This window comes from Falco cherrug, chromosome 12 (assembly GCF_023634085.1).
Source record: "Falco cherrug isolate bFalChe1 chromosome 12, bFalChe1.pri, whole genome shotgun sequence".
NCBI lineage: Eukaryota > Metazoa > Chordata > Aves > Falconiformes > Falconidae > Falco > Falco cherrug.
This window is the reverse complement of record NC_073708.1, coordinates 22,191,410-22,316,550: the sequence shown is the minus strand read 5'-3', so window position 1 is coordinate 22,316,550 and position 125,141 is coordinate 22,191,410. Positions and strand designations below refer to the sequence as shown.

Sequence of the window (125,141 nt, the reverse complement as noted above, 5' to 3'; positions counted from 1 at the left end):
AGCAGTGTTTTGCCAAAACGGCTAGCACTGGTTCTGGGCCAACAGTGAGTAGGGGGTTAGGGCACATTGTGGAAACTTAAACCAGCACTGCTTAAACCTCTTACTGCTCTCAGTTGAGTTGAATAGGAGCTTACTGAAGCCATTCGGTGTTGAATGCCTGTAGATGCTCCTTAGTATTTGAACACCTTGCAATTTTCATGCTCTTTTTACATGCCTAACTAGCAGTAATGCTAGATATGTAATATGAGATGGAAAACAATTCTGAACATTTTCATAAGTCGTTTAAAAGATGTGACACCTTTTTGGAGGGTAGGATCAAGAAAGTATGCTCTGTGTAAGGCTGTCTGTGCCCCCTGCCTTGGATTAGAGTGGATTTGATAAGAAAAACAATTTCAGAACCCTTTTTTAGTTTTGAAGATTATGTTGGGGAGGGGGGCTGAGGTTGGGTTGTTGGGATTTTATTTTAGAGTCTGTGGTACAGTTTACAAAGACTGATAGAACACTACTTATAAATGATGTTTACAACATATCTTCAGTGGAGTTCATGTAGGTTTGCCCCTTGGCTGGTCAAATATTTTGAACAGTTTTATCATTTGGGTGGGATATGAAATTAGGAAAGGAGAAACTGATTGGCTGAATGTGGTCCCTTTTAATTGTTGAAACCAGCTCCCTCCCACAAATCAGGTAGGTACATTTTGTTAGTGCATCTGTTGTTAAATGTTAACATGTTTTCCAGTGGCTTCCTCATGGTGTTTTTACTGTGAATAATTAACATGTGAATGGATGCCTAAATCAAATGGTATTGTCCCTGTTCCTCAGCGGATGTCCATAATTCTTTTAATTAGAAAGTGAGCCTTGGTAGGGCCTGTTAGGGGGTTTTAAAAAAGGAGAAACAGCTGGATAAAGAGGAAGAGCAGCTGGAAATACACAGGCAAAAGCTACAAATGGACGAGCTTTCAGAGGATCACAATATTCTGTTTGTATTCCTGTATATTAGATGTGAAATACCAAGCTGCCTACCTACCCTTGTTGTTAGCTAGGTAGTAGTTGTATTTAATTTAGAGATATTTATCTTTAATTGTTCTCTCTTCAGTGCCCCTCCAAGTTTCTCTCACTTCTTAGAGGGAATGTCATAGATGGATAAATAAGCTTTTCTGATATAATTCGTGTGTGAATACACTTAAGAGAGGGTCTATGAATACTAGCGTGAATGAGACTATGTTTGTACATATATAGAAATGCTCATCAGAAGAGGAAAGCAAAAAGCTATTTTACCTTATCCCTGGTCTCTGAGGCAGGATGAGCACACTAAGAACAGCCATGACAAGTGTATTTCTAAAATCTTTTTAACAACGGGCAATTCATTCATAAGGGTAGATTCTCATTTGGTGTAAACTATGTACTTCACTCATTAATTTTGCTATGCTGTTTTTTACGGAGAATAATCTCCATAATTTTGACAGTATCATCCTATATGTTTCTTGCCCAGAGTACCATCTCACATGATGGTCAGATATGATGACAATGGATATGGTATAAATAGACAGAGACAGATCTCTATAGGGATCAGTTTGAAAGAGCCAGATGGCAACAAACACATTTATTTTTTTCCCAGCTTCACAAATATGCTTTGTAGTAGGGCTGTGCCTTTTCATTCCAAATGAACCCAAACAAAACCCCATGTATCTTTTCTACGAACATTTCAATTCCTCTGAGAGACATCTGTGGGCCCAATTATATGAAGTCCAAGCATAATTTTACAGACTTACCATCCAGGAAATGCAATGACATAACCAGATTGCTTATAATTGTGTTTTTTTAATTGGCTTCCTGAAACATTAAAAAAAAAGTGAGAAGCACAGTTCCTGATACTAGGCCCCATGCATACCACTGCTTTGCATGAATAAGCCTCTGATTAATTCTGAGATGCCTTAAAACACATCTTAGTCACTGTAAAAATGTAAACATTTCCGCAATCAAATTAACATCCACATCACTCGTTTAGTAGTTCTTTGCCTCTGACTTTCCTCTTTATATTCCTTTGACTTCTCTGCCAATTTTTCCATTCTGTCTTGGTGTCACTCATAAGTTCATACCTTCTCTTAGATAATTCTTGCGCAGAGGACATAGTAGCTTCCAAATCAATAAAAGCAGATTCTTTTCCTTTACTATGTCTGTAACCAACTGAAAACATTTCTGTCTGTAGTAGAAGTAACACTACACTGTCCAGAGTACATGTACTTTTGGCACTACGGAGCATACATGCATCAGTTGAGTCAAGAGATTCATTAACTGAGATGGAACCACACTCTAAAATTTTGGATGTCTAAACTTCATACCAGACACAGGACCATACATGTGCCTTTTCTGCTTTTGCCAAGTTTTTACTAATTATCTTCAGCAGTACAGATAGATTCAGCATTTTTAGGATAAATCTTCACTGTTTTGTTCACCATTTTTTACATAACAAAAGCCACTATTTATGGTGCTTTAATGCAGCAGGGAGAAACTTCCAGATTCCCACTGAACGACAGCTGCTGTTTATTTCAGAAGATGGAGGAGATCAGTCCAGATTCTTTTCGCCTGTCCTGTCCCCGTGGTCATTTACATTGACACTAAGGTGGGGCTACAGAGGTTTTTCAGAATGGAGTTTAAGGGTTGCTCTCACCCAGTGCCTGCTGTGGAAGCTGCCTCTCCCCTGTAAGCATTTTGAAAGCTGTCATCCTGTTTGGGATGTTTGTTTCTCCCTTCTCCTTGCTGTGAGCCCACTTTCCCTTTTAATGAGGAGCCATGCAGGCAAGCTGAGAGATGCTAAATGCAGAAAGATGATAGAGAAATCTACATTTTGCCAAGGCGGCTGAACATTGGCAGGTTCAGTCTCAGACCCTCCCTTTCTTAGGCTCAGATTGAACACAGCTAAAGGGAGACAACCTGAGCTGGGTAGCAAATACAGGGTTTAAAGTTGTTTTTGAGCCAACTCTGTCAGGCAATCACACTCTATCACCTGTCTAATCTTTTAATATGTGATACTGGCTTGAATATGGTATGTAAACTGGAAAACACAGGAATTTCCTTTTTTAAAAAAGTATTTTTTCCAAAATGTTTTCTGAATGGGAAGGCAAGTGATGTGGGGATTTTTTTTGTGTATTTTTTTCTGCTTGGGGAAAGATGAGGGCCATTTTTAATCCATATACTGTCTTATATTTGGGGGCAGTAAAATAAAGGAAGCCATAAACCTCTGTAAATACAATTTTCTAGAGTATAGTGGCAATGGTACTGATTAGTGATAAGTGCACCATTGTTCCTTGATATCTCTGTGAAGTGAAGGCACAAGCATTTTACTCCCTGAGGATCGTTCAGTTGAGGGTAACTTTTGGCAGGAATTTATGCTGAGCTGTATTCTGCCCTATTTCCTGGTATTTCAGGTAAATCATACTGGCACCTTCAGTGCATTTGCCTTTGTACTTTGAATGAATTGTCATTTCAGAGATTACAAAGCCTTTTTACAAATTTGAAGAATAACAAACTCTGTGTGGCTTTTATATTCAAATTTGTTTACAGAATGATATTTGCAAATAACTATTTAAATCGCCTTTTTAAAAAAAAATCTGATGATGCAGTCAGTAGTTTGTGCTTGGAGGTATATTTCTTTCATTGCGTTCATTATTCATGATAGTTCTGTAGTTATCCTATGCTATGGGAATCTGCTGCATTCATTAAATATCATTTCATAAAATTGATGGACTGTGGCTGGCACAAGTTTATCTATAACATTTTCATAGAGAATATATCATGCAACTAGCTTGTAAGATAGGCTTATGAGTTTTAGAAAGTATGCAGATTTATTACACATTTCCTGTTTGCATTGCTCTGCCACCTCCTTTACTGCAGGGAGCACATGCCTCCAAACCAAGATGATGCCTAAAGACTCTTGGGGCTAGTACTTGATTCTGTTACACTGCTGCAAGCCCTCTTTAGGATTTCTTGTCCTGTGTGACCTCATGCATAGTTTTGAAAAATACAGTTTTCGATTCTTGTAATCATTGCATTCTAACCTAATTCTTTCTGCTTGTTCTAACAAGGGACACTTCTTAATTTCCTTCTTGATTTCCTGCATCAAATATTTGTGATGAAATGTCAGGGTTGCGCACCCATGTCTCTGTGCAGGAGCTGTTTATGGTTTAAAGGTGCATAAACACTACAACATACAGAAAAAAATATAAATAATTTTGAGATCCCCAGGGTTTCAGTTTTGTATACACATACAGCAAAAAATGTTGTTGCTATGATGGTCTAAGAATACAGGTAAGCAAGGTTTTTCAAGAAAAAGCCATATACATTATTACAACAGCTATTATAATTGTTGTTGTTGGGGGGGGGAACTCCTCATTTTTCATAGCCACTAGCTTTTTTTGTGGGAAGTGTGACTGCACTATAATAATGAACTAAAATCTATGTAACAAGGAGATTGTTATTATAGTGGGCAACAACTGAAATGTGATGGCTTCTGCATTGATCATTATAAAAGTAAATCGCAGATGGTTGGGAAGCGCTGTGATCATCTGGTTACATTAATGTGGTAGTACATTAGCTTAATGCATTGAAGGTCAGGAAGTTTACATCTCTGACTAAAGTGGAAATCTGCAAAGTGTAACATAAACCAGCAACAAGTATCATAATCGATTGTCACTAAGAAATTAACATGGCCAAAAAGAACTATTTCTAAGCAGTAGTGAAGAGCAGAAAACTATAGACCTGTATACAAATTTACAACCGCCTTGTCTCAAGGAATGTTTTATTTGCCAAGTACTGCTCTTCCTGCAGACAGTTACAATGACTTTTAGTTACACTTGTTGGTCACAGAAGTCTAGCTGTGAAGAAATCAGAAATAAAGGAACAATGCAGGTGATTGAACATTAATGCTTAGTAATTTAGTGTTCTGTATGAATTCTCATTCCATCCAGACTATTTTGTGGGTCAGGCTTATATTTCCTAGATGAATGTATGCATAAATTAAGCAAACGGTAACAGAAAAATGCTGGGTTTAGGTTGGCAGGTATGGTACTGGAGATTTATAACCACCATGGGAATGTGGCTTTTCTGTTTGCCTAAAGCTTATTGCTGTTGTGATCCTACTTATTTTCCAAGCCTGGAGGAATTACCGTGTCTGGAAATACATTCTGGATTCTGTGAGCATGCAAATTTACTTGACATTTCACAAATGCTAGAATTTGTTAGGCTGTTCTTTGTTGGATATGAATTGGTTTTGTTAACCTGTTAACCTATGTTAACAGACATAACACATAAAGCAAAGAACAGGACTTAATTAATTTGCTTTGCACCATTCTGCTAATGTACTGGAAGACATGACAAAACCAGAGAGCCTGGCAACTTCAATACGTTCGTGGGTTGGTAGTGAGGCAGTAATGACAAGAACACGCTTGGCAAAGCATTTCTTAATCCTAGGGATGATTTCTCTCAAAGAGCTTAGAGCACTGAAATTCTGAAAACAAGAAAATCCTCTTTGATGGATCTTGCTTCACCTTTGATTCTCATTCTGCTTAGCACCCTTGGTCCAAATAGATACCTCCTGCCTTTTCTTCTTCCAGCTGCTTCTGCTCACTCATTGCAATAAAATAGCTTTCACTTTCCAGACAGGTCCTTAAGCCAAGTGTTCACGTAGACAAACTGCAGCTTTCAGAGAAAACCACTGGAGAATTTCACTTCTTTCCCATGCAGGTTTCTGTCCAGAGTCCATTCAAAGACTTTGCTACTAGGAAACTGTATTTCAGTGAGGAAGAGACATATACAGTTGAGATCCCACAGTGACTCTCAAATTTGTATGGTTTACATGGTTTCTATCTCCTGGCACAGTATGGATGGTTTAGTCCTAAATGGAGCTTGTAATGCAACAAGCCAGTGACAAAACATTTGCCTTTAGCTTCAGTACAGAGCTATCATCTTTCAAAATGGACAAGTCAGAAATGCTGATCTCAATGTCAGAGTACTTCTGTATGTTTTTTGCAGTTAGTAATGTTTCTACTAAGTTTTGTTAGTCTCCTTTAGTGACCAGCAATTAACAGAAGTGTAATTCTGTCCACTGTAATTTGAAATGTGGTGTGGTTGTCAGCAAGCCTACAGGATTGCTTGGTTTATGACAGGTGGAGAATTTTACAATGTAAATATGATGCAGTGCTTTCCCAGGATTTACAACGCATCGTATGTGTAGCCATGTCTGGTTATCATGCTGCTGTTAATTTCTGAACAGATCCTGAGCTGAACCAGAGAAGCTGAAGTTCTATATCATTGGTCTCAGGGTTTGGGTGTTGTTTTTGTTTGGGTGTTGTTCTTTTAGCAGCCAAAATAGCAGGATATAAAAAACAGTAGTTAGAAACATTCCAGAAGTACAATGTACTTGCATAGTTTAACAGATTCCAAAACAATATTTTGGAAGAACAGGTACCTGTTTTTATCTCTTTTTCCCCTTTTGTCTTTAGTCCAAAGGATGCTGTATTACTGGATATTTACTGCATTACTTTTTGTGGTATAATGCTGCTTAGAAAGATCTGCAAGCAATATAAATTTGACGGGGGATATGCAAATGTCATGCAATATGACAGCCTGTGCTAGAGTGGAAGAACAGAGAGTGGATCTCAATTTTATAACAAGCTGGTTTGCTTTTTTTAACGAGGCAATTGGGCAGAATAAAAAGGGTGCAATTCCCACCCCCCCCACCCCCCCATTGCAAATGTAACTCTCTGATCTTCCTTATTCTTTTATCTTTGCATGAGCTAGTTATAATAGGAGCCCTCAGAGTGCTTTTTATTTTTTGAGCCTGCAATATTTTCACATCTGTCATCTGAGAAATCATCCTTCTTTTCTTATAACAGACTTTCTAACATAGCCAGAGCATTTATCTTCCTAGCCTGTTAAACTGCATTTTCAGATCTATTCTGTTTGTCCAGTAACCAAAAGAACTCAGTCTGTCACATTTCCCAGTAACTCTCCTACAGACTGAAACACATCCTGCCTCAGAACGCTCCACTCATAACCCAATGTGCAGACATTACCACCTGCTTCCCTATTTCATCACTCATTGACAATTACATGACTCATGAATGCAAATTAGGTATAAACAATTCTCCTGAAATTTGAGTTTACCCAAACTTTTTAAACATTTTCTGATGTTTGCAGATGTACTTCAAGTTTATAAGTCTTTGGGAGGTATGATTTGTTTTTTCTTTTGAACAACAACATCTCAGTGCTAACTATGAAAATGCCAGTTCAGTTCTAAAGCATAGAAGATTTCCAAAAGCTAAGCAAGGAATGTCCTTGTCTTGCAAATAATGCAACATAGTTGCACTCTCAAGAAATGTAAGTGCATAAAAACCTTTTACTGTCTGAAAAAAATAGTCATTAAAAATGACTATTTTTTTTCCTATTTATTTCCCCCAAGTAGTCAGAATTCAGAGGTTTATAAGTTGTTCTAGTTAGGAATTAGATGCCATAGTCTGGTGTCAGAGAATGTTTAAATTCTTGTGGGCCAGACCTGAGAGTGTCTGTCACACAGTCAATGCCGTTTGAGCTAATGTTTCCACTCATCTTACCTGAGTAGTTAATGGTAAGAATTCTGTGGATATTCCACTTATCCCATTTAAAGCATTTCTTCACTATGCACTGTGGTCTTCAGATACAAGTTTGGATGTATTTTTAGCTATGTTGACAGAGGTATTTTACATTGTAGAGTTTCCTACAGCTTAGAAACACCTACATAGGTGTCTACGCGAAGGAGGTTGAATCCAGAACATCTCACCCCCTCAGTATCACAGCAGGGATTCTTAGTTTGGTCACAGGACCACTTGATCAACACTATTCTGCTTGCTTATCCAAGCTACTATGTCTGTGTGGTGCTGCTACCAGCCTTGGATTGCTGCTAATATGGAGACCTGTCCTGTATTTCACCACACAGTTGACATGCCCCAAGGCAGTAAGCAGAACTTCCGCAATTTTTTATTTTTTTTTTGTGAAAAGAGGAATTTTTTTTGAGAGGAATCTCTCAGGAAAATAGGGCAAATCCATGGTTAGCAAGCTCTCATAAACTGTTAACATATTTAACTTAAAAGGTTCCTCTAGAAAGAAGATGCTTGTAGACAGTCTACCACATAATAAAACCATATTTGAAGCAGACAGATGGAGCTAAATGAACCAGAAAAACCTCCAGTTCATTTTAAAAGGTCTGATGTAGCATGAGAATAAAACAAAAAACCCCAAACCAGAACAAACTTTAAAAAGGAAAAAAAAACAAAAATAAAATGGAAGCTTTATAGGATAATCATTATCCTGTCTGTCCCTACTGTATTGACTACCTGAATGGTAAGTTTTAGAATTCAGGAAATCAACTACATTACCACATTCGAGAAGATTCAAAATTAACCAGTGTGGTTTTATCTTTCTGTGTAGTACCTATATTTTTAAAATTGTGACTTTCTGTAATATTTGAAAGAGAAAACTGTGTTGCAAAAAAGCACACGTATGGTAAGAACTTTCAGAAAGTATAACAAGGGCTTTGTCTCTGAAGGAAAATGAGTGCAGGGGCACCCAAATGAATATATACAACTCGCAGGGAAAAAGCATGAACAAGTCTAAGCAATTTCTGATGAGCAAGGAAGTTAACAAGAAAGAGAGATTTGATATAAACAGACTTACTCATACAAATGCTGAATATCAGCAATTAAAACATTTTAAATGTGGCACTGCATGTTAATGCTTCTTCAAAGACAGTCTCTATTCTTCTCATCTTGTGTAATACGCATCATCTCCTGGCAGCTGAGAAGTTTGAAGGGAGGTCTTTGCAATACTGCTCCTCCTCCTGCAATGAATCATTCCTTCCAGAGATAGTTAACTAATACTATCTATTTGCCATAAACCAAATGATAGCCTAAACTTGATTATACTAGCAATGTGCTTTTCTGTAGCATCATTTCAAAGCAGAGAACCTGAGGATATGTTTATTTATTACTTGGTGAACAAATATATTCTCAGCAGATGACAACTGAGGATAACATCCTGCTTTAACCGCAGTTTTTCATGGCATGGTTTTTTCCACTTTCCTCCACATTTGCCTTCCTGGATTTTCTGTTTGTTACTACTTTCTGATGCATGCATCAACACTACTCAAACAGGCAACGCTTTTAAAGTTACATTCTTAGTCATGTCTGGGTTGAAAACACTACCTGTCCAGCCAGAGACACCACTGATACATTGCAGTCTAAAGAGAAGTCTAATAATTTGGACACTGATAAAAGAGCCACTTGCACATCAAAATGTGTAAGTATAATTTGCATGCTGATGCAATACACTGGTATATAAGTACGGTCTAAAACCTCTACAGCAGTGTCTTGGGCAAAGATGAGGGAAACAAGGAGGACGTATATGTGGGAAAAGAGACATAATTTATAGAAGCATGACATTTTGTCTGGCAGGCATGCTTAAGGAGTGATGGTATGTGTCACTAACTTCAGGGTATACTTTAAAGCAAAAAGAGATCTTTTTCAGGGGAATTATTATACTTCATCTTCACACTATAGCACCCGCAAGTCATCTGTAAATATATGTATTTGTATCTTTTAAGAATAAATAAACAGCCTGCATTTCAAAGAAATGGAGTTCGGACTCTGGACAAGTAATCCAAGGTTATGGTTACCTCAGAACTTTGCAGTGGTCTTCTCTGCTCCTGTCTCTGTAACGTGCTTCTCCATAGCCTATGTGGTCCCACTCCTAAGCTTCAAAAAGCTGTTTCTTCTAGACTGTAGCCCTCTTGCTCTCACAGTGATCTGGGGACTTACTTTCAGTAACTGATACTTTCAGAGGAAAGTATGCAGGACATATGTATACTAATGAGTTAGTTCTATGGAGTAGCCAAAGTAGGTAACAAAAAAGTACCACAGTGCAAGATGGATGTTTGATACATATTATGAATAGCTTGATTTTGATTTCATGTTGCTCTTAAACAGAAACCTTTTTAATCAGTAGGTCAAATTTCAACAAACATAATCCCTTTCATCCTCAAAATGAATTTCCATACTGGAAAACTGATCGGATTGGCTCAAAACCACTTTTCTGTACCCATGTTCACATACTGGCCTTGGGCCTAAATGACCTATTGAATGATTCTGAGCAAACTGGAACATTTTTATGGCCCCTTATAGCAGTTTTCCAACTGCTTTGAGCAGCCACAGCTGTATAAAACAGCCAAAGCCAATCCCAGAACCTGAACCAAATACACACAGATTGCTAGTCGTGCTGTTTAAGGCAAGAGTAAACCTATTTTTGTACATACTTATTTCTGTGGTGTAAGCAAGCTTAGGGCAATGCCCTTCATGAAAATTCTGCTAGTGCATAACTTTTTGATTACTTTTGTTCCTGTCCTTATGAAGCTATTCATAAGGCTCTGTGTTTTGTGTCTTCTAAGAGACTAGTTCTCAATTAGTTGATCCTATTTTCGTTGCCTTTTAAGGGCAAGACTTCATTTCTTTCTAACAGTCTGCACCAAATGATAAGATAAGGGCCCTGAGGCCCATTCTTTAGTTGCACTTGCTGCCGTCCAAATTTAGATCCATATTTAAGTTTTGAGCTCTTTTGTGGGAATGTATGGTTGACAGCTGCAGTGTGTTTAATAAATCCCTTATGAAACACTGAATGAAGTAGAAAGCTGATGAACACAGATTGATTATTAGTCGGGCTTGTTTTAGAAATACTGCCGTGACTTGGTGTGGAACGTTTAACTTTCCACGATGCCCAACACAAGAGTCACCAGTTAAATCATCAACCTGGGCAAGGTTGACACAGCTATCCTCTGAATTTGTCAGATTGCTAATTATGTGGAAAAGCAACACATCCTGTATAATTTACTAACAATTTCATGGACTTTCTACGCTTAGTTGTTGACTCTGGCTATCTAAAGGAAACTGAAATTTTTAAAATTATATATTGCTTTAATCAAATATTACACTTCCTTACAAGACAATTGAGGCTTTCTTCTACAGTCTTCCTTGTTTCATCTGTACCACATTTCTTTCCATTCACTTGTACCCTCACTGGGATGTGTAGAGCTGGAAATTAAGCAAACCAAATAAATTATATCTGAATTCCAGTGTGGGAATTTTGTAAGCTGCCTAATGGGTCCGGCATTTAATCTGTCTTGATAGGAGACAACTAACATTTAAAATTTCCATTCATGAAGAGTAGCTACTTAGACTGCTTAGAAGGTACCTTAAATTTTTGCATGCTATTTATTTTTCATTTATGTGTGTTCTTAAACATCTTCCTCTGTCTGTTTCTTGGCTGATAAATCTAGCCATTATAGTCTTAGTGTAGACATCATTTATACCTAGAAAAGCATATCTGAAAATACATTACCTTTAAATAGCAGGATCCATCACATCTGAGCTCCCATGTCTGATAGCCAAAAAGCTCCATTTCATTTCAGAAGAAAAATTGCTTCTGTCAAGGTAAACAGAATGCATTATCCCCCTTTAATAACCATTTTTAAGCATGCTTCTGTATTACGTTTTTCACAGCTGTATTACAATAAGCCTTAGAGTAATTGCCAGTTCTTCTGTCTAATAGGTTCATTATTCTTTTGCCATAATTGCAGCCATTAAACGTCCAATTGTTAAATTTCCACTCCTACATTTACTTAGTGTTACATTTTATAATGGGGTATGTCATTACAGCACCCCAGTGGCTACAGCTGTTGTTCAAAGTGTTTCTAAAAGTCAATGAGATCTATTTGAGATATGTCTGTATTCTTGATTTTTCACAGATTCTCTCCACTGCACTATGTGTGTCGTCTTTTTTTAGCTTTTTCAAAGATAGCTGCATTTAGCTACCCTTTACTGAAAGTTTTAGAACCTGACCTATTCAAGAAGACATAAAGCTCTGACTTTAATATTTCTAAAGCACCATTTTTTCACTTTTATGAAATGATTCATATATAACAAGGTGATGGAGCAAAGATTTAACTAAGGGAAATTAACACTTACGGCTTAATAGCTTTTCCAGAGCACTGATTTATCTTTTGTCATGTTAAATTTGTTGGGCATTTTCTTTGTTGTAAAAGAAGCCTTGCTCCTAGTGTTAGCTACAGTCATGGTAATAAAATTATCTATTTAATGCTCCTTGCTTCATTACTTGACATTTCTAGATAAGTTAATAAGTATGCTAGGGTTTACTTCTTATTTGTGTGAGAGGGACTTGGTCTGAAATGTTACGTTTGGAGCTGATACGTAAGCTTTATTAAAATAAGCAAAAGCCCTTACAATTATCACTCTGTCTATAATCATTAGTAACCTTTCTTTTCTAAGACACTCATGTTCTATACAGTTTGTGTGTGTTATCTGGTATCAATTAGTCTTTTTATAATGACACTGAAAAATTTTGAGACAACTATGCTAACACTTGCATTAGTTTATGTTGCTGCAATGCATGGGGGAGCTGTTCTGGAAATTGCTGGTACCAATAATTATCAGCCCCGATCAGTTTCCTGGGAAAGTTGATACCCCATACCCAATAACACTATTTGTGAGGTTATCCAGCCTCTTTTTGGGATATAACTTCATGTCACTTTAAAACTCTCATAGACAGTATGTCATTTTTATTACTTAGATTTCACACTCCTCCATAAAGGGTTGATGAAACCTGCATTTGAAATGTATATCACATAAGGGTTTTTTATATACTGCATTTTCATTCTTAACCTCATTACTGAGCTATAACGTTTTTCAGTGATTAACCTAAAATTGCAGCATTTCTTATCAGTATATGTAGTATTTCATATCTTCTACATATCTCATACATAACAAAAGTAATATGGTATAGTGATAAAGATATATGAATTACAGAAAATAAGTTTTTATTTAAGTACTTTTAAAGAGAAAATTTTTTTCATCCAAATTCCTGCCCATATTGTAGAACTTATACTGAAGGTAGAAAAAGAAAGAAAAAAGAATGGGGGGTTGGGGGGGGGCGGGGGGCGGGGAAAAGCATCTTGTTTTTTACTGTATGAAGGTAGACTTTCCACAGAGAAAGACCAAGAAAAATCCTTGTGATCTCTACTTCTAGATTGCGGTTTGAATCTACATCATTATCAAAGTAGAAAGTTGTTACCATATCATGTCTCTGTACCTGACATTTATCTGCTTGTTATAATGATGTTTTCAGTACTGAGGTACTGGGTAATTAATTCTTTCAGTGTCTGGCACTAGATTACAGTTATACTAGATATGCCAAGGTGTTGAAGATGCAATTCAGATGTTCTGTTCTCTTGTGGGGGAGTTCTTTTTGAGCAAAGTAGATGTAGCAAATTTCTACTGTAAATGTCAGTTTTACAGCTACAGAACAGGCTTCACTTTCCAGCATCCCTGGGTTATAAAACTCAAGGATATACAAAAGTGGAGAGAAAAAAACCCCACCAGCTAGTAAACTGGAAGAAAAAAACAATTTTACTATGTGATTGGTGTTAATGTAAGCAAATAAGTAGCAGAAAACATTTACTTAATTTTATCCTATTTTCAGCTCTTTGGGGCACTAGGTAAAAGAAAAAAAAACCAACCCACAAACACATTCTTTGTTCACAATTCAAGCCAAAACAGAATTTCACAGTTAGATAATTATCAGATTGTGAATTTCAAATATTTCAACCAGATGTATGATTCCCATATAAATCATGTTATTCTGCAAGCCATATAACTTAGTTAATAAATATATGTTGTATTTCATACCAGCTAGAAATAATTCCTATTTATATTTTTCATTACAGTAGTTACAAGTATCATCATCATCTCTTTTGTAGCTGCAGTGGTTTGTGGGTATAACAGCACTATTGTGCAGAAATCATCTGTTCAGTAGTTTGAGTCTTTCAGTGATCTTTGTGTTTGAGCCAATGCCCATCAACATTAACTGAGAAACTTCTATCTATGACTGGCTGGAGAATCATGTAGTTTCAAAGATACAGTGAAGGTATAAAATTGCTATATTTTATTTGGCAGTATGAATGAGTAAACCAAATTGCTAAAATAGCATTTTTTTTTAGCATATTTTTCCCTTAACACATGTAGATGATGTCAGTTAATCCTTAATGAGAATCTTATTAAGGTGGAAAGATGTTGGGAACAAGATAGCTGACAATGTTGTTTGGTAGGGATAGATTGCTAGGAAGCATTTTGAGTTTGGAGCAATGGAAATTTGCCAAACAGAAAGTCTGAATAAATTACTAATTTGAAGACTCATCTAAAAAGAAGTTCCAGGAAATGGTGTCTGGAGAGATGAAGAACAGAGGTGCCTGATTTAGCTGCAGTGCCAGCTAAGGCTACTAAGCAAGGCGGGCTGAAAAAGCTCCACGGTTATAGAAAAGACCATGGGTTGCTCCAACGGACTTTATCCCAGCCAGTGGTGAGAAAACGAAGAGAGTGACATGCATACAACATTATTTTTTAGCATTAATCTGAGCACATCTTATCCTGTTAAATTAAAGAGACAACGGTTTCAGAAGTGCTTTACAATCTTTTTGAGTTATATTTACCATGTAAATTTTCTGTAAACTGGATGAGTGGACATCTTTCAATGAAGATTTCTGGAAAAGGCTGATTAAATCACTAATGCTCTTGAAGGGTCATTACCAAGTTCAGTGGACAAGGAGTTCAGCTATGATTCTGGCTGTGTAGAGAGGTTTCTAGAAATAGTAGCTACCTCATCAGGGTACATCTGGGAATTCTGAGTGCAATGCCTTCACTCAGCTTGGACTCCAGAGGCTGATGAGTGACTAAATAAAGCTCATGAGAGTGTTTTAAGCTACTTTAATGATGAAAGCCAACTAAGGAAAAGGAGACATTTTTTTCTCCCTGTGAGCATAAAGTTTCATAAAGTGGATATAGAACTTTGTACACAAGGCCTTCATTGCTCATTAATTATGTAATATTAACTGCAGTCACCTGATCAATGCCTTTTGGATTTTTTACAAGTATAATCTGTTGTGGAAAACTCAGCTTTTCTTTTATAATCTGTTTTGGAAAACTCAGCTTTACTTTTGCTGTGTTTCACTGTCAAATACCCTTACTAGTGACAGAGAATGGAATTGAACTAAAAATCTGGAGCAAAGACAAAATGTAAACAAGCTGAGAAAATGGTTCCTGGTCGAGAAAGCTGGGTGCAGGCATATCTGACTCTATGTAAAGGTGAAATCTGAGGCTTCTTTCCTCCAAATACCCACCCCTGAATGGTGTCTCGTCTCTGCTGAAAGCCTAGAAAGTGTTTAACCCTTGTTGATGTCCTTTGAGAATAGCAAACTTGCCATGTTATCCATCAGGTAATAGCTATGAGTGCTCCAAAAAAAGGATAGCACTTTTCCAGTTCTGCAAGTAATTACCTACTTTTTTTAAACTTTCAACAGACTCAGATGTATGTTGAACTTAGGAGTGCTATCAAGAAGAGATTGCACACCCTGAAACTCCTAGCTGGCTGTACAGCCCATAATGTAGACTAATGAGGCTGGGGGATTAGTTTGTAGCATAATCTGAAAAGTATGGCAAGGCTTTTGCACTGTTTTTTTTCACACATAAATTAAAAAACTCCTGTTTAAGGCTTGAGTATACAGTTCATAGGTCAAATTTCACTCAAAGAGTAGGACCATTCACAAGCTAAACGTGAAGGCAAAGTGCTACCTAAGGTCAGGACCAGAGTGCTGAGTCTGAGTCTTGAATGGGGATTTGGAATATCATGATCTTTAAAATGCTCTAGAAAAAATCTCTGGGGTGGACTCTATTCTGGTCAAGCTCTGGGAAAGTATGAAGGCTTCTGTTTGTGCAAAAGACTTCTCAACTTTGTGGAAGAGGTAAACAATACATATATTTTCCTACCAGCTAGTGGTGAAGTCAGTACTGAAAGGCAGATATAAGCCTACTTTAATGGACGTGAAAGATGATACACACAGCAGTGGTCTGGGAACACTCTTCTGTGACACTGATGGTTGCCCAATTCCATTTTTAAAGCTTTAAGAGCCAAAGAACCCTGAAACAGCTGTGCTTTAGCATGCTGCTGGGGACTGGGAGAGGAGTGCATGTGTATATAGGCATTATGTTAGTTGAATAGTGAAGTTATAACAATTTGTACTTGTTAATACAGTTGAGTTATGTATCTGTGGACTTAATAGGGCCTTTCTGCTTTCTGTTCTGCATGAACACCATCAGCTACATTCCAGCTGTAAAATCATTAGTAATGGAGACAGTACAGACATAAAAAATGTAGTTTAACTTTCAGTTCTGAAATTACAGCTCTTGTTCACATTGTATTCCTTGCAAATGAGGCCAATCCTTGCATCTTCCAGACTGTTAGTTGAAAAAAAAAAAAAAGCCAAAACAAAAAGCAAACCCAAACAAACCCACCCACCCTCCTGTGGCTTGCGAGTTAGATAACTTTGATATGGTATGGTTGGTGTGAACTGTGTAATGCACAGTGGATCTGCTCTTGTTTGTATTGAAGTCATCCCAAAGTCATTATTACAGTGACTTTTTCTGGCAGAGACTGTGCTTTCGCTCCTGCTATTGTATCCTTTTCTCCCAACAGTACACCAACATATCAGCTTGAGCTTGAAATAATAATATTTTAGATAGTCTATGACACAGCCTTAACCTTCTTTAATAACAGTTTTATGCATTCAATATTCTGCTGCTCTTGTTGGCTTGCAGTCTCTCAGAAGAACTGGTCACTAAATAAAATAAAGTTCGTATTTATTGCTATGTGTCATCTAAAAGCAATCACTCAAAAGAAGAATTATAAGTTCTTCTGCAGATGAAAATGTTTTTGTGACTGAAGTTGGCAAGGCCAATCTGTTATCATGAGGCATGCAGAAGAAAGGCCAGTGATCTTGACTGTTTAGTGAATGCACTTATTTTCTTTTTGCAATTTTCATTATGGCAAATTGTTTGACCTAGCAGAAACACATCTTCTCAAGGCTGGGATCATATTGTTTTGCTAGTATAATTCCATCACAGTCAACAGTGGATATAAATGGAAAAATGAGGCAGAAAGGTACAACAGTATAGGATGGTGTGTTTTCATATCAGTAATCATTGTCTATTTAAAATAAAATAAAAATATATGAAATGAGATGCTTTGACTCCATTTTATTAAGGTGAAGTGAAGTTTTATTACCAGTGCTATGATCAAATGAAGGAAAATAGGGATAGTGAGAACTATACACAGGAGGATAAAAAAAGCAGCTAAAAATCTGTTACATTAATCTAACAGTTCTTGATATTCTATAAAGGTATTGAGATGTGATTTTTTTCATCCAAAGCTAAAAATTTCTGTGATAACATTAAATAAAAAAAAGCAAAAAAGGAAGTCCTGTACGTTGTGTATATTTCCATTGAAGAAGAGACATGTCTGATTTTCTTTAGGTCAGTGTAAAAGAATAAAATTGCAAATTTTCTAATCTGAATTCTAGAGGATAAATAGCAAAATAATAGCAGCAATTGCTTGCAGAATAATAACCTCTACAAACAGAAGCACTGCTTTTTCTGTTACCTTACCAAATCATTATGGTGACATTTGACTGAGTGTACATATTCTTACTTTCTTTTAAAATTGTCTTGTTTCTTTTTTGTTAGATTTTTAATGTAATGAAAATATCATGTCTAGGGTCATGCTTTGTTGATTTTTTAATAGTAAAGATTATTTTACAATATAAATCAGTATGTGAAGGAGCATCAGCCTTTCATTTATACTTATGCAGCACAGTACTCATATAGTTACACTGGAGGAGAACAGACCTATGTTTATTTTTGGAAGTTATAAAGACATGAGCCACTTGCTCATGTCTGTAGTTCCACAGAAGTTAAATTGCATTGTTATGCAAAGAAGACCACATGTGTACATTCTTCCAGTCTCCAGTTAATAAATGGCCTTACTCCTCTGTTATTTTCATGAACTATACAAAAAAGATGCTTATGTAGACAGTTCTTCAAAAAATAAATAAGGTTTTCTATAAGATGGGAAAAATAACACTATTTAATCTGCAGCTTACTGTGAATCAAACTGCAAATATAACATTTCACTTACTGAATTTTTGAATTGTTTTAATTACATTATGAATTTATCTCTATATGGATGTTGACATGCACTGAAACTGTGGTTATTAGTCACCTGAATATGTAGTGGCCTGGTTTTAGTGGGGTCTGACTCTAATTTACATGAAGTATTGGATACCTGTTGAGCCATGAAAAGGAATCATTAAAAAGATCTTAGCTGAGACCTATTTCCCATTTACTGCCCCATAACCTGGTGAAAAGTAGGTAAAGTTTCTTTAGTGCAAATTAGAATCAGACCTAGTATTTTCATGAAACTCTATTTTAGATCCTGGCATTGCAGGTGTAAATGTGCACGCATGTTATGTGAGAGTGGACAGTTAATATAACTGGCATATAAAATACAAGTTTATCTCGGGAATGAATCCCTATGTATGCACACACACACATGTACATACAGGACGGAGCTTTCTGCATGAGCGCCTCTCAGAATATAATCAGCATAGATGCACAAGGATTATGATAATTCTCAGGACTTTGTCAGCTCACTCTTGCAATACTCCTCAAGCATGTGACTTAAACACACTCACAGACAGCCTAGATATAGCGCTTTGCCTCACATAGCCTTTTTAGCTCCAGTGGTTTGGCTTCTTGACAGATGCTGAGGGAGGCTGGACCACTCTAGAAGTTAATCTAGTCTTTAGTCTTGGTTTCATCTGGATGTGCAAGGAGATATGATAAAGATAGATCCACCTTGCTGTGTATCGCATCACATTCAGACCTAATAGTAGTTCATACTACTGCAAGCCAGCTCAGAGAAAGTGGAGGAATTACTGCTGTACCCTATTTGTCAAATCCCTGGATTGATTTGTTTTTGACTAGTCTTGCAGAGGTGGCTGAACGTAGAGTGGAAATTACTGCCTCAAAATAGTAGAGGCTTAGTAAAATAAGGTTATTTTATTCAGTCAATGTTTGCCAAGATTCTCTTCTAAAATATGACATTTTTATTTTTTTATTTGGCTTACCCTTTTTAGAATGAGGTAAAGGCTTTGGGGTTTGAGACCGTGAAACAGTAGAATTTGTCGTCTGTTTTTAAAAAGTTATTTCTGACTAACTTATAAATTACAAATTAACTCAATCTTTTTTATTCTGTTTCATTTTTGAGATATATTGATAGTGATGAGTCATATGAAAAAGATCTTGCATATGTAAGTGGTTACTGGAATTGTTAATACATTCAGCAATGATTTGCCACAGTATTGGATAAAAATGTATTTATGGAAAAGACTTGTAAGGTCTCTGAGTGGGAGCTCAGTTTTAATAGACAGTAAAGAGTCTCTTGCCATGTTTCTCCAATCTTTTCTTCCAAAGTTTTGGGGAAATCTGCTGTAGCTAATTTGTTGAATACTTAAAATGGTTGTAAAAATTACATTTTAAAAAAAGTCGGAGTTTTTTTCTCCATTTTCTGAACACTCTGAATTTAATGGACTGGCATCTGAGTTTTACTGAAGAAACCCATTTAAGCTACAAGAAGAAAATACCAGTTCACATTTTCACTTTGGTTGCTTCAACTCTATTGACTTCAGTGGAGTTAACCAATAGAAAGATGTTGACCCTGAAAACATACATACCCATGATCTCATTCGTTAGTTTATTACTGATCAGACTATCTGAAGTCCAAATATTGTCTGTGTGACTCCTACAGCTGTTTTCTAGATTTTCTTGCTTTAAGCCTGATGTAAGCAAATAACAAACTGCAGGCATTCAAATGGAGCCCTTAAGGATGTTGCTCACTGGTTTAAACTGTACTATCCAAGTTCACTGCTTAATTGAAGTAAGAGTGAGAACAGAATTAAGCTTACTGGGATGTTTTTTCAGTGTTTATTAGGCTGTAAAGACTGTGAATATGCTTTTCCCAAATGTCAATGAGGATTCCTTGTCATGTGCAACAGGTATAATCCAGATGAGTGTACCGTCTGCTAATTTCCCACTATATATGTTCTCATCTGAAAGAAGTCAAGGGTGTGAACATTCAGCCTAGTCTAAAATTGCTGTGAATAGTCAGTGACAACATTTACCACATATTTTAGGAGAAAATATGGTATCAAATGGAGTAATTGAGTGTGGCTTCTCCATATCTTATAACTTGTACTTTTGCAGAAAGGTATTTATTTTAAGAACAAAAAATAAATTGAAATCACTGCATACTTCTGACAATCTCAAATCCTAAACTTTCCAAAAATAGATTCAATTTTATCTTGTTTTTAGGCTTCAGGAATGATATTACAGAAGCTGTTTTAGCATACTATTTTATCTTTGTGTTTGAAAGGCTTTTTTGAATCAGCTCAATTTCTTTAAGAATGCATAGAAACTATTTTCACAATAATTCTGTTTTAAGTATATTGATAATTGTGACAGTAAGCACCTGTGACTATATAGCAATGGATGACAAAAGTATAGCCTGTGCTAAGTTACCATTGAGAACAGATGAATTGTCATAGCTTTCAGAGACAAAAGTCACGTCCACACTGTTGAGATTCCAATTAGCCAACTTTGAACACAGTCTATTTGTCATATTTTGGGTAGCTAGCACTGCTGTTAGCTGGAAGCAAGAGACACTTCTCTACAGATGAAGCTATTACTGGCACAACGCACAGAAATATTCAGTTGTTCTCTACAACCTATAGCTTTTGTTTCATCAGCAAGCATGGCAGAAAACCTGAGTAGGCTTCCTGCCTAACAATTGTAGCACAGTTTTCTTTCATCTGATTTTGATAACTTCGTTAGAGATGGGTAGCGTTCTCTGGATTTTGACATTGCCAATTTAATATAACACAATGAAATATCTTAAACAGATTAAAAGACTCTGATAAGTTATGCCTTTTAAAATGTTCTTGATGTATTGTGTGACTACCCCAGGGCACAATATGAATATTAATAATAATGTATAAGGTAATGCAGAACTGTCTGCCAAAACACACGGTTCCCATTCTTCATTGTTGTTTTGTTTCCACTTTTTTTCTGTATTAGCAGTGGTTGTTGAAGTGCAGAAAGAGATACGTACCTAATCTTTCTCCGTGTTTAGCTTTTTCAGGAAAATATCCACCAATAAGTTGTGTGAGCTTCTATAGAACTATGATTTAAGCTGGTTATTTAAAAAAAATCACAGGACAGTTTTCAAAAAATCTATAAATACATGGACTGCAGTTCAGCAAAGTACTTATACATGTTTTCATAGTCTGATTTAGGTTTCAGATTCAGTATTTTTGAAACAACATGTTGTGGTAGAAACAATGGAAATACTGGGAAGTTATTTCTTTCATAGAAAATAAAAGGATTAATGTGCATTAATTAAAAGGGCGGTACTTTTCTCTTGTTAATCATTTGATATACATTCTCCATGCCTCCATTTAAGTCCTGCATTGGTTACTTATGTCATTGCTGCTTTTACAAAAGGCCAAATCTTGAAGGCAAGGAATATTTGCAAATGTTTTACTCTCAGTGAGAGTGGCCCAACAGGGTGCACCCTGTTACCCAGACTGAAATGACAGTGGTACCCAATATTTGCATAATCATGTAACATCCATTCTGTCTCTTCTGAAAATCACTGTGGCAGAAACTGGGCTCTGTTGTGTTGTACCAGCTGTAGCCAGTTTCTCTAGTTAGCACCTCAGGATGCTTTTCTAGGGATCACCTTAACACTTGTAACCTATTCAGATTGTCAGTTCCTTAGGCCTTGTCCCATTACTTGTTTACAAAGCACCTGATTCTCCTAGAGTGATTAATTAAAGACATGATGGATATCAAAATACATGCCATACACTAGTTAACCTACATCTCACTTATAAGGCAGAATCACTTATGGAGGAAGGAAAGGGGTATCATGCATAGATTTAAAATTCCATTTCTCATTTATTTGGTAGGATGTTCTTTATATCAAGTTGAAGTAACTGAGCTCACCTGATGTGAGTATGAAGTTGGTTCTCTTCCAATGAAAGTACCATTTGCAGCTTTTGCCTCAAAATAGTGGAATATTTTTCACAAGCTAAATGTACAATTCTGTATGAAAAATTCCAGCAGGTTTTAGTTCCAGTAGTTCCAGCAAAGTGCTTATTAACAGTAAGAAACATAGATCCAGATAAGATACTTTGAAAACAGAATATCTCCTAAAGAAGGATGGAGTTCAGAGATGTTCTCAGTGAAGTCAGAATATCAGGATCATGACTATGAATGCAGCGGTGGAAGTCATCTATGAGAAGGGCCCTGATCTTTCTATAAATCCCAGTAATCCAAATGAATCTAATCTAATCTTGTCATCCATGTGACCAGAACACTCCTTTTTTTTTTTTTTTTTTTTTTTTTTTTTTTCCTTTAGTAGCTTCCTCCCCTTGCTGGTCAGCTGCTCAGACAATAACAGAACTAAATATTCCATTTGCCCCTTAACAGTAGTGAGCAATGATTATTCATTAAGTCTGAGAGACATCTTTAATAGCAGTTGCGCCGACTTGGTCATCTTCACTGTCTTCTGGAATGCTTTACTAAGAGATCCTATGTTTCAAACTCCATACTCCAAACTGAATTTGCAATCTAGTTTCTGATATGGTTAAGTGAGATAGAAAGTTAGATGGAAGTTAGATCACCCTCTGTCATACGCTCAGAAAGCTGGTGAAAGTGACATCCATTTCCTGGCTTTCATTGAGTTTTCCAAGCAAGTTCTGTTACTGCTGATAAAGAAGGTTTCATTAATTCCTGGCAGATGAGTACCTTGGCCATGGAGTTAGGAACCTTCTCCTAGTATTCTGGTTGTTTGCTTTTTTGCCTTCATTTTGTAACTCGTTATTATGATCCATTGTATAACTCTGAAAAATTGCACTTCTTCCTTGTCAAATATTTTTACATATTATAATATTCCCTATGGTCATTCCTTAGCAAATCTTGACTTAGTTATTTTAATCCTTCTTCAAAAGCATCCTCTCTAATCTACGCGTAATATCTCAGGGTTTTTTTTTCCTGCAGTTATGTTTAGTTCACAGACATCTTTCTGGTATTAGAGTGTCAAAAGCTATGTACAGAATTCTATGTGCAGTCTCACCAAAGCTGCAAGGAGGAAGGTGATCACCTCATTGGGCTGTGATATGTATCTTTACAACCCAAAGTCAGCTGCTGTTTTGGCTGTTTCAGCTCTTCACTGTAAGCTTTAATTTGCCATGCTTGGCTGTCTCTTTGGGCTTTCCAGTATGTTCTTTCTACAGAATTGCAGTGCTTCAAGGTATAACAAAGGATGACTTAGATTTTTGGAGGAAGGATTTAATTTTTATTATATTTACTCTTATTTCTAACATTTAAGAGGGTTTTCTGTATGATTTCTGTGTCTTCAACTAGAATATAAAAGTGCCAAATTTATTTTGAAATGATATGCAGATATATGTATTTTCTACTTCCTTCAGATTATCACTGTTTTAGATAAAGCATGCTAGCCTCCTTGTTCACAGCAATTTTTGCTTGCATCCTGTTGCTAAGACAGTGATCATATCCAAGATAATTTCAATACATTTTTAATAAGATTTTCTGAGGCACAATTTGTTAAGTCTGTTGGTACATCAAACTCTGAAGACATAACAAATGGAATCTCACAAGGATTTTTTCCGATGTCCGGTTGTATAAGCATTTCACTGTTGATTCAGATTTTGAAACAGAGGGTGAAAAAAAAAAAGTAGATAAGGCTAAAAGGTTGGGAGAGCCTGCAAGAGGAAGATTAGAATTGAAAATGGTGATGATAAATTGGGAAAAAAACCCTGAAATCAGTAAGGTGACATCTAATACAGACAGGTATGTAAGTAGGAACACCAACACACTGTGAAGTGATTAGCTATGCAAAATCACTGCAGATAATTATCTGGCCTTAAACCGAATAGGAATCACTGCACAAACATGATGCTGGATGAAAACAGCAAATGCTATTCTGAAGTGTAACAGGAGTGTCATCTAATTATGCCATGATTTTTAGTACTATTCTGGCTCTTCAGGACCACCATACTCTATTTGTAACCTCACACTTAAACATGTGGACAATTATGAGAAAGCTGAGAGAATGCCAGTGAGAACAATACAAGGTTTAGAAATGAAAGATTGATAGAGTTGATTGCTAAAGGCAACTGAATATAATAATCACCTGTGAAAAATGTTGTAGTGAAGAGGACAGGGACATTTTTTTTAAAATTTCCCTGTGTCTACTTACAATAAAAAGGAAGTAATGAATCTCCTTGAAACACATAGTATTGGTCTGATGTTAGGAAAACCTTTCAATTTATAGGATGAAAGGTTGGGAGCAGGCTAGTTCTGGAAGTTATGCAAGCTTTTCCCAGAGGATTCTGGGAAAAGGAAAATAGGCTAACTACTCCTGATTCTATCTCAGAGGAGGGAGAACTCTGCATTTCTCTATGCTCAGTGCTGTTTCCGCTTCCCAAAATTAAAGCAATACAAAGTGTCAGAGAGGTCTGACTTGATACAAACTTCTTATTTTATGCCCCAGCCAGGCTCAGGATCCTCTTGCAAGTGTTAGTGTAGCATGCTGTAGAAATACAGTGAAGTCAAATCTCACTAATACCGACAGTTTATTGAAATATTTTGGTACAGCAAACTTTCCCTGAAGTGAGTGTAAAGATCTGGGGAAAACATATCTGCCTCCAGGTGAGTGTTTACAGGTGGTGAAAACTGAGCTCTTGAGCCAGCCATACGGAGATAAGTTTTATTTGCTACTTAACTATTCATACTACCTTTTCTTATTTCTCTTTTTTATAGTCCAAACTTCAAAACCAAACCAAACCAAAACAAAACAAAAAAACCAACAAACAAAACACAGTGCAGTAAGCTCAGTCACTTTTTACATCATTAGTAAGGTAAGCCTCCTGATCATTTATTACCTGGCCTAATTCCTCAGTAGTATATTTTTTTCTTCTTTATGTCTTCAAATATTCTTTTATTTGTTGTTTCTTCAACTCAAATTACCTCAGTGCACGTTTGGTTTATCTTTGCCCAGCTCTACTCATTTATATATAATTCTCTCAATTTCCAGAACATTCTCACTGCCCTCCCTGCTTTGATTAGACTTTTGGGAAGTTGTACTGCCTGCTTGGCATTTTCCTTTATCAGCAGGATTATATTATGTTCTGATACCTTTCAGGAGTCTGGGGGCTTCTTGCATTTTTGTGTCAGAAAGCATCCTTGAACTTCAATATCTACCACTCTGTGAATCCATTCTTTAGTATGCAGCAAAGGACTAATGGGCATTACCAGGGAGCATGCCTATTATTTAAAATCAGTTCATAGCATGAAAAAATTGTAGTAATGAAAGTTAGATCCATGATGAACATTCTTTGTCTAGAATCTTTACTTTTATGACTCATGAAATTCTTTTGTATAATTTAATTTTCAGATTTAAACTCCATGAGGCCAGTTTTTTCATTATTTTTGCCACCTTACAAAGGAGCTATATGCAGGTGCTATATATATATTGAGGAACTATAACAAAGCCCTAGAAGATATTACTTGTATATAGAGAAAGTCAGGAGAGAGATATTCCAAAATCACACTGCGGCTTGTTTGGACTGTCACTATTTGGTTGAGATGGGTAATAGGATTCAGGTTAAAGCAGTATGAAGAAATAGTCCTCAGCCAGCTACCAAAGAGGATAACTGTGAAACTCTCTTTGCATTTTGCACATTCTTTCTCAAATGATCAGAAACCAGAGAACCAAATGGAGAACCAAGGCTGGTCATTAATTTGTACTGGTCATCCAGAAGCATTTGGCCAGCTTAAAGTGTTTATGTATATATGCATATATAGCCCTCATTGGGTTCACTCCATTAGTATTACGGATTTCACCTGAATTCTTCTGTGGCCACCTCTCAACAGTACTGGAGTGTCTCACAGCCAGTAAGTTTGTCTATCCACAACACCATTCCCATGAAGCCACTGTTATTGCTTTCTAAATAGGAAAATTGAGTGCCAGGTAAATGTCATGCTTAAAGTCATAAAGGTTTGTGGCAAATCCCAGGTCTACAGGAACCCTAACTGACAGTCATAAAGCAATGACATACCCAATAGGTCTTATTTTTACTTCAGATTATTGAGAGTTGAAATACCTGAAGATGGAATTAAATTACTTTTACATGCAACACAAAAATTTAATTGGATGTGGCCACCGTGGGTCCTACTGCTGTTCGCACAAGAAACAGCAAGTGACTTCTACTGGTAATTGTAATGAAACTGAAAAATGAAGGTTGACAAAATCAGCAGATTCTGAATGTCCTCCTCAACTTTTTGAAACACCACCTTCTTAGCACCTGCAGCCCCTTTAATGAAACAATGTCAGTCAGTTCTGCAAAAAAACAGGGCACAGCAGTCCCAGCTAATAAAACCTGGAATTTGTTGGGACTGTAGATATAGAAGTTCATGACTGAGTGGCTTAGAGAATAAAGTTTTTACTTGCCCTAGGGATTCATGAAAAGGCAGGCAGCAAGAGAGGTGAAATCATAACATGCAGAGGTGTATGTCATCAGGCATTGATGCAGTCATCGGCAGATGTAGGTAAATGGAGCTGCTCTACTTCTAATTTAGAATGACTTAATAACTGAGCTTTTTATGCACTTCTTACCACATTTGTGTTTACCATTATACCATTGTCTGCAAACTTAAAACATGTAGTGCTTCTGGAAATTGGGATTTTACAGCTGTTGCAGCGTTCATGTGTAGCACGGTAGCCACACAGAACTTGTAAGCCTTAAAAATGCCCCTTGAACCTTTTGATTTATGAAAGTTTATTAAGCTGTAGAAATGTAAATAATCACACAAGAGGAAAACTATGAGCTGTATTATGTTCTTGGTTTACGAAAGCAAAGGAAGACTGGCATAAAGGACAGATACTGCCTGTGCATTGTCTTATGGGAAAATCTATGTGTTCGCTAAGGGAAGTAATACCCCATCATTCCCTTTTAAACTAGCTCTTTTTACAGATAATGCAGTCAAGAAAGAGCTATGTAGATGAAAGCAGGAGACAGTGGGAAGAGGCTGACAAAGTCAGCTCATGAGCCATGACATTGAGTGCTCAGAGAACAAAGCTGAGGCTGGAAAATGCAATAAAGAAACAAAGCAAAAAGCATGTTAATAATTGTATGGACTAAGGTGGACTTGCAATAATAAAAATTGCTGTGCATTTGTGCCCTCCTATAAAGAACCTCTTTATTCAGATTACCAGCTTTGCTGTATTGATAATTCTGTATATAGAAAGGAAAAGGAGAAACTACTGTCTTCATTGTATACTCTTAGTGTAACAGGAAGGAAATAACAGGTATGTTTAAATGAACTATTGTATTTATTTTTCTTTGTGTTGCAATGACACAGACCATTCAGTCAAGCCAGACATGAGTAAGTAGTGGGAATTACAGATCTGCATTAGCTTTTACATGTTTTTTTGCTCAGTCATATGTATGACTGAAATATCAGATGGCTGGAGATGAGAACTGATTCTTAGTACATTACGAAGTCAGAATCATCTAAGGCTAAACATAGATTTCATGGTTTTCTGTTATTTTTAAATTTAAATTATCTCATGTACAGTGACATGGGGAGCTCGTGCAGAGATCAGTCTGAGTTTTGGATTGGAAGGGTAAAGGGATATAGAGTCACTTTCCATGGAGTCTTTCAGATGCTGAGGTTGCTACACAGGAACACTGGAGCATGTGGATTTTTTCAGGGAGTCCTATACATCTGGATTGAAAGAATTCCTTTTTTTCTGTTCTTGTCTTACTGTTCCCTAACCCTTTGGCCTCTGTCTCTATTATAGCACTCTGTCTTGGCCATCCATGCCATTCATTTTAGCTATAATCTTTTCTGTAGTCTCAACTCTCAAGTTCTACGCACTAGGACATACCAGACAGAAAAAAAATATTTGTGAAAACATTAACTTGCATTTAGCTGAGTCGTAAAATGGGGTGAAGGAACTGATTGGGGAGGGACACTTTTCTGGCCATTCTCACAGCTACCTTTGACCTGTTATTTCCAGATCTACAGCTTGTGAGGTCTGTAGAACACTCAGTGACTTGCTTCTAAGGAGTCAGGCTACATTTCATACTTCACCGCAGGACTTCCTCCTGGGGCCTGACTAGAGCTCCAAATTGGGGCTCAGATTCCAGAATTGCTAAGAAAGTGGGCTAATAAAAAAAGATACTGCACTTGACTGCTTAGTCACTAGGTGAAGTTGAGACTGATTTATAGGAAAGTTGGACATGTGTCCTACTACAGGAAGAAGCAGAGTAGATTGCTCATTCCTGTATTTAAGCAAGTTAATAACTGTGAAGATAACTTTGTTTTCCAAATCTCTTGAGTGGACCTTAAGTCCATCCTACTAAGCAGACAATAGCTATTGTAAAACCTGATTAGTGCATAAGCTGATGGCTTTATAACCCTAAAAAAACTTTACGACCCATCTCTATAAATGGGAGGGATATGTTTTGACTTTGTCCTGAATTACAGTCTACAGTTACTAGAGAATGACTGACAGCTTAGAAAATCAAACCAGCAACTTTTTTGTACACACATATGTGTGTCTGTGTATGTATTTCAGCCCATAAAAATTAAGAAAATTCAAAAGTAGCTTGAGCACCATGCATCTGCTCCTATGCAGATTTTATTCAAGCAAAATTCTTGCTTGGTTCAGAAAAATTGGGGAAGGATGGCAAAGTCCTGTCCCTAATCATTAGATTAGCATACATTTCACTGTAGTAATTTATGTCCCTGGCTGGTCTGTGTGCAGAAGTCGTACTTAAATCCTTTATCTTTCCACCAGGATCTGAGTCCTGAGAAAACCAAGGTTGGCAAATCAGTAAAACTAAAAGTAATTTTCAAATGCTTTGCTTTAAAGTAATTTATCAATATTTAGGGGCCTAAAGTAGCTTCAGCCTGTTACTGCAAATCTAGGTCTGCTGAAGACTTTCACCAGGCTTGACTTTAAGCACATCAGTCATACTTTAGATATAAACAAGTCTGCTAAATTACAGAAAGTAAAATATGTGCATTTGCCCTTGCAGTATGAGGGTCTGAACCATGGGTGAAACTTCACAAATTGTTTTGTCACTGTATTGCTTTACAGGAGTTTATGAAACACCTTCAAGTATCAAAATGATTTAATTTACAGCATATGTTAATTGCAGGAAACCTTGCTCTTTGCACAGGGCTGTAAGACCTCAAAAACATCTTAAACCAACTGGGTAAACAGTGTAAAAAGGATCCAAAAATGTTGCAGCTGCATGCCATTCTTCAGTCTTTAAGCTCATTGTTATTGCTTGTTTATAAATCCCTAGAAATAGATGTTTCTTATAGATCTGCTGATAGATCCCAAATCAGAATGACACAAATGGCACACTGTAATTAGACAGGGGGAGGGGGAATGAATCTGGTGTTCTGCCAGAGCTCATTAAAATGGGTTGTGCACTTCAGCGCACAGAGTATCTCTCCTGACTGGTAACAGAGGAGCATACTACTAGCTGGATAGGGAGGAGAACATGAAATTATTGTTCTAAAAACTGAGGGAAATATTGGAGAAGAATGGAGAATTAAAAAGAAGAGTGAGTTGTTTTCTCAAGTACTGAGATATTGCTGTTTCTGACCCTATATGTTGGTAAACCAAAATGCCATTGTGCTTTACCATTTATTAGGAGGGCAAAGGTTTCCTGCTTAGAAGTGCCAAGGCCAGAGTTAGTGTCTGTACTGCCTAACCTGACTGGCATTTATTTGGCAAGGTGCATAAATTTCTTGGCAGATCTGGTGGTTCTACTTGCTAATCATGTACTATACATTCCTGTGCATTTATGTTTGACAGTATAAAAAGCTGTGTGTGGTGCCTGGAACTGACATTTTGTATTAAAGCTGATGCAGTTTTAGAAAGCATTTGACTTTGTGATAACTTTTGTGCATTCATACCCATCTTTGCTTTCTAATGGCCAGGTTTTGACCCTGAAGGATGCTCTTAATATGTAGATAACACACATCACCACTTACTCCAGCAATGCCAAATGAAACACAAATTGCTAGCTGGCAGCCTTGGCTTTGCTGTGTTTACTTTGGCCAGACAGAATGGCCACCCTGCATGTGGTAGCAGAAGAGAGAGGAAAAATATTGTTCAATGCAGCAACTCACCCATGAAGCTTATCCTGCAAACAAATGTTCTGTAGTTCACATAAAGGTAAAAAACAGTAGCCTTAGGTGCATTGGATACCCACTAAAAAATAATAGAATGTAAATACTGTATAAAATACTAAGAAATTGTGGTAGATGAGAGCAGATGTAGACTTGAAAGGAAGGGTTAGGGTAAGCTATTTAGTAACAAATTAACAAAATCGGTGTAATGAAGCTTTCTGTTAAAAAGGCAAGAATATTTCTCTTCTGCTGAGTCCCACATAAGAGGAAGCTTTGGAGAGTTTGAAGGTTACTTCAGTCTTAGCATGTTAGGAGGCCAAATTTCAGCACCTTTTCTGCACATGTCTTAAGGGAGAATGTAGATCTTTTAAAGGTCTGACGTTATCTATTAAATACTACTTTGGCTTTCATAAACTTTCTTAGCCAGCATAAGGTAGTATTATTCTATAAATCCTGTACCAAGAAAAATATTATTCCCATTTATATAAGGCAGGTGAGAGGATTTGTCCCTGCTCAGATCTAGGTGTTTAGTTGAGCTGAACAGTTGAGTTGAACAGCAATCTCTTGAGTCCTGGTTCAGTGTTCCCTTAGTAAATGATATTTTCCAGCAAACTGGGTTTGAGACTCCGCGTTTCAATGCTGTTCCCATACCCTATGGACATATTGTACCCATATTACATGAACAGTATTAGCCCTGCTCATTACTTATCCACCAGAGACCATAGAACTCCCTGGATCCAGGTCTGAGTTCAGCTGTAATCCTATACATCTAGTGGAACAACAAACCTGATAACTTTTTCTCAGTAGGAATGGGGGAATCCAGACTGAACACCTGCCAGCCACTGCTAATCCAAATCATGTAAAAATTACCACATACTAGCATGTCAGTGTAAAATTATACCCAGTGAGATGAGGTACTGACAGAAATGCTGATGAAAAACAAGCCTTCTGTATTCTAGGAAATGCAATGAACAGAATCCTCTGCAAGGTTTGCTTTGGTAGCTGCTCTGGAGTCGGTGGCCTTATGTGGATTGACATTTGCTGAGAGTCTGGGATAGAGGTTCTCCTGGGTCTGGAGGTTACAAACCAAGACAAGCACGTAAATCATGGCTATTTGGAAATTAAAGTTTCCAGCACCTCTGCTTCTGCGGCTGTGTTACGTTCTCAGCAACAGTCATTACTGCTTTAGATCTATGCCAATGGCTGGAAAAGCCTTGCAAATGCATGAAAAGCTTTTCATGACAGTAGCCAGGGAGTGGGAAAGGTGACTTTTCAGACTCTGTGGCATGTATACCTGGTGAAATGGAGCAGTTAGCTGTGCTATCAGCAGATCTGGACTAAAAGATTGAGGGTTTTATGATGTGCAGCATCAAGAACCAGTTGCATAACTTGTTTAAGGCGTTGTACAAATTCACAACTTAGAATGACTGAAACCTACAATTGTTCCTTATACTAAATTGTTCCTAATAGTAAACATACAAGTAAAGCCTGGAAATATGTCAAGGCCCCTACAATACTTATATAATATACTTATATATACACCTATATTTGCATTCTTCCTCCTGCACAGACAGTTTATCTTTGTAAATGGATGGACAGGTGTTAAGATGGACCAGTAAAGGTTACAGAGCAGTAGTTGCTGCTTTGAAGTGTTATCTTTAGGGAAAGTAAATGAAAACATAAAGAAAGCAAGTAGTAAGTCTGCTCCTGATGCAGAAAAGACTCACTTGGAAAAGTTTCAAAACCAAGTGACCCAGCATTTTACTGCTGCTGAGGCAGGCAGAAAGTCAGGTACACAGCCAAAGGCTGGCCTCTATCACAAGTGGCCATTGCTGAAGCCAGGAAGGTCTTTAGAATGGGTATCATTTTCTTAACAGGTTCTTCTGAAGTGGGTAGTTCAGAGCTGTTATACCAGATCTTCACCAGAGCACTATAATTTAATTAGCAGAATCTGCAGGTATCTAGCCAACAAGTGCTATAGCTGTTTTGTACAATGTATCTGGAGGCTTGGCATGCTCTTTGTGTGGTAAACTTTTGTCCGTTTGGGCATTTGAGAATTACTTACCTGAGTAAACTCCTAGGACACTTGGTTGCACCTCTGTCCCACTTGGGATTGCACTTGTAACCTTGAAGTTTATGTGGCAGGTGAGTGAAGTCTGGATAGAGGTAAGGAAATAAATCTTTCTGTGAAGTCAGGAAGAATTTTGCCATCAAATTCAATGGTACTGGAAAAACACCTTATCCAGTATCTGTGACTGACTCTTTTCTTATGCCCACAGGGCTCTCTTGAGTTTAGTTTTATGGCGTGATCCATTCAGAATCAAGGTGGTACTGTTATGGGCATCAGTTATTTTGATGAATTCCCCAAGTATATTCCAAGCTCTGGACTCCCTTGTTAGCTTTCAGTCCTGTTCTGGGATTTGACACTTCATATTAATAAATGGTATTTGTGAGACAGTGGGCATTAATATCAGAGTGGATAGGAGCTTTCCTGATGTTTAATGAAGACCTCATCTAACTATATAATTCAACTTGGTTGCTGGAAGACTTTATATTGTGTATACTTCTGAACAATAACAGAAGCCAAACAGACACATCAGTAAAGTGAAAGAAATAAAACATATCAACAGGAATCTGAACAAAACCCAAACACTGATGAGAGTGAAACCTTATCTCAGGCTGCAGGAGTTGGTATTCCCTGCTGCCAACAGCTTTCACAAACTGAAGAAGAAAGAAATGTTTTATAAAAAGTATAAAGAATTTGGGAGACCCCCTTAGATAACTATCTACTTCTATGTAGCTGTCACTGATTATTCTTCAGTATGGCCAAGTGTCAGCCGTGGGGCTCCAGTGAAATGAACGTGCTCCATCTTGTCTAATATATGTATTAACCGCTTAGAGCTGCGCTACCAAAGAAAACCAGCTGAACAAGAAAACAAAGAAGCTCTGAGGCCTTCCACTGCCTACAGCAGTATGCAGTAGAAGGTGAAGTCTCTGCTCATTTCAATTCTGAACTAAACTCCCATCTTCAATGCCGTCAATATCATCAGTGTCATTACTGCAACTGCTGTGTGTTTGATGCAATAACTATTAATTAGACCATTTTGCCCTTCTTCAACAACAGTCCTAGTGCTTCAGTTCCTAATGGAGTTTATCTTATTGTATTTTTATTTTGCTCAGATCAGCCTTTCTGAATTCTAAGTTACTGTAAGGTAATTGAAAGTACAGCAAAGGTTATAGAATACCCTTCATACTTTACCAGCTCATCTGCTTCACAACATTACACATCAGCAGTATAAACAGCCAATTCAGTAATGAAGAATGCTGTCATAAAACATAGCACCCTACAATCACACACTCTAAGTCTCTTCACTCCTCTCTCAGTGGTCAGCAAGGTAAACAAAATTGGAAATGTCAGATTAGAGCAAGAAAGCACAAACCAGTTAAAACTCTTCACTTTCAGAGGCAAGAACTATTCATCCTTAAAACATCATTAGATGTTTCACATAGTCTTACACAATGATGGTTGTCCTGTATACCTCTGCCACTTACAGATTAGTCTAAATCTAATAGTTTCTTTTGTCAGCATATAGGTATATATAATATGTTATTTAATTTGCTGGTTTAAGTCTTTCCATTGGTACATGAAACAGCAGTAAGTTAATTTGTATTGTAGGAATGAAGGTTACCACATCGTCACTCTATGCAGGAAGTAATGCACATCTGCCTGTACTGACATGCTGGGGCTCCTGCCTTCTTTAGTTATTGAGTAGAGATAGGACAAGGAATACATGTCTTTTCCTATCTTGCTCTGTCTCGTCTGCTCCTTTGTGTTTTCACAGTCCCCATCACAAACAGAGCTGAGTTGCTTTGCTTCAGCAAAATGAAAAAAGAAAAACTCAGGGTATCTTCTGAAAACCCAGATCCTTCAGTCTTTGCAGGAACTAGCCACAAAAAGGTTTGAAAGATTTGCTGATGTTCCCACCAACCTTCAGCTCCCTTTTCCTAATCTGTAGAGATGACACTCGTTGTCCACTAATTCATGAACATGTAAACTGATGTTTGCCTATAATTTTGGAAAGGGACGATGGGTTTTATTGATCATCGTTATTGTAATCCCTTCTGCTTCTGTGGGTGAGTTACTGCTTCCTCGCTCAAATTATCTAAAGTTTAAGTTAAGGAGGTTTTAATGTGTATACTCACATATGTATATATATGTAGCTATATAGACATACACACATACATATATTAGCATGTATGTTAGAATCAGCTATTCTGTGGAATTTCCCTGTCTCCTGCCTCTGGACTGGGGTGTATTTTGAAAGAAAGCATATTCTGGTCAAATTTCATTCCAGAAATTAGATATGTGGGGTTTGGGGTTTTGTAGTGGAAAAGAAACTTAGATGCAACCTAAGTTTTTGAAACTGCAAAATGCTGTGCCTCATATTGGGTTTCATTGCCTGCTTTTCAGGTTTATCATAACCAGTAAGCCAATATATAACTAGATCGCGTGCATCTGATCCAGCAGCTTCTATGCAAGCAAAACCCCCGTTGACTCCTGCTGACTTAAGGGAGGCTTCTTATTGCTACTGATGATGAGTTTGAGCTCCTACAAGTGTGAAGCTTTAGGTCCAAATGTGCTGAGAGGCTTAAAAATATCCATGAACAGAACTACTGATAATCAGTGTTGCTGAAATGTCAGAGAAGTAACTCAAAAGTGTCATGATGCAGTTTCCTTATCACTGAAGTTATCCCTGAAATGGAAGAGAACTACAGGAGCTTTCATAATCTTTTTATAACATCATTATGGCCTCATCTCTTTAGAACACTTGATACTCTTGGCTCCCAGGAGTGAAACACGAATGAGGTGAGCACATAGGAAACTTGGCAGTACACACTTGCAGTCCCGAAATCTTTGATTTTGAGGTTCGGTGCAAGTTCTGATTGAGTGATTTGTGAGGTAGATGCTAGGAAGGAGGCTTGAGGATTTAGCCCTATATGTCTCTTTGATTTGGACTCACAGGTACTAAAAAACTCCATTATGGTTTTAGTAAAACTGTGCCAGAAGTTGCAGAAAACTCTGTCTCCCTTGATTCTTAATGTCTACAGGATACTCCTTATGATAAATATTAATAATTTGCAAGGACACGGATGAATGCATTTTTATAATTATCAAAAAACAGACATACTGGTTTAGTGTTTAAAATTAATTATAGTAGGGAAACTAGCATTCCATAAGGGAATTACATTAACTCATCAGAGTGAGTTCATTTTGACTTTCAATTTACATTTGTTAAACTTTATTTACTGATTTTGTATTTAACTTCTAAGCACTTAGTGAAATCTCAATTTTTGTAACTAGAGGGCTTTATTCCTAAGTGTTTGATTTGATGTGTATTTAATTTACATCACCATATATTTAAACCTGTCACAACTCCATAAATACAAATAACTTAAGAGGAGAATACAAGTAATGAATTTTCAAAAAGTTCCTTCAGTTGCAACATTCTTTCTGGTGTGAGAATGGAAAATTAGTATTTAAAGGATTTTAGATTAGGTTTTGCTCTGTAGATTTACCATGTTACTGAAAGGCAAGGGTTGCCAAAAACTAGTGACAGTCAGACATTACTGATTTCAGGGCTGACTAAATGAGTTATCTTCCCTGGTTCTACTGTGTCCTACTGTAAGGGTCACATTCCACCCAAGAAATGTATTTCCTTGGCTATGCAGTGCTATCTGCAATCTTTTTCATAGTAGGAATGATGATCTACTCTTAATTGCAGAAGCCTGTGATAAATTGGAATCAGCTGTTTAATTAGTTTCATCAGGTACCTCTCAGCATTTCACCTGTACTTTGCTGATTTCTCTGTTGCCATAGGGACTAATTGTAGCTTCCCAAATCTGTACGATTGAGACTGGTGTGGAGGTTACAGCTCTAAGTGAGCTGGCAGTGGGAGGATCTTTGCCAACACCTATCTGCAAGAAGCTCCAAGCTCATCTTCTGCATGAGAGAACAGCAACAAAAACTAGGGATGGGAAAGACTCCGTTAAGGCTTGATGTGTACTGGAGAGCACTAGTGTGGGAGGATGTTCTCTCAGCATTATTAATGGGAACATAATGCAGGAAAGCAGTACAAGAAAAGTCTAAAATATAATAGAAGAGGGTTCTGACCCTCTTTAACGTGGAGGAAGTATGAAGCCAGGAAATGGCAGGAAGAGCTTGTACCACAGTTGTTCTTGATGCCTGGTTTGACTGAAGGTATTTTCTTTCTGTTTGTGGAGTTAAAGACCTATTCATTCTAATATCACTGGCATACTTCTGTCTGACTCTTTCAGAACACTGAGGAAAAGTAATAAAAAAATTGTATAGCCTTTTGAGAATTAATAAGGATTTTCCCTTTTTCTTCATGGTGATATGTTTTGCTGCAAGGAGAGGAGACGCTTCTTCCTCACACCAACCCAGTGATCACAGCATGGGAGAACAGTCCATAATGCTTCTAAAGAATTCTTCCTTCATAAAATCGTGTGAAAATCCAAGCCTGGAGTAAAGTATTTTTTCACATGAAGCCCCACTGTACCCCATGCAGGCCACTGTGAAGGTCCTTAGACTTGTGAGTTTTCAGTTTAATGAGTAGTGAGGGACTCTCAGTGATTCCACAGCTATCATCACTTCAGCTCCAAAATCTTTGGCTGAATCCTAATCCACTGCATAACTGTGAAGTTCTTTAGGAACTGTAACTCCCTGCAGAATCTGTTTTAGAGTCTCCAAAGGGTTACTAAAGTATAACAAAATGGGACACCATTCTAAGGGCAGTTCTGCAAATATAAGCTCTCAGCTCTAATGCATTCTATTTTAGGGTCTCCACCCAGTCTCCCTAGGTTTTTTAAAGATTGGTTTGCTTCTATTAGCAAAAATAGTGCTGAAAGTGGGCATCCTTAACTAGGCTCCCTCAGAAGTCAAAACTGAGATAGTATTGTGACATTAGTATGCATCCTTGCTCAGAACAGTGTAACTGATGCAATACATTTACAGCAAATTTTGAAATTTCCATCATAGTAAAGAGAAACTGCCATTCAATCCAGCAAAATGCTTTCTCAGCGTCAAAAGATGCTATTACCACGGGACTGGCATCATTTTTCATCTTAAAGAGGATATTAAATAAGCACAGCAAATTCGTGCAGGTGAGCCTACTGTACTAAACATAAAATAAAACCACGCATTGTTCAGGATGAATTATTTTAATGCTTATACTTTGAGTCAATTGGCCAATAACTTTGCCAATTTGCTAATACCTGCATTTAGGAATAAAATGGATCTATGTAACCCATATTCCTGTGTGGTTTAGTCTGTTTCAATGTTGCCACAATCAGCACCCTGCAGTCTACAAACTATCTGCTGGTCAGCACCTGGTTTGCATAATCTACTATTTACAAAGACACAAAAAACAACCACCATCAGCTTGCAATGTTCCCTTTCTGAAATGTGAAGGCTAACCTTGTCTGATGATTGCAAGATTTATGAAAAATTTAATAGCAGTAGACTAGAAAAGTGAAAGGTCAGTCCACATGTACACAAAGACTAAGCAGCTTTGGGTGAGATAAAAGATAAAATGAAGATCCAGCTTAGACCCAGAGTTGTATTTTTAAGGCAGCACAGAGTGCTGAGAAGTGACATCCTTATACAGAAATATTTAGGTTTGAGTTTGGGAATATACTTTAATCATCCAGATCTGAATACAGTCTCCTCTTGATAGATCTTGAGCTCCAAGCAGGGTAAGGTAGAAATGTTATTTCCCTTTACACCACTTCTTTATTAAGATGTAGAAATTATATTTCCCTTGTATTTGGTATGGTCAGAGAGCAGCCATTGCATACCATGCTTTCTCTGTGTACTGTCTTGTACTTCTTTTGCTAAATCCTAATTAGCTAGCTTGAAATGTCAGCAGCCCAGGGCAGCCTTTAGGCCCCAAAGCTTGCTTTTTCTGTTTGTGTGAGTGAAACTGTGTAGATCAGACTTAATACTTTTCTTAACATCTCTTTTGACTTCTTGACTGTCTGTGATGATGTCTAAGACCTTGTTTATCCCTGACATATACCTCAAAGTGCTTCTCACCCTGCACTGAATTCGTATTTGCTGCATATGCTCTTTCTGCCCCACTCTGATCCCTTCCCCTTCCTGTCTCACCTTCGAATATGTAAAGCTGTGAATAGGGCACCCTTTCTTCTGCGTATTAGTTAATAATAATCAGACTGTGAAACTAAAACTTAAAGTGCTGCATTTCTAATTAATCAGAAAGACAAACTGTAATAATATAGCTACAGATAAGTAGCTGTTCTAGCAATCACACAGTGTTGTGCTGAAAAGCAACTTGCCAAGCAGACCCATAATTAGCTAGTTACATCATGGAACTCTGCATGGATTGAGTAATTACATAGTGGAGTAGGTGGTAGGAAAGAGTAGCCACAGAAAACCTAGTCCAGCTAGTCAATGACGGACAAGAGAGGGTAGCCAGGGAGAAACCAGTCCAAATACTCAACGATGGACAAGGGACGGGGAAAAAAAAAAAAAAAAAAAGGGAAGAAAACTAGTGCAAGTGTAATGTGTTGGGACAATCAATACAAGGTAATTTGAAAATATTGCAGTGATTGTGAGCTCCTGGAAATTTCTTATTCAGCTCTTCATAGTTTCTTGTAGGTCCTTGTGCCTTGCTGGCTGCAGAGGTGATGCAAAGCAAAAAGGGCTGAGCTAAATCCCTGCAGAAGCTGAGAAGGAAACTGAAAACTAGAGTTGGACCATACATCTAGCACATATGCTAATAGACGCTAGCCTAGTTTCTCATGAAATGAGCCTGTGCACAGTCCACTCTTCAGAGAAGAGTGAAGAAAACATGTTTTTTTTCCAATGACCCGTTAGTCTGTAATGTATCTCATCAGCTTTTGGTAACTGCTGGTGGTAATTCAGGAGAGACTGTGAGGTTTCGTAACTTATAGTAGCTAGAAATGTGAAGAATCAGAGTCAACTAATGTTCCAAGCCAGCATTTGTATGAAGTCACCTTTCACCCAATTCTGTTTGACTTATTTTTTTAACTATAAGCTCAGGTGGGAGGTGTTGCTATTGCAGTAATCCTCAGGTGATGCTGAGAAGTAAAAATTCTTGGGTTTTTCAAGAAAGTTCAGATTTCTGATTCTCAGTGCCCAACTTTAGACTTTGTGGGCTTCAATACCCAAGGTACTAAATATTCATAGCTATAAGGTGACAGCTGGAGTTGAGTGAACAGAATTCCTTACCTTAACCACACATCTTCTGTAAATAGGGATGTAGCCACATGGGTTTTGCGAGGACTATTTAGTGTGTAGACAATGCTTGAACATGAATAGTGTTTAGGACAGAATTTTCTAAGGATCCTAAAGCAGTTGACAAAGTCAGTAGTTTCTTTGATCAAAATGTGTGAGCCACTTACAAAAACAACCCTGGCATATAATTCCTTCTCTCCTCACCAGCAGGGTATCAAATTATATACAAAAAACATCTCCAGAATCAGTGACTGAAAAAACATTGAGCAACTCTTATTATTTTATACTAATGCATGACACCCATTGTTTTCACTTCTCTGGTACGCTTTTGCTCTTCTTTACTATTTGCAAGTTCTTGAACCACAACCCACAGTGCTTCAACCTAGCAGACTGCTAGTGAGTCAGAGCTGACATGCAGATGGACCCGAGCTTCTCTGCACAGGCTCCAAGCTGGGCAGTGAGAGCCAGCTTCATCCCAGAAGGCTTTAGTCACAGTAATGTGGTTCTGTGCTTGAGTTAATGTGCCAGTATAGACACGCTTTTGGATTCCAAGCTCCACATTTTCCAGACTGATATTGCTTAGAAGCAGAAAAGCTCTCATTTATCAATGGACAGAAACTGAACATGCCAAAATGGAGTAACTATTGTTGGAGAGTGATTCGGGATTGTGACAGAGATGAAGCAGTAGGAGACTGAGCAGAGGAAACTCATACAATGAGCAAGAACAGCTTGTGTCACGTTACCACCTGTTTCTTTGACATCTGAATTTATGGTCTAAACCATAAATGGCCTAAGGCTTCATTTGTTTGAACTCGGGACAGAAACAGCACATGCCCTACAGAGCTTAGCTTCACATTTCAAGTACTGATCACAAGAAAAACGGAGCAAACCTTCCAGAATTTGGGGGCTTCTGGTAACAAATAAAATTAGATACTGTACAAACAAAAACTATTGTAGAGAAAGAAGGCATCAGAATAACCCCTCCTAAACTGAAATAAATCGTAAACAAAAAGGAGAAATAAAGCAATTTGGTAAATATGAGTGTTTGATCAGAATGCTTTGGTCTCTGGAGAAATTCAGCAAAATAAAAGGTCAAATGTGATTCCCACCAAGGAAATCATCAAAAAGAAGTAAAATCACTGCAGCAAAACTCAAGTCACTGTGTTCCTGGCACTGTGGTTTATAGGAGAGAATAGATATATAATCATCACCTTGAATAAAATGTTTACCATGATTGGGAAAAGTACAAGTTTTTTAAAGTTCTGTCACTTGAATCAAAAGCACGAGGCAGGTGGTGGTGACAAAGGCTAAGGAATGTTATAACAGGTATTAATAGCAGTTCAAAGAAAGGAGGGTACAGCTGCTGCAGGAAATGTTGGATCCAGCTCTGCAGCTGAGCTGAACTTGGTCCTATGCCCTGAAGTGTAAGAAAGAAAAATGACTGTATATAGCCATGGATTTGCTCTAATCCATGATTTAAGGATGCCAGTAGACACTCACGTTATCTATCCTATATGAAACAGAGACTTGTTTTCTGTATTTGTGTAAGAGTGACAAATATCAATAATACAGCAGAAATGTTTAAACAAGGACATAGCACATCGCAAAGGAAGACAATCCATCTGTTTTAGCAGCTGGTTTGGAGCAATCAGTTAGGTATCTATTGCAGTGAAGAAACTCTCCCACTGTTTCAGGATAGTTTCTACAATGCTTACTCATCTTGCCTAGAAGAGACGGTGTTTTGCCGTACCAGATTTGGACATAGGAAATAATTTTATATCCCTTCTGTCCTGCTCTCAGCTGGGATAGAGTTCATTTTCTTAGTAGCTGGTGCAGTGCTGTGTTTTGGATTTCACGTAAGAGCAACGTTGATAGCACACTGATGGGTTTGGTTGTTGCTGTGTAATGTTTATACTAAGTCAAGGACTTTTCAGTTTCTCAGACCCTGCCAGTGAGAAGGCTGGAGAGGCACGGGAAATTGGGAGGGGACACAGCCAGGACAGCTGACCCAGACTAGCCAAAAGGATATTCCATACATATGACAGACATGCTGAGTATATAAGCTGGGGGAAGAAGAACGAAGCGGGGGACACATTCAGCATTATGGCATTTGTTTTCCCAAGTAAATGTTACACGTGATGGAGCCCTGCTTTCCCGGAGATGGCTGAACACCTGTCTGCCAGTGGGAACTAATCAATGAATTCCTTGTTTTGCTTTGCTCACATACGCGGCTTTTGCTTTACCTATTAAACTGTCAATCTCAACTCACAAGTTTTCTCACTTTTACTCTTCTGATCCTCTCCCCTATCCCACTGTGGGTGGAGTGAGCGAGTGGCTGCGTGGGGCTCAGTCCCTGGCTGGGGTTAAATCATGACACATTCTGTACTGTCTTGTATGTCCAGATTCCACGTTCAATTGCAACTAACTAAGCAAGCTACATAAACGTGGTCGCTATCTCCATACCTTTAAAATGACTGCACCTTGAGCCTATGACCTGGTATCTCCTAGTAGAAATCTATCCCCATCTGAATGTGCAAATGGCTAGAACCAGTACTATTTTTAACAGGCAGCTTGCTTGAATGCAGAGACCCTCCTTCAGTTCCTGTCAACTTCCCTGGGAAACAAGAGTACTCAGGACCTCTCAGCAGTAAGTTCAAATCCCCAAGACCTCATTTAGGTAGCTGTGTCCTGGAGTATGCTGGATAGATGGAAGAAAATTGTACATAACAAAGGTGGCCACTACATAATTTCAGAAGCGCACAGGGCATGAGCATGAAATTGCTGAGCTATGACAGCAGTCATTGGCAGCTATTCTCACACTGTATTAACTGATTTATTACTCTGAATTTGCATATATGCTTATATAGTGATATACTATGTGAATAGTAAAGATAGTTTCTATAAACCTGTAGATAAGAACAGTAGCTAATACCAAAATAAGATATATATAGCTTGACCACAGAAGGACTTTACTTGATTCTGTGACTGTGCCTTTTCAGTTTGATGGTAATGGATGTCCTTGTTGCCATAGTTGTTCAGCCTGTCATCATAAGTGATGTTTGTGTTTGTGTTAGTAATAGCAGGAGAGTTTTCTATTGACTCTCTAATAACACATAAAGAACTGCAAACCAATCCATAATGAGCACTTATCCTTCTTTGCTTCCTTTTTTTGCTCTAATGCTTCATTTCTGATATTTGCTTCGTAATTTTTTTAAAGCTTAGAAATTCTGTTCCATTTAACACTTCGACTTCCTGTTGGTGTAGTTTTCCTCTGAAAATGAACAGGCATATGTACACTGAAAGCTGAGCTATTCAGGATCCTGTTAAGATCTCATCTATTACAGCAAAGGTACCTCCAGAATATTCAAATGTATCCAGTCTCTTACCAAATTGTACTAATTATGTCCTCAGTTGCTTTAGTTCATATGTTAAATCTGTGCTCTGTTTATAGAGATTATGTATGGCTCCCTTCTTTTGTTTTGGTGGTGAACGGTAGAACAAAAGGCCATGAAGGACCGTTTCTGGTCATACCCATTGGCTTCTAGTGCTAGTCATCTGCAGCCTTCTGTGCTAATTTCTTAACCTTCGAAGTTTCTGACACTTTTGAATTTTGAGTATGCTCTATATTCCAGGATGTGCTTTGTTTAACTTTCTTCCCCCAGAGAAGTGATTAGAATGAGTGTTTCACATGCGGTCTTAAAGCAGATGAGTCCATTCAGTTGAGCTCAACAGATTGTTTCTGAAACTTCCAATACCATTATTTATGCTTCCTAGATGGAGGAGAAAAATAAGAAATAGAAAAGAAAAAGCCAGCCGATTCAGCAGATCTTATCTCACTATTTTCCCCCTTCTGTTTTCATTTGCACTTCCATTTCCATGCAATATTTCATTTTTTTATGCATCTATCACTGTTTGCTTCTGTCAGAAGTTCAAAGGCAGACTGCTTTCATAAAGTACAGTATTGACTGATCTATAATATTGTTTCTACCTTTTTTGACCAATCCTCAATGCATATTTCCAGTTTTGAAAAGCATTTCATGAATCACTGGGCAGTTTGAAAAATCTATAGTGTAAGCTCATTACTTTGCTGGCTGCTGAATGTTTTCCATTGGTTGTGTTTGCGATGCAGAAATGCAGCCCTTTCTCTCAGGAAAAAGTTTTAAATTTCATGTATAAATAACAGCACGTGGAGTGTTGTTTAGTGTCAGTGTGACATATATAACTTTGACTGCCCCTCTGTCCATTAATCCACACAAACTTTAATCATATTCCAACCTCCTTAGAACCTTTAGTCTCATTTTCCTAGCTAGTCAGTCAAAAAATGCTTACTTCTCCCTCCTGAAATGTGGCACTCCCAGCCATCCTCCCAAATGTCACTGGCTAGAGGCCCAGGACAAGCAATATTCTGTTCTACACTAGTGATCATGGTTTAAGCCCATACCTCATGAGGCTGCAGGGCTAGAAGTGAGAGCTTTATACTTGCTAGTGAACTCCTTGCCCCAGCAAGCAAAGAGGGATAAAAGATCTATGGGAGTTAATTTCAGTGGGGTCAGGATTTTACTGTTGAGGAGACAGATATAAGGCTTCATAGACCACAGAATATGATGGAAATGACAAAATTATGCAACTTTGAGTGAGTTTTAAATTAATTTTACATTTTCAACAAATATTTTCTTATGCTTAGCCACCTATAGAATCTTAGTAACTCAGATTACTCATTTCAAAGGCATATGGATATCAAAGTGGTCCTGATATAATTAACCTCCCCCCTCCAATCTATTTTAAGCACTTCTATCATCAATAGTTTTCTGAAAAACATCTTCATACAAATAGTGTGATGGGAATGTAAGTGCTTTCAGCACTCCTGCAGAGTAACATGCAGAACTCACCTAGAGTTTAACTACCTATATCACACCAGATCCCTTTTCTTCTCACTCTTTTGTGAAGGGTAGTAGATAAAAAACTTTTTTCATTTTCTTACTCTCTTTGAAACTGGGCACAGATCTAAATCAGTTCTGTAAAATATTCTCTTTTTTGCAGCAAAGGAGCCACACTGCCATCAATGAGTCACAAAATAATTAAACATTTAAGACTGTCTGGGCTTTTACTCTGGTGAGGTGACAGGGCTGAAGTGTCACTGCAGCTTGCAGTTTGGAAGCATTCTGTGTACTGCCTGTCTGCACAAACATCCTACCTCTGGTTATGGTGGAAAGGAGAGGGACAGCAAGATCCAGAGCAGGGTTTGCTGGAGTCACACAGATAGTAGCCAGTGCGCTCAAGGAAAATGTCCTGGAAAACGTCTGGGTCATCAGCAGAAATACTAGCCATCCTAACTTGTGCTGAATATTATGCCTACAGTTGCTGAGATACGCTGGCGTAGATGAAGTGTAAGAGTCTCCTCCGCTCAAGAACTCATTCCAGGCCAACCACAATGTGGAAAGTATGTTTATAATTGTTCATTATATTAAGATGCAGATGATGTTAGTTTCTCTGTATGAACTTCATGAGATAGCAACCATAGTTTGAAAAGGTGCTTTATAGGCATACAAGGAAATCTCTGAAAGACAACCTGGGTTAACATGCGTTATAAAAAGATAGTTATTTCACTTATCCAAACAGCTCAGGGGAAGTTGCTGTTTGAGCAGTTTTATTTAGGAATCAGTGAAAGAACTCTGTTGCTCCAAGTCCATTGTCAGTTTTGCGAACTACTACTTACATGGCTTTCTCACTCTACATGGATTTTTGCCATTTGCATCTTAGGTCTTCCTGAAGCTGCCACAAGCAGATTTTTATTTCTTGTGACTGTTTTGTCAGCCTGTACCTACCAGAAGGATGAAAGTGAGGTCAGTAAATTGGAAGCCGGGACAACCCTGTCCCTTCCATGCAGATTAAAAGCTCTCCTCAGTCAGACTTTGTTGAAAAACCTAACCACTGCTCTGCCACTCTTTCTCCCGGGCTAGGGAAAGCAGCTGTTTATGCTTTAATCTCTGTTTACCCCAAGCTTTAAGGAGAAATAGAAATGCATGGACAGTTCAGTATCCCTTGCATATTGAGAATAAATTGGTTGAAGCAGGAAGTCAGATGGACTTTAAGATGTTTTCTGTATTGACTTGTTTCCAATTTGATTAAATGTTTATGAGTTCAGCTTATGCCTCTTCTCTTTGCATTTCTAACTATCGGGTATACAGATGTGTATCTACATGTACGTAGATTCCAATAGTGTTTAAAAACAAACCTCCAGATAGCTAGAACTATTACTTCATAGGAATATAAAATTAAATTAAATAGCTGGGCTGTTTTCCAGATGATTTCTAAAGTTCCCATGCTTAGACATAAAAACCTCCGTAGGATTTACATTACACTACTGTATTTGTTTCAGTGAGCATTTGACTGCCAAGAATACTGTGTATGACCATCATGGCAATCTAATTAAATATTTGACGAGCAGAAAGCTGGACATTATTCAAGTCAAGCATTAAATTAGAAAATTTAGTTTGTCTCCTTTACCAGTAGATTTTTAAATCAGCCTATTCTACCAAAACCCGTAAGTTTAATGAATTTGGTCAGACATACCGTGTAACGGATGTCTAACAGACAGCCATGAGCCTAAATAATAAATATGATGCTTCAGTTTGGTGTGGCAAAATATATTATAAAGGCTTAGAAAGGTCAATCATGAGCAACCTGCTTGCTGGTAGTTGAGAAACAGCACTGTAAAATGCATGAGCTGCCTTTTGTAGTTTCTTGCAGGAAGCCTTGGAGAGCCACAGATAATTTGCTTTCAATGATTCATCAAGTTGGCCCTTTGTTTCACTAATTTGAGTGTCAAGTGCAACCACACAATAAAGAATTACCAAGACCTGATAAGATTCTTCTTATATTGCTTCGTTTGTCTTAACAACTGGTACTATTGAAACCAAACCCACAAACTGAATAAATAGCAAGCATGCATGCAATATGGCATTCTTCTTTGAAATGATAAAGCATGTTTACTGCGCTATCCGCGGATGTACCATACATTCTTATTTCCTTTTACTTTCTTAAAAAGCATGAAGTGCTGCAAGCTGTACCAATGCTAGAGATGGCATTTGTTTCACTGTTAGTCCGCCAATGAATTAGTAAAGATACAAAATGGATTTCAATGACAATTCCAGCCTTGAGAAAGCTGCTATTGTGACCATGGTTGAGTTAGCCTGCTGATCGCTTCCTCCTTAATGTAATTTTTAATGTTATATAGCTGTAGGTTAGATGTGAAGCCATATATTAGAACTATCATTTCCACGAGTAGTTTCAAAAGAAGTGTCTTCATGATTAGGACATAGATTTTTTTTTTAAATGCTATGCTGTCAGTTTAATAATGCCATAAGACCTCAACCTCAAAATGCCTTATTTTGAAGGGGCACGTTTATAAACGTGGAACTCCCAGAGCAAGAAATTTATGTAGTATGAGGTCTCTTAATAAAGTTTTCATGGTTGAATTGTATGCTATTAGCACAAAGAACGAAATTATAAAAAACTTTGGAAGGCTGCTTATGAAAGGAGCGTGGGAAAACATCCATCACCAAAAAGTGGGGATGCATGGGGAGCAAACCTGTGAGATTTACTTCAAAAAACAAGAAAGCTTCTGTCCTGTCAGGAGGTTTTGGAACAGGTTTTTAGGGCTTGGGAACGATTGTGTGAGAGCGTGTTAGCGCCGCACAAGGAGTTGAGGCCGTCGATTTTTTTACCACCGTGAGTTTCAAGTGTTGCCTGAATGCTGCCAGCTCCAGGAGCCCAGCTAGCGGTGCGAGAATGGCGAATTTTCCGCTAGGGAAAAATACAACTAATGCAACGTGAGGGTCGCTCGCCGGTGCTACGAGCAGGGCAGAAGCCTAGGCCGAGGGGGAGCCCCTGCCCGCCCGCCGGGGGCGCGGTGCCGCCGCGACGCTCCCCGCCGCTCCCCCCGCCGCCCGGGGCTGGCTCGCCGGCGGAGCAGCGCGGCCGAGGGGCAGGCAGAAGTTAACTTCCACCTGCCCGGCACCCGCCGCTGCGCCGGCGGCAGGAGGCGGGGGCGGAGGCGGAGGCAGGCGGGGCAGCCGAGGACCCGGCTCAGGCAGGCTCTGAGGGTCCGGCCGGCTGTAATTCCCCCCTAATCCCCGCTACGGCGGCGCTTCCCTGGCCGAGCCATGTCTGCGGCTTCCCCGCCATGCCGAGCCTAGCGGGGAGCGGGAGGACTGGCGGCCGGGAGGCGCACAAAATGAAGACCCTGATGGTAAGTGCATTGTTGGCACTGCTCATCCCAGCTCCGGCGGCGGGGAGGAGAGGAGCGGCGCGGAGCGGAGCGGGGCTGCCCCGGGCACCCTGCGCACGCCCCAGCCTTCCCCGGGCTGCATCCCCGCGGCTCTTCGGGATCACGCGAAGGCGGACAAAACCCCGGGGGCGGCGGCGAAGAACTTTCCGCCTGCTTTCTTTTATTCGTGTTGCTCGTGTTTTGGGGGGTTTGTGTCTGTGTGCGATTGAAGGAGCGTATAGAAAACCAATCTGCTTAGAGGACGAGGCTGGAGGTAGCTGCGCGGGGGAGGGTTGGGGGAGCGCTAGGATCCCCAACACTCGTTAAAATGCACGAATGAGATGCCCGAAGGGGGACGGCTGCATGGGAACGGGAGGCGCGGCGGAGCCGGGTACCCAGAGCGGAGAAGAGGCAAGGAAGCAGGGCTGGGGGACAGGGCGGGAGGCAGGGAGCGGGCCGGCCAGGGGCAGGAGGAGGAAGGAGGGGGTTCCCCACTTCTCGCACTTTTGCCGTGTCTCTGGCGGCGTGAAACTTGCGGGTGCCGCGGGCGCCCCGCTGGCCCCCAGGGCGGGAGGAGCCCGCTGGCCCCGGCGCTGAGCCGCCTCTCTCTCTGCCCCCCGCAGCGCCACGGGCTGGCCGTCTGCTTGGCGCTCACCACCATGTGCACCAGCTTGTTGCTCATGTACGGCGGCATCGGCGGCGGCGGGGGCCACCCGGAGCCACCGGGGCGGCGGCAGCAGGTGGCGGCGGTGCCCAGCCGCCCGCCGGGACGCGGTCAGCATCAGCCGGCGCTCCCCGTCGGGGCTGGCCTCCTGGAGGGCTACATCAGCGTCCTGGAGCACAAGGTGAGCCTCCTCCCGCGGGGTCGCCCCTCTCACCCGCTCTCGGGGCAGCCGGGGACCCCGCGCTGCCCCGTCCTCCCAAGGGGGCCTTGCAGAGCTCTCCTCCATGTCCTCTGCCAGGTGGCCCGGCCCCCGCGGCGGTGGCCCGGTGCCCGGGCGGCCGCGCCGTCGGGGCTGGCATCTGCAGCCTTCGGGTGCCGTCGCACCTGGCCCCGGGTGCATGGATTAACGGGGTCGGGACCCAGCGTCCAGCTTGAGGTCAGGCCTTTGTGGAGCGTTGGTTATCTCTTCCCTTGCCCAGTAGAAGATGGAGGGTGTTTTGTTTCCGCTGTTGGATGCTAGAGGTACGCTACAATTGTGTGTTTATGATGATGTTAGGAAGGGTTAAAGGAAGAAGTTTAGTTAGAGGAAGTGAAAGGTAGCTTCAGTAGGTAGGTGTTTATTCTTAGCTCATTGTGTTTTGGGAAACTGAAAAGAACTCTATCTCTTGCACAAATGACCTTTTCATCCTCCTCCTGGGAAGCTGAAGTTGTCATAGTCTCCATTCTAGAAATGGGGGGCAGCTCTTTAATGGTGAATAAAATGATGTCACTCCCCTTGACACAGGAATTACCAGGCTGGATTGTCGGACTGTAATACCCTTTCACCAGAGATCGGCAGGCTAAGCTTTTGTATATCACAGGACAGACGTAATGACATAAAGTAAGCGAGGTGGCATATCCATGCTGAAGAGATACTCGAGCTTCAGTAATTTTCTCAGAAGGCAGATTCCTGTACTACTTACACAGTGGTCTGTTTGTTGCATTTACCTAGAAGCTCCAAGGACCCCCTCTGTCAAAACCCCAGATAATGTTTTGTACACACACTTCTTGCAGTAAAAATTTTCTCTAAAAAATAAGCAAGGAAAGTGAGGATTCTCAGCTTTCTCATGTTTTCACATCCAGGCTGACATCTTTCTGAAAGATACGTTGTCAAATAAGTTACCGGGCTCAGTTTAGAGGTACTGTGTGAAGAGTACTGACTTTGATATACAGAGATTTTTATTGTTCCTTCTGGCTTCACTTTCTATGCAAGAGTTATCTGTAGGGCTCTTAACACAGAAAAATAGCTTGTGATGGTCCCTTGTAGGCTTTATTTGCTTTCTTACATGGTTCTCCTGGAAATTCTCAAATGTAATGTCTGTATAGAAAAAGCAGGTTTGGCCATGGGGCTTCCTACTGTGTGAGGTGTTCTCTTGCAATTCTTTTGTTCGTCTTGAACATGACTAGTGATGATGAGTTGTAGATATATATGCACACAGTTTTTGTAGCAGTAGTAACTGAAAGAGCATCTATGGCTTTTTTAGGGTGTATATGTGAGTAGCCCTCTGACACTGGTAACCCCTTACCATTGGTTTCTCCTGACTCCCAAGCACCCCTTGTTAATAGAACTTAAAATGACTGTTCTGTGTTCATTATTTTCCAGAGTAATTTTAATGTTTCCCTGTATTTTGGAGAAAACTGATCCTCTGGCTTTTTACTATATTGTAATATGGCCCAAAATCCACAAACACTCCATTTCTGAATTTCATTTCACATAGCTCATGCTTTACAGTAATAATCTGCTGAAGGTCTAGTAAGTTGTCCACGTAACTTCTGTGGGTCAAAAAGAAGATTGTGCAGTCCTTGCTGTGTTCCCAGCTTGCTTTGTTTTATTTTAATGCACATGAGATCATGCAGAGAGCTGTGCCACGGTGGTATGCAGAGCAGTGAGGACACTGTATTACCATAAGGAGATGATGGGGGAGAGAAGGTCTTTGACTCTTAATAGTGCATTTGTTTTAGTAATGTAACAAACCCATATATTTAACATGGATTTACAACCCCAGAATACATATGTTTCCTGCAGAATAAAAAACAGAGAATGCAAAAGATTGCAGGCATTAATGGTTTGGGAAAAGAAGGATGCAGCATCGGTGATGGTGAGAATAGGGAGAAAGACTGCAAGAACTGAGAAATGGTGAAAATGGAGAACCCGTTTTTTGGGTGGGACACTGATGAGTGCAGGGAAGACAGCTTGAATAGCAAGCAGCATGGAAGTCCAGCCCAAAGAGAGGAAATGAAGGAATCGGGGGGTGTTAAGGAGTATTAGGAGAGCTGCAAGAGAGCAAGATAAAATTGTGTAGCTGTGAGGACATGATACTTGAAGAGACGGGGAGGTCTGGAAGGAGATGAAAAGTGCATGTTGTTTGAGGACAACAGGCTTGGAAAGGTGAGGGAGGAATGACTTCAGCAATGGTACGTGTTATTTTGGTGGCACAGAGGTGACAGTGCAAAGTAAGAGAAGAGTGGATGGTAGATTTTTCACAATACAGCTTCCTTAGTTTCTCATACAGAATCTTGGGATTATCTGTCAGGTTGAATGACCTGAAGCTGAAGGACCGTTATACAAAATTAATCTGTGGTATGTGTTCATGCATGAATGGCAGTTAACAGTAGACTAAATGTCTAGATCATTCAGATTTAGGAGCTGAAACGTTCTTAACTTTAGAAAGACTTTTCTAGATCGCATAGTTTGCTTTAATAGGAAAACCTAGTTTCATATTTGTGGTGGTGTACCTATTCTGACGCAGTTACTGAGAGTAAGTATGCACATATATGTAGAAGCTATATGATAAGTACTGAAGTTATTATTAATCCATAATGACAGTATGAGTATTGAAACATACAGAAGCTGTGTTACATGGTCCTATAGACATTTCTTTTCAGGGATAAAATTTAAAAATTATCCACATTGTGAAATATCACGTATTACAAATGTCTGTCACTACTAGCAGTGCAGCTCATTTAGTCGTGGTGGGTGATCGTGTATGGACACTCTTTACCAGAAAATCAAGGCACTTAGTAAAGTACCAATGATTTTGAAATACAGCTTGCGCTATTGTAATCACCAATTATTTTCCATTTTTTATTTTCTATTCAGGAAGAATTGTAGTTCCTTGTCCATCCTGTCAAGATAAGCAGGCAGTCTCTGAGAATACAGCTAAAATACATAATACTTGTTTTACTGGGTTGAAGAGTCTTTTTGCAGGAATCCATTGTCACTTGATTAGATTTGTGACATTTTGTTTTTTTAATACTTTGCTTTCATGGTTTCTGCAAGCCCATTTTTTTCCTGAATCAAGCAGCACAGATCAGAACCCATGTTCTTAGCTTTAGCAGCCTTTCACCATTTTAGCAGTGCAAACTTCATTTTTGTTGAACTCTTAAAAAAAGAAAATTCAGAAATGCAGTGTATTCAGAGATTGGTGCTTGGCATTTCACCTCTGCATGTCCCAGAGCAACAGCAGTTGACAGTCATTTTTGATGGATGTTTGAAATGAATGAATGGTATCTTTTTTTGTTCCCAATAGCCAGATGTTTATGTCCTAAAAACTCTCATTTGGAACAGAAAACATGGTTTGCTGATAGTTGTTGCTATTGAGAGGTCAAGGACCGAAACGAAGTGAAGTAGCAGCTGCCCTTCTACTTCAACGAGCTGTTGCTTCCTGCAGAAGCACATTGGCAGAGTTTAGCTATTGCATCTGTTCTGCAGTTACAAAGGACAAGAGTCCCAGACTGTCAAACGAACATCTTTCATCCGTTCTTTGAGTGTAATCCTGAAATTACAGAGGTTTTGTCACTGGCACTGAGAGAAGCAAAATTATGCTGTTCCATGGGGAGGCATGGGGATAAGACTTTCTGTTGATTTATCATAGTGCTAGCAAGAAATTACAATGCTAATATTTTTAAAGCAATTACTGCATACAAATAAGAGACTGTTAATGAAAGTGGGAAACCTAGCACTATTCCAGAACTTGCAAGAAATAAATATTTCACCATTATATTACTATTCTGAAATGAATGTGAGAACATGTCTCTGGATAGTTAAAAAGCTTTTTACCCAGTATTGACTCAACAGTTGGTACTGTGAATAATATATGAGGTTTTCATGTATGTAATTGAATAATATTTCAAGCCATCAAGGATTTTGTTTCTTAGAAAATGAAAAAAATTATCAAAATCAATCTTGCAGTCAAAATGTATGATTTATTAGAACTACATTTAAATACCTTAAGAGAGCATTGAGATCAACATGATAATTGATCACAATGATTTCTTAATTTATGATAATGTAAATTATCATGTGCAAAGAAATCTTTGTGATCCCTTTAAATTAATACAGATCAGAGAATAGTGTAGTTGATGAAGTGTTTGAGGAAGACTTATTCTGCAAAGAGTGCTATAGCTCCTGGATCTCTGAAACACAGTAAGTTGTTCTGGGATGAAACTATTTTTTTTGAGGATAGTAAAATTTGTGCACTTCAAATGGGGGGGGGGGGGGGAATGGGAACCTTGCCATGTTTTGTATTCTTTTTCATAAGTATTAGATAGAAAGAGTTTGGAATTTGAATTTTTACCTAAATTGTTAAACCGTTGACATTTTTGGGCTGAATAGTTGGTGGGGGGTGTCACTAAACGAGCCTTCATATCTAACTTAAATGGACGTGGGAAGGAATTAAATTAATTTGAGGGTTTTAGTGTCTTTCAAATGAATTTATCACAAAATCATAAGGTATATTGCAACAAAACAGCTTGTCTTGCCTGTGGTGGGATTGATCCCACTGAATTGAAGAAAACCTCGTACCATGATTTCATTACATGTTCCTATTTGCCTCTGAAATTCTTACCTGCAAAGGAAGGAGCATAAACTTCATTACACAATTATTTGATGGAGCTTTTGTTGTGTGAGAGATCCACAAGGGGGAGACTTTATTCTAGAATAACCTTGTGGGGGGACGCTTCCATCCATCGGAGATCTAGGCAAGATGGGAGTCCAAAAAGCCCCTTGCTCAGCGTTGTGTTGGCTTCTTGGCTTTTTTTTTATTTTGAGGTAGTGTAGTTACCTTTTATGCTGATAAGCTATAGGTTTATTAACACCCTTATAAAGTTGACAGAGTAAAAAAGCCCCAAATGTTAGTACCATGAGTCAGAGAATGTAACTGAATAGCCAGACAATTGTTTTACCAGATTTACCCAACATTTGAATAATGACTATCTTGTGCTTTATATATTCTTGCTTTTGAGCTATTGTAGTAGTGTGCTTTTTCAGCCTAACAAATTGTAATACAGGATTAATTCATTTTTATGACCCTTGTCTAAAATTTGTAGCAGCTTCTGTGTGCACTAGTTGATAATACTTAGTGTGAGGTACAGAGTGAGCACACAACAATGATAGGAAAGAAGGTACAGTTTTCTGTTTTCCAGGTTGCTTGGCTCCTCTACAAAGAACCAGTAGTCCTAGCCTGGCACTGTTCCTACTTAGAATATCTTGAGATATTTTCAAATGTTTACATAGAAGTATCAGTTAGCTGTTCAGTTTATGCATTTATTTTTTGAAAAAGGCCATGTTCTGTAGTTGAACATATTTTTTGTAGAATTCTGATTCCAGTGTCTACATGAGAAAAAACACAAATATTAGCTATCAGGCTAACAAAAACAAGTAATATTTTAGTTACCACTGTGGCCTAATTCTTTCTAAAATAAGTGCTGTTAAAGAAGAAATGTTAACTAGTAGAGGTAGTGACTGCAGGCAGAGATCAGGACCTGTTGCTTGAAATAATTGTCTAAAAAGAGTACAGGTACTATTAAATATTCAGATGCCCCTGAAAATTGAAAGATGTTTGGTATGCATGGTGTTTGGTAATACATGGTGTTATTACATTCATTCATATAACACGATCCATAAAACCCTACCCAACTACAAACTATCTCTGTTCTGATCATTTTCTGGTTATTGAGAAGATAAAGGTGAGTAAATCATAGTCATTATATGGAAAACAGAGAGAGTATTGGAGCTTATACCAGTTGAAGATCTTGCCCCATGTAATTTGTGACGTTTTGTGGTGTAGCTTTATTCTTTCGTAGAAACTGAAGAAAGAAGGGTTATTTCAGAGACTGTATCATAAAAACTTGATGATTGATTTCAGTACAAATGTAAATAGTTGGTAGATGGTTAGGTCAAGACAGTGCAGAATTGTGGTTTAATTTTCTCACATTTTAAAAAAGTCGTATCTCACAGGAATATCTGATACCATAAATTGGTCATAATAAGTTATCTTGTTTTTACAACTGACTGAGACAAAGTACTTTTTCTTTTTTTTTCTTCATAGAAGAAAAATTGCAGAAGCATGAAGATGTTTTTATTTATTTTGCGCTTCTGTTTTTTGATTGGTTCTGGATTATAGCCTTTATCCTGAATTGTGAAGAACAAGTAAATATGCTCTTTCCCATTTTATGAATATCCTATACAACCCATTTTAATAAGTGGGTGCTGTCTGTTTCCCTTGTCTGCTTCCCTATCTTCTTTTCTGAACGTGCAAAATTCTTCATTTGATGGATATGCAAAATACTTCCAGGCAGGGAATTGGTGACACTTTGTCTGCTAGTGAAATTTGCCTCTCTCTCATGCAAAGCCCTTTAATTTTTTTTCTTTTCATTTTCATCATTAGTTTAAATGACCACATTTATATTTCTAGTATTTGCTGAAGTATATTATATTTGATAACCATTTAAAGTTACCATATTGTGCACTTTTTTCCAACAGTCTTTCACTGTGAGCATTTTAGGCTATTTTCATCTTCCTGTGAAGACAAAGTGTTCCTTTGAAGGGTTTTAATCCTTAGTGGAAGCAAGTCTGAACTAAATGAGATTTTCAATGACAGGAAATGTAATTTTTGTTCACAGCTGATGGATATCTCTCAATAGAATTCCTTAAGTTCTCCCTTTCTGCTTGTCCTGGGGCATAAGTGGATATTGAGTGTCATCCTAACTATGTGATATCCTCAGCACAACAGACTGCAGGTAGTTTCCGTTTCCTGGTGACCTTCCTTATTAGTTTAACCTGTATTGCTCAGTAACGCTCTGTATGCACATCCTTGATGCTGAGGTGGCATTGATAGAAAGAACTCAGTGTATTAATTGAACTTCTAATTAGGGCAATTATGATCAAATCAGCAGTCATTTGGTGCTGATATAAGCAGATGTGACAGCACAAAAGCTGCTTTGAAGGAGAGGTGAGACACCATGACGCTTCACCTCGTTGTTTCACCTCATCCCTAAGCAATCTCCATTAGTCATTACTCTTTTGCTCTGATAGTTAAAGCTTAAAGCGTTAAGACCAGGTCAATTACTGAAGTTTGCTATCAGCTGTAAAAGCAAGCAGTTCAGAAACTGCTATTAATTGTTCTCTGTTCTCATTCTGAAAATATCCAAATACAGTTAAGAGTAAGAGTCACATAGCAAATGAGGGGACAAGTCAAAGCTGAACCCTTCTGCATTCAGAGAGTCGGGAGAAGTGGAGCTCTGAGGTGCCCCTTGATGATGATATGAAAGACAGAGTTGGGCACTGAGGAACACGTACATATTCCTGTAGAGACTATACCACATGTGAACTGACCTTAGGCAAATCTGGTAATGCTGTTAGTACCTGGACTGTATTCAGAGAGGCATACAATGTCAGGGAAACACTATGTGTACATTAACTGCAATTAGGAATACCTAGATTCTTACTGGAACCTTGTGAGAAAACTTCAGAACAAGATTGGGTTATTTTAAAACACAGAGAGAGCAAACTGATACACTTAATAGATCACTAGTGTATTTTTTCATGACGACAGTGAATACTATGAAATGTTCATTGTCCAAGAAGAGGAAGCAGTAATGAATTTATATGGTATACAGGCAGTATAGGTTAGGTTTTCTTAATTCAGATATAATAATCTGGGCAGTTGTAATTAACATGGAACAAGAATATATAAATGTTTACTTCACTGTCAAATACAACATGTTAAGGATTTATTGCAGCTGTAGAAAAATACCCATTGCAGAGTGGATGGCTTAGTAAGAAATAACCTGGAAGAGGAGAATGTTTCTCAGTGAACAGTCAACACATTTAGAATATGCATTTTTGTTTAGCAAATACTGTGTTTTAATTTTAGTATGTTATTAGCATCCTCAGATATGGGCAAGATGTTAATATTACAGAAACAAAATATTCTGTAATCTTTGTACTGTTGGACCAGTATTAAATTAGTCTGTATCTTGCCCTCAGCTATAGCAGGTCATAAAAGTAGATGTAATAACACTCAGCAGAGCATCAGTCTAAGAGTTATCTCTAAGGAAAAGAAAAATTCAACAGTGCAAGTTTGTGCAAATGTACATCTGTATCAAGCTATGTGCACAGGAAAGTTAAAGGACTATTGTTATGCTTAAGATATGGCTCACTGAGAAATAGGCTTCTAGAGACTGCATTCATCACCAAGCACATGGTACTTACCAGTCTGGCCTCTTAAGGTTAAAACCTTTTCTCCCATTTTGAGACACCAGGCTGTTTCGTAGATAGTGACGTGAATTACATTCAGGCTCTTCACCTTCTAAACTTTCGCACTTGTATGGCATTCTCTGTGGATGGACCTTTTTTCTTCTGTTTCAATGAAATTCATCCTTGTGACTCGTATGAAACATAAGCATCTGAGGAAGCTTATAACTGAGGTAGCAGGAAGGTAGCATGTGGTTACGGGCTAATAAAATGTGACACAGCGATCCCAATGCTAGTGGAGGCTGGGTCAGTAAGTCTGGGTAGTGTAGTTCGAGACAGGCTTGTTAGCCTGAGTTTGAAAGCAGAATAGTCACACTGTGTCTGAGCAAGTGACCCAGACCTTTGGCAGGTACATTTCTTGTGGAGCTGGGCTGGCTCTGCACTGTGTTTTCCTTGGCATTGGGGGTCAAGACAGGCTGAAGCTACGCATGGTGCCTAGGGAATGGTGGTAGAGACATGCCCTAAACATTTCTGGATGATTCTCAAGTGTGGTGCCAAGGACTGAAACTGCATCTGAAATATTAGCTGTTCTTTAACTTTAGCCATCCAAACTATATACACCATGTATTTGCAGAGATTGAACATTCAGCCACAGCAAAGATATGCTTAGAAAACATTATGATTTCCAAGACTTGTCTGTATTCCTTATGAGAAAGCTTTTGGCCAAATGCACAGCAGCAGTGCTCTCCCAGGCTTAGCCTCAGTCTTTATCCAGAGTGCAGAGGCTCACAGGGAGTAAGTATGTACTGTTGTACAACTGGTGCTGTCCCTTTCCTGCTCTGCCCTAGCTTTCGGTATGGCATCTTTGTGTCAGTCTTTCAGACACTTGGCTAAATTTTATCCTTGGAAATTAGAATAACAACAAATGTGCTTCAAAATTTTGTTGCTGTCCATTGTTCCTGATGCTGTGGTGAAAGGGTTCGTTTCACACAGCATACTGGTTGACTCTGTAATAGGAGCATAAAGCCTCAAAATACAGCCAGTGGTCTGACTGCAGCTGCCAGAGTGAAGCAGTTAATGTACTTTCTCAGCTACCTGGGCCAGGATAATTGTAGATGAACTCCTTTCTAAGAATGAAACATAACAATATCCTTAGTATTTTGTTTAGACAATTTCTGTCTCAACACTTAACACTTACATTCAATAAAATGGTTATTATTGATGATTATCCAAAATACATTTTACAAATTGAAAACCTATGGCAAAGTCACCGCTGTTTCTGTTTGTTCATCTACTTATGTATTCTCTTTGTAACACTGCTCCAGATTTCCTTCTGTTTTTAATAGTGATTCATGAGCCCTACGAAGACTGAGACAGTTTGTTATAATATTGCTCCCATTATCCATGAGAACTACCTCGGACATGAATGGCATTATACATAATAACCAGCACTTCAGTAAGGGTTTTCCCCTCTTGCCGAGCGCCAGCTGACATGATGTCTAAGCATATGTCTATATGGGATTTTGCCAGCAGACAGGAGTGTGCGCTGCCCTCCCTTTGAGCTGGTCGGAGATGCACCAGCTTCGCTCTGGCAGCTGAGTAGCTGCAGTTAGCATGTTGCTAAGCCAGAACTAATAAGCTTGACTGAGAGGCAGGGTTTATTATCTTGGGCTCAGCAGTATATTTGGTGTGGTTATATAGCTTACACCACAGAGCTTCTCTGCATCCTACAATCTTGACACACAGGCAGAGCTTGCTTGTGGTTGGTTGTATGGAGCATGGTCAGTATTTGCTTGCATCTCCCTGCAAAAACCTGCTAATTCATATCCTAATGGTTTCCTAACCCTGCTCCAGAGGAATATATTCAGTCCTGTGCCACACCACCAAGAAATTCCTACCTAATACGATTGCAGAATATAACACAGCCTACAGATTTATTGTACTATTGCACACTTCTCAGTGTTCAGTCAGAAGTCTTACTTATATACCTCACAGTACTCTTGTTGCTTAAATTTTGATTGTTAGATTGCCACATGCTTAGTACACTTAACAAAAAAAGACTTTTTTTTCAGCATTTCTCTTTTGTACAGCAGCCTAATACGATAGATGCTGTTGTGGATCAGGTTTTCAAAATCTGAAATGAGACCCTAAACTAAGTTCACAGAGCATGATTTAGTCATCTAAGTCACCATTTATGATAAAATCTGCTGTTTTCATTGGGCATATACTTATCAAAGAAAAATATTTAATTGCTTTGCTTTAGAAAATCATGTTTGAGAATGAAACTAAGAGGTTTTTTGCTTGTAACATGGCTATTTCTATATACATACGTTATTTCATTTATAATGTTTGTGTTTTCATTTGTGTTTTCTGGTATTCTTACCATGTATATTTCTTTGGAAATGTTGACAACTGTCTTTATTTTGGTCAAGAAGAATTTTTGCTGATAAGTTATTTAGTAATATCTTCACTAATGTAAGAGTGCTGAGCCTTAATGTTACTCTTTCCGTATGTAATTATCATATTAATAGATTTAATTTTGATTTATCTTTTTTAATTTTTATGAATAGCCAAAAGCTCTGTTTTTTTACAAGTAGAATCTAAACCAGAGCTGATTCTTCACTTTCTCTGTATCTGCTTTATGTCTTTGTAGCAGCGCAAGGAAGTGATGAACCTAGTTATAGATAAATTGAATATTCTTTCTCAGGAGTAGTGTTGGTGTATCCCTGATGGTTTAAGGGCATAAATGAGGTACTTTGTGCAGCTGGCAGATGTGGAGGAGGGATATCAGGGCCAGGAGGGTATCTCTGGTATTAATGTGTCTGATTTCTTCCAGCACAGTGATCCCTTTTGATCTGCAGCAATTTGTGCAATACAGAACAGCTTTCAGGGTATCTTTAATTATGCCTGTGGACATTTTGGCCTGGAAAGTGAAATGAGGGTTTAGCATCACCTTTCACTCCCAGCTGTGCTGATTTGAAACTTTGCACAGCTTGTTACCCACCTGTAAGTGTAGCGATCATGTTTCTGCTCTCATGAAAGGCACTGAATGTGCAGCAGCCTGGGCTTCGGTAGAAGGTGCAGCCGGCTCTCAGTTTTTCTGTCAGAGCTCTCATTGCTCTCAAGATGGAATAGCAACATATCCTATATGTACATATCCATATAACCTGTAATAGCACATATCTTCAGATCAAACCTAGATTTGAGACAATTCACAGGACCTGAAAATCTGTCTTTGAGGTTTCATATTGATACGGAGTACAGTGAAATGGCTGAGTTAGAAATAGAGTTTATGCTAAAACCAGACAGAGCCATTATGCTTATATCGGTGCTCTCAGACACATGTAGAATAAATTGATTGATGACAAGATGCATCAGCTTTATTAAAGTTTCTCAGAAATGATTTTTTATAATTATACCAGTTCCTAGGGATATTTTTCAGTGTGTTATGAAGATGACATATCCTATTTGTAGTGCATAATGTGAAAAAAATGGTTTTAACATGACAATTAGTGTCCTAACATTTGAACTTTCAGGTGTGATTGTAATTTTCATGCTCTATAGCAAATAAAAAAAAGAATAATTCTACTGGAAGGTGCAAGAAATGATCTCAGCCATGCCATACTAAATCCAAGGACCAACAGTTATTTAAGTTCTCCAGACTTTAAAATTGAGGGCATTGCTCACAGAAGTGCATTAAACCTTGTGACTGAGATCAGAGGTAAACCCAGCTATAACAGAGCACTGTGTAAGCCAGTTTAGCTGAAATTGTAGTCCCATTGCCTCTTGACTGTGGATGGTGAGGTTGCATCTGCTTGTCTTTTTGTTTTATTGGAATCGCTTTTTTGTGTACCAGTCTGCACAAAGCACTGACACTTTGAAATTCAAAAGAAAACTAATCTGTAAAAAAATAGTAAGCTTTATAGTTTCTTTTTGTTTCCCTTGGAAAACAAATAGATCTGTCAATTATTTTTTTTTCTTTCATATCCTGTACTTTACGTCAGTAAAACTACTGAAAATTACATTACATTGTGTTTATTAGAGTTGTGCTTCTGTGCAGTAATACACGTAAGACATCTTATACTGCCTTAAGGATTAAGTTAAGCTCCTTTGTCAAGCCTGTTGGTATGGCAGGACTGTTAATCTTTAACTGTCAGAGTCTAGTTAGATCCTTCTTTAGACTGAGGCCATGTCTAAGTGCAAAGAAATTAAAATGAATCAACTCTCCTAGTATTTACGCCTTCATATTATTGCACAGAGCAATCAATAAAAAGAAAAGCTGTGTTAGACATACATATTTCTATAAGAAGATTGCATTTCAAGCTCTTATTTAGCAGCATCATAATTTGCTTTATGTTTATGCTTGTGAAATATGAAGACAAAGTTGACAGAAGGTGTTCAAAATATTAAAATCATGAAAATAAGACATGCAGTGGGTGACAGCTCATTGAAAGGAGGACAGGGGAAACTTTGTAAACCTACATTTCCTAATTAAAATTCTGCAGAGTTGTCTACAGTATGTTCATGTTTTATTACATCAGTAATTACTGTTACATTTTCCTTTCAAATTTCAACATTAAGTCACAAAAGAAGAAATGTGCTATAGTTGCAGCATATTTAGACAAGGCAAGACTTGAAACAAAACTGTATGAAAAGAATGGTAAAGCTGGGAGGCAAAGTTAATTTAATTGTGAAAGATTAAAGCTAATATTTTAGACCCACAGGGTATGAAACTGGTAGTAAGGAACCACAGTACTGTGCCATACGTAGCAAAGGCTAACGTTTCACTGTGGATGTCTGTACTGTTTAATTAATGTTGTCCTAGCTAAAACTTGTAAAGAGGAATTTTTAAATAATTATTTGATAATAGCCAACTAGTGCAATTTGTGCAGATATTCATTCAGAGTGGTAATGTGCTCATCCAATGAAGTGATACAGGTTGTATGTTGAAGCAGTAAGCTTTTGGGTGTGGTAGATACCTAAATTATACTTTTCTAATCAGACTATATTTTTTTGAAATAATAGGAAAGGAAACCCTCAACAAGTAATGATTTTATTTTGGATTCTCTGTCAAATATAGTTTCAAGTGGCTTTTTTTATATTTTACACACACATAATTTTCCCATTTTCTGAAACGAGATTCCTTCCCTCAGCTCATTAAATACTTTGTACTTACATGTCACCTTGTTTCTGAGGATCTGCAAGTGCTGTAGAAGCATTAAATGGAGACTCCTGTCTTAAAGTACAGGAGCATTAATTCCGATACATAGGAGGATAGTGAAACAAAAAAGTTGAAGCCATAGTTTTCACCTTGAGTGTCCAGCAAGGAATTTCAGGTAGGAGTTTGAAAAGTGCTGAAGTGTTGAAAACCGAGAGGACTCAACCTTGGGATAGGTGCACGAGTAATCACTTGAGATACCTGACTTCCATGCGTGGCTTGGAAATGAAATTTCAGACCTTGTCCTATATAACACTGAAGCTACTATATACGGTGTATTGGGAGAGTTATGCACCTGAAATGGATTTGAGCTACCTATTCTGCTGTGTAGAGCTGCCCAACAGAAAAATACTTAAGTGCACTTTCAGTCCAGCCCTTCTGCTTGAGCAGGATCATGGTGGAGAATGGTTTAACCTGGATAAAGATAACAAAAAAGAACGCAATTTGTGGTCTTGAGTTAGGGGTTTTACATGGAAACGGTGCATAAAGCATTTGAGTTCCTGCTCCGGAAGCTGTTAAAGCACATATTTTGAGAAGCATATAAATTGGAGGTTACAGCCTTACCTTGTAACTTTCCAAAGAGCTTTCTAGTCTGTTTTACCAAATTGTGTAAGTCCCCCAACTTCATCACATGTGGCAATGTTAGATGTCGTGCAAGGCTGCCAGATTTAGCCCCTGTCAGGTTGTAGTCAGACACACAGGAACAGCAGTCCTTAACCGCAGATCTAGTTGGTGCCTGAAGGAGGCTTTTGAAGACCACACTGCTCGTTTTGGCTTTCTGGTTCTGTCCAAGTGTCATTAATTATGTCTGAGACACTGAGATCTCACTCTGAATTAGTACACAGCACTTAAATAAATAACCTGATTTTCAGAGCATGTTGAGCCACATGCACTTTGCAACAACTCTGGTGATTTTGGGCAGGTTAACTCTTTAAGCATGGTATCTGATATGCGTGCGCACTATTTTGGGCTCTAATAAACTTCAGTGGGGCGTGCACATACAGCCACTGAACAGCATTAAGTAGGCACCCTTGGGTCCTTGGGGAAACTGTGTATTCATCATACTGGCACCAACTACTTAAGTTCATTGATTTATTATGCCTTTAAAATATTTGGTATATATTTCGTGTTGTATTGTGCATTTGAAATCTATTATGTGGCATTATATTAAAAATATATTTGGTTTAAAAATTAAATACATTAATTTCATTGATAGGGAGAAGAATCATGATAGCACGGCTCGGATTTCTCTTTGCATATTCAAGTAATCCCATCATATTTTAGTGTAAAGAAAAATTAAAATCCTTGCCTGACTGCAGAAGACAACTAACAAATAGGATGACTTAAAATGTATTTGAATATAGATGTGCTTGTATAGAGTACCTGACTGATAGTTTTGGAGTGAGAAGTCTATCACAATCATGAGAACAGTTTGGTAAGAGTAGGAAAAGATCTTTCCATATACCTGGAAAGATCATCTTTAAGAACAAAGGTAGGAGAAGTCTTCAGACTGCCAGCTCAGTCCTTAACCTGTCTATCAATGCTGATCCAGAGATTCCCTGGACATTGAGTTGTGGCAAAATCTCTTGAGGTGTGACTATATTTGATCTAGTAGATGAAAACAGTAGGTCTGCTGAAATTCTGTAGACTGTAAGGGCATCCACCATATGCTTAGTGTTTAGATAGCCCTTGGGCTTTTCTGCCTTAAATTTGCAAAGTCTGAAGAGGAAGTACAAAAATTATAAACACAAAGATGCAGATACAAAAAAATTCAGTTATTTTCTGTATAGCAGTAGTGACATACAAGCAACTGGGTACAGAAATATAGGATTTATGGAGTATCATCTTTGAAAAAAATGAAGGTCATCTTTCAGGCTTAACTTTTGTTAACAGTTGTGTACAACTGAAGTCTTAATGACCTCAAGTTTTTTTGCTTTCTGTGGATTAGGAGTAAATATTTTTCTCTTCCCTTTCAAAGGGTAAAAACAAAGATAAGACAATTCTGTTCTTCTCATTTAATTGGGAAAGTTGGAAAAGAGAATTGCAAGTAGTGAATCCTGTTATCATGGATAACAAAACTGCAATAAAAGCTGCACTGCACAGCTTTCACTCTGAACCATTCTGATCAGGCACTGAAATACACATATTCCTGCCATAACATTGTAGCTTAAGCTAGATACATGACTCACAAATGGTGAACCCTGACAAATAATCCATCAAGTGATGTTGAGACTCTGTCAGGGAAGGCAGCCTCAACAACCTTTTTTTCCCCTCCTTTATTGTAATCCATCAGTTCTTGTGCATCTACTATCGGTCTTGTACTGGCAGACATTCTTCTGACTTTCTCTCTCTTTGTGTTTCTTGGGAGAGCAAAAGCGTAGCATTGGGTAACTAAGGCCATTGCCACCTGCTGCTTTGCAGAGCTAGGAAGAGGCGCACAAGGTCAGGAAGCACTACAAATGAAATACTGCTATTCGAAAAGCCCAGTCTTGCTTCTGCTAAAACTCTGTGGAATCCTCCCCTGAAAATCAGCAGAAGCAGGATTAGTACCCAGGTCTGCAGCCCAATCAATTGTTATTAGCAGAGGCTGTCAATGCTGCGGGCACAGGCTTGCAAGATGTTAAGCATCAGCTGCTGATCACCTAATAGAGCACCTCTCTTACGTTGGCACATAGATATTTCCTGGTTCTGCTTTGAAGTGTTGAAGTCTATAGATCAATAACATTTGAAGACGGAAGGGGCAAGCAGCATGCAAGGTCAGGCCCTCTCTGTCAGATTCATACAGATTAGGGAAAAGAGTGGGAGGCTGCAGTCCAGGGCAAATAATTTTTAGGTCCCAAATACTTCCTACACTGGACATCTTTAAAAATCTTTGTATATGAGTCTCATTGTTAAAGAAGCACAAGAACTTAGAATACTGCAGAAGAAATCGGAGCCATGGTGTTAATACAGAATTGGGATAGGGGAAATAACTATATTATTTTCAAATATATTTTTTGGATTCTCTGTGTTAAAGGATGACAGCCATAGGAAGTGACAGTTGTTTTTCTATCAACAGGTCCAGGTTTTAATAAAATACAGACTTTGATGATGCTTATTGTAACATGTTACTCTGATAGTGTCTGTGCAATGACTATTTGTGAGGAATTCCTATTTGAGGGTTGATGTTTCATGGTCATCCTCACATCTGAGGAAATCTGTATGGTTTTATGAGTGATGCCAGCGTTACACAATTGAGGGACACTGAATGTCTGCCTTTTCATTCTTGAAACTAGCCCTGAGCTCAAGTCCCAGTGGTGCCCTGAAAGGCCAGAACTGCTTTTCATAAACCACTGACCTTTCTTCTTGATTATCTTTGTGAACTGGTGCCATCTTTCAGTTAATAGAACTTTGTAATCAGGCAGCTAAGAGGGATAAAGTAGAAGTGACAGGTTTTGCTGCTGGTTAGATGTTAATATGAGTCCTGAATGCCTTTTAAATATGTTATTCTAAACCTGAGAAAATAGAGAAGAGCATTTGTATGTATTAAAACGGCTAGGAAAACAAACAAAACCCCCATCTGATGAGGTTAAAGGATGTGTCACGGAACTTGGAACTGGAGATTCAGGTACAGAAACTCTTTATGAATGCAGAAATACAATGCCTTACTAGACTTTTGTCTGCTTTTTGGGGAGACTTAGCTACTTTAAATATAAATCTTGCTTGTAAATATTACTAGACCGCAACTGACTTCTGTTTTGGTTCTGTAGTTGAGACTGAAAGAAAAATTAAAACACCAAAATATTTCTGGAACTGGTCTGTATCACTTTCGGCCCCTGGTGGGAGTTAGAGCAGCTCCATGCTCTCTTTAAATTTATTCTCTCCTTTTGGTATTATCCTTTGTTATGATAAACAGAATAGTTCAATTCTGTACAGTTTGCTGCAGCCTATACTAATGGCTAAGGGAAGGGTTGGTGTGAAGCCATCCTTGGACACTTCACAATGTCTGCCTACTTGAACGCTCCTATATAATATTTTAGAAGTATGAAATGGCTTAGTGTAAAATAGAACCAGGCTAACTAGTCTTAGTTTGAAACCTCTGGATACTGAAACCTTTGCATTTCAAGATGAATGTGTCTGGATGTGCCCCAGGTTTCAGAGTGCCCCCTCCCAAGAAAATTGAGGCTCCACATCCTGAGATGTTACAGTCTTTCCATCAGTAAGGCATGTGGTTGGTAACTTTGTAGAAGGCATCAGCAGTGTATTTCAGGTGAGGGCTGAAAAAGCGGTGATGAAAGCTCCATGTCTCCTAACCTTGGCTCTAGCTGCTTTTCAACACTCAGCTCTCATTCCTACAGAGGCTATTGAGAAACAGTGAAGATGTAGAACAAATGCTGTCAGCACCCTCATCTGGCCACAAATTCAAGAACCCCGAGGAGTGCAAAGCAAATTGTTCAAACATTTCTCTAAACACTCATGGCAGATATATTCTTCTAGGAGTGATGTTTTCTACAGCACCTCCTGTGAAACGGTGCTTACCTAATGCTTTGTATTGAGAGCAGCATCTAAAGAAGGCAAATTACAATTGGCTTTAGTGAGTGATGTTTGGCAGTTCATTTGCTTGCTTAATATAGAAATGAAAATAGTATGACATTATGTGAGAAATACATTTATTCAAAGCCGTACAAGAAGTAGACTGCTACAAACAGACCTTGCTGTTGTTCCCGGCAATGGACTAACTGGCTCTGAGGGCAGTGCAAACAGGACAGAGTTACAGAATAAGGTGTTTATTTATGTTAACATTATTTCTTTAAGCCTTCTTGCAGAGCAGGCTCTGAGGTGCCTGGTGCTTTCAAACACAGGGCAAGGAGACAGTCCCGTTCTGTTGATTGTTCTTTTAACATGATAAACCTAGCACTTGCATAGCTATTGCTAAAGTACTTTGAGCCCTTAGGGTGAAGAGTGGATCAGTATTATGACTCATTTTAAAGATGAAATGCAAAGTGATAATTTCACTATAAACTAGGCAGCCTATGGGTTTGAAGTATTGTACAGGGCTGCTTCTTAGACTGAAAGGCAGCCTGCGTTGTTTGCTTGGGGACTGTTTCCTGGCCAGTGGCAGACCAGAAGGATCCTGACAGGTGATTGAGAGGTACAGCCTGGGTAGCCAGAGTAAGACTTACTCAGTTCACATCTGTACCCACACTTGCTGTACCTACTGCATGTCTGCTGTGATTATTTGACGAAAGGCAGCAAATTCTTATTTGTGTAATGGGGCTGACTTGCAGCCATGAAATGGGATAGAGAAGTGAAATCAGTAGGGTTTGTGTGACAAGGTGTGGGTGGGTGGGTGGGTGGGTGGCTTCTGTGAGAAGCTGTTAGAGGCTTCCCATGTGTCCAACAGAGCCCATGCCATCTGGCTCCAAGACAGACCTGCTCCTGGCCAAGGCTGAGTCCATCAGTGACAGTGATTGAACTCTGGATAACTTATTTAAGAAGGGCAAAAAACTGCCCAACAACCTGCAGCCAGAGGAGTGAGGATGTAGGAGAGCCACAACTCTGCAGACACCCAGGCTGGGAAAGAAGGAGGGGCAGGAGGTGCTCCAGTGGAGCAGAGATTCCCCCCGGCCCGTGGTGCAGCCCCCGGCCAGGCCGGCTGTGCCCCTCAGCGGTTCACGGTGGGGCAGATCCCCACTGCAGCCAGGGGGGACCCCACGCCGGAGCAGGGGGTGCCCGAAGGAGGCTGTGACCCTGTGGGCAGCCCGCGCTGGGGCAGGGTCCTGGCAGGGCCTGTGGCCCCGGTGGAGAAAGGAGCCCAGGCTGGAGCAGGTTTGCTGGCAGGACTGGAGCCCGTTGGCTGGGGCAATGCGTGAACCGCAGCCCGTGGGAAGGACCGACGTTGAAGTTCGTGGAGGACTGTCTCCTGTGGGAGGGAACCCAGGCTGGGGCAGGGGCAGAGTGTGAGGAGCTTCCCCCTGAGGAGGAAGGAGCGGCAGAGACAGTGATGAACTGACCGTGGCCCCCATTCCCGTCCCCCTGTGCCGCTGGCGAGGAGAAGGTAGAGAATGTGGAGTGAGGTTGAACCCAGGAAGAAGGGAGGGCTGATGGAAAGGTGTTTTAAGATTTAGTTTTATTTCTCATTGCCCTACTCTGATTTGATCGGTAATAAATTAAACTAATTTCCCCAAGTTGAGTCTGTTTTGCCGATGATGGTAATTAGTGAATGAAAGGCTCATTGGGAGAGATCATTATCTTTTCTCTCCCCTGTCCAGCTGAGGAGTGGAGTGATAGAGCAGCTTTGGTGGGCACCTGGCATCCAGCCAGGGTCAGCCCACCACAGGTGTTTTCACTTTTGTGTTAAGCATTTGCCTTACAAAATTGGTAAGTCATTAGGTGCTGAGTGCAGGTGAAACATCCTCATCCTTGGAAAACTTTACAGAAAGCATCACAACCAAGTATGTGTATTTTGTATGTGATTGTCATGTTCTTTTTTTGTGGAACAATTTGATGGTGTTAATTTTTTTTTCACCCTGTGTGGTATATCCAACTGCAAAAGTAGCAGGCATTCTTTTTCACCTTTGCCGTTTAATCCAGTGGTTTGTGTGCCTTCACTGGTTTTGAAGATATGGGGGAGGGTACACCAGATTCTGTATTTTCTTACTGATAAAGCTTTTGGAAAGGTGATTCCAGCTATTGAAATGGCTCCATTGTGCCAGTTCAGATTTGCATTTCAGAATGTTTAATCTCACTTGCACTAGAAGTGAGGATATGGATGGGGTATGTAGTGTTGGGATATGGGATATAATTCACCTGTAGCAAATTTGTGATACATGGTGGATTTGGTTTAAAAAAAGAAACTGTTTGTGCTTTGAAGCCCAATGATGACAATATAAATTAGCTTTTAGCTATATCGTAGCTATCTGTACCTCAAATTATTTTGTGATGCCAGTGCTGAAGTGGAACATAGTGAAACATTTGTTCTCAAGTCAGAGAAGCAGCTCCTGGGTCTTCTTTCAGTAAAGGTTAAATTCTGTATTGGAAGAATCGTAGTCTTAAAAATGCCAGTTGTTCTTTATATATCTCATCTCAGTGTGAATTTTTTAAAAAATTTTTTTCCTGGTTGTTAGTTCCTTATCTTGTTGCATCTCAGTGCAGTCTGCTGCTGTGTATTCAAATGAAATATACCATTAAGATACATAACACTGAAAGCCTCCATTCTAAAGTCCAATGAGACACATTTTCTCTTTTACTAGTAGATAGCGATAATGTAAGTCTCTAATCTCATTAGTTCTAAAGAACCACCCCATAGCGCTTGGGTGCTTTAAAAAAGCAAGCAGTAGAAAAGAGATGATTAAGTTTGTAGAAACTGGAAAGAAAATGTTTCTTTTGAGGTAACAATACACTTACACTAGTTCAGTATTAATGTTCTGGAAGACAGTGGAAGAGTCTTTGATTCTGAAGTTAATTTGCCTGTGTCCTGCATAAGAAAAACTTAGTATTTTGCATTAGTATGTTTGTGATACAACTAGAAAATAGCATGTTGATATTTTTTACTATTTGTAATTCTTCTTACTGTCTATTCTTTATGCTGTTTATCTTCCCACCCTCAATGAGAGGAGTTGGCAACTCCATTCTTGGTTTTAGCTGCAGTGTTTATGATTATTCTCAGGTGTGTGTTGCTACTCTTGGCAATTACAGAAGCTATCAGCTCTTCATAGACATGTTAGTAAGTAGCATTATTGTTTTACTCAAGCATTTCAATTTGACTGATGAGTACATCTATATGGTTTTTGCAAAAGTCTGTTAAATGCATTTATTTGATATTCTGATATAATTGCCTGTGTTTGTGTTAATGCTATTTTCTAGAAGATTAAGCATATGCTATAGAATCTAAATTCCAGGTTTTGAGAGAAAAGTGCTGATGATTTCAGTGTTTGATTTAGATAGAAAATTAAGCTTGATAAGGGATAGACAAGAAGCAAGTGGTAAGAAAATAAATGTCAAATCAGCTCTTCGTGTATTTGTTACTCACCTGAGCGATTTTACTGTCTGGTTTGTAGGTCCTTCCTATGCTTCTGGATGTCACAAGTCTCTTGTTCCTTTGTGCTACTCTTAAATGTAAATGTCATCCTAAGTTTGTTTGTCGGCTTGTTTTGTTGAAAACATGGAAAAAGGCTAAAAGGTCAAACACATTTATCTTAATCCAGATTATTTTCAGTAATTGTATTTTTACTCCTCATTGATTCTAATGGGACATAATGTAATACATGTGCCCTAAAATCAATGTGAAATACAAAGTACTATTTATAGAATTATGAGTTAAAAAAGAGAATTTCCCATTATTATTCATGTAATGCTGTATTTGTTTTATCAGCTGCGCAGTATAATTTATCAGATATGGTACATTGCATCCCATTGAAATCAGAGAGAAATGGATATGTGACTATTCAGCATGCTCATTTATTGTAATGTTTTGGTTATTTAGGGCTGCTAAGGGTTTATTATTAGCAAAAGTATATTTTTGTGTGTACCGCAGTTACCCTGAAAATTTACCAGGTAAATTACTGCTCAAAATGGAATAATTTGCTGTAGCAGCATTTCTGATAGATGTGTCATGTCTTGTCTTTCCTCTCCTTCCTGTTCCGCTTGTCCTGTCACATAAATATTTTTTTATGCACACATATGCATTTAGAGAGTGGTGGTGATGATGAGGGGGTTACACCTGTATTAATGTAAGTCTGATTTGGAGTCTTGCTGCAGAGAACTCCTCGATTGTTCTGTAGGTAGTGAAGCAACCATCTTCAGAGTTTCATGGCAATCAGTGTGAAGACTTGCTATACATATGTCATCTAAGAGATTTATGGTAGAAGATGAGCCATATTAAGAAACAAGAGGAAGGACAATCAGTAATCCTAGGGTTATAGTACCATCACCTTGAATTTAAATAGTTATTGAGTGTACACTCCTCTCCAGAAAGACAGATGCTTATTTAACATGTCCATTGAGTTATAGAGAACTATATCATTTCTTAGAGAGTTACAATCTTAAACCTGCTCTTTCTCCTTGCCCTTTTCCAAAGCTTTATCTTGTCACTCTGAAAAATTGTTGGCCTGTAGGTACCTTAGTTAATAATCTCTTTTGATAGGAATGCATATGGAGCCATATTCTGGCCCCTTGCTCCACCTTCTGTGAGATAGTCGTCTGAAATTTAGTGCTTTTCCAAACTAGCTGCTCAAATGCATCCTTTGGTAGCATATCCTTCAGTAGCCATTGTGTCTTCTGGAATCTTAATGACTATTTCTTCTTTAGGATTATCTTGGCTTTCATCCTGAATGTCAGGTAGCCTGATTTGGTGAACTCTATATTAGGCATTCCAGGAATGTAGACAGCACTTTCATCTTGTACTTGGTCAGAATTTATTAAATGAAAATGTCTTGTGTTGGATTCTGATGTCCTGGAGTCAATACCAAATTCTTCAGTTACTTCTGTGGGGCATCTTAAGGGATAGTAATAAATACTGAAATATATTCTGTGATGGTTTTCTATTCTTTTGTTATTCATACACACACACACTAATATCATTCTTTACTTTGGGACAAGCCATCTCTTGTCTCAAGGAAGCTAGGAGATACATTTCTTTTTGCTTCATTTTCCAAGAACTTCCAGTTAACATAGAATTAAAAGCCACAGTCCTGCCAGCATATATGCATAAGTTCAGATGTTGAGCTGTTCTGATAGTTGTATCAGTATTTTATTTAGTAATGTAGGTGACAGACAGCAGAGCTTGTACTGCCGACCCTCAGTTTTACAACCAAAGGATGCTGTAATAGCTCTAGCTTGAGCTGTAACAGACTGCTATCTATGGTAGAAAGTATTTTCACTGGAGAGCTATATGGGGATATACATGTTCTATGTGATCATGTAATACATAATAGTAACTTTCACACTGAAAACTGCTTTGGTTTCTGGAATAAGAGAAATCCCGAAATACGGAGGAACTTGTGTCATGAATCTTAATGCTGTAGTGTAGGGGTCCTTGAATTAGAAACTTGACTTGTTCATATACCATACACTCACAGCATTTAAAGTGAATTGGTTAAATGCAAAATTCATTGCCGGTCTCCCGCCCTATACAATCATTAGCATAACCTCTGTTTTTTTGAAACCAGAAACTCTTTGAGGTTTTGTGATTTTCTTCCTTTTGGAAGAAAACTCTACGATCCCTGCCCTCCAAGACTTCAGTTTAAGTTCTCAGCTGGTCTGAACACAGTCTAGTATCATCCAGTCTTTTAAACACTTCTACAGCATTGGTCAAATGATTCCTATTGTCTGCCTGTGGCTGGAACTAACACAGTTCCCACTTATTTCTCCATAAGGTAGGTGTTTCACTTCAGGTGTAAGAAATGGCCTTTTCAATGTCCTTACGTATTTTCTGCAAGATTTCATTGTTGTTATGCAAGTGTGCCTCTGAAGAGGTGGCATGCCCTTGTGCTAACTTAGTTTTTGACATTTTAACTCACCACACAGAAGTGTGTTACAGGGTCTGTTTTTATGCACAGGTTTGAGGAATAGAACGTAATCCATGCACTTTTTAATCCACAATTGTAGTTTCATTACCTCTAATAGCTCATTTACCCACTGATGGGTTTGTGTTAGAGGAGATTGAGACTGAAATTTTCCTCCCTATAGCTATAGGTTGAAAGTCAGTGCAGCAGGTCATCCCATTAAGAAGACCCCTGTGCTTGTCATAACACCGGGGACTGTCGTGCTTGCAGTTCACCGTGGAGCTGTCCTGTGTGGGGTGTGACCCAGCCCCGCTCTCTCAGGTGCTTTCTCTCCCAAGAGCCCCTCACTCATGGCTGGCTGGTAGGTGGGTGTGCTTTTGACCGTCTTCCTTTCTTAACCAGGTTTTGATGTCAGGAAGAAAGTCGACGAGTGTTAATTTTTCTGATCCTCTCTGAATACCAGTTAGAATTGTGAGATGTGTTTGAAGGGCGATGAGTTGTATTACCACTTCCTGAAGAAATTTGCTTTAGTAATTGTCCCATGTCATTATCCATTATATTTTCTAGTAATTTCTTTGAGACTTTGGACTTTTGCCTGCTTCATAAGCGTAGTTTTCTTCTTTCATATTACAATGTAATGCCTGTTATGAAATGTCACATTTTCTTGCCTTTAGCCACACCTTTAGCTTCTTTGCTTTCTACTTGATGCTTCCTGCTTGCCTAGTTAATCCCACTTCATGTTTTGTTTTACTTCTGCCTTTCAGTTTTCCCAGACTTCAGTGTATCCTTGCGCTAAGTACATCTTTGAGGCTTATGGTACTCATCAGGGCTTACTGTGGTTGGTCTGCCTAATACATATAATAAGGATCAATACCTCAGTTTGTTTCCACCTCAGACTTCCATGTCTTTAAGCAGGAATTAGGTTTGAGCACCCCATAACTCCAGCTAATACTAGACATTATGTCCACAGTCAAACCACTGCAGACAGCTTACCTGTTCAGAAACAGGTGGGGATTTGGAGGGCTGTAGGTCCTCTGCGACCACTCTCAAATTTCCTGATACTCAGAGTTCATAAAAAAGTCATGCCTCTCTGGAGTAAATCCAGACAGGCATCCAGCCTGAAGCTCTGCAGATTTTCTCAGTCATACTTAATTACACAGGTCTATCTTTAAATTGTGTTTCTGCAGGTGCATTTCTTTTGTCATAGAAAGCCTTAATCGTAAAAAAAAGGTGGTTTAAATTTAAGCATTGAACAAATTTATGGTTAATTACCTCCCCAAACTACACTGTATTAAAAGTGAAGTTAAATTTGATGCTAGGCACCCAGATTTTTATATTAGTTACTAAATAAAAGCTATCCTTGAAAGTCAGTTATTTGCAGCTGTAAATATTGTTTGTTATTATGTATCAGGTGTTTTTATTGATAGCTTATTTGTTTGAATACAGTTGTAGATACGTTCTAATAGCTGTGAACACTCATTTTTCCCTATGTAGGTGACTGCATGGAGAACAAAACTTGCCTTCTAAAAACCTAATGATATTGGGTGTCAGGAATATTGTAGGATATAACAAATGTTATTTTAGCTATTTATTGGATAAATTAATAGCCTGCACCTTTGCATTTTTAAATGGGTATTCATAAATAACCTGTGGGGGAGAGGTAATCCTTCTGAGTGTTGCTATATGCCATCCTAAGATGAGGTTGTGGTTTGGTGACTCTGGTTTGTTCAGGAATTAATGATATTGACTATAAAAAAATACTTTAATATGCAGTGTATCTCCCTGTAAACCTAATACTGAGGGAAGAATGCTTTTCAGAAAGCTTAGGTGTTTGGGTTTTTTTTGAAAAAAATTAACAACTTTAAAAACAGAAGTGTTCTGAAAGGTTTTCTGTGAAGACAATCTGTGTTCAAATTGTGAGCATCAGAAGTATTTTGCTTTTCTTCTAAAGGAATCAGTTAGTAATGGTTATAATGGCATATTAGTTTGAGAGGTAAAGATAAGCCGTTGAGAACTTGTATTTTTACTGCCGAATCATTCATTGCCTTTCACAATGCTGTTATAAGGTTGTAAGTTTGGCATATATATATATATAAAAATATATAACTGAAATATTTACCTATGTCTGTAAATTTTTCAGGCCAGGTCCTGGTCTGAAACCTGGACTGGACCTCATCTAGGTCCCTCTAAGCAATTCTCCTTCTCTTTCAGTTAGTGTCTTCACTGTACAACTTCAGATTCTTGGAAGAAAACAAATGCCCAAAACCCCAAGACTTCCTTTTTAGTCTGTAACATTCTGTTACAAACAAACATTGAATGCAGTAATTCAGGTCTCAAGTTCCAACATTGGTGCAGTCTATTACAGCATGTCAGGGTTTCAGTGAATAATCAGGGCAAGTGGCATTTCTCTGTAACTAACAAATTTGGTATTTTCAACTGTACTGTACTTTTCAAACTTTATAAATGTTTAATGATGGCAGCATTTAATTATGTGTTCAAATTCTGAAGATTGTGTTTATCATTAATTATTTACTAGGATGAAGATTTTATTCAATTTTTTTGGCTCATTATAGAAGATTTTAGGAAAGGGGACTTCAGAATCTGATTTAATGCCTAACTCACTTTGGCTTTCTGTTGCTTCACAGGCCCCTTGGGGAGGCATAATGTTTAGTCAAATAATGTATGCTACTGTATTTTGGAAGCATCACTGCATTGGCTACCTGAATACTTACGGATCTCTCATGTACGGGTTAGAGCAGCATGTGAGTACTAACTCAGATGATGCTGACAAACTATTAAATGACTTTGCTATTGAGAACCCCTCCTCTCAGCCCCTGTTCTTACTCCAGAAATGTCAACACACTTTGCAGAATCTTTATTTAGTAAGACAGAAAGATACTGGCAGGAAGCGTAGACCATAGTTACAGCTTTATTTCAGTGAGGTACTTAAGCATGTGAGTTTGTCTGTTACTTGAGTAAGAATAATTAAACATTTAAGCACATGCTTAACTGTAGTGCTAGTGAAGGCTCTGGTAATCAGTGCTGGAGACATGCTTATCCTAGTCTGATTCCAAAATGGCATTGGCTTCCTCATGTGCATGTAAAAGTTGTCCATGGGTTCAGGAGGTGATGACGGCCTCTCATGAAGTGATCTGGTATCTTTAGGAATAGGTAGCTACTCAAATCTGCATGTGGGTAGCTTTTATTAGTTACTATCAACATCATGTAATCCATAAAAGTGGCATTAGTGCTTTTGTATCCAGAACTGATGCCTTTGGGGAGAAGGATCCCTTTTTATGCCCACTTTCAGTTTAATGTTTTACCGTAACGATACGAAAATGCATGATTTTTGTGCATTTATGGTCAGAGTCTCTTTGAAAAATTTCAGAATAAAGGACAACATCTGTTGGCTCTACCAGAGAGATCAATTGTTACTTTGTGTAAATCGGCACACATTCCATGACATTTTTTTTAAGGATTGTTAAATTCCACTTACCACATTTGGCTGTGTGCGTCAAGCTGGGCTGAACTGCCCTTCAGATTCAGTAGTTGGCTGTGAGCAGAACATACAAATTTGCATTGGTTTGGCCAGAGAACTAGAAAGAAATGAGGACTGAGGTGTTGTTGGCAAGTAGTGTCCCTAGGGAATTGCAGTAGAGAACCTTTTCTTCTACTGTGTATTTTAAGGCACAGGCAGGGAACCAAGCCTAAATGTGCCAGCAACTCTACAAGTGTGTAATAAATAGATCAGTTCCCAGACTTAAAGAATTTGAGGACTGAATACCATGAAGGACAGTAGGTAAGGCAAGAAGTTGCAAGGTAAAGCATAAAGTAACAATCAGGTGACTGTTACAGTACACTTGCATCTGAACTATGAGAAGTTTTTGTATGGGCTAGTAGTGTTACAGATACTGTTTATGTCATATTGGTACAGTTATATAGTAGTCTAAATAAATAATATAACTGTATCAAACACCAGAAAAAAAAATCAAGAAAGTAGAAGCATCACAGGATAAAATAAGTAGAGGAATTACCCACAAATATCTGTGCTTCTTGCAAGTGCCACTGCAGTGGAAGATTCCTACAGTACTGCAAAATGGTTTGAAGGCTCTAAACCCCTGTGATCCGAAGTGATCTGTTAGTAGAAATGAGGTTCTCAGTACAAGTGTGAGGATATATACCTGTGTGTGTGTCACTTCTGATTAGGCAGAATGTGTATGGTAGATCAAACAGAACAAAATGTTTTAGAGTATTTAAAAGTATACTAGATGAGATTAAGATTATTAACTACTTACTAGGCTGCAGAGGAAGGTTGAAATATTTCTTTAAAGCATTGGTATATTGAAGCAACATACCTGATGCATGTGAAACATCCACTGTGGGGATTACCTCATACATCAGCGAAGTTGTTCAATTAATGTCTGTGTGCCTGTTGCTTTCTCAGATCACCTGTCCTATGTCCTTGTATTGGTTCTGATCCATTAAGAATACAAAAGGCCACATTTTTCATACTACTCCAACGTGTGTAGAAGCATTACTGCAGACACACAGTGGAAGTTGGATATATGGGAGTATGCAGTTAAGTAGTGGCGTCTTAATATTAAAGATTTTTGGCATGATACGGTTAATTTTTGAAGCATATTCTGAAGGATAGGGCTTGCTATTTGGTAGAATATATTTTGAAAGAAAGATTCTGCCTCATTTCGGTTTGCTGTTGTGACACTGCTCATCAGCTGTATAACACTAAGGTACTTCAGCATCTGTCAGACTTGTAATCTGATGAGCTGTACTTGGAATAAACCTGAGTTGATGAAACAATCAGTGAGCCTTTGGCACTCTCAGAACTGATTAGTGAAAATCTAGCTGGTCTTTGCTCATGTGACACATAACACTGTGCTGTATATACTAAGGCTGAATCACCGAGATTTTCCATCGTGACTGACCACTATTTAATGCTAATAGCTGCTAAGGGCACGATCGCCTCATTTAGAGAGATTGTATATCCTTTCAAACATGGTAGAATTGTGATTAGGCAGATACTTCAGTATTTGTTGGCAGGTAATCACCTGTTGTGGGGTTTCTTATTGATATTCCAGACAGCTCTGGTCATTTTTCCATAGATACCAGTAGTGCAGTGACTGCTAAATGCACAGGAATGATTGATTCAAATTTATGCATGTTAATTTTCAGACTTTCCGTCTAGACTCCATGAAATTAACCAGTCATCCATTGAGATATAACTGAATTTCAGGGTATTGCTTGACAAACTTTATTGACAGCTCATGTGACACACCTCCACAAAAAGCAGTGACTACTTGCTACATAGCTGATGTATGACATGTACGATACGCTATTCGGAATATAATATTCCATGCATTACACCGGTAATAAATGCACTTAACGTGGTTCAGGGAAACAAGTATGCACTTTTCTATTTGAGAAGGATTTATACAAACCAATTGATGTGATTACTCACATGTATCAGATTATGGGATTGGTCCTGAAGTCTGTGGATTTACTTGAAAGTACTGACAAGGTTTGTGACTATCTGCAAGCAAGCAAGAATACTATAAAATAAACTGACATACATAGCTGTGCAGTGTTAGAGTGATTTGAATCAAAATCTGCCTAGTAATAATTTAGTGAAATTCAGGAATGTCTTTGGTACTCTACATTAGTATCTAGTAATTATCTCCAGCTAAGATAAAATGAGGGTCAAGGCTGATTCTGGCTATTAGAGCTGGAGTATTGCTTGCTTTATTGAATGTGTTAATTTAAAGCTGCATTAGGAAAAGATGAAAAAAAAATATTCTCCAAAGTGAATTTCATAGTGAGTTTTTTGAAAGACTGGTCACAAGTTGTTTTTAGAAGTTAAAGGAGGGCTGTTTGCAATTAACTGTATGTTGGTTGGATGGACGCAAGCTGCCCCAAATTGATACTGGTTGACTGCCTCTGGTGTTGAAGTTGCTATCTTACATTTAGGGCTCTTAAATGTAAAGATCTCGTGTCTTATTATGAAATAATGACACCAGGTTTATAATACGGCATTTTTTAAAACTCTTCAGAATGATAACATATGGGACAAAGATCATAGCCTAGTGTCTTACCTTGACGTGCCTTAGACTGGTAAAATTGTGAATGATGTCTTGGTTAGTGTGGCTTGGTCTAGCTGTGCTGTCATGGAGTCATTGGGATGGGCAATGCGGTCTAAATGTTTTGCCTGGTTCACATAAATATTATAAATACTATATATACTGTTTGAGCTATCTGTCCTTTCTCTGATGACTAATTTCAGGTCATTAGATCTGAAACTGATGTTGCTGTGGACTGGATTCTGCAGCACAAATGAATGGTGGGACCTTCCTGCCCAACCTTTTCTTCACATCAGGCTCCTTTTGCTGCACAGCCATTTTCTTCATCTGTGTTCTCAAAATCTATACTTTTGGCATGCACTGCACAGCTGCTCTGTGTTTGCTTTGGAGAAGGATGTGAACAGCTCTACCCACCACTCCTCTGGGCCCAGGAGCTCCATTTCAGCCCAGCCTGAGGCCATCAGTCCCTGTCCCAGCAACAGCGACACCAGCACAGCAGGAATGCCAGCCTCCAGCTCTGCTCCAGCCCAGCCCTGCCAAGCCAGGCCCAACCTGTGGGCTGACATCCTGGCTTGGCCTCGGCACATCCCCATCCCCATGGAGGTGCTTGATGCCCAGGGCTGGGGCTGCCCCCGAGCTATCCTGCTCCCAGACTGGAATGGTGAGGCTCTGCCCTGCTGGCTCCCTGGGGAGCTCCCACTGCTCCTGCAACCCAGGGAGCTACTGGACCTCACTGGCACACAGATACTACGACAGCATGGTAGGATCAGCACCTAGTAGTTTTAGAGTAATTCAGTACTTTGTGAATTTATAACCCTGATTTTACAGCAATATCGGCATATTAGCCATTGCGGTAGGAAGAGATCAGGCTGCACAGAACAATATTAGTGTTTAAAACAGTTTGAAAATGTTCAATATTTTAATATGAGATTATTTTCTCCAGTGAGGAGGGTGCTGCAAACCTTAGCTGATGGATTGTGTGACTAAGCCAATTTCTTTCCGTGTGAATACATTAACTGTGATGATAATACCCTGAGAAATCCAGAGGGCCAGCTGTTGAAAAGTAGTTTGATGAAAATTCTCATTCATTTCAACCAGCTTTACCTGTCTATGTGTTTTAAAGATCTAGGCCAAAGTGTTCTTAAATCCGCAACGTTAAATAGGAATAATGGAAATTAACATCTTTTGACTGTGACTCAGTCTTAGGTGAATGTATTGGTTAGCTGCTCATCACTATTGTGGTTCTCACCTAACTCTTTAAATTAGTATTTGTTTGGAGGTTTGTTACAGTTAATCAGTTTTCTGTAACAACCCCTGTAAATCCAAACATAAAAATACATTCTCAGTTGTTTATATTCCTTTCTTCTAGCGCAAGAGGAATGCTTTAGAGTATGAATTTGCATCAGAATAATTCATAAAGCAGAGTTTGTTTCAGGGCTATTTATTTCCTCCCAAGCCCTCTCAGAAAGTAGCCATAGTAGAATTATGGGTATTGTGATTTTTTTTTTTTTTTTTTTTATGAATTACTTGTACAGTTGCCCCAGGAGGGCAACTTGATACTGGACACTGGTTTAATAGATTGTGGGTGCAAATTAGGATTGCAGGAGGCATTGCCTAAGAATGCAGCTGGAGATGACAGTGCTCAGTGCTAGGGACAACACAAAGGTTAACATAAGTTTCCATGCTCTCTGGAGTTGTTGAAGAAATCCAAGCAGGGTAGGACAGTATGCATGTTTGTCCTAGCACATCACAGATTGTTCGGACGCATACTGTTTCAGCTAGGAGGAAAAAAAGCTACGTGTATATTGGTGTCACAGCAAAATGTTTCAAGTGTGTTGGTGTCCAGAATATATCTGGCTGCAGTAAAGGAAGATGTAGTATTTTTACAGAAAATAGTTTTGGTTTTACTCCTAAGTTTCTTTGGTATTTGAGAGGAATGTTTCTGGATAACAGGATGGTTCTGTCAGCCTGAGACATTTCGGATTTACTAGTAGATATTTCTCTCTGAGCACCTGTCCTGCAGAGGTGTCTTGCTTTGCTTCTCAGACAGTTTTACATTGTAAACATTTTGGCTCTTATCAACCCTGTCAGGAAGCAGACAGTCTGCTGCTCTGTCTATACATTAAATTGTATTCTGAAAATGGAAATATTTGGAACACAAACGCTCTGAATAAAGATTCCAAGCAACACAGTGATAGAAAGCACCAAAAATAATAAATATGCTGGGCTCAGACTTTTAAAGTGATAACTGCATTGAAAGCACCTCATAACTATGGGTCTATTTCCATTTTGTATAATTACACAATGCAGAGTACTATTAACAGGAAGTCTGTGTGTGCAAACCTGGAGGAGGGCATCAATGAGAAGCAAAGTTTTCTTTGTGTTGATAGTGGTATGCCTTTGATGTACAAACAAAAGATAACTGCTTTTTTATGCTTTTTTTTAATCAAGAACCCTGTTTTCCCCATTTCGGTTAAAATGTTCCCTCTTTTGTTGGGACTTGTCTATGTGCAGTTTTTATGCTATTATGTTCACATCCCTAATGGAAATAGTTGTTTTCTGGCATGGGCATAGACATATAGTGTCAAGATGCCTTATCCCAGAAATGCCTTTTACTCTTGTTTTCCAAGAACAGCTTATCATGGAACAAACACCTTTATACCTCTAAGTCTGCATCTGCATTAAGACATTGTTCTGCTTTAATTATACTTTTGTAATTAAAATGATACGACTTCTGCATGTGCACTATATTTCAGTGAACACATTGCTTTTGAAATATTTTTAAGATATCCATCATATACCTAGCGTGCATGTGTATAATCCTACCTCTCACTACCAGTAGTCTATTACGTGTACCTAAGTCCCTGTTGGTACATTGTATCCTCAAGTCATTTAGCCCTTTTTCTGTTCATAATGATACCACTGACCCCTCTGAGGCAGTTCCCTGAAAGGAGATAACGGTTTTTCCCCTGACCTTGACCAGCAGGCTGACTGTTGTGTTCAGCTCTCCTGAGGACACTGTCTGTTTCCCTCAGGAATGCGAAAAAGTAATTTCCCCAGATAACAGCCAAAAACCCAATTAAGCTTAGATTAAAGAAAAGGAGGATTTATTGGCATTTTATGGAATAGAGAGAAAAGGAAAATAAAGGAGATATTAAACTGCCTGAAGTGGGGAGACAGACTGTCCAGTTGCTAGCATTACTTTTGTGTTTACAGAATAATTGGTGGATTTTTAGCTGGTGTTAACCATGTAACAGTAGAACGTTGGCTCTCCCACAGCCCAAAGCCACGTCTGTCTTTTTCTGTCAGAGCTGGAAAGACTGTGACGTGCTGTCTTTGAATTACTGTGTGCAGCTGGAAAACCCTCTCAGTGACTTGGTCGCTGAATTTGATGTGAAGGTGTTCAGCAGTTATAAAGCATGTTTATTTTCCCAGTGGGATGCTAAAAAACATGCAAATTGGGCCAAGAGTTTAATTTCCGTTTTCCTAATACACTGTATCTTAGCACATGATTTTTTAACACGTTTCGTACAACATATTTCATATCTCATTGTGATCTTCCAGAGAATCTATTGTCTTCTTATCACCTATTTAAATGAGACACTAGGTATTTTCTAGCTTAAAACACAGGAAAAACTATCTGCCTATCTCTAATGAACCCTCTCTTTGTGTAGATTGAGATTTCCTTTAGTAACTGTCAGGTTTCTTGGCCAGTTGAGTGAACGGCTTCTTGCATGCGTTTCAATTATTGCACTTTTGTATTACTAATGAGACTAAGCAACAGTTTCTTGGAGGCAGTCTTAATTTAGTGATTTCATTCACATTTTTATACAGGTACAGTGTTCCAGCTATGTAATTAATGGTGCCATCTCAGCTTCAGAGGTGGATAGAGAATTAAAAATCATGACAAACACATCTGGTATAATTCAAATTGTGAAGCCGTGTTATAACTTATCTTAAATTATTTTCATACCACAGAGTCCTGAACTGCTTTATGGAGTGTATGCAGAATATACATACTACAGACCATTCTGTCCTCAGAAGGCAGCAGCCAAGTGGACAGTATCTGACTTGGGAAGGTTTAGTCATGGCCAGAACATGACTTTTGTAAGACATGCCATCTTCATTACCAGGAGTAGGCAGGACTTGGGCTTTCGTGGCCTCATTAGGAGGGTTTCCTTGTGGTGAACTGGGTGAGCCTTGCAAGGGGAAGAGTTCAGCTCACCAGTCTTATTTAATATAGCCAAATTCCTACCAAAACCACTGTTTACATGTACACTTGCATATTTTGAAGTTTCAGCAGCATTCAGAATGCTCTACAGGCAATACTGCACTCTGACAGACAGCTGCAAAAGCAGTGGGATAAACTGCAGTAGGATGATTTGTAAATGAGCCTTAGGTCTTTTGTAGTTAGGTGGAGGAAACTTGATTAGAAATAATTCTCACTATACTATTAAAACTAGCATTCAGCTTTTTGGCAGAATTACTTCAAAGAGGATTCTGGAGCTATTGCACCAGGAAAGCAACCGGAGGTATTCCAGGGTCAAATGGTAAAACAGTATCAGGGAAGGTTAGAGGGATGTATTTGCAAGTCAAGAAGACATTGAAGGGGATCTAATTATAGGCTTAATTGCTGTAGGTAATGACAATTCAAGCTACTATATTTAACACAGCCTGGATAGTACAGCTGAGGTCATCCAACAATGATGAATCAACAAATCCAAAGCAGATTTTCAAGAAACGTTTAGAAAGGAATGCAAAGCCTTAGATTTGCTGAAGCCAAGAGGACTTTTATAGTGAGTCAGGTTTTCCAGCAGAGCCCAGGTTTCACCCTATGCATAGAAGGACTGTGAGGACTGTGGCTTTGTTTTGGAAAACATCTTCAGTGTGATTATTCATAGATTTCTGGTAATGTGTATGCTTATTATTTTTCTGGAGCAGTGCCCATGGTACGCTGTGGGTTTTAGAGCTGGAAGTTGATCCAGGATACTATGGTCCTGTTACCAAATCCATCACTGGCTTGCATGGTGCCTTTGGCTGAGGCACATGTGAATGTTTATGGTTATTACCTCCTGACTGTCCCCACATCTAAACTAGCTATCTGTCTTCATAAAAAACTTAAATATCTATGATGAATAGTGCTATATAAGTGCAATAACTTGATGTTTTCAAGGAGACAAACAGGGGCCAGTGAAAGAGTTGACTTAGGTGTATGAAGGTGGCTGTATTCTCTGCATTCCTGCTTGTCATATTTGTAGTTCACAAAAGCGGAAACAATGTGGTATTAATTCATGGTCTATAAAACAAAATCACATTTTTAGTCTTGCATTTCAATCGGTCTCATTTTTATGAACTTTGCAGTTGTGTTTCACTTGGGATGTATTTGGCTGCTTGACAAAGTGACTGGAGATTTATAATTCCTTATTAGTAACTCAGGGCTCTAAAGGGAATAACAGAGTACTTATTTACTTTTCTAGGTCAGACGCATGATGTAGGAGTTTAATGAACTTCTGCTAAACAGGAATTGAAGCAGAATTAAAATCTCAGAGTGCATGTGTCCAGTAAGGTTATTCATCTTATTTTCTAAGGTTAGATATTTTTCCCTTGTGCAGGGCTGTTTAGGCTGCACTTTCTAAGTAATCAGCCAAGAATATGCGACTCCTATATAGAACCTGGTATTAGTCAATGCACTGATGTGATTTTGCTCTGAAATTACATTATGTCACATAACTGTATTTATGTATCAGTCAGGGCAATAAGATCCCAGTTCAAATGTGCTGAAAAAGAGTTTGTGATTCATGTTAGCAGCGATACTACTGCTGCAGTTTTGATGTCTCTCGGATATTGTTTGGTTCAGTAAGGTGGGCACTTCTGTGAAGAACACATTCAAATCTGTGTTCAAGAAAAACAGTGTGATATCTATGCTTCCCTTTAAATGTGAAGGGAATGCAATGTTTTGTATTCTCACAGGAGATATATATTGGGATTTACTTGAAATTGCAAAATTAGTGATGGAGATAAAGATGCATTGAAGAAACAAAAACATGTTACATAACCACAGCCTTGCTTTGCACTGGACTTGCATTTCAGGAAATAACATCTCCTCTCCATTGAAAAGAAGAGTTTGTATTCTGTTTAGAAAAGTCTGTGAATCAAATGGATCTTCAAATATATTATTGTGTTTTACACGAAGTATTCCTGCAAATGCTGTTTTAGCCTTGTAGGTATAAGTGTGTACGCACATAAAATGTTAAATCTCCTTGGGTTATGCAGTATTTAGTAAATATATGTCCATTAACATATGTTTAAGACCATATACAATTATCTGGGCGAAAAGAATATACAAACCAAGAGATAACAGGAAACAACGAGTGAGGAGTTATATCTTAAATATCCTATCTTCATGCTTATTCGTGGCTCTGAAGACACACTTCCCTTCACGCTGTCCTAAACTCTGGTCCTGAAATAAGTTCCTCTGCCCTTTTCTCAAAAATCAGAAATCAAGGTCACCTTTGCAAGAAACCATCTAATCCTCAATTAAACAAGAATGTCCTCTGCTTTGCCCTGAAGAGTAGCCTGGTGGTTAGAATGCTTATCTAGAATGCAGAAGGCAAAACCTTCATGCCTCCCTTGGTCAGAGGTGATTTACAGTTCCTTCTCTAAGGATCCAACCCTAATCTCCAAATGACAAACTAATGTGGGGTTTGGAGTACTTTGTACTTCTTGTTGGACCTGTGCCTCTAGGCACAAGGAACTGAGCAAGTAGGAGCCAAATGCTGGGAAGAGCTTGGTTCAACCCCTGCTCCTTTTTCTGCATATTATCCAGTGACCATTTTACACAGAACTCGTGGAAGTCCTCAGAACATCGACTAGCTTCTTTAGCCTTCAGGCAAGCATGTTGTACAGTCTCTGTTCACTGTTTCTTCTCATTATTCACATTAGATTTTCTTTTTCTTTGGCTGATTTCTGCATTAAGTGATGGAAAGGAGTATGGAACTTTGAATTCGTTTTCTGCTTTATTACTCATCAACCAAGTTGCCAACTGGCAGAGACTGCAGAATCCTAATTACTCTCTGATATAAGAAAGAACCTAGCTTGACATTTGGATCCCAGGTGCTAAGAGATATATGGGAGAAAAACAAAACAGTCTTTTTATTAAACAAGTCTGATGTGGAAGAGAGGGAGGAGGAATTTTATATTTGCCTTTTTGGTTTTGACCAGAGAATACTTGGCTCAAGAGCAATAAACTACCATTATTCTTGCTTGCAAAAAGCACTTAAGAAGTAGGACTGCAAATAGTAAGAAAAGATTCCTATTTAATAATAAGCAAGCAAGGCTGTGCGCATGTGACAACTAAGCAGAGAAGTGAACAAAGGAAGCTTTCAAAGCACTACTGATCAGTCTGATTTTGTAGTTGGTTAATGGGAGGACCAGGTGTAGTTGTTTGTTATCACAAAAGAATTCAAAAAGAAAAGCTAAAGAAAAAGGAATTTCTAGAGCTTCTGAGGGGAATGCATTATTGAAGTGGCAGTGGAGGTTGTTGTCTTCTTGAATATGTAGATAATGGGAATAACTTTGTGCTACTGATGATGGAGAAGGGAGAAAATCAAACACCAGACCTATGCCAAGGAGCCCTGTAGGTGTTGAGAGAGGAGAAAAGGTGTGATCACAGACTGGCACAGTTGTTTTGGAGGAGACAGTAATGTAATAGCATTTGTACCCATAAATCTGGCAGAATTTGGCTTGATTGTGAGAGGGTGATGCAACTTGCCTAGAACAAAGTACTTCTTTACCATATAGCTGTATCTCTGCTAGGACTGATTTTTCAGCGTAATATACTTGTTTTGCTATAACAATAATGTGCCTCTAGAATAAAAATGACCTAAGAATGGGAAAGGCTGAATACAGAGCATCTCCTTCTCTTTGGGAGGTGTCAGTAGAGACAATAATGTAGTAATAGCATTCCTATTTATTCATTGATATGGATTGTTTTTTTCACTAAGATGTATGAACCACCTTGGAAACTGGGTCAACTTAAATGCTGTCACAAATGCTCATCACCAAGCGTATATTGCTGCATACCTGTCACACTTGGCAGCTGGAACGAATTTCATGAAGAGACTGGGGTAAAAGGTGAAGCTCAGCAGGATTATTGGCTGTGAAGGAATCACACTTCTGCAGTTTGTCTGGTACAAAACAAAGGAAATGGGGCAAAATTGTGCTTAATACAGATAAATACAAATAGTATTTGTCTTTTTTTTTTTTTTTAACTGGTATTTTTTGTTAGTCAAATTTAGTCGCATGCATTTGGTAAATGCAGTATTATTCCCATGGTGGATTATTCTTGCTACTTAAGAGACTGAATTTATTGACATATCTAGACATGGAAATTTACTGGGAATTGCTTGAAACTCCTTAGGGGCTGAAAGTTCTTTAAGTGGAGTTAGTTTCAGTGTAATAATGGCATTCTTGGTGATAAATTACAATATTACATATTTACTGCTAACCAAAGAACAGCTTTTTAGACTATGCTCATTCTTTTATGCCAAAATGAAGTTACATGGATGAAAGCCATGGTGTCCTCTCATGGCATATGTTTGCTTCAGCCACTCTTGATGATCATACTTCACTGCAGAAGATTTGGGATTTGTGCTGAACAACATCCTGGTTGAACTGTCCACTAACGTTTGGGAAATAATAGCACGCATGATTGATGTGCCCCTGTGCGGCATGTAAGTAGGTAGCTTGCCAGCCTGGAGAGAGCCAGCGTCAGGGCTCAAGCCTGTGCTTTCCTCACTGTGATAACACAAGCTGAAAGCTTATGAGACAGATCGTAAGCTTTCCTTTGTGGGTAAGAAAGTGGTAGGGAGCAGTAGTTAAAAGTTCAGCCTAGCTCTGTAGCTAAAGCCTGCACTAGGAGTAAGTCATTCTCATCTGCATCTATATCCACTCAGTCTTTGGCTTTTTTACTGACAATGCCTTCAAGATGCCAGAAGGCAGTGGTGGCTTTGTGATGCAAATCAATCCTGCCAAGTCTTACTTACTAAGAAGGTGACTCATTCATTCGGGAAAAATTTTTAAGGCAGCTTGTAACATCTCTCTCACCTGGCATGAAGGATTTTGCCAAGTGTTTCAATGAGACAGTTACAATCTCCCTAAAACTATTCTTTTAAAAATTTGCTTTCATTCACATTGTTGCTCAGCGTTCTATGTGAGTGCCAAGAACTGGACAGAGACTGAGATGCAATTAATTAGCTCTCCCAGAGTGAGGAGAACTTTTGCCTGCAAGAATGAGTTGAAGAGTCATTGGGTTTTCCTTGGGTGGAAGGCAGTAGAGAGGACAAAAGTGGTCCAAATGACCTTACTGTTTTCAGCAGGACGTGCTCTTCAGAAGGGGAAGCAGAGGGGAAGCAGCACAATAAAGTCTTTTGATGAAGTGGGAAGAGTAAAGTAAATAGAGGTTCCAGTGCACCTGTTTGAGAGGGAGGGAGCAGGAATCGACTCAGTGAAACACGTGGCATGTCCTGCAGTACAGGGATGGAGCCAGCAGTGAGGTGGCCATGCGGAGAGGAATTGCTGTGATGATGAAGGCATGTTACCCTGCAGAAGCTTTGTGTATACAGGAACTTCTCAGGTTTTGCTGCAGAATTGATTTTGGGGAGGATGTATTAAACTGAGGCAGAGGAAATGTTGGGCTTCGTTAGCTGGAGGCAGAGCACCTGAAGCGCTGTTCTTCAAACCCCTGGTGGGAATCCTGACACTAACAGGATTATAGAGGAGAATATGATACTACACATCCCAGTTAGGACTACTCAGAACTTCTCGGTAGGGAGTAGATACAGATTAAGCAGCAGTATCTCAACGTGATAACTACAGAAGTCTGAAGTGAGCATATGTGACCATTCCTCACGCATTCCCTAGATATCATAGCTGTGGACAATCAGTCAAACAATCAGAAAGTATGTCCAATTAATGTATTGGTTTAAAAAATGTACGCTATAAATACTGATATTATATTTGTAGTTTATTTTTTCCCTTGCTTTTGAAGTTTCGTTGTGTACTTAACATTATACTTTCCAGTTTCTCAGTGACTCTGAGAAATTTATTCTCTTCTAATCCCATCACTCCAGGAGCTGGAGATTTAAGAAAAAATATGCAATATTGTGACATATATAATGAAATTGTAACTATTGGCAGTATGGTAAGAAGAGTAAACAGATCATCAGTCTAAGACTACTGTATGCAGTAATTCATCCTTCTCAGTTGGTGATGCCTGAGTCAAGAAAAGCTTTAAGTGGTCACTAGATGGAAGGTTGTCTACTAAGGTCCACAGATTTGCAGGTTTAAGTTAAAGCAACTGTCACTATATTCCCAAGACCCCGGGGGGGGGGGACACACGGACAACAACAACAAACCAGGATGTAGACCCTGTACTTGTAAATATATTGAAGTTACCAAAATATGCTTTATTAAAGTAACAGCTATATGCTTTTAACAAGTGATGAATACATACAGAAAACATTATAAACAGTCCATAGGCTGCAGTTTGTCCATACAAAATCTCTGGTAACCTTATGCCAATAGCAAATACAAAAGAAATAGAAAAAAAATTGAAATCTCTAGTGTGCCTGTAACATCCTAAAATTCACATTGACATCCTTGTTTTTTGATGTGCTCCCTTCATCCTTCAAAATGAATTTCAGGGATGTTTCAAATGCATTCTTAATTTACGATACGTGCTTCATTTATGCTGTGTTACTGCAGTGACACATAGGTGGCATAAAGATTTTAGCCTAGAAAATAAAGATATACTGGGGAGTAAGCAACTATGAAAGAAAGGAAAATCATGGAAAAAATAGTGAGTGGAGAAGCTTGGTGCAAAGGAAGCAGCCTGGACTTAAGAGAGAACTCAGTGATGCCAGCCTGCCTTTGAAAGCTTGCTGAAGTGTGTTAGGCAGTTGGAAACAGAGTTGTAAAGGGGTAATTTAATCTCTTACTTAGGAGACAGCAAAATTTAACTGATGCTGGATAAAGGGGAGCCTCCTGTGATGGTGTATGGCTAATTTTCACAGAGAATGTTTAATTCTTTCAGATATTGCAAGACTGCATTTACAGCTTTAGTAAATAGAAATTACTGCTTGTGAAAATCCATTTAGTAAATGCTATTTTAGAGGGTGTTGGCATCTTATGCAATACTGAGGCTTCTTTATCGACTTTTTAACTAACCTGCTAAACAGCTGCAAGTTTTCCTTCATTCAGTAAGCTTTAGGTGAATAAAACCCCCTACCAATGCTTAACAAAATAATCAGATAAGAAAAGGCATGGTACTAAGATGAATGGTTAATATGTGGAAAATTATTCAAGATAGAAATATTCTGTCTGCAGTTCTATTAATTTTATCAATGCATATATAGTGCACAATTATGGTATACCCATGTGCAGTAGACTGCATGGTATCTACCAAATCTTTATACTGTAAATAACTTATGTTTATTGCCAAGCAGAATCAGAATTTTCCAGTCTCAGAGGAAAACAAAGTCTTGTCAGCCCATCATGTTGTCATTATTACTGAATGCCTAGTAACCATTTCCACAAATGTAAAAGTCTAGACATCCCACCTCTTCTTGGATGAGATTAAGCTGATTGATTCCTGGAGCCAATTTGCTCAAGATGCAACTGTCTGTCTTGAACTTGATGTAGCATTTGCTCTGGGTAAGAAGAACAAAGAGAATGCTAGTACTTGTTTGTGCTTTGGGCTAATCTGGAAAGGGTAGAATATTTTATTTTATATTTTATATCCCCTGCTACTGGTCTTGCTAGCAGGGAGAAAGGAGGCATTTTTCTCCTGTGATACTCATGATACTTAATTAATACTCACCAGAGCTGAGCCCTGTAGAAAACCACAGGTAAGGTTTTATGTTCTTGAAGAGAGAGGCCGACAAACTACTAAGATCCAAATTGCCATAGGTAACGCAGGACGTATGCAGTTATTTCTGATGGAGATGGTGTGTTAATGTTTTGTCTGTCCGTGGGCTTGGGTTGGTCATTCTGGTCTTTCACTCAGAAGGGACAAGCATGTTGTAAAATATTGTGAGGTAATGTTGGGTAGCTGGTCTTCAAATAGGTTAAAAGGCATCACACAGAACACAGGAGAGAAAGCTGCTCCAGTGTGCAAAATGCACTGAACCAGATTGCTTCAGACTATATTCATCTGCAAATAGTAAATATATATGTAATTCACATTCCATAGTAAGAGTCTGCACACTGCACAGAGCTTGCATAGCTTATACTTCATAGGCAAATACTATTGAAGCAATTCAAGGTGGCGATCAGTCCAACCGGTGTCATTTCCCTAATTTGAAAATCCCATTGATGGAGAGTTGCACAAGAAAGCTGGTTCGACATAAAAAAGATACGCATTGAACTTGAATATATAGTTTGTCTGTGATACAAGTGCTGCCTCTGTAATGCAGATTTCCTCTCTTAAGAAACATTCACTTCAAAGTGTTATGCAAACTACTGCACTACAGCAGCAGCCATTAGACATACTGCAGCATGTCCCAGCTATTACACACACCTGTCGAGCACAGGGATCGAAAAAACAATCAGCCAGCCAGCACTACGATCGGACTGGTATGATTGTATGATTTTTTCTGCCAATTGAAAAATAAAGACCTAGGATAGCATTGGTGTGGTGTTCAAAGGAAGCCCTTTGTGGATACCAAGCTATGGCATTATGCTTTTAACCTGCTGCGAGCCCAGAAGGAAAGATGGATCTGTTTTCTCTGGATTATCTGAGGTGCCACTACCTGGCAAGCCACAAATGTCTTCCATTTACGCACACTAAAGTGAGCACTAAGCAGGGCATACATTTTAGCTCTGGGAAAGAGCTTTCCAGTTCTTGTGCTAGGCTAGGATTTATTACAATGTAGCATGGGAAGGAATTAGTCATCCATGATGTGGAGTACGTTATTTTCTCTTTCACATGGTTTGTCGTTTCTGCCTTGTAAGCCACTAGCGCTCTCCTGCATTTTAGATGATGCATTTGCATTTTCAGTGTGTACATTTCCCTTTCTGGTTTTACTCATCATTGGCAGATAATAGGGGAATAGATAGGAGAATTAAGGGGAAAGGTGGTGAGTGCACCCAAAGCCATGGCAAGAATGGTTTGGGAGAAGTGGTGTCTTTAGATACTACTATGGCACCTGAATATTTGGGAACTACATCCATGTGTGTGAACTAAACGTAGAAGTGCCAAGGTAGTTTATAAAGGGCCCGATTTACAAGTTGTGTCATTTTTGCACTGAATTTTACTTGTATTTTCAGTTAACACCATTTTCCGTCTGAGATAGAAAAGTAAATGTAGTGTCCCTGTTTGCTAGCAGTTCAGACTTAGGACTGTGATGTAAAGTATCATGTCGGGCAGTGCCTCACCTAGTTTAAGTTATGGTTTTGGAACTGCTTGTTAAACACCCAGTATGGGACTGGGTGATGGGAGTAAAAAGAACCCCCCACCTTTTCATGTGCCCTAACAGCAGATTACCTGGTCTGCAGAGCTCTACTGCATGCAAAGTAGATTAAATCTTTATTTAAGACTCATAGGACGGTGATAGTGCTCTTAAACAGCAGCTGCTATTAAAATGTCAGCATTGCTGTCGGTCACCACCGAGTACCTGAGTTAGCACTGTTTCCACTGATACTAAGAATGGAAAATGGACAGGTTGCTACTTAAAGTGAACTATTGTAAATTGAGGAGCACAGGTTTAATCCTTTCTGATATGGTTTGTTATCCACCTGTAACATTAAAAATGTATGTTGTATTACTTCAGGGGTTGCACTGACCTCTAGATTTCATGCTTCTGGATTTGACTACTTCTTATGTACCGTTATGTTTTTATTCCATATTTTGGCAATATCAAGGCTTAGTCATATATGTGAAAAAAAATGTAAAGTTACGGATAGCATGGTAATTGTCCATTTTATGAAAACTTCAGGGCTTTGTCTTGTGAGCATTGTGCAAAATGGCAAATACTGATATCTTAACTATTCAATCGAGGATTTGGTAGATCAGTCAATGGGAACAATGACAGTGGACTAGAATTGATCACACTTCATTTCCCATCAATTGGCAGAGTAAATGGTAGCTCAGATGATAGGTTAGGATCGTTGCCAGTAATTCTTGGGCTCATGCCCTCCATTTTTTCTTTTTTTTTTTTCTTCCAAACGAGAACCCCCCAGACTATTTGATGAAAGTGAATGTCCTCTGATGTTGGTGAATAAAGCAGTGCAGAGTTTTTGTAGCCTCTGAGGGGCGTGAGACTGTTTCTGGCTCCATAATTGATGCTGCTGCATAGTCCTATAATCACCTAACCTTATTGAATTGTCCCCATGTGAAGATTTGATTTCAAATTTAGTAATCATTATACGTCATTTATTTTCACATAGATTACAGGATCATGTGTAAAGTGACAGAATTTCACCCCAGAGCTCCTTCAGTGTTTGGGTCTTCACTTTTACTCTTTTTGGATATGCTCGTGACACTTCCAACTCTGGTGATTTACTAGCAATTAGCAGGCTTCCATGACAGATTTATTGTAGCCTTCCAAAGAGCGATGAATCAGGTACGTGGCTACGAAGAAGAGGTTCCCTAGGACTTTCATTTAATACAGGAACACAGAGTTAGATCCCATGAAGAGCTTTGCCGTGTAAAGCGGGACTTAACCCAATTAAAAGCTTTACTCTTAAACCTAAATGTAAAATTACAGTTTAAAAAAATCTTTGCTTAGCTGCTGCCTAACCCTGAAAGCACATAAACCAACTCGTTGTTTCCTCATTTGAATTTCAAGTGGATGCCTACACTTCTTTTTCTGCATCTGCCAAAATCTTTGCCTGATTCCTGTATAAGGCTGCTCAGGAGCTGGAAATTACAAGTTCTTTCTCCCCAGTGCTCTGCCTGGTTGGGCAGACCCACCCTCCACTCACAGGGCCAGCCATGCCCCTAGGCACACAGCTGGAGGGGATGGTGCCACCGCCCCACAGGAGTTGTTTCTTCATATCACTGTTGGCTAGAGGGTAGTTCATACTTGCTGTGAGTTTTCTGCATGCATTCCAGTTTCTGTGGTTGTGTTATTTTGTTCTTGTCAAAAAAGGTAATGTACTCTTTAGCTTTGGGGATAGGGATTGATTCCCTTGGAAATGGTGAATATTCAAAAATAATGTAGTTGTGACAGGACTGTTTTTGCATTAACAAGCTTTCTTTTGAAAATACATCGATCTGTTCTTTTTATTGCTTTCCCAGGTGTCTATTGCTCAATACTGATTGAAAAAAAAAATATCTCATTTCTGATGTGAAACCATCCACATGCTAAACAAATACATATTGGACCAAAATAAGCTATTTTAATAACTGGTTTTTTAATTGAATGAATGCATTGCAGTCTGTTAAAGCAAAAAAAAAAAACCCAGTGCGTTTAGCATGTTAAAAAGAAGATTTTTGCTGTATTCACAATGTTACACAATAATTAAAAAGGAAACCAGCTAAGTCTTCAGAACCTGTCCTGTTCTACCAAATGTGATTAATTTCTGTTTCATTATAATAGTAGGGTTGTAGTGTCATTATTTTTGAAGGGTAGGAATCTTGCACTGTTGCTACTTTTTGTGTTTTGGGAAGCAGAACACATGACAGGGAAAAAGCTGAACCACACTCCAGCTGTAATTAAATGCTGACACATCAGTGGAGTTTGGCCACTTGTTTCTTCAAATGTGGGTTTGAAGGAGGCTCCTCCTGGCTGTACTGTGCTAACGGGAGCAATGGTTCCTCCTGGGAGGATGTGCTATTTTCTCCTTAGATGTGCAAATCTGGGAAGTAGGCAGGCCTGACACAGTGCAGACACTGCCATGCTGAAGGTGAAATTCCCACTTCATTCACACTGTTTTTTAGGATGTCAGGATGCTAGCTGTCCTCAAGGGCTCTCACTTGCAAGCAGTTTGGACCCTCGGGGTCTCACTGTGCCTGTGATCGGGCAGGCCGAGTCAGGATTATGCTTTCATGCCATGTCCTGGCAGATTGTCACCATGTTTGCCTCTCCTGCACCCAGTGTCCCTTCTGCCCTGCCCTGCCCTGCCCTCCACAGATGTGTTTGTTACAGCACGCCGGCCTTGTGAGATCAGCGTGAAGGCCAGTGGGGCTGCAGGTGGCCTTGTGTGGACATGGTGGGGGACTGGAGAGGACAGCGCAGGTATGGGGACGCTGCGCAGAGCCCTGGTGCGAATGCTGCAGGGGTCAGACGTTACACCTGCGCAGGGTGCACGTGGTAAGGTGAACAGACTGCTGGGCTCTAAGGGTGTGCCAGGAGTGGTGAACATCAGGCAGCTCCCGAGAGCCACCGGATCTGTGTGGGTGCGTGGGCAGCAGGAAGGCTGGTACCAGCTCGCCCTGCCAGCCGCGCGGCGGGCTCTGGGCAGCTGCAGGCAGTCTCCTGGCCCGTTCTGCTGCAGGGTGAAGCAGCCCCCAAGGGCAACACAAGTGCTGCAGTAAAGATGGGATGAACCACCTGGTCACATCTTTTTTCAGTGGAGTGAAGCAGTTACACCTGATGAGTAGCTGGTCTTTTTTTAATTCTTTGCTGAAAGACTAGCATTTAAAAAACTGTTGGCACTTCAGTGTTTCTCCCCTACAAGATAATACTCTGTCGCTCTTCCTACAGTTGAAACTGTGGTTCTAGAGAGGTCTAGGTTTGTCAAAAATGCTGTTTAGGTGGACAGGCATTATTTGGGGCAGTAAAGCTGGAAAGATGACTTGCATGTCTAGTGTAGAAAAACTACTTTAGAATATGCCTATTGCTCTGAAGAAACTGGCTTCTTTTCTAAAAAGAAGTTTTCTAGTTTTAGTTTTCTAAAACTAAAAGGTTTGTTCCCATGAAATGGGAACCATGGGTTGCAGCCAGGCATTGCACAGAGACCTGAAAAGCAAACACTGGTTAAAGAAGTGAAAATTTCCTGCTGACAGGTATCAGTTAGATGTCAAGGCATTATGTAATGGTGATTTGAAACAATGAAAGATGAAGAGATACCTTGGAAAACTTCTGCAGCCTAGCACTTCTTGGTCATGCTGCCATCTTCTTTTCATTCTTCCATTACTACCACCACCACCGCCACCATCCATCTTACTGTAGCATTTTGGGCTGTATTTTGTGTACATTCAGTGTCACTAAAGAAAACAATGGCATCCACCTATTTATTTTTTTTTTTTTTTCCCCCGCTGCCTTGTTTTTACTTCTCTTTGCTTCCTGTTCCCATTGTGGAATGCAAAGGAGTAAGCCAGTGAAATATACTGTCCCCCCACCCAGGAAGAAGTGTGCGGGTATTGTTCAGTGTCACTACCATGTAAAATGCACTTCAAATGAGACACACATCACATCCCTGGGGTACAATTTAGGACCAGTAATGTAAACCAAAAAGCAGATAGTGTATAAAGTAAATACGCACAAATCCCCTGAACTCTAGTACTCTGCATTTCACTCTTTGCAGAAAACTTTTGTCTCTGTTCCTGCTTACTAAAAGGTGATCCCCCTTTTCCTGATTTCTGTGGTATCTCATTCTTAAACCTACCTCTTGCATCCTCTCTGTGGCACACCCTTCTACACTTTCAATTCCTTGACCAAATGCATTGGGCAACTGTGGGTTTGAGTTATGTCATTTCCCCAGTTACAGATAAGCTACATCTTTACGCAAGGAATATTACTGAAGAGTGTTAGCCAGGTGCCTGGGAATCGTACCTCACTCATGTCAGCCAATGGTAAAACACAAATAAAAGCATTTATGTGCCACAGCCACAAGAGATGGCACAGTTAAAAATGTCTGTGAAATACACAGGTATGGAAATAGACTTAACTCTACTTCTAGCAAGGTCAAAACCCTTCTCTCCCTGTAACTAGCTGACTTGCTATCAGCTCTTCCCTGGCTCCGTTTTTCAAGGACTCTCTCTTCCAATTTGCCCTGTGGCTCAGGGTACCTTCCTCTGAGAGAGAGCTTCCTTTTTCTCTGGTTCCTCCAGAGATCCCAGTTACCTTCATCCTTTTCACCCAAACTTATTTACCCCCTAACTTACTCAGAAGATAGTTTAAGTGTCCTGCTATAAACTGAAGAGCATCTTTTTGAGAAGCAATGCCATGTTGCCAGGTGCATTTCAGTGCTAAATGTTTCCATCCACCAAGTGTTTACATCCTGATCAGATAAACATTTTTATTTGTTTATTTTTTTTCTCCTGATCAGGACTGTGATAACAGTAAACAATTGGAGAGGCTGTTTGGAATGCTTGAGACCCTTTAAAAAAACCCCTAAAACCTCAAAAAGCTGACCTCTGAATTCAAAGGATTATTTTTCAAATTTAGTTGTAGTCCAAAACCAGTTACAATTATAGCAATACGTAGCTGCAGATAGAGATACAGATTTTTAAACACCTATCTTCAAAATGTTTTCATCTGGTTTTAGTCCAAAACCGAATATACAAATATTTTTAGCCCAAAACACACTCTCTTTTTCTTCTCTATGTATGTGTATGGCAGAAATTCTCAGTGACTTTCTGCATCCTATAGCTATTGAATGAAATGGATGTTTTGACCAGTTTTGCTGCCAGTACCTGTTTCCAGCATCTGTCTGTAGGGTCGATATGCCAGTGATTATGGAGGCTACCTTGGGATCCTCCTGTGGAGATGGTACAGCTTTGTGTACTGCTGAATCTCATACACCCTCAGGAAAACATTTTAAACTCAGATGCAGTATCTTCTGGGGGGGAAAAAAAAAAGTTATTTTTTAAATCTGTTTTCATTGCCTAATTTCTGATGTGGTGTTAACTCAAGAGGGACAAAAGTAAAATCATATAGAGCAGTCTGGGTTAATATAAAGTAAGATGATGAAGATTACATGGACCTAGCCACATGACAATTGCAAGGCCGTAGAGAACACTGTGAGGCTGAACATTTTTGACAGTTTTTGAAACAAAGACCTTTGAAGAAAATTTTTGAACAAAGATCTTTCAAAGCAATGTGGAGCCTTACTTTATTTCAGTCGACTTCAGCAAGATGGAGAAATAGAAGACAAAATATATTTTAGAGAAAATCCTCTATGGGGTCTGTAACTTTCTAATCAGACGTTTGATCTTAAATTTCATCTGGCCTGTTCTAGGGACTCAGCGTGCTGTGCTGAAGTGACCTCAGTACTGGATGCCATTGGGAAGACTTGCCTGTGACCTTGTAATTCCTATCACATTATTTCTTTGTAGCGATATTAAGTCAGTGGGAGTTCAGATGCATTTGGAGGAGCCAAATCATGTCACAGAAACAAGTGCTTGAATTTGAAAACTTAGGCACAGACTTTAAGGATCAGTGATGCCTGGCTTTAAAGATAATAAAAGTGACCTTGTAAAACTTGAAGTTCAAAAAAAATCTTGCACAGACATGACAGGTGCAGCGATGGCAGCTGAGGGCGTATTTCCATGAAGCATTTAAACTGGAACGAATTGCCAAAACATACCGAAGCAGATGAGAGAAGTTGATGTGAAAACTTTCCGAAGCAAAAATCCAAACTGTCCAATACCTTTTTGATAGACTGTTGAAATAATTCCCGTTTTTCTGACACTTCAGTGCTAACAGTTTGCATAGTTAAGATACCACGCTTGTGGCTTTATTGCTTTTTAGTGCAAGAACTTTAGCTGCAGAACAAAAGTACAGCGGTTTGATGTAATATGGATGTCTATTTGCACTCCTTTTAAGATAAACATTAGGCAATAACCATTTCTTTAGAGCCTGTATATTGTTCATATGATTCGCTCTCTTGTATAACAGCTCATGTTCATCAACATGATACATTCCTGCCTGATTTTCCAGTTCTGTCTTTCATTGAGGATACTCTTTTCTTTCTCTGATTGCTTTTTCTTCTTAGGCCATTACTCTAGCTGATAGCTTCAGGTTATCATTGTATCCGATCTCCCTCTCCAATAAGCCTATGATTGATACTAATCTTCCTCATGGGACGCATTTATAGGATGCAGGATGGAAACTACTCTTTAAATCTTAGCTTTATATGTGCTGACAGTTTGCAAGGTTGCACCTTATATTTACTTCAGGTGGCTTAGGGGAAAACATCAGCACCTGGTAATCATGCTTCCAAATAAGAAAAGAATTGTGCTCCACATACTAAAGGTTATGTTGTTGTTGAGTCTCCTGTGCTGCTTCTGCTTGTATTTCATGTAACTAGAAAAGGCATGGTTTCTATAGGTGATCAATGTCCTGTAACCAAACTCATGCCTTTTCTTTCCAGTGAGAGGAGACATATTTTAATTAATCTGATGGAAGCTTTGAATAGCAGGCAGTCCCCTGAAAAAGAGTTAATGTGCCGGAAAACACTTCACACAAGCAGAAGACTCTTGGTTGACTAATGTGCTTAACGGTACTTTTTCTAAGAAAATTATCCCAGTGAAAGCTTTATGGAGTGCACTTGTTTTTTGTTTTTCTTCTCATATTATAGCTTCATATTTTGAAATCAAATTAGATATGTCTAAGGACATTTTGAAAATGGAAGTATTATATTTTTACTACAGGTTTTGCAGATGCCCATCAGTATAGTGTCATGGAAAACAAAAATATTCCGTTCCTTGGAGAAATAAAACCTAGGGTGCTGTGATCGCTAGTGTGATGATTGGAGTTGCTGAAGTCTGGCTATTTCACTGTTTCTGCTTACCAAATATCTGAAGGCAGGGTCCAGTTATATAATTAACTCCAAAGAATCAATGAGAAATGAAAATGCTAATGTTTCCACATTTGCATATTCAAGCTCCACAGCGCAAGAAACAAAGAGAAGTAGTAAGAAATTCATTTATCTTTTATCTTTTTAAACAGACATGCATTTATCTTTAGGAACAGACTTGCCAAGCCTTTTTTGAATTGCAGAGTTTTGCTGCAAATGTTTGTTATTTGAATTTGCATAAGGATTAACAATGTTGGGCAAGTGGTATCTCCTAACCCTTTCTGTTTACTTGTGTGATAACAGTCATTGGGATACAGTTTTCAAGGCAATCACTGCTTTTAGTTCAGTGGCTAGTGCAGTTTGTTTTCACGCCAGATTCTCTAATGTTCCAAAAGTCTAGTTCAACAAAAATTATAAATATATTTGCTGAAAGGATTTTTGCTCCCCTCTTTAAGAGCTCTCTGTACCTGCTAGCATAAGGGTTAAAGAATGAAAATTTATGAAACTTGAGGGGAAAATCTGAGATGGCATGCAGAGTATAGCAATTAAGCTACACTCCCTGTCTGAACCTACATGTGAAAATGTCATGGTCAAAGCAAAATCATCTCTTAGATGAGAACTTTGCACCACAAAATCAAAAGTCCCAGAGACTTCAAAAGGGTGTGTGCCACAGCAAGCTGAAGTTGGTTGAGGTTCAAAACTCTCTTCGTGCTTTTAAGTGTTTGTCTGGGGTTTTGTTCCAGCTTTTTGTACACAGAAGCGTTACCTAAACGTAGTATGTCAGGTAGATACTTGCTTGTGCTGCTATGTCTTTTCATTTTTGGTTCTTTTCATATTATTATGAAAACTGTTCCAACATCAGTATATTACAAAGCAAAAATAATCAGGGAACTTGCATTATTTTCACAGGATCATGTCTCCTAGAGTACTTGTATTGTGGAAATCACTTCCGAAGTGCACAGCTGTACTTCACTAATGAGACAGCTTGAGCCCCACGGCTTGCTGCATTGACTTACAGAAGTGTCAGGGTTTCTGTTCTACTTTAAGGTGATTGTTGGAAATTTCCCCCAAAAAAGCAAATTTGGCCTTACAGTTGTCAGGGTTCTAGGGGAAAATAGGAAGGAAAGAGGCACACCAATAGAAACAATACAGCTTTCTCATGAGGGTTGGGCATAACAGCAAGAGAAGCTTTACATCTGGAGCGGTGCCAAGTGACAGGGGCTCACAGGAGCTCCAGCAGCCATTTATGATGGGCCAGCAATGAGCTGGGGGTGTCCGCAGCTCCTGCAGAGGTTGGGGTGCCTGTTGTGACAGGATTGTCCTTGAAGCCTCTGGGAGAGGAGAACTGGGAAGGAGCAGCTAGCCCTAGCGGAGCAGTGGTCCTGAGCCAGCAGCTTGTGACAAACCTCAAAGCTACAAGAATGTAAAAAGTTAGAACTGAAGCTGCCACAACAAAATATTTATTACTGGCAATGCACTAATTACTCGATGTTGTTGCCAGTGGCTGATGACCCAGCAATCAGGAACAAGCCACAAATAATAAACTACATTGAACATGGGGTGAAACAGGGTTCATTAACATCACATATGAAATGCTGATTAAGTTCTGTACACAAGGCAAGGAACATAAAAAGCAAATATTGAGGTAACACACAGTGAGTGTCAAAAGCTAGCTGCTGTGCTTAGGCCAGGCACAACGGGCACCAGGCAGGGGAGATGTGAAACTCCTGCCGATGAAATTATCTGCTTTATAACAAAAAGAGAAAGCTAGACTGCCTTGGAATAAGCTCACTTTCTCCTTAACCAGTAAGACTCATTCTTGTAGTGTTTATCTGTGTTTTCTCATTGATGTAGCCCTATACGAAATTAATTCAATTGAAAATTGGAACAGTTTTGCCTTCCTGTGCATCGGTCATCTTATTTCTACCACTGCTTTTACTTCAGCAGCCAGTTTGGGAGCTCTTGCAGAGGAGGTTGTTGGTTCAGTAATACGGTTCAGGTAGTTAATACAGAGTGAAGAAGCCCTATAGCTTTTCACTCCAGATCAGACAGAAGACAAGCACGGTGGTGCTGGCTAACAAAATGCTGTAGAGGCGTTGCAGTGCAAGAGGAAAACATAGCTGTCAAGTACCTTATTGATATTTTGCACTTTGTCTCAAATGCTTAGTTAAAGGTCATTCATCCAAAAAGAATGTGGATATTCTTTAACCTTTCTCGGTCTCTCTTGCTCTCTCCCAATACACTTTGAATTAATCTGTAGTATTTCCAGATCTATCTATGAGGAACGCTGGTGTTCATGAATTGACAGGTGGTCTTTTTCTCAGTAATGAGCTGTTCTTCACTCCAGAAGATGATCATAATCTTTTCACTTTTGTTGGCTAGATCATCATTGCCAAGATAAAATATTCTATTTTCTATTTATAGAAGGGAAACTTTTATACTACTGATAATGGAGTGATCTGAACCCAGGGGTCTTGAAAATAGGTCATTAAGTACTCAGTTTAGCAAAAAGTGTGTTTTCTAGCATTCCTGATTTTGCTGGAGGGAATTGTCTTGTTTTCTAAATCTTGGCTTTAAAACCTAAAGACTTCTTTAAGCAAAGAAAAAAAAATTGATCATTTGATTTCATCACAAAGAACATAATTATATCTAAGAGTAACATATTTTGAATTAGGAATAACATTTTCCCATTGATTTTTTTTTTTTTTCTTTAGCAACGAAGTGGCTGAAAATAACATTTTTCTATCATTGGACAACATAGATTTTAAAGTCAATAACAGAGCAGATTGCCTCAAATTGGAAAATACAGGAACAACTGTGGCATTGTTTTTTGTTTCTGTTTGGCTGTTGGCTGGTATTAAACAAACCAGATCCATGTGATCTAGCAACAGCACTTACTGGATGGGCTATAATCTATGTGAGTGAAAGTTGCCAGGAGTCAGTTTGGCCTGTGATACCTACAGCAGCGCAAGGTTGCACTCACCTGTTACAGCCACTAAGGTGCTGTTACGGGGTTTACCAGAACCTAGGAAGGTTCACCTGGTTCCTCGATTCCCTTGGGATAGTCCATCTATCCTGGAAAAGTACCTGCTGATTTTGCCATCTTCTGGGGTTCTAGCACTGTGAGCTTGCTGTCTTGTAACCTCTATTCTCCCTCCCCTGCCCCCCCATGCATTTTTAGGTGCCTGGAAGCTGAGAGGTAATTTAGGCAGTTTGTTTGGCTGACACATATGAAGTGCCCTGAGTACTGGTGTGACTGACTTGCATTGCAGAAGTAGCCACATGCTCTGCCGTGTCATGCAGGGTGCTGCTGTACATATTGTTCAGATACATGTGAAACTGTGGCTGCTTATTGACAGTGGGTACAATAAACGTCAGCAGCTCTTACATGCACGATAGGTTGCATTTCCAGGTTATTAACACAGATGCCATAAAATTACCTACCTCTCACCCTATCCCTCTTCTGAGCATTTTGAAGCAAGGTTCATGAAGTAAAGGTTGCATCGCCACCCTAAGATATATCTTAAATGTCATGGGTTTGCTTTTTCCCCCCCAGTGTGGCTGTAATAATTACTGTAACAGAGAGCTTGCTTTGGAGTTAATGTTCTCCTGGCTTAATGGCCCCTGGTTGTTCTCAGGCCATCAACTTCTCCCAGCTGGTCATCAAACCCAAAGAACTCCCTTGTGCCTTCATTATTACGGCTTAAGTAGATGACATTTCTGGTGCAACTGCTGCCTCCCAATGAGATGGTATTACAGCCAATACCTTTTTCCCCCCTTCCTTTCAATATTGTCAAAGCATTATAAACAGCTGGTATGAGAATGTTGTGGCTGTTGGCTGTGAATTCCTCTGACAATTTTTAGGTGTGTTGTAGACTTTGAAAGAATCTGAGTGAGGTGACTGAAAATGACTTGCCCAGAGCAGCTACATGCTCTCAGCCCCCATGCATCATTCAAGAAGAGGCTAGGCAATGCCCGAGTGTTTCAGGCTAAAGACTTTTTCCCAGAAGGAACAGTTTTCAAACAAGATCTAGGACAGATTTTTGGGGTTTATTAATGTTTATAAATCTAGCAAATGTTGACATCCCCTCCCTCCCCTCCCCAAGTTTCCATGGCTCTACTGATCATTGCCCTTGTTTCCTAACAATTGATGAATTCTCTGGCAGACTTTTAAAAGAAACAAGTAAGTTGTAGCTCAGTAGGCCAGAAACCAGCAGAGATTGTTTAGGTGAAAATGTCTTGCTATGTGGATATTCAAACCCATGGGAGTTTAACATTGGTGCTGACTACATTTCCTTTAACCTCATTAGCACTTCATCTTGCTTTCCCAAGCATGATGCTGGAGCAGCTAGCTCACCTTAGAGCTTTTTGCTAGGTAATTCATCAAAGTGGCAGATGAAAGCTTAAAGGAAAATGCATGTAAATACCACATTAGGAACCTTGGCTCACAAAGGCATGAACATTTCTACCCATATCATTAGCTCTGGATTACAATCCATATATGTGAAGAAAAAGGGACTTTGTTGTTTGGGGAGGATGGCAATACAAAGCTTACTGGTTGTATCATAGTACAAATTGTACAGTTAGTTATTTTGTCTTTAATTAAAAAGCACTTCATTGTTCATTAGCTATTCTCACAGGAAAAAAGCTCAGCCTGCAACCACTTGTTACCTTCAAAATTAAAACCAAGTTACTTAAGTAAAATACCCCCTTCAAATACTAGGGGCCAAAGCATTTTCAAATGGGGAACTGAGATTCTCTCAGACCTAGGTTGTATCTTTTTTTTTTTTTTTCAGCTTTAAGTTTTCGGCTATGCCTCACTGCACACTGATTTAGTCATTTGATGCTTATATACATGTGGTTGATACTGAGTGTAATTATATGTCACTATAACTTCTCCTCACTGCTAATAAACCCACGTTTACAGTTGGAGACATGCTAGCTATGTTTGTAACGGTGTGAACAACGAGCCGTCATGGAGAGCCACAGCATTTGATCTCGAGGAGCTGAGGCCCTCTCTGTCAAAGATGGGTTTAGGTTGCTAGCGCTCTTCAGAGCCAATGAATACTGTCACCTCCTCGGTATACGACAGGGTCAGGCCAGTGCCCCAGCGCAGGAGACAACTGCTCTCGGCATGTTATGTGCCTGATTCGGAGCCTCTGGAATTAAACAAGCCTGTTAACTCACCAGGAAGGTATTGGAATTCCATTCTTTATGGTTAACAATGAGAATAAAATTCTGATGGACGTCCTTAGGGGAGAGATGATCAATAGATCAAAATGATGATGAATCAAAATGGCCTTCCAAAGAACTTCAGACGGGTGAGCCACCACAGTTCCGTTTGTCAGCCTTTTTATTGCAAAGAAACAATTAAGATACAAAGTATGTTCTGTAATCTGGTGTTACTGGGCTTAAATGCTGCAAGATACTGTTTCCTGGAGGGCCACCAAGGCACACCTTCAAACAGTCTTTACCTCGAGTTTATTGTAGTCTTGTTATAAAGTAGCGCTTTGGGGACACTGTTAACCCTCTTTCGTTCTCATGCTGAGCAGCAGACACATCTACATATCCTCTTACTGATACCTGTATTGGTGGCATACTTCAGGAATACAATTTATCATACATTTTTGTTTTCATAAACGCTTTTTTTACTCTTTTAATTCCATTAGGTCAGCCACTCCCTGAATAGGCACCTCCTGTTCTGTTTTACTGTGTAACTTTTAAACATGACCCTGACAAGCTAGAAAAAGTTCAGTGCACCAACTCCCTGTCATGTAAAATATGTCCAGACATCACTGACCAGCTCAGACGGTTGAACCACACAGGAGGTATGCGATCACTGCAGTGGTTATAGCACCAGCTTTGAAATAGTGTAACACTCTTCCCTTAGCAAAATGTCCTGACCCCAGGGTTGAAAAGCTGTTCACACCTGTGCTTCTGAAGACTTAAGATTATTTCTGGAAAAAAAATGGAAGAGAAAGAATCAAAAATACTCTAATTATAGCTCATTTATGGCAAGTGGAAGAAGTACAATCCTAAGCAGCTGGGAACATTATAGAAGCTGTTGTGATTACTGTATATGAAGCAGCAGCGGAAAGGATTTAAACACAGTGGACTTTACTCCACAGAGGAACTTTGAGGGCTATACATCTATACCACGTTTCCCCCATCTACAAAATGTACAGGTAACGTGTCCCCACTTACTTGAGAAAACTGCTGGGAGAGATTTATGTAAAGTCCTCTGATATTTTTGCTGTAAAATATGCCACATATATGTAAAATATAATTATCATGTAGTGAATGGGAAGATGTCTACAGCTAATTTTGAAGTATATATGTCTTTGCAGCCTTTAAAAATGCACTGCAAGAGTTGTGCATTGGTAACCAGCTCTGGACACCTTCTGGGAAGTAAACAAGGTGACAGAATCGATGAGACAGAATGCGTAATACGAATGAATGATGCACCTACTCGAGGTTATGGAAAAGATGTCGGAAACAAAACGAGCCTTCGAGTCATTGCACACTCCAGTATTCAGAGGATTTTGCGAAATCGCAACGAACTCTTAAATATGAGTCACGGTGCTGTGTTTATCTTCTGGGGTCCTAGCAGCTACATGAGGAGAGATGGTAAAGGCTTGGTATATAATAACCTGCAGCTGATGAATCAGATACTGCCTCAGTTAAAAGCATATATGATTTCTCGCCACAAGATGCTTCAATTTGATGACCTTTTTAAACGGGAAACTGGGAAAGACAGGTGAGAACTTATGTGGATACATTTGGGGGATGTCATGCAGTAGTAAAATACTCTAGTTTATATATACCAATTTCAGGTCTGCTCAGAGGGGCCATCGCACCACCCATTACATCCTCTGCCTCATGACTTGTAATATGGTATGACATGCCAAGTAACACCCCTTGTAACATAAGTAAAAAAACATGCATCAAAATAATTCCTACAGAGTATTGCCTCATCAAGTTAGAATCCTACAATCTGGATGTACTGTTTATATAGCCAAGGAGGCAGAAGCACTTTAAATCTCACTGTGGGGTAATATACCTGGCAGGTTTTTTTACTGATTCTGAAAAATCAGAATGGATAGGTTATGTTTTCTTATAGAGGAAATGCCACCATTCAGTGAATTATAATAGCTGTTTATTGAATTTAAGCATTCTTGGAACATTGCAGCTGTAAAGCTACTTGTAAAACAAATAAACATTAGTTATACATTAGGTGCTTCAGAACAGTTCATCTTGTACTTCCAACTGGGAAAAGGAAAGTTATTATGATAGTTACATCTTTATGAGAGTGGTTATGACTTGTAGGCTGATCTTCAAATCAAATTTTTAGTAAGTGACCTACTGCAGGACTTGCCCATTTTCACGTATAATGTCTGAAAATGGGCATTTAAACCAAAGACTTCCTAGCAAGAAATAAGTTTCTTTTTAACAAACTCCTATTTTATTACTTATTAAATATGCTGCTGTAAGAATGGAACAGGGTCCCCACTTAGGTATAAATGAAGAAGTAGGTTTATTGTACAGTAACTCATGGTGAGATTTTCTGGCTTCACAAACACTATAACATACACACCAAGTCCTGGAACTGGGCTCGATCTTCTTGTGGATATGGAGTACTCAAGAGCATGGACTTTGTTTTCTGGGCTGCACAACAAAAGCAGAACCAGTGTTAGAGGAAACCACTGCATCCCCTTAGCTGACAGTGACTGTTTCTTTGCTTGGCATTTGCTGCTTTTGTCATACCCCGCATGGTTTGCTTGCAGAGCCCTGTTCAGTTATAGCGGATCAAACTACACATCTAAGTTCTTGACTGACTCTAACACAAGAGCACACAGTAACATGGTCAGTTTCTTACCATTAAAGGTCCTTTTCTTTTCACCCTCAAGTCAGTGCTTGTGAGTCTTTGCCAGAGGCTCTGCCCCTGCCAGGAAGAAAAGGAAGGATAACAAGGGGAGATACCCTGCCGCTTTGGATGTGTTACGGTCTTTTCCACGTTTTTTTACCCAGAGCAAAGTGAGAAGGTGAATTGTGCATTTGAATCCTTCAAGAAAAGTGCAACCTTCAAGAAAAGTGCAAAGGATTATCAGTATGCCCAGTATTTACAAAGGCATGAAAGTTAACAGAGCTGTAGCTGCCCTGTAACATGGGCCACCGTCAGCCCTAAGGGTCAGACCCTGCACGCAAGGAGTACCCACTGCCACCTCCTTTCAGTGTAAGACTACAGGCAGTCCCCAGTTTTGAGGAACACTTTCCCTCCTCTGCTTCGGCCTGGCCAGTTCTGCCATGGGTAGGCAGGGTCCCACTCCTCTCCCGACACTTGATGTGCATCTTCAGGCCAGCTTCTCTTTATGGCTCTGCCTCACCCATCCAGAGCAAGAGGCCCAGAGCTGTGCGTGTGATGAAAGCATTCCTTTTTCTGCACTGGCATCAGGCTCAGTCTTGGCTCCTGAAATAAGGCATCTGAGACAGTTTGATGACATTATAACAAGTTTACGGTGGACTCTAGTCATGGGTACCCTGAACTCCCTGTGTGAATCAAGGGCACTTGGATGCCAGCAAAATTCACCCTCATGAACAGGTCCTGTTGCTTCTAAGAAATTGCAGGCTCTGCTGTGTATGAACCGCTCCCTTAGAGGGCACATACAGCATACTTGAAGGACTAAGAAGATTAAAATGGGAGATGAAAATAAATGAAGAGACAGCACAGAACAGAGGAAAGATGAAAAGAAACATGGGTAGGAAGGAATTTGTAAGGGAAGAAAATTTATATAGCTGTGGGGGCAGGAGCAGAACATTGTACAGCCCAGAATGTTGCTGTTCCCTGGAAGGTTTCTGCCGAGCTTTTGACATTAGCAAAAAAACAAAGTAGGGAGAGAGAAGCCTGATTGCAAGGTTGGAATAATCAAACTGTACATTTCTGTCTTGAAAATGATGAGAAAAAAGGTAATTACATGTAGTGTGCTTTTGGAAAAAAAAAAAAAAGCTGATTCTGAAATGAAGAGAAACCTTCAGAAAACATTGCCAGTTAAATAGTATGGTGAATGACAAAGGCTGTAGAGCAATATACTTGGTATTATAAAGTAACTACTTGAAAATAACTTTATAATTGAATAAGGGTACATTAAGAAAATATGATTCAGAACCAATATTATAGTAATTAGATAAAGGAAGCATAAATGAAATAACTGCAGGAAGAGTATTTCCATAGAGATTATAAATGAGATTTTGGTGGAGCAGAAAGGCCTTTAATTGTAATTTAGTGTGCACTACAGAATTATCAGCACAGTGTGTTAGTTCATCATATAAAAGAGTATCTGATGATTTCCCCTAATAAGCACACGACAGTTCTTCATATTTTTTCATTACAACTGATTAGGTATAAAACCAGTATTTTTTGTTGGACTCTCATTCAGATCTTTTATGAAAAGGCAAGACACTGTAACCCTGGTTCTATACTGCTGACCTACAGACATGGTATTTAAAAAGGCCAAAGTGGTACTTGATAAGTTTTTAAATCTTTATTTCATTGTTTTATATTTAAGCTAGTTTATTTAAATTCAGTTATTCTCCTATTTATTGAAAACACAATAAGTGTTTCTTATTTTTGCGTAAGTGTAAGCAAAAAGAAAACTAGTCCAGCAGACAGCCTAGCTGGGTTGCCTGACCTGTGCAAAGCCCAGTCACTTCAGTCATGGTCGAGATATAATTGCTGCTATGGTTTTGGATTCTAAGGACATCTTAGGCATCTAAAACAGTGGCCTTGCGCAAGCTCCAAAGTACTCTTAGTCTGAACATGTTCCTGAATTACCTAGCCATTTATAGGCTCAGAAACTCTCAAAGTGGCATGAAAGCAAATTTTTTAGGCTTTTCCCAACCTTTCTCTTTCCTAATAATTTTGAGCCAAAAATTATTATTTACTGTTTTGTATTGCTGCAGTGCCTGAAGGCCTGCTGGGCTTATGACCCAGCTATGACACTGTGACAAATTGCACACACCCCCACACCCCTAAAGCTTAAGTGCAAACAGAAAATAAATAAGGCCCCATAATTGGAACTAATGAGATGCTTAAATCCTGTTATTCTCCAAATGCTAGCTTAGCCTGCAAATCTGTATGGCAGGAGCAGTAAAAATGTACATTTCAGGAATTCATACATTACCAGGTGACCCACAAAGACAGGACAAATTCCCTAGGCTCCCCAGCATCCTTTAGGCATTTTTGGTTAAAGAATTCCCTCACATTTAGAATCACATTTAGAAGTGCCTTTTAAGCAGCCAGCCCTGATACCACCTTTTTTTTTTCTTTTTTTTTTTCTTTGCAATAGTCTAATTCACTGAGGAAACGGGACGCCTTGGTACAAGGCATTCCTCAGTCTCACAGCTCAGAACATCTCCATGTACTGCCCTGTAGGTGACCTACCTGGAACCAACCTGTTTAGCATTACCTTGGGAAGCTGCATGGTGGGCTCTTGCCTGCTGAATTACATATTAGTGATCGCTGGCACTTGCTTGCAGTGGCTGGTGTAGTTTCAGGTCCATCCCTGCTTCCAGGACTGTTGCGCATCCTGCTGTCACTGGGTAAACTCTAAAAGACGGCCTCGGAACTGGGGTCAGGATCTGGGATTCCCTGGTGACTGCTCTGGTGAGAACCTAATATTCTCTGCCGTGCTTTTGGGGGGTTGGGGTCACAAAATTTTGCAGGTGTCAGGCGGATACAAGTGTGCTGGAATGGGGTTAATGCTGGTTCCATATTAGTACAGTCTGACCGCGCACAAGCCATCCGAGAGCCTGCACTGGCTCTCGCAGTGTCTCCGCTTTAGTAAGAGATGAAAGGAAAGCCAGTCACTGTGACAGGCTGTCATCAGGAATCTGAGGCCTTTTTGGGTCGCAGATGACACAAGCTTGAACTTCTTCCTGTGGGACTTCTCTAGCTGAGTGAGGAGCCATTAGGGAGACCTGCTGTCTCCTTCTTTAACAGTATTTGAAAGGACGCCTTTGAGTGAGTGAGTTTTCTCTGGAGCAAACACCTGACTTCATGTGCATTTCTGAGGTGCCTGACTTGGTCCTGTGAGGCTGCCCCTAAACGTGCCTCTATGACACCTCGCTGGCATGCATTTCCTTGACTCTCCCATTCCAAGACTGCCAGTTCTCCCCTGGGACAGTGCTGGAACTGAAGACAGGACTGGGACTTCTGGTGCATATGCTGGGCAACCAGTAACCATGACAGCACCCAGCCCTTACAGATGAAAAAACAACAACAAGCAAATGCTAGGAAGAGGAGATGTTACTGTTGCCATTTTGCAGATAAGAACCTGTGTAATACAGCAAAACATAAGTACTGCTTGTAAATCTCTTACATCTGTGAGCAGTTACATGGAGATATCTCCTATTTCACACAAATCACGCTGGGATCAGTTGTGCCGCTTTTAAAGATTTCTCCCAGCCCGCAGAGGGGACCAGGGAAGGAGCTGCCCTGGAGAGCTCCCTTGCAGCACCACCCGTCCTATTCAGAGGTGCCACCAGGCAGGGAGGGGACTCGGGGCTGGCAGAGGGGTAGCACCGAGAATGAAGGCTTCCCAGGCTGGCTAAGGGCCAGGCTTAGCTGCAGCTGACTATGCTTCCTGCCAACAGTCACACCGAGTGGCTGTGAGCTTCTAGAAACCAAATCATGGACGGGGTGGGAGGAAAGATGGTCAGACCAGGCACTGGAAGCCAGATCTTGCTCCAGCAGACAGGCTCCTCTGGATGCTGCAGGAGACGGCATTTTAAGCAGCCCTCCTCATCACCCCGATGCGTCTTCCTGAGCACTTAGCGTGTAAGCTCCATTAAGTGATTATAGATGTGTACAGATTACTAGCAGGAGAATATAAATATAAGAGATGAAGTTCAGTCACTTAAAGTAAACTTACCAAAAGGTCAGCTAAACGTTAGCATTGTTGTTCCCAAAATTAATTACAATGAGGGCAGTTCCTGCATAGATTAGTTCACTGACAGAAGGCACTAGCAAAATTATTAAAAGATAAACAAGCAAAGTAGTCTTCGTTGCCCAATTTTCATAACCTTTCACAAGAATGAAAAAAATGCCCAGAAACTGCTTCAAGTATCTCAAGAATTATTTGTCAGCCTGGAAACTTAATTATGTTTTTGCTTTCAGGAAGATATCCAACACTTGGCTTAGCACGGGCTGGTTCACAATGACTATCGCATTAGAGCTCTGTGACAGGATAAATGTTTATGGCATGGTGCCACCGGATTTCTGCAGGTAGGATTTATTTTGGAACCATTATTAGCCAACAAGGTTGAACGTTACAGATAAATATCTGAATCTTTTGAATTTTTTTCTCTGCAACATGTCTTCAGTCCTCTTAAAGCAATTAATTAACAAGTCCCAGGATCTGATTCCAAAAACAACAAACAGCATTTAATTACATTATATAAAATATTTAAAAATTTTGTTTGTAGTGTGGGAGAATTAATCCATCTTGTTGGTTTCTTTTAGTCTCCGAATATTTATCAGCTAAAAGTAATGCAATAATTGGCATGAAATTAATCTGAAAAAAGGAGTGCTGGAAAACATTACTTTTAATTTGTTTTTAAAGTTTCCCCCCAGTTAATAGAGGGATGGAATTCACACAGTGACTAGTTTCTAAAATGAGCTTTCTACACAACTCAAATTCAGATTGTTGTATCTCTGTCACATGAATCCCAATCTTCCAGTAACTAACTTCCTAAATAATCCCCACCAAAAAAAACCCACCCAGAACCTGAACCCACAGAATAGATGATCAGACCTATCATTGTCCATGTTGGGCATGGGTGTGGGCTCCAAGGTGTAGAAGCAGCACACAGATTCTGTCAGTGGAAGCTGTGTGACCCCTTCACGCTGTTTCATAAAGCAGCAACTCGTGTACCTCTTACGGCTGTGCTGTGCCTCCAGCCGTACTCGGGACTCAGAGCCAAGGTGCTGGTTAAGGTTTCCCCTCATGGATCAGTGATACAGGGAAACAGTTTTCAGGACTTCTGGTACTGGACTAAACTCATGTTAGCCACACACTGCGAAGTTCTGATCCTGTAGAAATTCATGCATATTTGTCTTACATCAGCAATCTTTATGCTGACTTAAGTATCACCTGTCTATCCATTACTAGGCCTAGCACTCTGGCCTTTCAGAAAAATGTGGTTATGTGCCCACACCTAGTCCTGATGGCACTGGCACTGTTAGGTGACCCAGCAACGCACGGAGCTGGTACTGGCAGTCTGGAACTATGGCATCCGTGTAACATTTCATCACCTTTTCACGAATCCCGTTCACTAAGAAGTATTTGCTTGAATTTTCTGTTTCAAATATAGTGATCTTACTTAAGTCTGGTTCACTGACTAATTCAAGATGCCTTTCAGGGGCAAGGGAAGCAAGGCTGAAGTGACAGGTTAGCTCATCTATCAAAGAACAGGACTGCTTTGATTTTCTCCTGAATACTGACAAGGATCATTCAGGAATCTGCATTTGTCCTGGGCACGTAGAATTCCCTGAACAAATTACAGTATAAAATGTCAACACTAAATTCCAATTTGTGAGAATTTCTACAAATTATAACAAAACACTGATGATAAATGCCGTGATGTACTGCCAGATTTCATCATGAATTCTCCCAGGAAAATAACAAACCAAATCAAATATTCCAGACAACATAAATACCTTCCACAGCACACCATTTCAGTTCCCCTGTCGTTTCAGTTGGCCAAGACACACTTCTTCAGGTTCTGTACGTTGCTGGTCTGTCTTACTCCAGAAGTGGTGGCATTCCAGTGGTACATGGAAGTAATTCTTAAATAAACTGCTGATCTAAAAATGCAGAAGACAGCAATCCACTGAAAAGCTATGCTCAATCCTGACTTTTCAGGCAAAGTCAGATTAGTTTAGATTAATATACTTAATTTAAAAGAAAACCAAACTGTTTTAAGAGAGGCTGAAGTTGTCCCTGAGACCATATGAAATTAAATTATAACAAAAGAAAGGCTGTAATCAATCCCGCCATTGATAGATGTTATAATGCTTGCAGCTTGCATTAAAAAAAAAATAATCTTAACATAAAGGTAAACTCACCTGGTCATAAAAATGGAAAAGGTCATTTTTTAATCTAAAGAATATAAAGTGTCTTTACTTCAGGTTTATTCCCCAGATGATGAAGGGGAAAACTCTAGTTGCCATGCCTGGAAGAAGCTATCAATGAAAATCTATGAAAGAAGCCTTTTGTCTTAAATGCAGTTAACTTCCTTAGTTTGCTCTTCAGCCACTTCTTAATAAGTTACACAGTGTCTCCTTTCAAAGAAATAAGGCCACAAAACAGAATAGCAGAAAGAAAAATATTCTGTGATTTTAAGCTGTATTTCCTGGGTTTCAGTCAGAGAAAATACAAATCTACCATTAAAAAAAAACCAAACAAAAAACCACCAAAAAAACCCACCACCAAAACCACCCACCCTACCTCTTGAGTGTGCAAGAATGGTATAGGTACTATATATATAGAGATATATATATATAGTATAGGTATAGTTGCTATGCAACTAAAGAATCATCAAGATTAAAAAAAATAATACTCTTACTTCTATTCAGATTTATCACCAAATGTACAACTTCAGCAGATATCCATTATTTTTTAAGTATTAATTTGTGGAGTAAGTAATGAGTGTGGGTGATCACTGTCATGGAACTAAATTAGTATCACATCTGCAAATGTGAAGGACATCTCAAAGGTACTGTGAATATCATACTGTTGATTCTGCTACAAATTATTACCTTAAGATCATTAACCAAATTGCTTCCCACCCGTGCAGGAAAAATAGTCTAATGAAGGAGCCCAGAGTACAGACTAAAAGATTTGTCTCTATTATTTGCAACAACGAGTTTTAGATTCATTTTTATTTACTTTCACTGGACATTGATTTTTAGAGCCGAACTGGAATTGGTGACCTGATTATTATTAATTTCTAGTACTTTACATCAACGCTGTATCTAGTATTGAATCCTGTTATTTTGCTAGAGATCTACGCTGTAAGGGTTAATGCCTTTGATATTGCTCTTACACTGTTAAACACATCTGACTTGCACATTTTAGAATAAGATAAAAGCTTGTGCTTCCGTGCACGCTGCAAAGATTTTGGAGAGTGTGCGTGCCTCCCTCTCTTTTGTCACAGGAAAGACAAGCCGTCTTGCCCCGGGATCCAATCCTAGCCTGTGCTGAGCACTAGCACCCCAGATGGGAAGCGTTTCCCTCTCTGCGCTCCCTTTGGCAGCCTGCTGTATGCACAACACTCACTCCTAAACTGGGACATGGAGGATTTTCCTCTTGCCTCCCCACACCAGCAGCCAGATGGCGGGGCACAGATAGCACCACACGTCCTGAAGGCACTGCAGTGCTGCTGCTTTCCTTTGTGGCTGCTCAGCAGCGTTGGTGGGAAGGACACAGACAAGCCTTAGTGCAGTTTGTAGTAACTCAAATCCCCATCCACGGGCTTATCGGCAGCAGTGTGAGTTTGGTTCCTTGCAGCTGCCTCTGGGTACACATGCACAAAAGGAAAACTGAAGGTGCTAGTGAGAAGAGCCCTCTTTTAACCCCTCTCCTCTTTATGGGCCTTCTGGAACTCACAGAAACTTAAAGCTTAATTCCGAGCCTTATTTTAACTAATATGAATAAGTTTTGCTCCAATTACAGAGACAGATCATTTTCCTATAAGAATCCTCATTTGACTGCCAGGCCATTTCCCATCTGCGATAATTTGCCTGAAAATTGGCATCTGAAATCCTTTAATTTATTCCTTTGGGTACAGCTTTTAAATCTAGTGTTTTCTTACCTCCCTCTCTCCACTCTCAATTGCTTTAAATCAAATGCAAAGGAGCAGTTGTTGCTAGTTACATTTCCTGGGGCTTATGAGGGGCTTGACGGAAGAAGGGGTGGCTGACAGGATTGTAAACGCGGAGACAGTCATGTGCTGTGGCCCATATGCCAGAATCTCACCTCATTACCTTAATAACCCAGTAACAAAATGCATAAATGGTTTGGAAAACAGGGCTAGTATGGAGGTCAAGGAAATGGAATCCTGGGAATAGAAGGCAAAAAATGATCCAGAAGTCTTCATAGTCCTGGCACAGCACCTTGCCCATCACTCAATGTATTAATGACACTTCATTCACCCTTCAAAATATAAATTATTTTACAAAGCGTGTGAGTACACGTAGTTTTAGTGGGTTGATTTATGATGGCTCTTCATTTGTAGAGGGAGAGGTTGACCAGAACGTGATACGGGGTGGCCTTGTTTTTCTGCCTTGTTTCTTTTGAGGCAAACACTGCTGTATTTTCAGCTTTTGCTGTGGGTGGATACCATCTGTGGGAAAATGTGCACTGAAGAGGCAAACAGTAGATGACTGACGTTGGGTAGAAGTGCTCACCCGGTTGCTGTGCTGGCAGGCTATTAGGCAGGAAGTATAGTGTATTTTCCAGAGGAACTTCCCTAGGTTCCCCCCAGCTGTGATATTAACATGCATGCAGAGTCTGACAAAATACTGATTAATGTCCAGTATCAGCCAGTGATAAAACAGCATCTGTTTTAATGTTAATAAATGAGGTGGCAAGCAATTTCCGTATAGAAATTACTCATGAATTTCATTTGCTGGTGACACAAGCTAATTGCAGAGTTAGAAGATAACACAGTACCGTTAATTTGGGTTACGGTGTAGTTACTAAAGCCAGAGTTCAAGTCAAACCTTACTAGCATGCAATCTAGGGGAATCCAGAACTCCCACAAAAGGAGAAAGACTTCAGACAAAAAGTCCTAGGTATCTAACTGCCTTGCAGAGTTCCTAAATCCAAAATGGAACATTTGGAATGTAGCCTGAAAGCCTCAAGTCAGCTGCAGAGTAGTCTTGGAGAGGTCTAAAGCCACCAGCTGTTTTGCCTTGAATTCACCACCAGCTCAGCCGGTAGACCTACACAGAAGCCTTGACAGCACCCATCAGGCGATGCCTGAACCCAACAGGGTGCTGAGACCGTGCTCCTCTGCCTCTATCATCCGCCAGGCCCCGTGCGCCAGGTGTTTCTGGAGCATTTCTGAGAGGATGCTGCACAAAACCAGTGATCCGTTACAGCCTGGAGCTAAGGGCATCCACATAGGATACGCTGGTGTTAGCTTCAGAGCTTTTGATGTAACGTGGAATCTCTGTCTTCAAAAGGGAAGTGCATTTCTAGACTATCCACTAGTAGAATATTGATAACCTAAGAGATAAAGCACTTTCTGGGAGGAACCGGCCTCAAAATGTTGCTTCAAAGAGGCAACAGAAGATGTAACCCTAGGTAAATACCAAGTTACCAGAGTGAAGAAGGAGGACCACTGTAGAATCATAGAATCGTTTAGGTTGGAACCTCTCTCCATCTGATCCACCTACCCCCTTGTACCTGTATACTTTGGGTTTTGTGTGGAGGAAAACAACCAACCAACCAACCAGCATTCCTACAGAACCTCCATGAGAAATCCGATTCCGCTTACCACCATCACCCACTGCTAATTTCAGGGCACAGCAGAGGAACAGGGAACAGACATACAGTGACCAACCTGCTTTTTGCTCTCCCAGTTCATGTTCTGCAAACCCAACGCAGGCCTTCAGAAAGGGCTGGGGTGGGGCAGCGGAGGGAGGATCCCAACCAAATCCACCAGGAGGTACCGGGCTGCGGTACTGGGCAGTTAGCGTCTTTCCTGTGACTGCATTTGTTCAAAGTCTGTTGGGAGATACAATTTCAACTTTATTAATCCTAACTTTAAAGCAGTAAATTTACACTGAGTAACAGAGGTTTACCTCGAGAACGCAAGAGTAACATCTGGCTTCAGTGCAGAAGGGAAGAGCAGTTTAAATGAGAGGCAAAGGCCTATTTGTTCAGTAGTTCTTAAGAAAGAATAAATCACATTGAAATGTATCCTATTAGATTTACAGTAACCATGCAACTGCTTCATTGAAGAGATTATAATAAAAGGTCCAATGTATAACAAAATTATGTGAAAAATTAGCTGAAAATTGAGATCTAATAGTTGCAACTTTAAAAAAAACAAGTTTCTATATGAAGGGTATTTCTTACCTTACAAATATGTTTTCTGTAGGTAAGATACTGAAGGATTTCTTTTCACTCTTAGGTATTCCAGCGAGAATATATACAGCAAATTTAGAATCCATCATATTCTAGAAATGTAATTTTATTGTTGTTCTGGCCGTGTAAGATTGATCACCGTGTTGTGTTACCAGGAAGCTAGACTGACTGAATTAAAACGTTAATCTAAGGTACAAATGGAAAGCAGCAGCAATATCATACATTACCACTGCATATACAATATGGAAAACGGTAAAATAAGAAAAATTAAGAGAACTGCGTAGGTGACAGAATTACACAGTAAAAATAATGACCAGATCAGAATACTGACAGATTGTGGACGCATTCAATTGAAAGTGAGCTTAAATATTAGCTCTTCAAAATGAAAATAATCAAGGCTATATTAGAGCTGACAGCCCTGAATCTGCATAAGATTTCTTGCTGCATACTACGGTCCTGTTCAGCTCAGGCTTTAACACAGAGCAGTTCCAAGGCTTCACTAAATGGTAATATTTGGATTAACTTTTCTGCCATTACAAAATAATTTGTTGGTAGCAACTGGGGAGCTTGGTACAGTTGGGTTATTCTGTCTGGGATGGCCCACTCTCTGGGATAAATTCAAAGAGAAGGTTGTCAGCCCAAAATGCCTGTGCCCAATGTGAAAACGTAATGGGTAAAGTTTAACGTAGAGAACAAAACAAAAGGAAAATTAGTCAGTCACTCTGGCTTATTACAATACAAGCGTGCCTTTTACAGAAAGTAACATCAAAACATTAAGGTTAAAACTGCTAAAATGAACTTTATCCTGAATATCTAATTGGTCTTTGGCATATCCTGTGTGTCACCTCACGAGTACTCGTCTCCTGCTGGTTAATGCTGACAGGCTCACAAGGTCAGAAGGATACTGTGAGTGACCGGTTTTAATTTTTAGCTTAGATACATGAAAGTTGCCATTGTAAAATCAAAAAGAACTTATCTGTGCGTCAGATGTTTGATTATAAACCCTGCAACAGCAGACCATCACTGACCTGCCATGCAAATACTCTCATTGAAGTTGTACAATCAGAACCTTGTGCACCATGCTGGGAATATTCAACTGAGCTGATGTGACACAGATAACCAGCCACCTTCCCTCCATCTTCCCCCAGTTCAGTAAATACCTCTGCGAGGCTTTTTACAAATCACAGTCTAGATATAAATCTCTTTTAAGCAGTCTGCTTTGAATTTCATAGTAGTAACACAGCCCTGCAGCACTCTCCCTTGTTTTTGAGCTGCTGCTGTCCTTTATTTAACTGGGAGGAGGGGATTAAAGGAAAGCAATAGAAAAAGCAAAAAAACCACCTTTGCCCCCTTCTGTTGTATTAAATATGCAAGAAAAATACAGCTACCTAGAAATTCGGTTTAACTGGCATGAAAAGCACATTTGAGGCCATCCGTTTATTAAAGATAGCATCTCTTCAATCAGTAAAAAAGAACATCTTGGGCTTCCATCTATTTTCTCTCTTTCACAGGGATCCTAATCATCTTTCAGTACCTTATCATTATTACGAACCTTTGGGACCTGATGAATGCACAATGTACATTTCACACGAGCGGGGACGAAAGGGCAGTCATCATCGTTTCATCACAGAGAAACGAGTGTTTGAGAACTGGGCACGGACATTCAACATTCACTTTTTCCAACCAGACTGGAAACCAGAACCACTCACTGTAAATCACCCTGAGGTTAAACCGGTGGTCTGAGGGATGAACGCACATGACTGCAATCACAGTCACCCACCGTATCAGCCTTCGGGGTGTCGGATCTTCTGGGACAGCAAAGCAGCCCAGAGGAAAGGGTTAACAGCACTTGCAGCTGGTAACTGCAACAGTCAGGAAGTTACGATGGAGGAGCAATGCGTATCGCGGGTACTTCCTGCCGAACTGTGCATTAATCCAGTATATAGCCGCCTTTGGCCATCTGACTTCCTCTATGTGTATGTGATTCGTGAAAAACAACTTGAGTCTCATTAGCGGATGGTTAACTCATCATGGATTTTTAAAGTATAATGCCACTGAATTTTCATAGTGAAAACTTAACAGTATTTATTTAATGGAGGTCTTTATGCAACCTAGGCCAGCATTTTTCTAATTCACAGTTATGTGGTTGTTTATCTTTCATAATCTTTCAAATTCAAAATTAGTATCGCTGATGGTTTGAAAGGCCTAGCTTTTTATTTATAAAATTTGTTTGAAAAATAGAATTCTATATAGCATGTAATTAATATTTGATCTGGAAATGTTGCATTTCTTTTAAAAATTTTGGGCTCCGTTCCAGCCTAAAGCCTTTAACAGCAAGAATGGTCCCATGTGCAGATCTAGCTAACTTTACATTCTGACATCTGATGTTAATATGAAAACGGTAGTGAAAATTCTGTTTGATATTAATGTGCATTTGCTGCTGTGCTATCAAGCTGCTGGTTTTTAATTACGGGTGGGAGGAGGGAGGGCAAAGTCTACCTAAAAAAACCACTGGCTATACCAGCATGCTTTTCAGTGGAGAGGCTAAGGCTGGAGGGGTTTTCTTCTGTTTTGCCTCTTGTAGTCTTGCAGGAGGCTGAGGGAGCGACCCTGCTGAGGCAACAGACTACAAACCAGGCAACAACTGCTTGAAACACGACCAGATTTCTGAAATGAAGTTAAAACTACCAGGTACTACCATACCAGCCATACTAGCCAAAAAGATTACAACACTGCACCTGCAAAAATCTCTGCCTTCCACTGTCCCAAGATCATCACTGATCTCAGAGATCCTGGGTTGCACCAGCTGGGACCTGGGAAGAGTCCCCCGAGTACAAAATTGTCCCCTTGAAAAGAGCAAAGTTTGGTAGCTTTCTCATGAACTACATGTGCATGGTGAGTCCCTGCAAGCCAAGGGATGGACAATGCTAGTGCTGTATATGGAACCTCACAGTGTGAATGACTAGGTTACGTTTGGCTTGTGAATAAAGGAGATTTCCGTTTCAGCAGTATTTTTTCTTTTGCCTCACAAATATTGAGTATCTTAATTTCTTTGAAGTATCGATAGCAGTAACTATTGCATGAAACATTATACCTCGGGACAAAAGGTGTCTCTCATTAGACAAATACTAAAGCTAGAACAAAGATACTACCTTAAAGATGTCTAAATCCAAGAAGCTGAACCTCAAACACAATACGTAGAACTGGGACCAACGTCACTATAATTTAAACCAACTCACAACCTACGGCCTTCCTCTTTCCAAAGGTGGACAGCAATAGCTGCAGCTGCCCTACAGATACCCCGATTCTCTGGGGACAAAGGGAACTGCCCTATCGGGGGCAAAACAGTGTTACCCCTGTAACACTGCCTGGACCTGAAGAGCAGGCTTCCAAGAGCCACTCTACTTGCTGCAGCCCTCCCCACTATCAAAGAGCAAGAAACTATAACTTATTTTTGCCTTAAAAGCTTTCTTTTGGTGTTCTTCCTGGCACACACCACTCAGAACACAAACTGAAGGCAAAACTCCACTAGTGCCAGTTCCTTATAACCTGTCTCTTGTCAGCTGGTGTTCCACTCCCCCCTTTCACTGATTGTGCTTTTTTTCTTTCACTTGATTTCACAACATTCTACAAAAAACAGAATGGATTTTGAGCTAATGGGAATTTGAACATCCTTTTCAGCATGTGTACTGGGGCGTGTATCCAGCAGATATTGCTCAAATTGATGAACTCTGTCAAATTGACTTACAGATCTTTTCTAATGTGACTGCAAGAGATGGTACAGATCACAGTAGGTCCTCTGATGCCACCATGCTTTTGTTATTTTATTAGTGATATAATAATAAAAAGATCTTGTCATTCTAAAATACAGCTCTTAAGTTTTTCCATTAATCAAGGGCTGCAGGATGTGAATGCTAAATATTTAGTTATGTTATTATTAAACATAACTAAAATATAGATTTAGTTATATATAACTAAATATAAAAAATAAATTTAGTTATTATTAAAACCAGATCATTTAAAAATAGCTTACACTGATCTATTTTAGTATTCAGCAGAAACATGGGACTCACCAGACTCTGTTGTGCTCCCCGTGCTCGTTTCCAGTCTGCAAGACTGGTCGATACCAAGTAGATCAGATGAAGCGTTAAGAATGTGAAGAAGAACCACGGGGTAAGCTGACGCTGAATCTCCTAGCTTCCAACAGAGTTGCTAAGGACTGAAAATATTTCTTCTTCAGTTTCTGTTAGTAACAACTATTGTGGTGTTCTGACCCTTACACACATCCAGTTTTTTAAACAAAACACACCCCAAACTCACTTGAGTCTCATTAACCTCCTGTGAAGTTTCAGCAAGTTCCCCCATCTAATTGCAAAAGGTAGGAGGGAGTATCGCAAAAAGTCACACTTGTACATATAAAACTCACTGCAAAAGGAATTTGATGAAACCAAGGGGAGAACAAGTTTTAAATAGGATCGATCACACGGATTTATATGGAACATAAATCCAGTCCAAAAAGCACAAGTTGTAAGAGTGCAAAAGAAATAATTTCAGAGTGCTGCAATTTTAATTTACAAATTACTGATGTGTTCTTCTATAAAAGCACAATTTTTGAACTACAGCATATCGTGCTACATTTCAGCCTGAAGTAAGGTTTTATGGCCTAGTTATAAAACAAACAGATTTATGATAGAAAGCGCTGTCAGACCAGAGATAACTAGTACAAACTAGGCACTCCTGCCATTCTCTGGTTTGTGCTGTCATCTTGCACTCTTTGCCATAATTTGATCAATTCATGATCTTCAGCACGCATCACTCCACACATTAAAAACTGTTGCAGAACAGTGTTTACAGACATCAGCAATTTTAAGATCTATGTTTAGTTCTAACTCCTTGCATACCTTATGCTTTTATGCTTGGCTTCATCAGAGCAGCTATTTTTCATCTTGAAGAACCATAGCTCTTTTGCCATGATAGGTGCAACTGGAATTGAGAATGATAAAGAAAATACCTCTGCAACTAAAAACAGAAAAACAGAACTGCTGCTTTCTGTTATTTTGGCACAATGGCTGCAAGATTGTCAGTGAGCAGCGTCATGATACAAGGCAAAACCACGCTGCACTTTGAGAAAAATTCGCATCCAAAACGTTCAAGCACCTCAGAAAGACAAGTTAATACTGTTTCTTCCTGGGTAAGGAAGCTAAGGAAAGGGGAGGTGAAGAAACTTATTAAGACCAAGGTACAGCCTTAGAACTAGATTTTAGTGAGATTCAGGTCTGCTGACAGCCACCTCTGGCTCTAGCCAGTAGGACACACCATGGCAGTTTCATCTATTGCATGTACATACACATGAACGGGAGTGTAAACTGGTAAAATTCTGCAGGACGTGCTTACCTGGGTCTTGTCCTGCAGTATTTCTCAGCCGAACTTCATAGGAAACCAAGTGATTGTTACCCAGAAGAGCTCTAAGGAGACAAGGACAACAGTAATCCAAAAATAGCGAGAGAAAAACACTGGGGCATGGGGTGAGGGGAATCTAAAGAGTAAGGAATACAACGTGGTTTGTGCTGTCTAGCTGTATTCCCCTGGAATATGAGGACCAAAGTCAGGCTGGAGCCGACAAGTAGAAAGTTGTGGCTCAACAGCAATGGCTGTCCTGCAGAAGTTTCTTTTCAGTATTCTAGAAATCAATCGTGTGCCACAAGAACTCTACTCAACCATCCCTCCAACACTTCTGTACAATAATAAGCATTAACAGTTTTTGCATTTTTTAAGTGGTGAAAGGCGAATAAAAAAATATGTATGTTTTTGTGGCATATCATCCATTTGTTTTCAATCAAGTTTTCTGCTGTCCCCAATCTCTGTCCCCAGATTGTACCATATACAAAGGTGCCTTCTCTCCAAATGCCACAGGCTCCATGAAATATGCATTCCCACTTTGTGAACTGCCTTCCACCTCATCTGTTTTTATCAAGTCCAAATAATCCTGAACTTGTAGAAGCCTTTCAGTTCACAACACAACAAAGTACTGGATCAAGTTAGCCATTTACCAGCAACTGGCAGCATCTCATTTCCCCATCTATACTGAAGGGGGAATTAGCTCAATTTTTGAAAGTCTTCAGAAACTTTTTCTTCCTTCCCTCTAAGCACCCATCAGAGAAGAGAAAGAAGCAGCTCTCAAGATTAAGAATAACATGAATGCCGTGCTGTTGGTGTCAGGATTGCCAGGGCTGCAGACGTCGCTTGTCTGCCTCAGTGGGACAGTTACTCTTGCAAATCTCCCTTACAGGAATACAGTGCAGCGCCTCCCTGCCCGGGCCACTTTGCAGATCCTCTCCGCCCATGGTAAATTCACAGCTGAAACTGGTCTTTGTTCCTTCACAAATCACTGATTTAGTACTATGTGAAAGTCAGCGCTGCTTTAGCACACCATTATACCCATCGGAAGGCACACGAGACCACGAGATCCATTCACTTCAGTAGGTTTTGTGGATGTGGTAGCAGAGAACAGAAATCAGACTGCTGAAGTGAGATGGAAATGGGATCAATTTGCAGACACTCATTACAGATTTAGAAACAGATTACATTTGTTTTCCTCTAATCAATAATGGACACCAACTTCCCGGGGGAAAAAAAAAACACAAAAAAAAAAAAAAAAAAAAAAAAGAAGAGTCCACTCTAGAAGAGATAGACTATCACTAATGCTACCTGTAAAGATACTTTGGAACAGTCTGTGATCTTTGCTTATGCTAAGACAACAGCATTTCATGGTGATAGTCACATAAATGCAAAAATATTCACCTGGCATAGCCCAGTGAAATGCCAATTGTCTCCTCACTGCTCAGGGCCACCTTTCAGTCTGTTACACAAGTGTAGCTTAGAATCATATATTTGTGTAAGCGTTTGAGCACAATCATACAAAACAGCGTTCTCAAGTGTATACAGCACTTCATAGACTGCTCAGAAATCAAATGAAAAGCAGAGACGTGAGAGAACATGGGAGTATAACCCTACTGTTAACTTACAACTACTTCAGTTCAATAGTAATACATTTCAATAGGTGATCCTGAAAGAGAGCTGTAAAACTGAAATGAAACAACTTAGGTTTTTATCATCCAGGAGTATTCTAAACAGTGTTTATGAAACTCATTGCAAGACCAGTCAATGCAGTTACATAGTACAGGGTGCAGACATGAATGTACAAAATTTTGAAAACATGGGCATGCTTGGTTCACAGATCTAGTTATGTAGACTCACAAAATCCCCCCAATTTAATTCTGCTCTAGAAATTTCTATGCAAAGAAACATCAAGAAACTGCCATCTGGCTTGTTTTCTCTCTGTGCACAATGGAGGAAATATCTATACTGCACAAGCACACTGCTTGGCCTGTAAAACACCAAGGGTCTGTGAGTAAGAATAACCTGGCTG

The 125,141-nt window shown here is 39.4% G+C and overlaps 1 protein-coding gene and 3 long non-coding RNA genes across 8 annotated transcripts; 1 reads left to right on the top strand and 3 right to left on the bottom strand.

Moving 5' to 3' along the window:
• The first annotated feature begins 47,527 nt into the window (after positions 1 to 47,527).
• Positions 47,528 to 121,755, top strand: ST6GALNAC5 (ST6 N-acetylgalactosaminide alpha-2,6-sialyltransferase 5). 3 transcript variants are annotated; one of them, XM_055724759.1, is made up of 5 exons: positions 47,528 to 47,824; positions 48,466 to 48,687; positions 105,908 to 106,317; positions 111,733 to 111,840; positions 119,224 to 121,753. In XM_055724759.1, the coding sequence occupies exons 1-5, from the start codon at positions 47,759 to 47,761 to the stop codon at positions 119,453 to 119,455; spliced, it is 1,038 nt and encodes a 345-aa protein (XP_055580734.1). In that variant the 5' UTR covers positions 47,528 to 47,758; the 3' UTR covers positions 119,456 to 121,753. The 3 variants fall into 3 exon arrangements, with proteins under 3 accessions (XP_055580734.1, XP_055580735.1, XP_005437459.2); XM_055724760.1 differs by lacking the exon at positions 111,733 to 111,840 and having other exon boundaries at positions 119,224 to 121,755; XM_005437402.3 differs by lacking the exon at positions 48,466 to 48,687 and having other exon boundaries at positions 119,224 to 121,754.
• LOC114015385 (uncharacterized) lies at positions 89,247 to 97,715 on the bottom strand. Of its 3 annotated transcripts, none has more exons than XR_003559282.2 (4): positions 97,456 to 97,715; positions 95,888 to 96,024; positions 90,694 to 91,026; positions 89,247 to 90,523 (listed from the first exon to the last, which is right to left on the bottom strand). It is a non-coding gene; the product is annotated as an uncharacterized LOC114015385 (long non-coding RNA). The 3 variants fall into 3 exon arrangements; XR_003559283.2 differs by having other exon boundaries at positions 95,888 to 95,998; positions 97,456 to 97,713; XR_003559284.2 differs by lacking the exon at positions 95,888 to 96,024 and having other exon boundaries at positions 97,456 to 97,708.
• On the bottom strand, positions 106,700 to 111,739 carry LOC114015384 (uncharacterized). Its single transcript, XR_008734749.1, has 2 exons — positions 107,437 to 111,739; positions 106,700 to 107,225 (listed from the first exon to the last, which is right to left on the bottom strand). It is a non-coding gene; the product is annotated as an uncharacterized LOC114015384 (long non-coding RNA).
• Positions 111,851 to 124,352, bottom strand: LOC129737182 (uncharacterized). The gene is made up of 3 exons (XR_008734748.1): positions 123,107 to 124,352; positions 121,786 to 122,695; positions 111,851 to 113,421 (listed from the first exon to the last, which is right to left on the bottom strand). It is a non-coding gene; the product is annotated as an uncharacterized LOC129737182 (long non-coding RNA).
• Between the last annotated feature and the right edge of the window lie 789 nt (positions 124,353 to 125,141).

Bases quoted from the DNA above. Each gene is read 5' to 3' on its own strand.
- ST6GALNAC5 (XM_055724759.1), top strand. From the start codon at position 47,759: ATGCCGAGCCTAGCGGGGAGCGGGAGGACTGGCGGCCGGGAGGCGCAC. The intron at 48,688-105,907 runs GTGAGCCTCCTC...ATGTCTTTGCAG, and splicing joins TCAGCGTCCTGGAGCACAAG to CCTTTAAAAATGCACTGCAA. The intron at 106,318-111,732 runs GTGAGAACTTAT...TTTTGCTTTCAG, and splicing joins CGGGAAACTGGGAAAGACAG to GAAGATATCCAACACTTGGC.